Raw genomic sequence first — 130304 nt, forward strand, 5'->3', positions numbered from 1 at the left:
CAGGCCAGATGGCTGAAGCACAAGTGAAAAATTCCAGGTTCCTCCTTAAAAGTTAAATGTTTTTCTACAAGCTTTTATTCCTCGGAGCCTGGCGCTGACACAGGGGACCGTCTCCACGTGCCCACCCTCTCCCTGAGCTGCTTCAACAAGGGCTTCCTTCTCACTTCTGCACCTGGGGAAGGTTGGGGCAGGGGCCGTAGGGAGAAGGGGGAGGATGTGTAAGGGCCTGTGGAGGTCAGACATGGAGGAGGGGAGAGTGGGGAGGGGCCCAGGGCTAGTTCATGCCTTCAAAGGACATTTCCTGAGCTCCGACTGTTTCCCATCTGTGCCAGGTGCTGGGGACCCCTGGCTGATTAAGATTTCATCTCAGGACTTCCCTGGCAGTCCAGGGGTTGGGACTCCCCGCTCCAAATGCAGGCAGTATGGGTTCGATCCCTGGTCGGGGAACTAGGATCCCTCATGCCACAGGGCGTGGCCAAAAAAAAAAAAAAAACGACTTCATCTTGGCACCAAGGTCCAGAGAACTGTCCCCCCTGCAGATATATCTGCCAAGGGACAATATGATCATCGTCCTGGTTTCAGGCTGCCAGGGTTAGTCTCTGTACCCAAGGCCAAAGGGTCCTTTGTGGCTTGAGCTACATGTGCAGACCAACAAGGAGAAATGATTTTCTTATAAATGCCTTTGTACACAGCAAAAGGGAGGGGAAAGAGAAGGCGGCAGGGGCTGGGGGACTATGAGAGGGAGCAATGCTCAGTGCAGCTCGTGAAGCCGTCAAGCCCTGGCCTGGTGTCTCTCCTCCCTGTCTTGTCTCCTCAAACCCAAACAGTGCAGGGCCAGACAAGGTCTTGTTTCAATCTGATCACTCCCTCTAGTGGACATCTGTTGAGTCTGTTTACCAAGCACCCATCTCTCCAGCTCTTTATTAATTTCCTATTTCTCACCTTTCCCCCAGATACTCTCTCATGAAAGATGAGCTCTAAGGTAGGTTCTGTGAGTGAAGAAAACAAGGGGGCACCTGGACTTGAACCAGGGACCTCTTGATCTGCAGTCAAATGCTCTACCACTGAGCTATACCCCCAGGTGCAATTGTCCTGCTAATATCATTTCATGTCCAGAGTCATGTTGCATTAACACTGACAGTCAGTGGCAGAGATTAAATTTCAACTGATAAAAAAATTTTTAATGAATGTAGATCAGAGAAGCAACTGACTTCCAGAAATCCAGATGTTATCAGGACGCTGCCTTTTCTTTGCTTCTCAAACCAATCTCTCCACACAGCTGAGACCCCACCTCTCACACCTCTAGGCTCACATCTCCACACCTTGGTTGCCAGAAAGAAACGGGCTTAATTCTGGAAAACCCTAGAGAAGGACTCTCATTGGCCTGGCTGGGGTTCCAGTGCAACCAGTGGACAGGGCACTTGAGTGGTATAACCATTTCAGGAGTGATATCATGTAAGAATGTATCTGCTCCTGCTCAGAATACACGTCTATAGTACAGTGAGGGAGGGTGAGCCCCCAAAAGAAGTCGGGGGGGGGGCCAGGACATGGCCCCAGGGGGCCAGCTCTGTGGCTTTCGGCCTCACCAGTCAAGTCTACCATACTAAGGAGGAGAGCAACCTATTGCTTCCGGAGTCGTCAGAAGCCCTCCACACCCACAGACTCCTTGATGGTTTTCACTCATTTATCCAACAAGTGCTTTGTAGGTGCCTGTTGTGTGCCTGACCCTAAGAACTGCACAGCTCCCAGCCTCAGGAGCTGACAGCCCAGTGAGGACACCTGACAGCCCAGTGAGGACGCCTGACACAGCGACGAGCGATACTAACCTGGTGTGAACCAGGTGCTATGGGAACACACACACGCACAGAGCATTCCTTAGAAGCCTGACCAGAGGCGGGGTTATGACATGCTCCCTATTGAAAATGTCTTGCACTCTGAAGAGCTTATTTAATAAACAGGGGAGGTGGGGAAGGAATTCTGGGTGAAAACGGCACTAAGGACAAAGGAACCAGGTGACGCTCTTGACAAGGTTCAAGCGCAGCTGGTGCACACAGTGTTGGGTGAGGTAGGAGAGGGCCCTGGGGAGGAGGTGGCACAGCTTGTAGGCAGCAGGACCCCCACGGGAACAGAGGAGCCATGTGGGCCCTGGGTGTGACTCCAGGGGGAGAGAAGGGATAGGAAGACCCACCAGTGTGTCGAGGCTGGAGTTTAGAGCATTGATGGCAGGTCAAGAAGTTGGGGTTCAAGTCCAGATGCTGTCTCCATATTCTGGCTTTCACACCTGAACCTCCTCTCTTATTCACATCATAGCCCACTTGGTAGACAAGATCTTTGACCCTTCTATGCCTCTGTTTCCTCATCTGTTAAGTGGGGATTATACAAGGCCCCACAATTGTGTAGGTTAAATGAGACCCTTTTGAGCAAGGGTCAGCAAACTAGAGCCCACAGCCAGGGTACAGCCCCAGGAGCAAAGAATGGTTTTGACATTTTCAAATGGCTGGAGGGTGGAAATGGTACAGAGTAAGTACTTCGTAAACATTAGCTGTTATTTCTAATAATAATAATAATATATCATGACGTGAAAACTGCATGAAATGCACATTTCAGAGTCCATAAGGTTTTACCAGAGCACAGCCGCTCTCACCCACCTGCGGCTGCTTTCCTCTACAGAGTTGAGTGGTGGCAACAGCGACCAAATAGTCCGTAAAACTAAAAATACGTACCATCTGGTCCTTTTCAGAATAAAATGTGCTGACTCCTGAAGTCAAGTCTTCACAGTGTTCTGCTGCATGCAAAGCAAATACTTAATAAAAAAGTAGCTATTGCCGCTCTTGTTACAGCCGCGGACAAACACTGTCCACTGGAGGGTCTGGCGTCTCCGGTTCCCTTACTTTGGGGCATCATCAGCTCCAGCTCGCTCCCCTTCCCAGGCCGCCTTAGAGCTGACCGTCCACGGCCTCGCTGGGGCGGCGTGAACGCGCAGGAACAGGCGTGGGCACGCGTCCGCAAGGAGCGCGCCCTGATAAACTTTGGTGGCAGGAATCTGGCCATGACTCTCAAAATGACGACAGCACATACCTTTGACCCAGAAATGACACTTCTAGAAACTTAAAAATATATGCACGTATTTGTGGAATGTTTTTGCAAGGCTATTCCACTGCAACATTGTTTGTAATTCCAAACCATTGGAAACAACCCAGTTGTCCTTCATCCGAGGACTGGTTAAATAAGTCACGGAGCGTCCTAGAGTTGAATACTAGCAGGCAGCCATAAAAAATGGGGATGCTCTTCTCTTTATGCACTAATACGGAAAGATGGACAAGAAGAAACAAAAAAGCAAGCTGCAGACAGTGATACAGCACAGAATGCTACCATGAGTGGGGAACAAAGGAAGGGAGAAAATATATTTGCTTCCATATGCATAAAAAATTCTCTAGAAAGATACACTGTCAACATTAGATGCCTGCAGGGAGAAGAACTGGGTGATGGGAGTAGGGGTAAGAAGGAACATGCCTGTACACTCTTTCCTACCGTTTGAATGTTGAACCATGCAAACGCATTCTTTATTTCAATATTTCATTACCCATCTAAAAAAGAAAGTGTAACAAGAACAGAAACACAATGCAGCCTAAGTGTCACCATTTCTGTGATGCTCTCCCTCACCTCCACCCCCCCACCCCCACCACACCAGGCATCTATCCTCCACATAAACACGTGCATTTTTTAGTACAAAAAATAAATGTAAAAGTTATGAAAACATTCACAATATTTTAAGGATACTAGGAGTGATACAGTTCCCAAACCCAGTTGTTTGTGTAAATTATAATAAAATACAAATAAAAAAGGATGCATACTTGCAATTTCTAAGCACCTTAACTTTACAGACCACTGACACTAGCACTAGTGTGATAACTTGTTTATTTACAGGTATCTCCTCTAGACTGAGCTGCTGGAGAACAACCGCTACGCTTTATTTGTCTCTGAAGCCCCACCATCTAACGCAGCGCCCAGCACATAACTCAAGTTGAGAGAATCTTCCTGGGCTGACAAAGCCCAATCCTGACAGAGCGCCTTCTCCAGCTCAGCAAGGAGAAGTGAGCACCTCTGTCACCTGCAGCATCAGCAGAACCTGGTGCCGCACCCACAGAGAGAGGAGGTCTGGGGGCTGTGCCTGTAGCCTCCATCTGCCAGCCTCAGCTCATTCCTCTGTCCACTAAGCCGTCCACCTCTGCACAGCCACCAGCAATTTACCAGCTGCCTTATTCTGTTCGGGCTGCCATCAGAAAGTACCACAGACTGCGGGCTTAAACAGAAGTTGACTTTCTCACAGTTCTGGAGGCTACAAGTCCAAGATTTAGGCAGGGTTGGTTTCTTCCGACACCCCTGTCCTCAGCTTACAGATGACCACCTCCTCACTTTGTCCCCACACGTTGTTTCCTCTGTGTCTGTGCCTCACTGGTATCTCTTCTTCTTTTTATAAGGACACCAGTTCTACTGGATCAGGGCCTGCCCTGATGGCCTCATTTAACCTAATCACCTCTTTAAAGGCTTTATCTCCAAATATGACTACATTCTGAGGTACTGGGGGTTAGGACTTGAACCCATGAATTTTGGTGGGGGACACAATTCAGCCCATAATATCTACAAAATTAATCTGGTCACATCATTGCCTTCCAAAAACGTCTCTTGATCAGTAAGATACTTTTTTGTTGTTGTTTTTGGTTTGTTTGTTTGTTTGCTTGTTAATTTGCTATCTAGCACTGACATTCTAAGATGGCAAGGCTGGTAGAATGGGTGACCTCACCAATCAGTGCCAATTTCCAAAGCCCATCTTAAGAATAAGGAATAATTATTGCTCCTTTTTCCTGCCCGGATTTGACACAGGGTAGGCACATTTTTTGTTAAATGAATGAATGGAGAATATTCCAGACCACCAATATCTAATGGCCACCCACCTCTCACAACACTGTGCCAGATTGTGTCCCCCAGGACTACAGGGTACAGTTTTTCCATTTCTGTGGTGCATGGAGGCAACACCATCATGTTAGGGGACAGCCAGCCTAGCCACTTGCTTCAGCTTTTCTAATTGAAATATAGTTGATTTACAATGTTGTGTTAGTTTCAGGTGTATAGCAAAGTGATCCAGTTATACGTATATACATATATGTTTTTTTCAGATTCTTTTCCCTTATAGGTTATTACAAAATATTGAGTAGAGTTCCCTCTGCTATACAGTAGATCCTCTTTGCTTATCTATTTTATATATAGTCACATGTATATGTTAATCCCAAACTCCTAATTTACCCCTCCCCCACCCCTTTCCCCTTTGCTAACTGTTTGTTTTCTATGTCTGTGTCTATTTCTATTTTGTAAATAAGTTCACTTGCATATTTTTAGATTTCACATATAAGTGATATCTTATGATATTTGTCTTTGTCTGGTTTACTTCACTTAGTATGATCATCTCTAGGTCCATCCATGTTGCTGCAAATGGCATTATTTCATTTTTCTCTATGGCTGAGTACATGCATTTTATACACACACACACACACACACACACACACACACACACACACACACATATATACCCCATTCATCTGTTGATGGACATTTTAGTTTGCTTCCATGTCTTGCCTGTTGTAAATAGTGCTGCAATGAACATTGGGGTGCATGTATCTTTTTGAATTAGAGTTTTCTCAGGATATATGCTCAGGAGTGCGATTACAGGATCATATGGTAATTCTATTTTTAGTTTTTTAAGGAACCTCCATACAGTTTTCAATAGTGGCTCTACAAATTTACATTTCCACCAACAGTGTAGGAGGGTTCCTTTTTCTCCACACCCTTTCCAGCAATTATTATTTGTAGACTTTTTGATGATAGCCATTCTGACTGGTGTGAAGTGATACATCATGGTAGTTTTGATTTGCATTTCTCTAATAATTAGAGATGCTGAACATTTTCTCACATGCCTATTGGCCATTTGTATGTCTTCTTTAGAGTGATGTCTACTTAGATCTTCTGCCCATTTTTTGATTTGGTTGTTTGTTTGTTTTGATATTGAGCTGTATGAGTTGTCTGTATATTTTGGAAATTAATCCCTTGTTGGTCACATCATTTGCAAATATTTTCTCCCATTCTGTAGCTTGTCTTTTCGTTTTATGATTTCCTTTGCTGTGAAAAAGTTTTTAAGTTTAATTAGGTCCCATTTGTTCATTTTTGTTTTTATTTCCATTACTTTAAGAAACAGATCCAAAAAGATTTTGCTGTAATTTATGTCAAAGAGTGTTCTGCCTATGTTTTTCTTTAGGAGTTTTATAGTGTCTGGTCATACATTTAGGTCTTTAATCCATTTTGAGTTTATGTGTATGCTGTTAGAGGCTGTTCTAATTTCATTCTTTTAGGTGTGGCTGTCCAGTTTTCCCAGCACCACTTATTGAAGAGACTGTCTTTTCTCCATTGTATATTCTTGCCTCCTTTGTCATAGATTAATTGACCATAGGTGTGTGGGTTTATTTCTGGGCTTTCTATCCAGTTCCATTGATCTATATGTCTGTTTTTGTACCAGTACCATGCTGTTTTGATTATTGTACCTTTGTAGTATGGCCTGAAGTCAGGGATCCTGATTCCTCCAGCTCCATTTTTCTTTGTCAAGATTGCTTTGGCTATTAAGGGTCTTTTGTGTTACTATACAAATTTTAAAATACTTTGTTCCAGTTCTATGAAAAATGCCATTGGCAATTTGATAGGGATTGCATTGAATCTGTAGATTGCCTTGGGTAGTATAGTCATTTTAACAACACTGATTCTTCCAATCCAAGAACATGGTATATCTTTCCATCTATTTGTGTCATCTTCAATTTCTTTCATCAGTGTCTTATAGCTTTTGGAATACAGGCTTTGCCTTCTTAGGTAGGTATATTCCTAGGTGTCTTTTACTTTTTGATGCGATGGCAAATGGGATCATTTCCTTAATTTCTCTTTCTGATCATTTGTTGTTAGTGTGTAGAAATGCAACCGATTTCTGTGTATTAGCTTTATATCATGAAAATTTACCAAATTCAGTGATGAGCCCTAGTAGTTTTCTGTTACTAGCTGCCACACTTAATCAGGGCTCTGGAAACCAAGTTCCTATCATGCAGCTAAGCCCAGGCTCTCAGAGAGTGCAGCTGATCAAAATGTGCCAACAGGAAAAGGTCCCTAAGACATATTCTGAAGTGAAAACAGCAAGCTGCAGAATGATACACACAGTATGGTATGTGTGGTTTTTAAACCCTGTGTTTCTCTGCACTACCTACGTGTATGAAAATGCATGAGGAAGGAGCTTGAAAGGCTACACACCAGAATTACAATAGTGGGGGCTCTGGGGATAAGGCTGGGGATGGAGGGTGGCAGGCACAGAGAGCCCTTCAGCTTCATCTGCACACATTTTCTTGGTAAGAATGTAAGGTTAGAGTCTGGTTAGTCTCTGTTCAGAGGGATCCCCAACCTTGGTTCTCCAATGTGGTCCTGCCCCTGAACCCCCTGAGGAACATGTTGAAACTTCGATCCCCAGACCTCCTGAAGGAGAACTCAAGTCTACACCTTTCCTAGAATTCCTGTAGGAGGAGCCTGCCCCTGGAAACACGAGTAAATAAAGCAATCTGCACACACACTGTCAGGCCGGCAGGTTTGAGCCAGTGTGTGTGGAAATAGCTCCCAGGAGCAGGGCCTGTGCTGGGGGATAGGCAGGAAGCAGAGCTCTCTCCTGACAATCTGGAAACGCTTACAGAGAGGGTAGAATGCAAGAAAGCAACTGCTGGCAATCAGAGCCTCCCAGATGACAGGGTGGGCCTTGACATCCCGGAGACCCCCATTCCTCCACCTCCTGATGCTTCCTCAAGCCCCGCTCAGGAGCAAACCTCTGTTCCATGGCAGAGCTGAGCTGGGGCTGGGGGCTTCTGGCCCTGGGGCACCTCAACCAGGCCCTGCCTGCTCCTCATCTCCCTGGGAGCCTCTGAACAGCCCAGTCCTGCCACATCTGCTGTAGGGGCCCAGCTCCGGTGGCTACAGGCTGACCACAGTGCTGGGCTCAGCTCATTCCCTGCCCACAGTGGAAGAAATGACTCCCAGGTCCCTGCAGTAACAGCACCCACAGAGACAGGTAAGAAACCACAAAAGCCACCCTACCCGCCAGGCTCTCACTCGCTGCTTTCTTTGTCCTGCTGCCGTGCTCTGCCCTGGCAGGTGTCTGAAATGCTACTTTCAGCATCAGTCTTACGTGCCAGCCACTCAATACCCTGGTCAATACCCACCTTCTTCCCAGCTCTGAGTTTGTGGTGACTTAATTTACCTACTCAAAGGACCTGCTTCAAAGGCAAGCCTTTCTCCCCAAATAAAATGTCAGAGTCTAAAAAGCAAGGAACAGGTGTCTTGGCATGACCCCTTGTGTCCTGAGAGAACAGGGCTGCATGGTCCCTGTCCTCTGCTTCAACCAGAGTGGTCCCACTTTGCCCTGTGTGGTTTCTAGCTGTCATTTGAAAAAAAGGTTCCTCACCTTAAAAAAGCCTTGAAAACTGCATATCAGATCTAGTGCTATTATTTGAAAGATAAAGAAAACTGAGCTCCTATTCGGTTCATCATTCATTTAATAATCACTCATTATTTGTTATTCACATATGTGCCAGGCACTGGGTTAGGTGCTGAGGACACTCCAGAAAGACTCAGCACCTTCCCACAAGGAGCCCGAAGCCAAGGAGAAGACAGAAGGAAGCAGGAGCTGGAACGCAGAGTGAGGGGGACTGGAGAGCAGGTGCTGAGAGACGTGGGGGCAGACAGGGGTCAGAGAAGAAGGCCACCCTCCAGCCCATGTCTGCTGTCAGGACTCTGCCTGCTCTACGACAACTTTCTCAATCTCGGGACTAGGTGTCTGGTCTGCCCTCTGCCCCTCCCCCAAGCGCCCAGGACCATCTCAGGCCACAGTGATGTGTGCACAGGAAGTGGTGAGGGCATTCCCTGGGCACCAGAACACCTGGGCCTGCCCTAACAGTCAGCTGTGTGACATCAAGCAGCTCATCCCACCCTCCTCTGCCTCTGTTTCTCCAGAAACATGGACCCCTGATGCCAGGCTGCTCTCAACAGGCAAAGGTGGGAGGCCAGGCCTGCCCTCATCCAGAGGGGCCAGGCAACAAGGGCCTCCCCTCCCATCGCAGCTCAGGCTTGGTGGTGGAAGAGTCTATGAGGGAGGAAAAGGGGCCCGTTTGCCATAAGGAAGGTGACGGGGCTCAGCTCTGCAAGCCTGGAAGGGAGAAGGTGCCCCAGGCAGGGTTCTGGAGCAGGACCTGCCCCCCTTGCAGATGTGTGGGGGGAAGCGCTGCGTTTGAGGCAGAGCAGAGGTGCTCCCAGGCTCCCTGGCCAGCGGTGCAGGTGACGAGGCTGAGAAGCAGGCTCCCATCCTGCTGCCCTCACAAGGGAAGAAGTGGAGTCCGAGGACAGGAGAGCCCAAAGTCACAGTCCAGCCACCTCATTCGACAGATGGGGAAACAGGCCCAGGATGAGGAATCAGTCATACCTGGAAGTCAGCTCTCAGCTGGGTGCACTGTCCACTCCACAGGCTCCTGCTGTCCTCCCTTCCATGTGCTCCCCTGCCTCCCCCAAGGCCACATCCTCCCTCCCGCCACAGCCTTGCCGAGACCAGCTCGGCGACTCGAGGCGAGTGACGGGTGCCGCAAGCTTGAAGAAGACACAGACACAGACTGAAGAGAAAAGTGGGACCGGGGGGCTCAAGACCTCTCGGATCCAGAGCCCTGCTGACTCATCCCAGGTTGCTTTTATTGAGTTCGTGGGCTAACATTCTCAGGTTACACTCATAAACAATCAAAGGCCTCACATGACTGAGGCAATTATCTTTGTTTGCTTCCTGGGTCCGAGTTGAGCAGGTGTGGATTTGAGCTGGGGGTGGAGAGCAAAACAGCCCTGGGGGCAGGAGACCTCTCTCAGATATTAGGGGTCTGTGCCCCACCCGTGTTGGCCCCTCTGCGACTGTGCCTGTCTTAGGTTGTTCCTTCCTTGAGGAATCTTACCCGTCTCTGGCTAACCAGTCATCCTCCAGGGCCAAACACGGTGATATAAGGAAGGCTCGATACACCACCCCTGTTGGGCCCCTCTGCGGCTGTGCCTGTCTTAGGTTGTTCCTCCTCTGAGGAATCTTACCCGTCTTTGGCTAACCAGCCATCCTTCAGGGCCAAACAGGGTGATATTAGTCTCCACGCCCCGCACCCTCAGCTACTCCACTGCTCAAGCAGGACATTCTGAATCCCATCGCTCGGCCCACATACTTTAACATTTTCAAGGTTTCAGAAAGGTTCCCGAATGTCTTCCCACACAGCCTCGCAGCACATGGGACCCCCTTCTGGAAAAGGAACCTTGGTGGCCATGTGAAGGCAAGTAAGGCATTTGTTCTGGGCCTCAGCCTCCCTAGGAGGGGAGAGTGGACAAAGCCAGCTGCTTACCTGCTCAAAGCTGTGGAAGAATCCAGGTGTTCAGGCTGGGACAGAATGGGGGCAGGGTAGCCAAAAACACTTAGATCTAATTGTGTCTTACACAAGCACGCATGCTCATGCACTCTTACTCTATCCACAGCCTGAAGAACTTAATATTCCAGGACTGAACCTCCTTTTCTGGGCCTGGGGCACCCTTAAAAGTATACCCACAAAGAATCCTTCATTCAAAGTTGTTCTGGAGAACTCACAGTGTGCAGACCACAGCTCAGTGAGCCCGAGGCTTGCAAATACAGATTATGAGAGGCCCCCGCTCACCGACAAGTGAGAAGATGCACGTGTAAGAGCTGCCTCTGGTGCTTCGTGAAGGGCAGGATAGTAAGGAGCACATGCCAGTTCATATTTAGTCTCCATGAGACCTCGGGCAAGACAGCTAACTTCCCTGCATTCCATTTCATAAAACCTAAAAACGAGAATGAAGGATACCTTCTACCTGTCTAAAGACAAAGGACCGATCAAATTATCTCAGAGTGCTTCCAGCTCTCAGATCACAGAGGCTCATTTGATTCAAAAAAGGGTTTTGTTTCAAGGACTTCAGGCTTGGAAGCCCCCTGGGCTGGCCATTCCCCAGACTTACCTTCAGGACATGCTTGCAGAGCTCCTCAGCCTGTCTCCCAGGCTGCCCTCCTCCTGCTCTGAGAAGCACGTGGCCCCGTCTTCTGCAGTCACCCGCACCTGGAAGTACAGGTCACCTGCGCCAACGTGAGTCATGGCCATTTCAAAGAACAGCTAAAACCAGCTCCAGTCTCTTCGCTCCTCGCCCCAAACCAGAGGGCATTGCTGGCCAAACCACTGGGCAAATGCAAAAACATCTCCATCATGTCTACTTCAGATGAAGGGCAGGGGCCAGCGGCTAAAAGGACTCAGGACCAGGGCTCGTAGGTTCTCGTCCCCTCTCCTAGGCGCACGCACGTCCTGTGAGCTACCCTACTTGCGTTCATGCTCAGAGGTCTTTCTCGAGTAGCAGGCACACCCTTGTCACACAGCCATACCCTCCCCAAGCAACCCCATGCCATCTGCCACAGCAGACATCGCTGCGGTGTCACATCTTCCTTCTGACATGTTTCAAGCTCATTTAAGTCAACTGGTGGCTAGCATTAGGCACCAAGAGGTCAGGCTTTGGCAGCCACAGGGCATCCTCCGCTATGAGTCCAAGGACCCCACGGAATCCAAGCAGGCCCTCTCCACCTACACCCAGTTCCTGTACCTTGGAGGGGCTCCCCTTGCTGCCTGTTCCTCGGAGGCCCTCTATGTTCTCCAGCCGTCTCTGCAGCAGCCCGTGCTCCTGCACCAGGGTCCCCACTGGCCCTCCAGCTGGTTCTTTAACTCCACAGCCGTCGTCTCATGGTCGGCCAGCTTCTTCTCCACCGCCCCTATTCACCTCTCCAGGCTCTGAAGCTGGACAGCTCGGCTCTCCATCTTCTTCTCCATGGTCTGAATGGCAGCCAAGATGGCCAGAAGGGAAATCTCTGCAAACTGGATCTGGGCCTCTCATGGGAGGTCAGTCCCCATGTGCCATTCCTGAGACTAGACACAGGAGGGTGAGTCAGCCACCAGGAGAGGGGCCCAGAGCCATTCCCAGCTACAGGAAGGTCAGGATCCCCTAGAATAGGGGGAAATTTCTTCCAGGTGTTAGAAGGCCTCACTGATCAGACCTCCAAACAGACCCTACCCAGCAGACTGTCAAAGATAGCAAACACCGGACCCCATGGAGTTCCTGTGGGAAGAATCTTGAACCAAGACCCAAGGGCAATGGTAAATGATATAACAAGGCATTCCCATCATAAATGGACAGAGTATAAGGGATTGGAATCCCAGCCCTACCATATAATAGTGGTATTAGCTTAGTCAATTAGTTAACCAACCAATTCTTCACCCAGGAACACAGCCCTGCGGGAGAAAGGAATTGAGATCCAGAAAATTTCTCAGGGGACCGATGTACACCCAGACTGCTATTTCAGTTCTTGGGTGTTCTAGAGCAAACCTACTGCTCACATTCCTGGGCACAGAGGTCCTGTTGTTCTGGCCTTGGTGATTTCTACGGCCCTTCTACCCTGACATTTACTGGCGTGTGACCTCTTAACGTGCTTGAGATATCAGATCCCTGTGACCCAGGTGCCTTGTCAACCAGCTTCAGGGTTGTCTCCACACTAGGAGACCAGGTCCTAGCTGCGAGGAGGTGGAGCCAGAGAAATTCAAAAGTCAGCACTTAGGAGCAGTCAGGAGAAGGAAATATTTCAAAGAATATCCTGCCACGGGAGGTGGAAATTGTATCCTGTATTACTAGAAGTAATAAAATAAGAAATTCATGAATGCCTCAGTGGGAACAGCTGAGATTTAATGAAAACATTCCTGGAAATGGAACTCTGCTAGAACTTGACTCAATACCTATCCTGCCATTTGAATCCTGTGCATTCTGTGAAGATGAAATGCACTAAAGGTATGGAAAAGCACTCAGGGAGAGTTATATTGGTAGGTATCATATTACTAAAACAAATATAAACGCTGCAGGCCAATGAGCATAGTGTCTATGAACCAGACTGTGATTAATCCCATTCTGTGCAACTGAGGTCCCCCCAACACCTCCTCCATAAAAGCACGCACTTGTCCCTTCCTTCGCTCACAGCATAATTGTTCCATCTCTGAGTCTGGCCTCTGACCAGTATAAAGTGTAGCCTGGAGAAGGCAGATCCCACTTCCACAGAGTAGGTACAACCAGCTGGTATAAATAACATCTCAAAGTTATTTCTACCAGGAGATGACTCCTCTATTTTCAGAGACGTAGAAAAATCTCATCTTGATAGTTCTTGTCACACGGGCCAGGGATGGCCTCAGTCAAACCTGAGCCTGAGACACTAACCACTAGTCCTCTATGATGCAGACACCCTCCTCGCATCAACAGGAGGGATACCCTGAGGAATTTCGGAAAAGAGCGAGCAGGCACCCAAATACATCCTCATAGGAATCGGGGTTCAGACCTAGAAGAGCTTTAGGGGACCCTCATAGCCAGAGGCAAGACCGCTGACAGAAGGAAGCCAAGGGCCCACACTGGAGTGGAAATAACCTCCCAAGAGAGTAGCACTGATCTTAGTTTGGGAAGGGGATGAGAATGGGTTCACGGTCTCCCTGAGACGGTCAGTTTGGGGAATCAGGGCAAACCGGCGCCAAGAAGGAAGAATTTTATCGTGTGACCTCAGACAGCACCCCTCAGGCGCTTTGACCTCAAGTTTCCTTATCCTCGTCCCTCTACCCGGGCTGGGCCTCCCCGATTCCACAGGGGGCGGAGGTGGGGTCAGGACCTCCTCTGCGAGGGCCGCCCTCCCTGGAGCGGGGCCGCCTCGGCCTCGGGGGCCCTACACTGTCCGGCTGGGCCGGGGAGTCGCCGCCGCCGCCGCCGCCGGACGGGCCACGGCAACCGACCCATGGTCTCTCCACAGGCTCTCCCGGGACTTCGCGGTCGTCGAGCCCGGCTGCTCAGGGCGCGCGGGAACAGAGGGACGGACCCGAGCTGCAGCCTCGGAACCTGGTGAGCGCCGCGCTGGTTGTCCCGGGCCGCGAGTTGGGCCCTGCCTCGCGACTCGGAGGCGGCTCCTCATTGGCCGGCCCGGAGGCCCCGCCCCTGCCCCGCGCGCGGGCTATCCCGGCAGCCCGGAGGCCCCGCCCCCGCCCCGCTGAGAGCGCCAGGGTCCTGCGGGCGCGCGGCAGGTGTCGAGCGATGGCGGCCTCAGGCTCGTGCGGAGCGCCCACCCGCGTGGCGGGCCTGAGCCTTTCCGCACTTACGCAGACTCCCAGGGAGCAGGAACCAGGTCACGTGCACGCATTGAGTCCAACAAATTTATTGAGCACTGATGGGGCCAAGGTTCCGCCATCATCGCAGTTCTCAAGGGCCTTTAACACCGGAACCCCAACTTTGCTTTTACACATGAGGAACCCGAGACCCAAAGCTGGGGGTGAGTCTGGGGTCAAACCAGGCTCCAGCCTCCTGGGTCACGCAGCCTCCGCTGACTCATTTTAGTGTAAAGAACGTCCATTGAACACCTCTGAGTGCCAGGCACACTCACAGGGCCTAGCCGGGAGCCTGGCACATTGAATGCTTTGGAAGAAGGGGAGCACCAGTGCATAGCAACTGCTGTTTCTGTTAGTTTCGGTATTTACACAGGGCATTAAGCATGAAAAAGGCCTAAAAACTCTGAGCCCTGAGGCATCCCAAGGAAACACCTGAGACTAGCTCTCGCAGCTGAGGGTTAAGCTCTCAGCAGCTACACTAGCACCACATCCTGTCTGCACACTTGCTGACAACCCAGCCCTGACTATGGGGCTCCTGGCAAGGGCTGGGGACGTCAGAGCAGACAAACGGAATCTATGGCAGGGAAGGGAGGCACCTCTCCCAAGCCCTCAGGAGCTTGGCTGAGCTGTCACTGACGTGTATACTCACTCTCTCCCCAGAGATGACAGCAATGTTTCCATCTGCCCCCAACCCTGTTCAGGACTTTGGGAGAGGTCCAAGGGTCTGAGGGGGCAACAGGAAGTGGCACAGCCAAGGACCCAGGCACCTGGAAGCAGGCGGAACCCTGGACATTTCACATAGTGCCAGACAAGTAAGACAACAATCAGAAGAGCTGAGGACCCATCACTCCAGCTTCAAAATCACCCAGACCACGGACTGGTCTATAGGTAGCACCAAAGTGGTGTGATTTCAGAGGCACAAGACGCTAGCTGCCACCAAGACTTCGCCATGAGGCCCAGTGATCCTGCCCAAACCTCCAGTCTGAACCTCATTGCTTTGGTAAGAATTTGTTCCACTGAGGTACAAAGGGCTCCTGGAGGATATAGCCCAAAGGGAAAGTCTTACCTCACTCTGCCCCCATGGGACGTTCCACTCACTTCAGAAAATTAAGGTCCTTCTTGAGTGATTCTGACTGGGAAAAGGGCTGGAGATCAACACAGAAGAGAAAGCGGGCCCTGAACTTGAAAGGAAGGTCAAAATCAGGCTTCTTATTCGTCCCGTTGCCTCTACATCTATGATGACCCTGACAACTCCAAGGTGAGGCAGGATGCACTGGGGTCATTACCACCTTCGACAGACAAGGACCATAAGGCTGGAGGTGATTAAAAGAGTCACCTAGATCTCCTGGCCTAACTCTGCCATGAGCCCCAAGTTCTAGAATGCAGCCCCTTCCTTTGATGTGACAAGTCAGGCCTGGCAACCCCCCAGTCCACGGTGGCTGACCAGCCTCACTGACTGACCAGCCTCACTGAGACCAGGATCTTCCTCTCGGGGAGGAACTTCATGGACCCGCTGTGCACCTGACCCCCCACCCCCAGGTGTAAGGTGGGGTCCAGTCTGTGGAGTGTGGACACCCATGAACACTGAGACCCTGGGGGAAGTGTCATCCACTCCAGGCTTCAGTTCCCCCTCTCAGCTGATTACCGAAGTCATCATGGATGTGGACACCCACGGGGGAAAGGACTAGGAATACTGGGAATCACTCCGGGCAGACACCTGGTTTCCAGGGCAGCAGCCAAGGCATCCCCATCAACAGTCCCTCTGCCACCTCCACAACAAGGAGGTAGCAGAATAATTCCTGCCCCTCAGGAGTTCTTGGTCCCCTTTACAACCACACACAATACTTACGAAAACACTTGGAAAAACTCCATAAAAAGAAAAAAAGTTTCAAAATAACAGTAGAAAACTCAAATTTCCAGTGCCTATTCTTCAGGCTGTCTGTCCACTCTGCTGTTTCTCGTGTTGACAGAAAGCCAAGACCTCTGTGTACAAAATCAAACCCCAGGCCCCCAATGTCTCTAACACCCCCTACTGGAAAGGCCATGGCCTCTGGTCCTCCTCCCTATCCATGGGACCTGTCAAAGGCCCCACCAAAGCTTGGCACCCCTAAGCCTTAATGGATCCTTTATAAGTCAGGAATGTAGAAAGGGCAGCAGTGACAAACTTAAGAAACTGAGGCATCTGGTCACACACATACACTCTGTCACCAAAAAGGCCACTGCTTCCCATTTGAATGAAGGAAAAAAAAAATCTCTCCAAGCCATCCCAGAAGGAGGAACCAGCATCAGGCACAAGTGGAAAGGCTCCGCAGGTGGAGAGAAGGTCCTGCCCGGGTGCCCCCGCAGGCTCCTGCCTGGTCAGCCCTCCTCGGAGTGGCCAGCCCGGGGCAGGGGCGGGCTCCCGGGGCGGGCAGAGGGAGCAGGAAAGTGCGGGCCCACCTGGCCTCGGGCGTGCGTCTGCATGTGGACCGCCAGGTGGTGGTTCCGGTTGAAGGCCCGGCCGCACTGAGGGCACTGATAGGGCCGCTCGCCCGTGTGGATGCGCTGGTGCCGGAAGAGGTCCGAGGGCCGGCGGAAGGCCTTGCCGCAGTAGGGGCAGGCGGGCCAGCCCTGGCTGTTGCCCGTGTGCAGGCGCTGGTGCAGCAGCAGGCTCTTCCGCTGCTGGAAGAAGCGCAGGCACTCGCTGCAGTGGTACACCTTGGCAGCCGCCGGCCTCCGCCCCACGAAGGACCGGCGGCCCTCGGGCTCCTCGGGGAGCCAGCGGATGACCGGGCCGGGCACCACCACCTCCCCCGGCTCCAGCGCGGAGTGGGCGTCCCCCCACCCGGTGGGCGAGCCGCCCCGGGCCTCCCGGTGCTGCTCCTCCTCCACGTGGGTCCGCTGGTGAATGGTCAGATTGATCTTCAGGCGGAAGCTCTGCCCGCAGTCAGGGCAGGGGAAGGCCCGCTCTCGCCGGCGGGGGAGGACACGGGGCGGCTCGCCCCCAGTCCCCGGTGGCCGAGGGTCTCCTGCCCGCGCCCTGGGCACTCTCCCTGCGTGAAGCCGGCCGGAACCCCCGGTCCTGCTTCTGGGCCCTTTGGGGAGTCTACATGCCGACTGGCTCGGGGTCTCGCCCAGGAAGAGCTGCTCAGGCATCATCTCGTCCTCAGATTGTGCTTCCGTCTTGATGACCACACCGCCACCACCTGGCAAATGGAATCTGGGTTGACTTCAAGTGGGCCACACCGGCCGGCCCCCACCCCCTAAGCGGCCGCAGACCCAGCACTGGCCTCCAGGACACCAGCCCCGCCCACTCCCACCTTCACTGAGCCCCTTCTCTGAGTGCTCGGGTCAGAGCAGGGAAACACTGCTGAGAGCAGGGGTTAAGGGTCAGGGCTCAGACCAGGGGAGACAGATGGGTGGGAAAATGAAGGGAAGACAAAGAGGCCTATATCCTGGCCCCTGAGACATGCTGGCCATGCAGGACCCCCAAAGTTCTGACTGTAGTTCTGATCTATGAATGGCAATGAGCCCTGCGGGCCCTGACTGCCCCCAGACTAGGTAAGAGGCTTGGGGCCTGGAGGTGGTGGGTGACTTAGACCCCTCAGAGCTTCTCAGCCGCGTAACAAATCCACACTGAGCATCCACCACCTGCCTGGCACCATGCTCCCAGGTGACAGAAAGCAGGCACAAGTCCTGGGCTTCCCAGCTGGGCCTCAGTGTGGGTCATACTTGACTCTGAGGTGGGACTGAGGCAGCGACGGACGGTCTCAGCAGCAGCTCCCAGCGGTCCCTGTCGCTGGGAGGCAGGTCCTGGCCTCAGAGCCCTGCCTGGAACCCTGCCGTCTCCCACATCCTCCAGCTGCTGCTCACTTCTGGTTTCCTCTGGAGCCAGCCTCAACCACACTCTTCTCTGACCTCCCCCAGCATCCGGCAGCCTCAGCTGGTAGACCACACGGTCTGCTCGATGGTGACAGAGAATCTCGCCCTCTGCCTATTAGAACGAAAACCTTCAGCCCTCAACAGGCAACTTCCAAGATCCAGGACAAGAGTGATTTCTCTTCTTGCTGAAGTCTGAGCTGAAACCACGAGCTGGGAGGCCAATGAGGAAAAGAGCACTTAACTGGCGAACCTCCAGGGCAGCACCCGACAGCAAGACCGTGGGCTCTCTGCTCACCGCGCACCCAGCAATCCTCAGAAATCACTCATGGCAGAACTTTATTTCTATGTTAGAAGCGACCCACTGTTCCCAATTTAGTCCTCCAGCTACAGGTCATTAAGAGTCTAAGAATCATGTAAACTTTGAGGTAAAAGCTAGTTGCATTGAATAGGCCGCCCTGGTATTCTTGGGCTTGGGAATTAGTGAGGGTCTCAGGCCCTCTTCTTTGTGAAGGCCTTTTCATTTGAGGCCCACCTGCAGCCACACCACAACCCCAAGGTGAACCCAGAGCTCACATGTGCCTCCCAACAAAGCAGGTACCAGGATGGAATGGGGGGAGAGCTGGATGCCTTTCTTTTGGGCCAAGAAAGGCAATAATCGCTTTCTTTTTCCCTGCTTATCAGGGTGTAAGCCCGGTTTACAGAAAACACACAGACTCTAAGCAGGAAGAACTAAACTTAAATCACAGGCCTCCACATTCAAACTGTAAGACCTGAGAGCCTGTGAGGTTGGGCCACGTCATAGGGTGGCCGTGAGCAGGTTCTGTCACCAGACCACACACCTGGCAGCACACAGCTCGTTTTAAGCAGCACCTTTCCAGCCAGACCAGATGGCGATGGAGGAAGAACAGGACCTTAGGTGATCTGGGTCCCTAGAGCCCCAGGGAATTAATACTTGGGGGGTGAGGGAGGGAGCCCTCAGGAGGAAACCCCTCACCAGGTCCATCGTGCAACCCCTCCTCCACTCCAAAAGGGCCCCCGCGCTCCTCCAAGGCTCTGCTGTGGCCATGGGGCCTCCTCCCTTCACTCACCTGGCCCCATGCCGGGCAGGATGTCTCTGGGAGGGGAGGGAGGTAACTCCCCATCTGAAGATTCTTCCTCCCGTTTAACAGAGGACAAAACGCTGGTGCTGGCTGGGGGCCCTGTGAGAGAGAGTCCCGTGAAGGCCTTTCCCAACAGCAGGCTCCCGCAGGGACACACAGCCATTCCCTAGCAGGCCCAGGATACACTCAAGTGCCTGCGGCTCAGGAGGAGGGAGCGTCTGGTTCTGTCCCGAGGGTGACAGATGCCCACCCGGCAGCCTCTGCCTCAGAGGTGGGAGGAGAGAGGGGAAGGCCACACCCCCAATCCCCACACAGGCGGTGCTAACAACTGGCCCCTCCACATCTGGCAGTCACCCTGATGGGCCTCAAAAGGACAGAGGGTTTGGGGAGGCCCCAGGGCACAGCGCCAGGTCTGCAACAGAGCAGGGACAATGAGAAGGTCCTAGTCCTCTTCCACATTGGCTGGGAAGGACTGACACAGGGAAGGTGGGGAGAGAGTCACCTCCAACTGCAGGGGCCCATATTCAGTGGGGAAGATACACAGAAGTCACTGGACAGAGGCAACCCAGAGACTGAACGGTCAGGACAGCAGGAGGGGGACGCCAAGCCAGCAAAGAGCAGTCTGGAGACAGCAAACAAGGCTCTGGGTTATCTGCCAAGTGCTATGCTAAGTGCCCTCTGAATTATACTCCATTTCTGTGACAGGATGGGCAAGGATTTCCTCTAAACAAAAGCAGAGAACATTGGAAGGGGTAACTGGAGCCACAGAGCCCTCACAGGCCTTCAGAAAGAGGACACCCACGGAGGAACACACATGCTGGCACCGTGCTGGGCATGCGACACACACCGCCCCATTAAGGTGACTGTCCTAAGAACCCTGAAGAGGCCCAATGTCCCCCTCCTGTGCCCTTCCCCTCGCTCCAGCCAGACTGGTGCACCTGGCTCCCAACATACCTGAGGAACCCGTACCTCTGCGTAGACTGCTTTCTCCTGCTGAAAATACCCTACGTTCCCAGCAAAAGCTACCTCTGAGCCCTGTCTCTGGGCCCCTTTTTCAGGAAGCCTGTGCAGTTCAGACTGGCCCAGCCCAGTCCCCAGCCACCTCTCCCACCCTTGAGCTGCGGCACTTATTCTCAGTACCGCTCGTCTGGTCCTGTTCACATGACTGCCCAGCAGCCCTCACTCACCAGTGCTCATTTCAGGTGGGGTTACTCTTGTTTCTGAGTCTTGATGGTGCCTGGAGGCCTGACCTTCTTTTGGCTCCTCCTGGGCAGGGCTGACGGGGCTGGGGATGTGCTCTGGGTATAGAGGAAGGCCTGGGAGATGCAAATCAGTGACAGTAAGGACAACACAGAGGTCTCCCAGGAGCCTCTGGGGAGTGGCTAAATGCAGTCACCTGCCACACCAGGTCAAACACAGGGTAGAATAATTAGGTGAACGTCACTGATTATCTAGTAACTAGATTCTAGGCTAAAGCCTCCACGTCTGAGAAAAGGAAATGGTATATAGAGCACGGTAAGTTATCCGATAGTACCAGACAGGTCATGACACAGCAGGACCAGAGATCTGGCTTTTTAGGGACTCCTGGCTCAGAACATTTCAACAGTAGTTCCCAATCCCAAGATCCCCTGGGGAACACCCCCAAGATCTTAGTTCTGGGTGGGCCTAGCAAGTATGCATTTTTAAAAAGCTTCCTAGGGGAAAAGACATGAATATTTCACAGAATAAAAAATTTAAATGGCCTATAAACAAAATTACACTGTTACCACAGCCAAATGGACACTACAAGAAAACTACAGACCAATATCCCAATATCAACAAAATGCTAGCAAACTAAATTCAGCAGCACATTAAAAGGATTAAATACCACAACCAAGTGGAGTTTATTCCTGGAAAGCAAGGATGGTTCAACAAATGAAACTGGATCACTGGAATACAGCACATGTAGAGAATGAAGGGGGGAAACCACATGATCATCTTGGTTGATGCAGAAAAAATATTTGACAAAATTCAACACCCTTTTATGAAAAAACTACTCAAAAAACTAAGAATAGAAGGAAACCACCTCAATATAACGAATGCCTTAATAAGGAAGGAAATTCTGACATATGCTACAACATAGATGAACCTTGATGATACTGTGCTAAGTGAAATAAGCCAATCACAAAAAGACAAATACTGTATGATTTCATTTATATGAAGTACTTAGAGTACTCAAATTCATAGAGACAGAAAGTAGAACTGTGGTTGCCAGGGGCTGAGAAAGGGGTGGGGGGAGTGTTATTGTTTGATGGGTATAGATGAAAAGAGTAAAAGAGATGAATGGTGGTGATGGCTGCACAACATGGTGAATGTATTTAATATCACTGAATTGTATATTTAAAAACAGTTACTATGGTAAGTTTTATATGTATTTAACTAAAATAAGAAAAAAAATAAAGTGCTGATACACAGTACAATATAGATGAACCTTAAAAACATTATGCTAGGTGAAAGAATGCAGACACAAAAGACCACATACTGTATGATTCCACTTACGTGACATGCCCAGAATAGGCAAATCTATAGAGTCAGAAAACAGATTTGTTGTTGTTTAGGGCTGGGAAGGGGTTGAGGGTGATAGCTGAAAGAGACAGGGCTTGCTTTTGGGGTGAAAAAAATGTTATAAAATTGACTGTGGTGTTGGCTGCACTTACCTATGAATATGCTAGAAAGCACTGAATTGTATACGTTAAATAAGTGAATTGTATGGTTTGTGAATTATTTCTAATAAATCTTTTTTTTTTTAATTACACTGAAATACTTCTTACCTATTATGCAGACAAAAATCCTACAAGTGTGAGCACATTCTCTAGTGGCAAGGCTGTGGGGAAAGAGGCCCTCTTTCACAACGCTGATGGGAATGTAAACGACACAACCCCTGTGGAGGGGGAGCTGGTGATAAATTCTTTTAAAATTACATATTCATTTACCTTTGACCCCACAGTCCAGCTTCTGGGATTCTATTCCAAAGATACACTGGCAAAAATATCAACTGACTTATGCACAGAATATTCTCTGCAGCATTATTTATATCAGCAAAATACTGGCTATGCCCCAAATAATCCATCAGTGAAGACTGGTTAAGTAAACTATGGTATATCACACCATGGAACACTCCATATTCACAAAAAAAAATTAGGAAGATCTCTACATACTGCTATGAAGTATTCTGAAGACAAACAGTATGGGGGACTACAAAGGTATCTATGTGTACTGATATTTTCAAAAGGAAACAATGGAAGCATAAACAAGAAATAAATAAAAATGGTCATCTATAAGGAGAGGGAGGGGAAAAGGATGGAAATGAGAGCTCCCTGAGTATATCCTGTTAAATCATTTTGACTCTGCAACCATGTCTTACATATTCATAAAGTTAAATTAAAGCAAAAAGTAAAAAAAGCCATTGCTAAAAATCTATAATTAAGCAGAAACAAACTTAACTGTATATCAAGTTGGTGGCATAACCACATAGAGAAAATAATTATTTCAAGTGATTTTAAAAGGCACTATTTTGTCTATTAAGTCTTAAATGAAATATGCATTCAGAGGACAAAAAGAGCTGCAAAGAAATTTCAAATTTCAATTAAAAGTGTAACTGTTAGTAGTAATATTGACTCAATTGTTTGAAATTATTTCCAAAGGTAAGACAGAGAATAATGGAATATTAAGATTTGGCTATAAGATAATGGAAATAAGTAATCATGCTAATATAGTGAGGAATTTAAGATGTCCATGTAAAAGTGACATACAAGTATAAAGTCAAAGGACACTAAATTTGAATTAGAAATATCATTAGGAACTCATGATTTTTTTCTTCTCAAAAATTCGTATTTTCTGAAAAGGCCTAGAAGTAATGCCAAAAATTAGCAACTACTGGCAGTCTCTGAATACCATTCCTCATTGAGAGAAATCAAAACTTCTTGGAGAAACTCTTATTCCAGGTCTGGGGAAGGAAATACACAAGGTGAAGCTAGAACATCCTATGGTGTCTGAACGCCATCAAGGTTACATCAAAATGACCTACAGGTCAACCTGAAGGGGCTCCCAAGAGCTAAAAATGGGACAACTTAATCATGAAAATAGTGGCTGCGTGTATAGGACAGCATATATAAAATACTCAATAACCTATGAAATCATAATAATAATCAAAAAAAGAAAGAAAGAAAAGCCCAAGTATTGGTCACCTTTGGAGACTTCTAAGGAAGCAACTCTTCTTTCTAAAAACTGAGGAGGGGAAAGAAGCATCTATCCTGCCTTTTCTGTACAGACTATATTTCAAGGTAACTGAAAGAGTTGGTTAGGGAAATTATTCTTTAAAAGAGTTTCAGCTATTAGGTGCAGAACTAATGACTGAATTTCACCATTTTGCAACCCCTAATAAAACACTGAATCCAGGCAACAGTCTTCAATGGTTATCAAAATCATTAGGTGAAAAGCTGATGGGGAACTTTATAATAGACAGATAAGGCTGATAATCACAAAAAGAAAGGCAACCAGGTAAGGCCTGAAACCGTAAGACTCCAAGTAGAAAACATAGGCAGTAAGCTCTTTGACATCAGTCTTGGCAACGATTTTTTGGATTTGACACCAAAAGCAAATATAAACAAGGGGGAATACATCAAACTAAAAAGCTTCTGCACAGCAAAGGAAACCATCAATAAAATGAAAATGTAACCTGCTGAATGGAAGAAAATATTTGCAAATCATACATCTGATAAGGGGTTAACATCCAAAATATACAAGGACCTCATACAACTCAATAGCAAAAAAATACAATTAAAAGAATGGACAGAAGATCTAAATGGACATTTTTCCAAAGAAGACATACAGATGGGCAACAGGCATGTGAAAAGATGCTCAACATCACTACCATCAGGGAAATGCAAATGAAAACCACAATGAGGTATCACCTCACATCTGTAAGAATGGCTACTATCAACAAGACAAGACATGACAACGCTGTGGAGAAAAGGGAACCCTGTACTCTGTTGGTGGGAATGTAAATTGGTGCAGCCACAATGGAAAACAGTATAGGGTTCCTCAAAAAATTAAAAATAGAACTACCATATGATCCAGCAATCCCACTTCTCGGTATTTTTCCAAAGAAAATAAAAACACTAACTCAAAAAGATATCTGCACCCTGATGCACACTGCAGCACTATTTATAAACAATAGCCAAGATATGGAAACAACTGAAGTGTCCACTGATAGATGAATGAAGAAAATGTGGCATAAACATACAATGGAATATTATTCAGCCACAAAAAAGGATGAAATCTTGTCATTTGCTATAACCTTGAGGACATTATGCTAAATGAAATAAGTCAAACAGAGAAAGACAAGTATTGTGTGATCTCACTCATACACGGAATCTATTAAAAACAACCAAAGACACAAAAATGAGGTCATAGATACAGAGAACAGATTGGTGGAGGTGAGGGATGGGGCAGGTGAAATGGGTGAAGGTGGCTAGAGCATGGCCCCCTGGCTTAAGGGCCTGTGCTCCTTCCTGGCCCCACAGCACAGAAGGGCAGGAGAGTGGGGACACGGATGGACCGTCCCCAGCCGCTCCCAAGTCTTGCTCCCACTCACCAGCACCTGGCCACCTTGGGCGTGCTTCCTCTCTCTCATTTCCCTCCTCCCGGCCCCATGGGCCTTCAGGACAAGGCTCCTCTCCCCTCTCCATCCGCGTGAGGATGTCCGGTTTGGAGATGGCATAATCTGCGTACAGGATAGAGAGAGCTGGGTCAGAACTGGACACCCGCCACCCAGGTGCCCATAGAGACACCCAGAGGAACAGAAGCCGAAGCCAAGACATAGACTGCAGGAAGCTGATCTGTGGACAGAGCCCTAGAGCGCCACCTACACAGCCTTACCAAGGGAGACAAGCATCTCATAGTTGCCCCTCATCACGTGCTTGTACAGCTCCTTCTGCCACTCATCCAGCTTGCCCCACTCCGGCTCAGAGAAATACACCGCCACGTCATCAAAGGTCACGGGCACCTGGAACCACAGTGTCATGCATGCTTACCTGCATGCTGATGGGCATGGGTGCAGACTGTTCCACCCCTGGTGCCCAGGGCTTACCTTGGGGGCTTCACCCTTGCTGCCCGGGGGCAATCGCAGGATCCAGAAGTTCCTGTTTCTCAGCAGGTTCTCCATGTTCTCCAGCCGCCTCTGCAGCAGCCCGTACTCCTGCAGCAGGGTCCCCAGCACCACCCACTTGCCCTCCAGCTGGTTCCCAAACTCCATGGCCGTCTTCTCGCAGTCGGCCAGCTTCTTCTCGGTCGTCCCCGTCCGCCCCTCCAGAGTCAGCAGGCGGGCCAGGCAGGAATCCACCTTCTTCTCCAAGGCCTGGATGGCGGCCACCACTGTCCACAGCGTGATCTCCGTGGAGTAGAGGTATGAGTTCTTCTCAGCAGCTGGCTGAGGTGATGAAGAAGGAGTTGAAGGCCTTTCATCCCCTGTTTGCTTGTCCCTCTCTGGAGCCTGTCCACAAGAGAAAGGAGAGATGTTATCAGAATTATCCAGTCAAAATGTCCATCTCAAAAAGTAACCTCAGAATGGCACCTGCCCAGGTGAAGCCCCACCTGGGATCCTGAGGACCAGTCAGGAAGCCGGGGGTTGGGGAGAGGGGACATCCAGCCTTAAGGACAGGAGCCACTGGCTGAACCAGGGTGTTAGCAAGTGGGAAACAGGAGGAAAAGTGTGGCCAAAGCAGGAAAGCATCTGTGGCCTCACCCAGGTGACTTCCCTTCTTGGGTCTCCGTCTCCTCCTCCGAAACTCAAAAGCTCCACAGTCAAACAGCCCAAGTGCAGCTGGCGCCTGTACCATTCACCAGCTGGTGACTTTGGCAAGGTTTGTTAAGCATTTCAACATCTATAAAATGGGGGTAATAATGGTGCCTACATGATGGGATTGTGAGAACTGATGATACAATCTTCGTAAAAAGCACTTAATGTTCAGCACGTGGCAAATAATAAATGTGAGCCCTGTGCTGTTGATAATAAGGAGGGTGTTGATGATGGTGGTGGTTCTGGCTCAGGGATGCAGTAGTTCACGTGCCCTTTTTCCTCCACCTCTTTCACTGCATTGTCCTTCAGCACCCTGGAAAAGAGATTCTGAAGAGCCTCAGCTTACCCCAGTGCCTGATGACAGGGCCTCAGGCCCAGCTCATCTCACTAAAAGCCTTGTTGGAAAGATGAATTGACGCTTCACCCCTGCACTGCACTCATCCTCACGGTCAAATCACCATCAAGTCCTATCCGTCCAACTTCTGAAACTATCTCAGTCCTATCTTCTTTTCTCCTTCTCTGCCATGACTAGTCCAAGCCTCAGTTGCCTTTCCCCAGAACCACTGCAATCCTGCCCAGTGGGTTTCCCCAGGTCACCCTTCTCCCCCAACAATACACTTTCCACAGGGTGGTCAGTAATCTTTTAAATACACAGACCAGATCATTTTGGTCCCCTGATCGACAGCTTCCCAGTGAAGCCAGAATAAAATCTAATAAACATCTTATCGTATCCCAGTCTACCCCTGACCTTACATCCTCCTGGGCATTTACTACACTGCAGCTACCCTGGCCTCCGTGGATTCCTACGGTGCACCCAGCTCTCTCCTCCACCTTTGTGTTCGCTCTCCCCACACCCCTCTGCACACCTGGCTCCCTCTCATATAAGGCTCCAGCCTAAACACTGCCTCACAGAGACCTTTGCCAACCGACAGACCTAAAATAGGTCCCCTGCTAGTCTCTTCCTTCACAGCACTAATAATCTACGATCGTGCCATGTGTCTGCCTGTGTGAGCGTTTGCTTCCCCATGAGGACATAAGCTTCATGTTATTCACTGTTGTATTCCCAGCTTCTAAAAGAGTGCCCCATTCACAACAAATGCTCCGTAAATACCTACTGAATGAGTGAATGACTAAACAATTAAACAACACATTCGTTCAATAACAATTACTGAACGCCTGTCATAGTAAAGGTACAGTGGGGATGCAGAAAAAACTGTGGTTCTTCCTTCTCCTTCTCCACAAAAATAGTCATAATAGAGTAAATAACAGTGTGATACCATGAAGTAACGAAAGTTGAGGGCAAATCTGTCCCATTTGAGGAGTTTCTTGGGATCTCAGGTGCTACAAGACAGAAGAGGGAAAGGTACCGGTGGATAAGAATGGTCAGAAAGAGTGCTGAGGAAGTGGTCCCCAGCTGAGTGGGAGCTGTATCCCCAGGGAAAGGCCTTCCTGGCGGCTTCCTCCAGGGAGCACAGCCATAAACCCCAAGAACTCGCATCCTCTTTTTCTCCCTTGCACTCAGAGAACCCTTAAAAAAGCACACACCAAACTCGCTAAAGAGGAAAGTTCCTCCTTAAAAAGCATCCAGAATAATTAGCATCCAGAAAAATCAAGGCTTCAAAACCCTTGTTAATAGCGACTTCCTAGGTGGCGCAGTGGTTATGAATTCGCCTGCTAATGCAGAGGACAGCAGCTAGATCCCTGCTCCAGGAAGATCCCCCATGTGATGCAGCAACTATGCCCTTGTGCCACAACTACTGAGCCTGTGCTCTAGAGCCTGAGCCCTCAGTCCGCAACAAGAGGAGCCACTGCAGTGAGAAGCCTGCGCACGGCAGTGATGATTAGCTCCCGCTCTCCGCAACTACAGAAAGCCTGTGTGCAGCAGTGAAGACGCAATGCAGCCAATAAATTAATTAATTTCTTAAAAAAAGGTGTTAATAGTGGATACCGTTTATTGAGCTCTTTATAAATGTTTTTCCAGTATGTGAAAAAAGGCCAAAAGATTATTTTCTCCGAATTGGACACACTGCACATTATCAGCCAACATTCTAATATCTGCTAAATTAATCTTAAAAAAAAATAAAACCAGCCAAACAGAAAAAACAAACACCAACAAAAAAAAGCACCACAATTACAATCCATCCAGTAAACAGCACTCAGCACTGAGGTGTCAGAACATCACTTGGGCACCTTAAAGGGGGTGTAACTCCGTAGCCCCAGGTGGGCTTCAGGCTCTGGCCTCGACCAGCTGGGCGACTTTGGACCGGTCCCCGCCCCGAGCCTCAGGCTCCGGCTGTCAGAAGCGAATGGGGCCGATGCCTGTGCCCCGCGCCTGCCTCCGGGGCCGCCAGACCTCCAGTGAGACAATGGACGGGGGGAGGCAGCCACTCAGCTCAAAGACGAGGGCTGTCATCTAAAGTGTGCCTGGAAAGCCCGGCCTGTCCCCCGACGTCGGGGCCGCCCGCCCGCCGAGCCCGGCCTGGCGTTTGGGCCGCCCGGCCGCTCGGCCTCAAAGCCCGGCCAGAGCCAGGGCGGCCGGGCGGCACGAGCGGGCCCGACGCGCGAGCGCGGGCGCGGGCCTGGGCGGAGGCGGCGGCGAGGAGGCCGCTCCGCGGGCCGCTCGGGTCGCCCGGCCGAGACCCTCGCGGGGCCACGCGGCGGCGGCGGCGGCCCGGTCGGGCTGGGCGTCCGCGCGCGGGGCGCTTACCGGGGCAGGCGCCGCTTCGGCCATGGCTGCCTGCGTCCCTCTCTCGGCGGCTCTCCTCAGGCCCGGCCTGTCGGACCCGGCGCGGCGCGGCGACGGAGGCGGAGCGGTGCCGCCCAGCCTCAGAGATCCTGCCGGGCGGCCGCGAGCTGCGTCCGAGCCACGTGCCCCGCCGGCCCTTTAAACAAGAGCTGCGCTCGCGGCCGGGCCCGAGGGCGCGCACAGCGCCCCCTGCAGCCCGAAGGACCGCACGCCCGCGGCCCGCGGCCTTCCGCGCCCACCCTTCCCGGCGGCCGCGGGGGTCTCGCGGGAGGAGCCGGCCGCCCGCGCTCGCCTGGGCCGCGGGAGTCGACAGCGGGGCCGCACGCGCCGCGGCGCCCTCCAGCCGGGCTCCCGTCGGGCGGTAGGCGACCCTCGGGCCTCGCCCGGGCCATGCGCAGGGGCAACTCGGAGGGACCCCAACCCCTCTCCCGGTGCTGCGGGAATCCAGCCAGGGAGCTAATAAAGGAAACGCGCAGGAAACTTCGAAGCTTTGGGGGAAGAAGGTCAGTCCTTACCGGGTAATCTCAAGTGTATGCACGTGATTTGCCGTTTTAACACCTCTAAGGTACCCAAAGTGACTATACATTTTGCCCCGGAAAGGCCAAGGGGATGGGAGGGATCGATAAGGGGTTTTAATCTGTATTAGTTTTCCAAAATAACTAGAAAGACCCCAGGATATTTTTGTTTCGTTTAAAAAACAAAAGAAGCACGTGCCTCCGTCCGCGAACCTCCCTTTGCGGATCCTGGGTCTCCTCCTTCCCTGGGGCCCACCTTCCCAGCAGATACGCGGAGTGCTCTGAAGCCCTCTTGGCCACACCCAGTCTCCATTTGCCCATCAGCCACCTGCCGGCGATCCTCTAGCAAGAGTAAATCCATCGCTGACACAGGCCCTGAGGCATCTTGAATAAACGACTCAGTCTAGGACCTACTTGCTTCATCGGCAACCCATGAGGAGCCTTACTCTGGAAAACCAGTTAACCGCTGAATGTAAAGTAAAATACGCTGTATGCAATTTAAGTTTTATTTTCTATCTTTTCTGCATCTCCCAGTCATCTCACTCTTGGTCCAACAAGCCCGGAAACTCTTCCCACTAGAAATTACTCTGCAGTTTTGTTTCTTTGTGTGTATGTTTTGTTTGTTTCTTTTTCTTTCTTTCTTTTTTTTTTTTAGTATTTTCTCTTGGGAGGGAGGCAGAAAATGATTTGCCCATATATTTGATGCAAGCAGAAGTGTGGTCAATGAACATGGTAAGAACATAAATTGATACCTTCTCCAAGTAAGGTGCACCCCTAGAATTTGGGGCAAGGTTAGGAAGTGTTACTTTAAGGTAACAAGCAATCAAATCATTTTTGGCATTGTTTATTGTGGAAATCGTTGTTGAAGTAACCTGGCCTAAGGCAGTTTGCAAACTTGTGCTGAAGACAAGAGCATCCCTCGGTTCTCAGGGGTCAGTCAGACCAATATATTAAGGATTATAAATTTCTTTTAATTTTATAAGTTGTGATCTCATAAAATAAGAGTTAATGTCCAAGGCAAACAAAGAGTCTGGAAATGGATTGGAGAGGAAGAAGATGTTAGTATTTAACAAGCTTTATTCAGGGAAGAGTGCTCTAATTTTTCACAGGTGGTCTGAGTTTTTTAGAAAAGAGTTTCTGTAAGTCAGTATTCGAACTTTAATGTGTATCATTCTCTGCTGGAGTGCTTGTTAAAATACAGACTGCTGGGCACATGGGTCTCAGAGTTTCTAGGTCTGAGGCTGGAGTGGGTGGGAGTCCAGAATTTCATTTCTAACTAGTTGCCATGAAATGTTGATTCTACTGGTTGAGTGATCACACTGCCCTGTCCGTTAGCTCCCCAAACTGCCTCCCATTCCCATGCTCTGATTTTATAAATATATTGAACAAAAAATACAAAAACTTAACACCATAATGTGGTTTCCTGAGCAGACCAGTCTGGGTGTCAGGCCAGGTGTAGCTCTAACATAAATTAAAATTACTCGCGTCCTTAGTTATAAATCTGACTCTTGTGGACTTGCTCTTTCTGGATCAGGTCTCCAGGGCCTGAATACCTCTGGGTGAGTTGACAACACTGGATTTCCAAAGTAGAGGCACAGACCCTGGGAGGGACAGAGGTGACTTCGCCCAGGTGCAGGCCACTCTGAGACAGTCGGCCATCGGCCTGTGCTGCAGAAGGTGGGCTTGTCAGAGGTTGAGGGCCACTGAAACAACACCTAGGGTCACATAGGGTATGTGTGTGTGGGTCAAGATACTCAAGTGCTAACTGCCCCCACCCCAACATCCTCGGCCAGGAGATGGGCCAGCTCAGAGAAAGAATTTCTGTGGCCCCCTCACCCTTCCTTTAGATTAGGAAGTGGACCCACCCAGAATTATAAAGTGGTAGGAGGGAAAGTATTAGCAGAGGGAGACCAGAAGTATAACCAAATCCCACTTCCTCCACAAAGCCCTCCCTAGTTCAGACAGCACTGAGCTCCCTGTTCTGTGAATTCCTGTTATATCTGTTCATTCACCAAACATGCAGTGAGCACCTATGTCAGAAGCCCCCGTGCTCGGGGCTGTGGAATTGGATACAATTAAGACCTGATCCCTGCCTTCAAAAAGCATCACCTCCTGTTGACCCTACCTCGGTGATCTTGTCCGTTGCTCTCTTCCTGCTGCAGCTGCACGCAATCAGATCCTCGCCAGGCTCCTACTGGTCTCATTCAAAAACCGTCTCACATACCCCCTACCCTGACAACAACAACAAAAGCATGCTGTACCTCTTATTAGGTTAATAGTCTCAAACCACAGCTAGATCCAGATCACCCTTTTGCTCAAAACTCTCAGCTCTCCATATTTGTTTATGAAGATATTTAGTATAAATATATATTATGTTGCTTAGTAGATTGTATTACATATTGATTATATAATTATGTGTATTATATTATATTTAATATAAATGTCTATATACATAAAACATTTATTAATGTATGAGCTTGTGAAGACATTTAATGCAGAGTCACAGGGGTGCTTTATTGCTAAAAGGCCAGTAAGTGGATAATGAGCATAACATAATAAATGTTAGGTTATAAATTTGGACTTCCATTTATTGTGTTATTTACCAGATCGTGTATGCAGTATTTTATGTCATTGTGTAGATTTTTGCAATAGGATTGCAAAACAAATTTTTGGTCATTAGAGCATATAGCATGGAACTTTATCACACAGTAAAAAAAAACTCTCAGCTCCCTATTACTAACTCAATCTGACCTCAACCTCTCTTTCCAACTATGTCCCCTACTATTCCCCTCCTCCCACCCCACCCTCCAGCCAAGTCGAATGAATTGGTGTTTATTGGTACACGCCCCATTATGTTGAGTTTGGTCATGTCGCTCCTTTTTAGAATGTCCTTCGTCTCATCCTTAAAGGTCCAGCTCAAAAGTCGTCTCTCATAAAGCCTCCCCCAGTGTCCCACAACTGAATGTAATTGTCCTCTGAATTCTTACAGACTTTTAGCTTCACTTAAGACATATAATTTTCTATCTTCTATTAGATTCCCTTGACAGCCTGTAAGCCCAAGAACAGAATCTCTGATTTAACCTTTTATCCCTCACTCTGTAGACTCTGCACATGGAGGCTACTCGGATATTCGTGAGTGAACAAAATCTAAGGCTATGCAAATGTACAGTACAAGAAGGAAACAGATTTTCACCCCCAATGTTCACAGCAGCATTATTTACAGTTACCAAGATATGGAAGCAACTTAAGTGTCCATCAACAGATGAATGGATAATGAAGATGTGGCACATATATACAATGGACTATTAGCCATAAAAAAGAATGGAATTTTGCCATTTGCAACAACATGGATGGACTTGGAGGGTATTATGCTAAATAAAATGTTAGACAAAGACAAATACTGTATGATATCACTTATATGTGGAATCTAAAAAATACAACAAACTAGTGAATATGACAAAAAAGAGAGACTCACAGATATGAAGAACAAACTATGGGTTACCAGTGGGGAGAAGGAGTGGGGAGGGGCAACATAGAGGTAGTAGATTAAGAAGTACAAACTATTATACATAAAATAAGCTACAAGGATATATTGTACAGCACAGGGAATATAGACATTTGATAATAACTATAAACTGAGTATAACCTTTAAAAATTGTGAGTCACTATACACCTGTAACTTACATATTGTACAACAACTATACTTCAATTTAAAAAAAAATTTTTTTTAAAGGAAACGGATTTTGACAGAATGTAAACTCAACTAGGGCAAAGATTGTTGTTTGAATATCCCAAGTATTTGAAATAGTGCCTACATAGTAGGTGCTAAACATATATTTGTTGAATACAAGAAATGAACAAGGGAAGCTTTCACAAAAGGGGCCTACAAACTGACTACTGAAAAATAAATAGATTGAACTTGGGGTACCCCCAAAAAAATAAAAAAATAAAAATAAAAATAAAAGAATTCATGCAAAGATTAAAATATATATATATATATATATAAATAAATAAATAGTACTCGGTTCACAGAGAAGAGCCTTCCCGGGAGAAGGCAAGCCTGAGCTGAATGTGGTCGTGGGAAACTACGGCTTATTGACTGAACGACAGGAATCGCACTGTGGCAGCAGCATAGAGAATTTAGTGTGAAAGGTGAGAAAGCCGGAGCAGGTGGGTTGTCCAAGTTCTGAGTTCTACACTTAAAATCTTCAGTTGTGGCACGCAGAATCTTTAGTTGCGGCATGCGAACTCTTAGTTGTGGCATGCATGTGGGGATCCAGCTCCCCGACCAGGGATGGAACCTGGGCCCCCTGCACTGGGAGCCAGGAGTTCCAGCCACTGGACCAGCAGGGAAGTCGCTATGTGTTGATAGAAGTCTTTCTAACTTGATCATCCCTGTCCTTCAGGCAGTTGCATTGCCTGTTGCCTTCTCATCACCCAGCAGACGTCCCATGGATAGTTTAAAGCAGGCAAGATTTTTTTTTATCACTTAAAACAGTGCATTCTGTGTGCAGAGCATGAGCTGGAGATCTTGTTAAATGCAGATTGATTCAGCGAGTCTCAGAGTCTGCATTTGTACCAGCCTCCCAGGGGGTGCCAATGCTGCTGGTGCAGAGACCACACTTCGGGTAACAAGGACTTAGAATCCAACCCAAACACGAGGTACTTATACTTAATCATGGTCAACCAGAAGCAGCAGACCCTGTGGTCAAGTGTGTGGGTTCTGAAGCAAGATGGCCCGGTTCACAGCCACCTCTGCTTCTGTGTCACCTCTTGGGTCTCTTCCCGCATCTCACGTGTAAAATGGAGTAATAATTATACCCACCACATAGGGTCTTGTGAAGATTAAGTTCATTTTTAGGTGAAGAACTTAAAACAGTGACTAGCACGTGAGTGCTCAGTGCACATCAGCCATTATTACACTAGTCTGATGGCTTAATGCAATCATTTCCCTGCCTCAAGAAGAACCCAACTTTCCTGGAGAAATAGGACCCTAACTCGGCTTTTCTCCCCACGATGTAAGGCAAAGGCTGGTCACATTAAAGCACTCCTTGGGAGGTAAGAATACTCCAGAATGGGATAAGGGGGTATCTCTAATGCAAAAGCTCACGGGTAGAAGACTGGAGAAGGGGCTTAGGAGAGATGCTCCAGTGGTTTTCCTCCGTGAGATGAGGCTGAGTGCCTCTCACAGCACTGCCCTATGACAACTTCCATGTTCCGTTTCTACACCAAGATAATCTCTTACCTTACAGCGACCAAGCTCGTTTTTCTCTATTTAATTTGTTCCTTTTTAACCCCATATCCCACTCACTCCTCCCATGAACAACTGTAATTCCTGTATATAACTTTTTGCTTCTATGTGTTCTTACAAAATGAACATTTTGTACATGCGTTTTTAATTTACAGAATTGGTATTGTTACAGATCTCATTCAATTTCTTACATTCGCCACTCAGCACTGTATGTTTAGGATGGACCCACACAGCCACGTGTGCACCTAAGCCAATGTTCCTACCTGCTCCCCAGGACTCCTAGTGCGCCCACAGCATCTAACCTGCCCCCTCGACTTTCCACCTCCCAACAACTCAGACACTCAGACTGTCTGCAGCCTGCAACCACCATGGGTGTTGGTGAAAATTCCCATACATGCCCTCCTCTCGTCTCCCTAGGTTTAAGGAAGGATGCAGGCCAGCTGTGCCATCAGGTGCACTGCTCCAGGTCTGGCACCGCCTCCATCTTGGCCCCAGGAGGGTATTCTTGACAAATGGAGAAAAATATCAAAAAGAAGCACTTTTTTTTTTGCTAGTAGCAAGTTTTATTCTAGGCAACTGCAAACATCAAAGGGGACACTCACATAGGACCCAGGAGCCCACTCCCATCTCCCCGAACAATAGGGGGGCAGGCATTCAACACTCCTGAGGGACAGGTATCTGTGCACTTTTTCTCCATCATCTCAGGAATAGTCAATCCCAGAACTACTGTGGCAAGTGTCTGACCTGGACAACCTCAAGAAACAACTGGTATAATAGGAACCAACTCAAGTAACCACTGGTACGAGCTGAACAGCCTTAAGTAGTCTTCTACCCTGGGAGGCTGCAGAACCACAGCGAGGACGGGATGAACGGGCAGAGAGAAATCCAGAAGCAGCACCATATCTCAGCTCCTTTACAGGACCCTGCATTCCCAGCAGGGGCTTGGGGTCTACCCCTACTACTCTCTTCCTCTTGGTCAGTCAGCCCCATTCAAGAGTGCCAAGGACCCCTACAAGAGGGAGCCAGGCACTACGCCCTGATCTCTGGCCTAACTAAATGTGGGTGGGCTAAAAGAGCCCCATAAATGATTCCCTCCTAGAGGGCAGGCCCATTCCCCACGTTAGGAACAATTTCTACAACTCTGGAAATTTAAAAAGTGTCAGACTTTTTAACCAACTAATATCTAATTCCAAAAAAAGGTTCTTCAGAGCAGGGTAAGCAGTTCATTTAAATTATTTCGTCTACTTGTTATTAACAAGGAGACTACAAAAGAAGAGGAACTAGAGGGCTGTGCTTCCACACACCTGCTCACTCCTTTGGCCTGACTCAACCCTTGGGAAGACCTGAATGCCAGGACGGGCCCTGGAACAGGCCACTAGCCCTGCAGGCTCAGAGAGCCAACCCCAGCCCATGACTACCAGTTCAGATGGGAAAACTGGACAGTGCCAAGGAGATGGCCAACTCGGCAGCAGGGTAAAGACAGCAGGAGAGGCCTGGCCCAGACTCCTCCCCTTCCACGGTTTTCAGGACAGCCTTTGGGCTTGGCCTGGCGCCTGGTCAAGGGAAAGCAAATCAAAGTGACTCCCCTCAGGAAGCAGTCAGTCCCTGACTCTACAGTGTCTCTTTGGGGGGACAGTGCCAGCCCCCTCTGCCCCCCCCCAGTTGGGCGAGGGGCTGGCACCCCTAAAGCAGGCCATTAGGCCTTCCGGGCTCCAGGGCTAGCCCACCCCGCTCCCGCTGGTGGATCTTCTGGTGCTGCAGGAGGTGCTGCTTCTGGACAAAGCTCTTCTCACACTCAGTGCAGCTGTAGGGCCGCTCACCCGTGTGGATGCGCTGGTGCCGCACCAGATCAGACGGGTGGCTGAAGCTCTTGCCACAGTAACCACAGATGAGGGAACTCCGGCTTTTCCTCCAAGGGATGTGGCCAGGCAGGGCGACCAGGCTGTTGGGCGAGAACCGCTCCTGGACCCGGTGGCCGGCACTGGGCCCCTCCTGCAGGTGGCAGCGCTGGTGGGTCAGCAGGCTCACCCGGCAGCTGAAGCTCCTCGTGCACACGTCGCACTGATGCAGCTTCGGCTTCCGGGACGGGGGCTTAAGTCGGGGCCGGGGCCGAAGGCTCTCCTCTGGCTCCGAGGCTGCGTAAGACTCCCACCCCGAGTGGGTCCGCAGATGTGCAGCCAGCTGCTGCTTACAGCGGAAGCTGGCCTCACACTTGGAACATTCGTAGGGGCCAGTAGTGTCCCTTTTCAGCTTCAGGCCCTGCCCACACCCCTGACCCAGGGACAGCTGCCTATTAGACTTCTGCTTCGGGGGGCAGCCCAGAGTTCTAGGGTCTCTACTGCCCTCAGTGGGCTCCTCTGGATTAGTGCCCCCGGGACATGATTCCAAGAGGACAGAACCGCCCTGACCATCCCAGAGGTCCGCCTGCACCGGGCTCAGGAAAGCGTGCTCTTCGGCCACGCCTGAGAAGTCCCCGGGAAGATCAGCAGAGCTGTCCTGCGTGTACTGCGCCTCCTGCTTGATCATAACCCTGTCTGCTGCCAAGAGAAAGAAAAGCCACAAAAAAAGATCACATTCTAGCACCTTCAGTGTTTTCAGAGCTAAATAAACATCTGTGAATTTCAGAAAGGCTCAAATCAAAGTACCCCAGGATCCAGGGAATTAGGATAATTTGGGAAAGGATGAGACTGACTGGGTTGCAAGACCTGAAAAACTAACCCTATACTCAGGTAGAGACATACTGACTAGAAATCTGAGTATGTTATTCTGACAGAACAATGTTATATATTCTCCAAGTTTCTCCACAAATTTGTATTTAATCTCTGTGGTAAATGGTAAAATATACATAGGTAACACCTAAGCTAATTTCAGTGTTACACAGTGTTAAAATAATAATTGTGAATAATTAAAACACAAACCTATAGCTTAAAAATTCATACATCCAGCTCTCTTCTTCCTGCATTTTCTCCCCAAACTACCTGGTTTACAATAGTTTCTCCTACCTCTCACCCACTTAGCTCCACTCCTGGAGACTTACTAAAGCCTATCAGACACACTACCCTGTAGGGCACACAGAAGTGTGACGCGGCCGTGAATCCTAAGGGCGCCACACAACAGTGAAGCAGGTAAGATACACATATAATAGGCGAACTAACGTAATCATCAAGGAGTTTAGAATAAATGCCAGATGAGGTTACTAACAATCATTGTTTGGAATTTAGCAGTGGGAAAGCTCACTATAGGCTGCAGGGAGCAGGGACAGGTGTGCAATATTCTGCAGCCACTCACCTCGGTGGACACCACGAGAGTCTTCCTCCTCCAAGTCACCCAGCATCTCTGTACCCAACTCCGCTTCTCCTTCTGGCTGGCCAAGCACCTCTGGGTTGGAAACGGCACAGTATGAGCCCAGGAGAGAGTACTGGTCATTTGCCGATGAACAAGGTGACCAATGTCAAGGAGCTGATATTAAAACTTCAAAAGATTCAAAGTCTCTTTCCCCTAGCAGTTTGGGACAATTAGAAAACAATGGCCAATGCGAATGACACATTCAGCCAACTGCTGCCTTCAACGCGCCTTCTCAGCCACATGAGGCGCAGGCAGGCAGGCTCTAGAGCCACTGCTCTCCTCCCAACACCTCCCACAGACACGGGCTCCTTTCCAGGTGTCTAACTCCATCGGGGCTACAGCACGGCAAGCTAAGGTCAGCACTGCTATCCCCCACTGTGACAGACAAGGAAACAGCCACCAGCAGAACACGTGACCCAGCCGAGGTCACACAGTCCCCCCGCTGACCCATCTACTACTCTCCCTGCCCCTCCACTCCACTCCAGGCACACTGGCCCTCTGGACAATCCTCCACGGACTAAAGGATTTTGTCAACTAAACAAAATGCATTTATTATGTAATAGCCTATATTTTACATATAAAGACATACATCTATCAAGCAGAGCTTCTAATTAACACAAAATGAACACTGAGACCACAAGGACCAGCTGCAATTCCAGGTAAACGCCAAGAAACATTGTTTGCTGCCTGTCCATCCCAGGTTTCAAAGGATTTTTGTCAAGCAGTCCTAAGTATTAAAAGCAGAATGAAAAACCCTAGCCGTGTTACACTCTAAAACACACTATGACATCTTATCTATTCATAAATATTACCAAGAACTGACTCCATGAGCACAGAGAAGAAATACAAAATACACAACACTGAGAACTTTCCAAAAGTTTTCTTAAATTGAGGGCCTGGAGACTCCCATTTCTCAACCCAGCTGAGGTCAAGAAAGGACCCACAGCCCACTAGAGTCACATGTGTAGCCCAGGTCACGAGCTACTTGGCCAGGACCTGCAGGGTGTGTGAGAGCGAATTCTAGGGAGAAAACTGCTACTTACTAAGAGAGACCAGAGTCTCGTAGTTGCTCTTCATCACATTTGCGTAGAGCTCCTTCTGCCAGTCCTCCAGGTTCTCCCACTCCTGCTCTGAAAAACAGACTCCATCATTTTCAAGTGACCTGGACACCTGAAATCACAAATGTCATACAATGAGTGCCTCCTATCAAAGCCACAAGGGAAAAGCCAGCTACTGAGAATCTTCACTAACAAAGGGCTGGGCCCACCCCCTCTGGTCTGACTCTCAACCCTCAAGGCTTACCCTGGGGGCCTCGCCCTTGCTGCCCGGCGGCAGCCGCAGGACCCAGAAGTTCCTGTTCCTCAGCAGGTTCTCCATGTTCTCCAGCCGCCTCTGCAGCAGCCCGTACTCCTGCAGCAGGGTCCCCAGCACCGCCCACTTGCCCTCCAGCTGGTTTGCGAACTCCACGGCCGTCTTCTCGCAGTCGGCCAGCTTCTTCTCAGCCGTCCCAGTCCGCCCCTCCAGGCTCTGCAGGCGGGCAGCCTGGGACTCCATCTTCTTCTCCACGGCTTGAATAGCGGCCACCACGGTCCAGAGTGAGATCTCTGTGGTCTGCAAATAGGAGCTTTTCTCAGTTGCTTGAGGGGGCGGCGTGGAGGAAGTCAAAGGGGTGGAGCAGCGCTTCCTCCTGTGCTGAAGAACCAGGTGAACCAGGCACAGGGTCAGGCGGTCAGTGTCACTTCCAAACAACAGGTTAAAAAACACAATGGGTCCAGTGGGTCCAGGAGCGCTTACAGCACCTAGTTTCTACTAGTTTTTTTTTAATTTAAAAAGCACGTGCTTTTTATATTCTGATACTGCAAATTATACACGTACAACGTAACAAGAAAAAAACAAAAAAGCAGCAAGAAAAACGTATGTAAAATACTACCATCCAGAAATAAGCTGTTGGAATTTTGGTGTATCTCCTATAAGTTTTTTCATCTTTTAACTTATTTCTTTTTCAACAAAATTGCAATCATATTGTACATGTTTTGTTACCCGTGTTTCACAGTCAGCATGTTCTGTAAGACTTTCCTGTGTCAGTATTCATTTTTTAAGCCAATTTCTTTCCATTTGATATTTTGGACTATTTGTAATACTTTGCTCTGATAAATGATGTAATTTACATCCACACTCAACTCCACATTCCTGCTAGACTTCATAGTTGATCACATGACCCCTGCTGAAAACCTTTCAACGGCTCTGCACAATTAAGACAAAATTCCTTAGGAGGACCAACAAGACTCACTTCATCCATCTTTACACCCTAACAACTAGTATAGTGAAAACTAATTCCTTCATAAACATTTACTTAAATGACTTGACTAAGTCTGACATCGTCCTCAGACTTCACATTTTTATGGTCTGACCCTAACAGTAGAAAACTCACTGTGGCTAAAGCTCAGAATTACGAACACCAACCCTTGGGAAGTCTTCCTGAGCTGTCTTCTTGCCCCCACTGTCCCACTGCATGTTCATTTCAGTCCTAAACCTCGGCAAGCTTCATATTCTTTTAAACAGGACACACTTTATATTCAAGGGTGCTTCTCTAGCCATAATGAGCACATTGAGAACAAGATACTGAAAGGAAAATATCTTTGAAAGAACTGCTAGGGCCAAAGCTTATGGCCTGGAGAGAGAAGGGACAAGACGAAAGCAATCGGCACAGAACTGAACACTTAAGTTTGGCCATGACCTACTCCAGTTAGCCAACTCAGTTCATTATTGAGCATATGAGTCAAAAGCTTAAACATTCCCCTTAAAAAAGATTTAAAGAAAAGTTTAATGTAAAAGAAAGATACAAATGACCCCAAAAAATTAGATTCCTGGATAAATTCATTTCATCACACGTTCTGCTTTCAACCTTAAGTCTCTAAGTCTCTAGTTTTTTCGAGTTTCCTCCTTCCTCTCTGGGCCCAGCACTGTGTTGCTTGCTAGCACTTTTTCCAAACAGGAAGGTGGGCTGGGATCTGAGCAGAGACATAACATCCCTCCTCTTTCACATAGTCAAAGGCTAAAAAGAGCAGGCAAGCCAAGTTTCCTCTTTCCTTTTGTTTTAAATTATCTATCATGACAGAAACAATTCGAATGTCCAACTCGTGAATGGATAAACAAACTGCGGTCCATTCATATGTTATGGGTTCAACTGTGTCTCCCCAAAAAGATATGTGGAAGTCCTAACCCCCAGTACCTCACAATGTGATCTTACTTGGTGCTAGTCTTCCCAAGTAATCAAGTTAAAATTAGGTCATGAGGGTGGGCTCTAATCCAATGCGATTCTAATATTCTCCTAATAAAGTAGGAGAAATACAGACACTGAGACACACACACGCTGAGAGAAGAGACAGTGTAAAGGCACACACAGGGAGAAGACGACCACGTGAAAATGGAGGCCGAGGTTGGAGTTATGATGCCACAAATCAAGGAAATAACTGGCACCAAGAGAAGCTAGGTGAGAGGCGTGCAGCAGATTCTCCCTCACGGTCCTCATAAGTGGACGCCTTGATTTCAGACTTCTAGCTTCCAGAACTGTGAGACAATAAATTTGTTGGTTAAGCTACCTAGTTGGTGGGACTTTGTTAGAGCAGCCCTAGGAAAGACACACCATACATCAGAATACTCCTCAGCAATGAAAAGGAACGCATCATTGATACTTCCAGCAGCGTGGGTAAATCTCAAAATCACTATGCTACGTGAAAGAAGCCAGACACAAAATGCTATGCACTGTATTCCATTTACATGACATTCCGGAAAAGGCAAAACCAGAGACAAGAAACAGAGACCGGTGGTTGCCAGGGGCTGGGATTGGGGGAAATTAATTACTTAGGGGTACTTTCGGGGATGATGCCAATATTCTATAACTTGGTAATATGATGGCTACACATTTTTCAAAACTCACTGAACTACAGTTATGCCTAAGGAGTGAATTTTACTGTATATAAATTTTATCTCAGTAAACAGAGCTTAGAACGTCAAGGAAGGAGAAAATGTTACCTCTCATAAAAGATACCATAAATAAAGTCTAAAAACAAACAGGGAGAGAACATTTGTAAACAGGATATGAAGTGGAAAGAAAAGTAACCCAAAGATAAAACTGCAGACTATAAATAATTTGCTAAAGTGGAAATGCAGGTATCAATAAGCAAATGAAAAGACAACCACATCAGCAGTCAGGAATGCAGATATAACCACGTGAAACCACTTTTCACCCACCAAGTAGAGAAATATGAACGAGAGGGGCGGGAGTAGTGTTCAGAGACAACTATCATATGGTAAAACTGGCACTTTCATAACATTCCTGGAAGGAATGAAAAATACTACAAACTTGGAGGGAAGAAAATATCCAAACAGTCATTAAAAACCCTTTCACCTAGTAATACCACTATGGGAATCTTAAAAAATAAACGGCATTATTATTTAGTGGCATACATACAGAGATAATTACTGGCAACTTTCCTTCAAATAGCCAAAACCTGGCAACAATCTAGGTGTCTATTTTTTTTTTTTTTGCCACGCCACGTGGCTTGAGGGATATCTTAGTTCCCCGACCAGGGATTGAACCCGGGCCGTGGCAGTGAAAGCACAGAGTCCTAACCACTGGAGGATGAAGGAACTCCCTCTAGGTGTCTATTATAAGAGAATAATTAAGTAAATTATGGCACAACCAAAGATGATGTTATACACCTGTTAAAAAGAATGAATTAGATCTAAATGTAAGATATGGAAGACTGTTGTTTATCATACAGTGATAGGCTAAAAGTCAACTTTTAGGGAAATATATTTATTATGACTTCATTTTTCTAAAGAAAAGATATGTGTATGTGTTTGTTTCCGTGCACAGAAAGGTTTGGGAAGATATTCATCAAACTACACTAACATGAGTCAGCCCCAGGAAATGAGAGAGAGAGATTTTAATCTTTGATTATAAACTACTGCTTGTTTTACTTGTTTTAATAAACATGTATTCCTCTATAATCTTTTTCTTAAATTTCATATGTAAGGATATTCCTTAAGGCAGTGAGAAATTTTTAAAAGTATACTTACACTGACTGTATTTCTAGATTTTCTGGGACAGTCCTGCTTGCATATTGTATCATACTGTCAGATCATGTATCCTACACTGGGCCTGCAGCTATGGTCTGAAACCTGTGATCGTTAAGTACAAGACACAGCCCCTGTTGTTAAGGAACCTACAGTCTGCTTGAGTAAAACACTAATCAATTAAATAACACTCTAAAGTGATACCTGATAAAGCTGGACTAGATGATATTTAAGGCCACTTCTAACTGAGATATTATGACTTTTTAATATTGAATAGTTAAAAAAGAATATCTACATAATATATAAAATATACAAAGTAGTGACAACAAATCTCCATGTAACCACCACTCAGTTTAAAAAATTAAGAATAAATATATATGTATACACACTCACACACACACATATACACATACACAGAGCTTACCTCGGAGATATTATGAGTTCTGTTCCAAACCACCACAATAAGGCAAGTATCACAATAAACCAAGTCATATGAATTTTTTGGTTTTCTAGTACAGTACATTATTTTGCACTCTAATGCAATGATATTATGTCTTAAAAAATGTACATACCTTAATTAAAATATATTTTATAGCTAAAAAATGCTAACCATCATCTGAGCCTTCTTTTTGCAATATTAACATCAAAGATAACCGATCACCATAATAAATAATAATGAAAAAGTTCAACATATTTTGCGAATTACCAAAATGTGACACAAAGACACAAGTGAGCAAATGTGTTGGAAAAATGGTGGACGATAGACTTGCTCAACAGAGTTGCCACAAACCTTCATTTGTAAGAAACACAGTATCTGCCAAGTGCAATAAAGCAAAGCACAATACAATGAGATATGCCTGTGTGTGCCTGTGTTTTATATGTCACCTTTACAGTCCTTTGTGCGACTCTCTGAACTACTATCCCAAATTTGGTTTTTCACTATTAACTGCCCTTTTTCATGGTTTTTTGGTTTTTTTTTTTTTACCATGTTTCCAAAAAAATACATTCTTTTAATTTTGCATGTTTTAGGATTTTATATGAGCAAGTCACTCTTCTACAACTCCTGGGAATAGCTTGTTGGTGCAGGTGGCTTTAATTAATTCATTTTTCACTGCTGTATAATATTCCATTGTGTGACTATACTACAATTTATTTTTCCATTCCCCTACTGATGTTTCCCCATCTTTGTCATTACAAACAGTGCTATGATGAATGGAACTGTGCCTGGCTTCCAGTGGACATGGCAAGTTTCCCAAGGGTATACTCCTAGGAAGGGAATTGTTGGCTCATAGGGTATATACACATCCTGAATTTAAGCAGATAACATCAAATGTTTTCCAAAGCATTCGTACAAATTTCACTCCTGTCACAAGTCTAAGTATTCTGGTTGTTCCACAACTTAATCGACATTTGTTCCTGTCAAACTAAAATTCGTGTCCCTCTAGTAAATCTGAAATGATACCTCAAATTTTCATCTGCATTTTCCTTGATTATTAACAATGGATGAGCCTCTTTTTTATGTTTATTGGCCATTCAAATTTCCCCTTCAGTGCTGAAGGCTTTAATCCATTTAGCTTTTGGGTTATTGGACTTCTCATAGGAGCTATGAGGTTGTCTCACAATTTCTCTGTAAATTCTGCATACTAATCTCTATCAGTTATATGTGTTACAAATAACTTTCCTTATTTGTGCCTCATTTTAAAAGTCTCTTTGTTATCATTTGATAAAAAGTCCTTAGCTTTAGTTTTATCAGTGTTCTTTTGTCATTTGAACTTTTAGTGTCAGGTGTAAAAAAAATCTGTATCCCACAATACTGTCTTCTTAAACATTTGACAGTTTTGACTTTCACATTTAAGTATTTATCTCAACTAGAAATGAGACAGTATATGTGTACAGTGCAAGCCTCAATTTTCATATAAGAAGTCAACAGATCTGATACTATACAATGAAAAAACCCATCATTTACCCACTAATTTGTAATGCTGTCTCTGTCATAAATCAAGTTTTCATACATACAATCAGTCTGTTTCTTGCATCTCTATTCTGTTCTATGGGTCAATTTTTCTACTGTTTTACCAAAATCACCATCTTAACGACCACAACTTTTTTGATAATTATTGACATCTGGTATGACAAGTCCCACCTCCTTATGTTAGAGGAGTATTTTGACTATTTTTGGCCTGTTGATAGTCTGCAAGCTTGAAAGGTTTCACAAAAATATCTTTAGAGATTTTGTCTGGCACTGCATCAAATCTATAGATAAATTTGAGAAGTGACATCTTTAGGATAAAATATTTCAATCCACACAAACCATATATGCTCCTTTTCTAAGGTATTTTTAATATCTTTTGATATTTAAATATATTCCATAGGTATCTGTTACAATCATCAACTGCTATATCATAAATAATTCCAAAAATTTAGTGGCTTAAGACAACAACATCTATTTGTTCACGAATCTGCAATTAGAGGAGGGTTTGTCAGGGACAGTTTGTATCTGCCCCAATCCACGTCAAGTGGAGCAAATCACAGGCAGGCAGGTGCTGGAAACACCTGAAGAATCCCTAGCCACGTGGAGAGGGATGATGGTGGTGGTGATGGTGATGTTCTGTTCAACAACCCTACCTAAGGTCCCAGTCTACAGTCAGCATCAACCACCAGAACACACTTTCATTTTTTTTTTAAGCTCTTTATTGGAATATAATTGCTTTACACTCTTGTACCAGTTTCTGAGGTACACCAAAGTGAATCAGCTGTATTTATACATATATCCCCATATTCCCTCCCGCAACTCCCTCCCAACCTCCCTGTCCTGGCCCTCTAAAGCATCACCCATCATTGAGCTGATCTCCCTTTGTTATACAGCAACTTCCCACTAGCTATCTATTTTACATTTGGTAGTGTATCTATGTCTATGCTACTCTCTCACTTCGTCCCAGCTTCCCCTTCGCACCCTCCCAACCCCGTGTCCTCAAGTACACTTTCATTTCTAATAGGGTATTTTTGCCTTCTTTTTTCTTCATTAATCTAAGCATTGAAATTATATATTGACAGATATACGGATTAAAAAAATATTATCCTCTATATCTGTGCTGTCCAATATAACAGCCACTAGAAACATGTGAATGTTAAATTTTTTAATTTTTATTATTTATTTTTATTTTTTGGCTGCATCAGGCCTTAGCTGCAGCAATGGGATCTTTCATTGCAGCGTGCAGGCTCTTCACTGCAGCATGCAGGCTCAGTAGTTGTGGCATGCAGGTTTAGTTGCTCAGCAGCATATGGGATCTTAGTTCCCTGACCAGGGGTTAAACCAGTGTCCCCTGCATTGCAAGACAGATTCTCAACTACTGGACCACCAGGGAAGTTCCAGATGCTTAAGTTTAAATTAATTAAAATTAAATTAAAAATTCAGTTCCTCAGCTATTGAACTACATTGCAAGTGCTCAAATAGCCACATGTACTTTGTGGCTACTATACTGAACAGGGCAGGGAGAATATTTCCATCCTCTCCGAAAGTTCTATTGAATGCATTACACCCTTACTAGTTTTTTCCTGTTTGATAAAATACTAAGGTTATTTTAAAATTTCTACTATGATAGTGAATTTTCCTGTAGTTCTATCAATTTTTGTTTTATATATTTTGAGGCTATATAATTAGAAACATCCTATCAGCCTGGTAAACTGAGTCTTTTACCATTACAGAAGGAGTAGTAGCCCTCTATCTCTAGCAGTATTAATACAGTTAAGCCAATCTTCTTTTGATTAGTATTAGCCTGGAACATGTTTTCATATCCTTTTATATTCAATCATTTCTACAGCTGTTATCTTTTAGCTGTATCTCTTATAAACCATTTGCTGAACTTTATCCTATCCTAGCAATCTTTGCCTTTTAACTAGAACATTCAGTCCATTTATATTTATTGTAATTGTTGATCTATATTTATTTTTCTCTTCTTTCTGCTATTTATACCATCTTCTTTCTTGCCTTTAGATGACTTTTTCCTCATTCTATTATTCCCCCTTTTAAACTGTAAGTTACACAGCCAACTTCGTCCTAAAAATTACTTACAAAAACCTTTTGACATCTGAATTCTGATCATCTTTTCCTAACTTTTACATCAATGCTGCCATGTATTTTAATTCTGCCTTTGTTTTTAACCCACAAGAGACTGCTACTGTTTTATTCAGTCAACGGGTGTTTAGATTTACCCATTTTAATGGATCATCATACTTTCTTACATTTTCACTTACCACTTAAGATAATTTTCCTTGTACCTGAAGTATATCCTTTAGAATTTCCTTTAATGAGAGCATATTGGTAATAAATTGTCAGTTTTAATTTGTCTGAAAATATCTTTATTTTACTGTTGTTTCTGAAAGATACTTTTGTGCAGTATAAAAATATGGGATTACATAATTATTTTCTTTTAGCCCTTCGATGAAATCATTCTACTGCTGGCTGGCTTCCACTGTTGTTGAGAAACTGAACTTCATCAGCCTTACAATGGTTCATTTGAAGCTAATCTTTTTTGTTTAGCTGCTTTTAAGAATTCTCTCTGCCTTGTAGTCTGTACTTTCACTATTACTGTCTAGGTAGAGATTTCATTATGTTTATCCTGATTGGGATCTACTGGGCTTCTAAGTGTTAGTATTTGCATCAGTTCTACAATATCCTCAGCCATTAACTATTCATTAAATACAGCCTCCAGTGCAGACTGTGTCTGTGTGTGTGTGTTTCCTAGTGGAATTCCAATATGTTTTTCTTCTGGAATTGCAATATCTTAAATCTCTGAAAGTCTAATTTTGTTGCTCATTAATTTTACTGGCTTTTTCTCATAGCCTTTCACTGCTTTTTGGATAACTTTTTATTGTAAATTCATCTTTCTTGGAGTTTTATCTATGAGAATTATTTGAAGTCTAAGTGTACACTCCTTCAGAGAAGATTTGTGTTTATGTCTGATAGATAGCTGGAGGTTCTACTTTAAACTAAATTCTTGGCTTAAGGTTTCCCAGGTTTCAAATGATCCCAAGGTCGTGTGAATTCAGGCAATAATCCCACTTCAGAGTCAGCATGAATTCTCAAGGAGCACCTTGCACCCATCTGTTAGCACCAAGGTTTGACATGATTTTCTTTGCAATCACTCCCTGGGGGTAATAGCTTACTTTCAGTTCACCCTAAATGTTGCCCTTTGAAGTCTCAGTTTTATGAGACTGGAGTAGCAGGCATCTTAGGCTCCCCACCTTTGTCTTCTATTTTCCAGGCCCCTTGAGATCATTAAACACTGATGACTGTTCAGCAAATTCCCCCAAAGTTGGCTTCAGAACTCTGCTTACCTCTTAAGAGCTCCCCCTTTCACTTAGCCTTTGGGCTCCATGTATTCATAACTAAGTACATTTCAAATACATTTGTTTCTCCCCCTCAGCATTTTTAGTCGTTTTTATCAGGGCACCCACTTGGCCATACTGTCAAATGAGAGGCACAGAGTCCTCATGTGAAGATAAGAAAAGAAATATGCTCAAGGGCAATTTAAACACATTCTGCAATGACAGATCCATAAATCACTTAAAGCACACTTGGGGATTTTGGAGGATCTTTAAAACTTCCTTTTATCAAGGTCTGTTGAAGACACGTAGGTAACTGCACTGACCAGTCTGGAAAAAGTACTCTGGAAGTTAATAACTTGTCTTCCTGCCCAACTTTAGTACTACAATTTGGTCCTGAGGAACAGGCAAGTCTTAGAGTGGATCACCTTGGCTTAAAGGAATCAAATGAGGTAAATATCGTGGTATCATTAACATCTGTGCCTTGTTTTCATAATTCGTTTAAAGTTAATACTGTGTTAAATCTTCCAATCCTTCCCCTCTTAGTTCTTGCCCACTTCCTACAAAAATCAAATACAAGGCATCCAGCTCATGGTCAAGTTTTCACTACAGGATCTCCTTAGCCCTCTATTCTCATAAGGATCTCACATGATTCTGAAAGTGTTTCCAGATCGAGAAATGCTGCACTAAAAAACAATTAAGCTCCACCTGCCCTTTCCATAGCAAATCCTCTAGTAGTATCAAAGTAACCACCACTTTGTAATAATATGAGTGTCAGAGTTGCCAGGAACCTTAGAGATCATCTAGTAAGTAGTCCAACACTCCCAATTTACAGCTAAGGAAACAGAGGCTTAAAGTGAACACAGCTGCCTAAAATCACTAAAGTGGATAGCTGAGAGCTGAGTTACGGCTGAAACCCAGTTTCCCGACTCCTTGCCATTCCCTGAGTGGGGACACCTGGGGGAGGGGAAGAGGGAAAGAGATCAACAGCTTCACAGACAAAAGCCAGGTAACACCTGTCCCCAAAGGAGAAAACGCCCAGCCTGACTTCAATCTGCGGCTGCAAGCCTGGACAGAGTCTGGAGCAGGCAAAAGGAACGAGGGAAACCCATCAGCCAGAGAATGAGCTGGTCGCAGAAAGACAGAGTCCTGGGGTCCCCGGAGGACCGAGCAAGTTCGTGGCAAAGACGGGGACCCAGGGTTTCCAATCCAGCCCCCTCACCAGCCTTGAAACGGGCTCTCTTTAAGGCGCGAGAAAACGTGTCGAGACGGTAGCAAACCCAAGAACATGAAAGAAGCCTCCGAGAAGTTCCTCGGCGAAGGCGCGTGGCGCGTGCTCTGGCCCGACGCGGAGAATACCGACGGGGCTGGGGTCGCGGGGGGAGCTCGGCGTTAACCCACGCCAGCCGCGGAACACGGACGCCCAGTCCCGCCGGGGTCCGCACCTCGAAGCCCCGCCCCGGCCGGGGCTCCGCTGTCCCGAACGCGCCCGCGGGTCCGCGCCAGGAGGTCTCTTACCCGAGCAGGCGCTGACTCCGCCATGACTGCCAGTAGCCCCCCAACACCTGGGCCCCGCCTGATACGCCTCGCACTGCGCGCGGGTCCGCTGGGCGCCCCCGGCCCCTCCTCGAAGCCGCCCCCAGCGCCGTGTTGATACAAGGTGCATTATGGGAGTTCGGCCCTCCCGGGCCAAGACGGGCGCCGGGCGCTTGTCCTCACCGCGCGGAATTCCCCCTTACGCCCCCGTGCGACAGGAGGGTGAACAGCACCCCGGCACTCCGAGCAAGAGAGAGACGGGACTCGATCTTTCAAGGTCGAGTGCAGATTCGGAATTTACAGCAAACCCATGGACCTTTTTGTGTCTTCTACGTGCCCAGCACTCTGGTAGGTAATTTGAGGGATTCGAAAATGTATACAACTCAGACTTTGCTCTGAGGGAAGAACGTGTGATCCGGTGGGGGAAAAGAGATAAGGCCCCAAATGGCAAGCGGTTTTATTCCAAAAGTACACCTGTTATTTCGTTTTTTAGGAACTAGAAACACATTTCTCATATTAAGAGTGGGTTAGGTGCCCAGGCCAACCCACGGAAGCCTATCAGTGATAGTAATCATGCCTTGGAAAATCCAAGATAGCCCTGATTTCATATCCAGCCCACACGCTACATGTTAAACCCCGCATTCTGAGTTTTGGATTGAAAAGCATGGTTGCTTTACCATTTGATCACGCAATACACAACACGGATGCAACCGTAATTATGTAATTGGTGCCACATTGTCTCTATAGAGACAGGCGATGAATTTCCACTTTGAATAACAGACACGAAGCACTTCCCTTGAGAACTAAACTCTTAAGATCAACAAAAGTATGTGCACATGACCGGCTCCTTCTTAGCATGTGGACTCAGTTCAGACTTTACCTCCTCTGAAAGACATTCCCTGTCCACCCTGTCTACAGCCCAACACCTGCCTTGTTACCCTGTTCGAAATTTTTCATAGCATTTATCACTATCTGAAATAACCTCATGTTTTCATTAATTCGCATAGTAATTATCTTTCACTAAAATATCCCTCCACTGTTATCCAACATGTCTTGCATACAGAAATGCTCATAAATATTTCTGGATGATGAAATAGTGAATCAGAAAGTAAGGGCAGGAAAAGTCAGCTCCAAGAGAACACACGATGTCCAGGACGACGAGAGCTACAGGGTACTGATTGAATCATGAATACACCTTAAGAAAAAAAGGGATAGGCTGAGAAAATTAGTCACCCATGGAGATATGTCTCAGGCCAACAAAAACTTACTGTCAGATACATAAAAAAAGTATCATGATTGTAGTAGTGGCAGACATATCAGGACATAGGATACTGAGGTCACTAAACAGTTCAGTTATAGAATTCACGCTCTCTATTCTGTTTCTGTGTTCACCAGGCAAACTTCTGATGATGCAGGTTCCCATGTAGCTCCTGGGAGACAACATGCAGGCCAGGCGGATGCAAATGTCCAGACCACCCCTGGAAATTATTAAACTTATTCTCTAGCTTAGCCATCAGTCTCTGAGAGCCAGCATGATTCAGCATCCCTGCCTGGAACTCTGGAAAAATATTTAGATCAAATTACCAATGTGCAAGTGAGGCAGTACCAGGCGCTGGTTTGCAGTCTCGCAGGCTTGCAGAGGTGGTGCAGTGATTTGGAAAGTGGGCTCAGGACTGAGGGCATCTGGGTCCCTAGCCCAGCGCTGCCACTTACTACGAGGGTAAGTCAAAAAGTATCCGCACTCCGATTTTTATCAAACTTCTATTGGCCGCACTGTCTTATCAGCGCTTTCCGTTCAAGGCTACTGTCTTCCCAGTCACTGCTGTGCAGATTTGAACATGTTAAATCGGTTCCTTTGTAACTGCGATGCGAGCAAAAATGGATGCCCCACTTGTGATTTGCATGAAAGAAGAGCAGCGTCCAGTGATTCGTTTTCTGTGGTCTGAGAGTTTACCTGGTGCCATTATTTATCAAAGACTTTGTGCGCAGTATGGAGAAAGTGTTTTGTCGCAAAGTGTGTATGAATGGATAGAGAAGTTCAAGGAAGATCACACAAGTGTTAGCCATCAACAAGGAGCTGGATTCACTTCTGATGAAGTGAAGACAGCGGTGCATTCGGGGTTCACAGCTCAGCCTAAAACATTTTTTAATGAGGGAATACGAAAGCTTGTTGACAGATGGACAAGTGTATTGAAAAGCAAGGAGATTATGTCAAAAAAATGATGTATTTGTCTTTTCTAAAATTTAATTAAAATAAATTCTACAGCCAGAGTGTGGATAATTTTTGACTCACCCTCCTAGATGTGGACCTTGGGCAAGTCATGAACTTTTCAGCACCTCCATGACCTCATTATTAGTGAGGAATAATAGCAGCACGTATTTCATAGAGTTATTGTGCAGATTGCATGAGTTAGTTCAAATCAAGTGCTTGGAACAGTGCCTGTCACAGGTTAGGAGCTCAAGAAGCACGCCTGGTCCTTATTACTCTTTGTGAAATAACAGGTGTAAGTAAGGCGCTTGTGCAGCTGAAAGCCTGATATATAGCAAGCACTCAGTAACAAGCAGTTTCTCATTTTGGTTCGTTTTTGCTTTGGCAAGGTCCGAGCCTTGACCTGCAATGAATTCAACAAGATAATGTCACCTTGTTGCATCTTTAGAAGCTACCCATTTGTCCTTTCCCAATGACACTCAGATCTTGAGGACACATGCCTTCAAAACTTTTAAACGCAGTTGACAATTATTCGCATTGGTGGCAGTGGTATTAGAGTCAAGGAAATATACTCTTACTACTTCTATCCTGCCGTCTCTACATCTGTACACAATGAATGTAACATGCAGAGCTGAAAGCAACCTTAACATCGTCTTACCCAAACTCTCATTTTCAGTGACAGAAAAAAGTATTCTTTGAATCACAAATAATATAGTTTAATAATGTTTTAAAGTACTTATCTTGTCCCTTAAATTTTCTTTCATATGATTCAAAGCACACATATTAGCATATATATGTACATATATGTATGCCCAAACATTTTTTTTAACTCAAGAAAGTTTATAGACCATGGCTTTGAGGCCGTTTCTAGTCTGTTCTCCTTACCATTCTGCACGTCTCTAGATGGCAGAGACCATATCTTTTATGCTCCTCTCCCATCAGTGACGCCCTGGGGAGCATGCCCCACTCAGCTTCAGGGTCAGTGAGAAGCCCAGAATGAACCCTCCCTGGCTCAAGCTGCTCCCCCACCCCCACCCCCAACATATATATGTGTGTAGTGGACATCTGTTAACCTCATCAGCCTAGTACTTCTCACTTCCTCTGGGCACATATACACCTCCTTCCCTATGGGGATGGTGCCTCCTGGGCTCTAGCCATGTAATTCAAACGGATGCTGCCATCTTGTTACAGTTCCAGCCTGGACACAGTGACTGTTTGAAAGGCAGGCATATGTCTCAAGCCAGCCCAATCATAGTACCCTAGCCTCCTGGCCACAGTAATTGAGTCAGGGGTGGGCATATGACTTAAGCTCTTCCCTGGGATCCTTCTAACTGGAGCTGCGGGAACAGGTTAATTTCCTCTCTGGTGAAGCTATAAATGTGAGTCAGGAATAGTCTTGTCCCCCATTTTTTGAAGTTAGTTCTAAAGAATGATCCCAGCACACAGAAAGGAGCAGAGATGACACATTTTTGCCTCTGTCCAGGACTGGTTGTTCAACTATTCCTCTGAGTCTGTGGATGATTCCAGGTTCTCTCCAGAAACTTCCACTTTCTCCATGGTTGGCCAGTCAGCCTCAGGTAGGGGAACTGGGTGTCTGGGTGACAAGGAAAAATTTTTTTAAACTATACATCATTTTATCCATTTTGAATTTGAATGTATCAATGTAAAATCTATTCAAAACTTTATTAATTGATTAAAAACTAGTGCAGAATTCCTTTTAGGGAGGGAACAATATTTTGTTCAGCAAAAGAGTTTTATTGGCAATTTTAATTGTGGAAAAATCGGCTCCCAGGCTGGGCTTGGAAGGCAGGAGGTGAGCAAAGATAAAACTAAATTGCTCTCCAGAGTAATTAGGATTTGGGGGTTTCCCTGGGTGTCCTGGGAGACAGGGAGTGAGGGACCAAAGAAGGGGGAGGGGAGCCACTCTTTAGAGGCTGGGAAGATACAAGATGGAGACAGGGAGGTGGAGAACTCGGAGAAATTCCTGATGATGAGAATGGTTCAAGGTCTTTTAAGAAGAGATACAGTGGGTACTTTGGGGACCTAATTTTGGGTCGTTTGCTGTGCTAGGCTGAGGTGAGACCATCTCTATAAACTTCAAAGTATAAAAGTCTACTACATATAAGCGTCTTATCTGGGGAAGGCAAAGAAAAGGCACAGAGCTCCACCGTGTGGGATAATGCAGAGCTGAGAGGCAAGACCAGCAGCGTGAAGGCAGATATATGTGAGTCTGGGGATTCAGAAAGCACGTTAGCTACGGAAAATAAACCTCTCCTCACCCCCAAATCCTTGAGGTGTGGGGCAGGGCTGCTGGTTCTGACACTATATATTGAGAACTCAAGCCACTTTAAAGGATATTGATCCCATTGGGATGGAAGGCATGGGGACACCCAGGTAACCAACACTGGCTTACACTTCTAAGACTGGATATAGGATTTCTCTCAAATGGGAGTCTTCTTTTATAACAGGAGATAGTAAGCCTGTATCAGTTATAATGCTGAGGGATGATACAGGTTTAAAATATGTCTAAAGAGGTTTGAGCAGAGGTTCTCAGCCTTTAGCACACTAGGAGACTTACAGGACACCTACGGGAACCTCGCTGGATGCGGGGGGCGGGGGAGGGATGTGAGATTCTGACTTATACCCAGGACCCCTGTTCTCAAGAATTACCGTTTTAGAGATGTCCCTCCATGATGGCTCCCTAGGGAGTCAGTGCCGGATGGAATGACAGCCACGGTCTCGCCCAAACTGTTGGGGTCCCGGGATGATAAAATGCTGTTACATGTTTTTCTAATGGTAACAATCAGATGGGTCAATACTATAAAACATAGACACAGGCTGGTCCATCTTCCGCCTGGTGTGCAGTTTACTCATTTTTCCCGTACTCTCTGCCATCACCCAATATCCTGGGACCAGATCTCAGAGAGCCAGTTATGGCGCCCAAATCCTTGATTGTGAGAGAACTTTGTTGACCTGTGGCTCTTCCTTTTCAGTGGCATCTAGCTTAAACTTGCTGTCTCAAGACTTCCTCTCTGAGGAAGCTATGCACTGTTTCTAAGGGATTCTAAGGGACTGTGAGGGGGTCTGTGGCACAGCGGATCGCAGGCTAACTGGCAGCCTATCTATGGAAGAGTCTTGGCATTGAAGACCCTCCATGGCCCCACCACAACTCACCTTGCATCTATATCACCTACACTTCACACACCCTAGCTCTGGCCAGGCCAGTCTCCTGCCTTACAGCCCAAGTTCCCTGCTTCCCCGACATGTTCCATCTTCATCCCACTTTGCCTCTCCCTCCTTCCCCTGCTCCATTCAATACACCCTTTAAGCCCTGACCCCTCCAGGTCTGGAAGGACATAGAAACTCGTAGCAGTGGATGCTTCTCAACAGGAATCTGGTAGGAAAGAGTTTTACTCTTCATTATTTTTTTAAACCAATTGTTTACTGCATGCATTGATCTTTTAATTAAAATACTTTTAATTAACACATTATCAGAAGGAAAATAAAAATCCACCCCCAAAGCAGGACCGCTGTCCTGCTTCAGGAAGTGGACTGCAGGGTCCACACCGAGGATCCTTGCTGCCTGGGGGGAGGTCCACACTGAGCGTCACCACCTTTGGTCAGCTTGGGAGGGGGGGATTAGAACTCACTCTAGGACTCCCCCCGGGGCCGGTGCTGGAGGCTGGGTTGTGGCAGAACCGAGGGGCACTTGGTGCACGGGGTCCACTGGACTAGGACGCAAGAAACCAGAAACTCAGCCTTAGCTCTGTCACTCCTCGGTCAACCTCTTTGGGAATCAGCTCCTTGAAGGTAAAATAAAGGGACAGACAAGCTTTGGGCTCAAATGTTTCAAACCCAAATCTCGATAGGGATTTCTCTCTCTCCTTCCTACTCTCAACAGCCTCCCAAACAAAAAACAACAAAAAACTCTGTTGGTCATACTTCCCATGATTTAGGTTACGAAAATGTGAATTTTCTCCATGTGCTTTTGAAAAGCAGAATACTGCTGCCTCCCAACCGGAACAATGGACTAGAGAGTCCCCTTCTGCTCTAACAAAACTCCATTGAGCTTGTCTGTATTTAACTTCATTTTCTTAAGATTGCCTCCTTTAAAAAGCAGAATAAAGGGGGAAAAGAAAATCCCAGTTGCTGGATTCCAGTTCATTGAGGGTTTACTATACAAAGCCACGCCGGGAGCACTCCGGCCTTTGTGAACATGCAGTCTGCAATCTGGACACCTTTTATTTAATTTCAAGAATTTCCTTTGCATGGCAAAAAGGGGTCTGAGAAAAGCAGAGCGGCACAGATGAGGGGAAGGGCAGAAGCAGAGCGCTCACAGACGTGCTCCCTGGCTGGGAGAGAAGTGGGATCCACGGGAGGAGCAGAAGTCATTCTTGACACAAACAAGGGTCCTGGGGCACGCCACCCCACCCCAGTGCCTGGCCATGCAAGACGCAGAAATGGAGACTGTGGCCCGTCAGGACCATGGAGCAGATGCACCAACATGGGGAGTCCTCTGGGCGCCTCCCGAGGCACCTGCAGGGTCTGGAGCAGAGAAGGGTCTGTGTCCATGTCCACGAGCAAGGTCGGTTAACAGATAGCACCAGTTGGGAGGCTCAGAGCAGGAGAGAGACTGAGGCTCTCAGACGCTAGCACCTACTGGCCCCGGCCCTCCAGGGAAGAGACTCACTTCCTCCACGGCTGCTCCGGCAGCATGAGCCTCTGCCTCACCCCTGTGCCCTGGGAAACGAATAAATCATCAGGATGAGGTCTGACCCAGGGCACCAAGTGCCTCTGGAGGGCCCTGTCACTGCTGTGCAGTGGGAAGATGCTGCTGCACCAGGTGAAGGGATTGGAGGTGGGAGGGACAGGCTGGGGGCCAGGGGCCCTCCCTCCTGCCCAGCAGTGCCCACACAGGAAGAACCTTCCAGAAGCACGACCCTGGGCATCTTGTAGTCAATCTGTTCGCCACTCCCAGTAACCCCATGAGTTGGCCCCGTTGCTTCTGATTATTTTTGGTGGGTCAGGGGAAAGAGAGAGGAGAGAGACCGGAGAGGCCAGGCCGGACAGGTCTCTCACACACCAGAGGTAGGCAGCGTGTGTGGTGGGGACACTGCACTGGGGGCAGGGCCCTGGTCCCAGCCCCGCCACTCTCTTCTTGTGTGATCTCGGGCAAACCATCTCACACCTGTGTCTCACTTTCCTCAGCTACCGAGTCAGGAAAATCCTACCCTACCTACCTCAGAGGGATAGGCTAAGGGTGAAAATAGATAACGGATAGAAAACGGGTTTAAAAAAGTATAAAGCGCTATTCAAACGCGAGGCAGTGTTGTCATCACGGAGATCCATCCTTTAGCACGTCCCTCCTCTCACCGGGACCCCTTCGCTTCCTTCTTTACGGTCTCTTAACTTTAGGACCTATTTCTTTATCTCAGAAGGGTTCCAAGACTCCCTGGTGGCTTCCCCTGCTCATAACCTCTGACCCCAGAGGCCAAATGGGCACGCTAGGTGTCTGGGGGGGTGCCGTAAGGGGGGTGCTCGCCTCCTCGCTGTCCTTTTGGCACCTTCCCTGCGGGAAGCCACTCAGCCAGCCCCTTGGTCCACCCTATGAGAAGAGCTGGGCTGGCCACTCAGGCCGGACAGGTCTAGGGGACCCCTGCCCCACCCTCAGGGGATCCCGTCTGGAGTGCAATTCCTGTTCCCGATTTCCAGCAGGTGGCGGGTAGAGGGAGGGAAGGCGCCCAGAGAACCAAGGGCAGGATCGTGGGGCCTCAAGACGCCCCCAGGCTCGCCCCCTCCACCCCCTGCTCCCGCCGCCGGGCCCTGCCCTCCCCTCCCCCAGCCCAGCCCTAGTCTCGCTCGGGCTGTGCCTGGAGGGGCCGCGTGGTGCCGAGGCCGGGACCGCCGCCGCCCCCGCCGCCGCCGTGCACGCGCAGGTGGTCCTTGAGCGACTCTTTGTAGCGGAAGCTCTTGCTGCACTCGCCGCACGTGTAGGGCCGCTCGCCCGTGTGGATGCGCTGGTGCTTGAGCAGGTTCTGCTTGCGGATGAAGCTCTTGCCGCAGAGCGCGCACTGGAAGGGCCGCTCGCCCGTGTGCAGCCGCTGGTGGTTCTGCAGGTGCTCCTTGCGGCTGTAGGTCTTCTCGCACTCGGAGCACTTGTAGGGCCGCTCGCCGCGGTGCGTCATCTGGTGGCGGATGAGGCCCGAGTGGCAGTTGAAGCTCTTCTCGCACTCGGCGCACTCGTACGGCCGCTCCTTGGTGTGGCTGCGGTGGTGGATGATGAGGCTCTTGCGCACGCCGAAGCTCTTGCCGCACTCCGGGCACGAGTAGGGCTTGCTGCGCGCGCCGTGCAGGAGGAGGCTGCGGCGGAGGCCGCCCGGGCAGCAGCTACCGCAGCCCCCGCCGCCCCCGGCCCCGCCGCCGCCCGGGCCCCCGCCCGCGCCCCCCGCGCCCGCGCCGCCCGCCTGCGCCCCGCCCGCGCCGCGCTCCCCGGGCAGCGCGGGGAAGCCGTCGTCCAGCAGCGCGCCCCCGGCGCGGCTCGCGGGGCCGCCCGCGTCCTCGGGGGGCGCCGGCAGCGGGGGCAGGCTCTGCGGGGCGGGCTGGGGCTGCGGCGGGGCCGGGGGCGGGTTCTTCACCATCAGCAGGCTGTCACCTGGGGGGAGAGACACGAAGAAGCGACATGCTGACACTGCTCGCTCCGGGACCCGCACCTTCCCCGCGTGTCCTTAACTAGCTCCTCTGCGGCTTCCCGCGAGTCACAGGCTAGCCGGGCCTCAGCTTCTCTGAAGGATGAGGGGATCGAACAAGGCAAACGGTCGGGTTCCCTGTGCTCTAGGCCTCCCCGGCCCTCCGAGCTGCACAAAACCACCCGTGGAGAGCGCCTGAAGCGGGTCAGGCAGGGGGCACGCAGTGAGGGTAGGAATCACCCCCCAGATGCTGGGAGCTGGTGCGGGGAGGACCGGTGCTCTGAGGAAGTCTCCTTGCAAGGCGGAATTGCCCGGAAGTGGTAAGACTAGTATTCTGAAGTTCAATGCTAATTTATCTAAGGAGAATCTCTCGACTGGAGGGAAAGAGTTTGCCAGAACCTGTCCCAGGTGAAAAGCCTGTCTAAAGGCTTTTTTTTTTTTGGCGTTTCCCAGCTGATAGGAGTGTCTTTGTTATTCACGGTGGGCCCCACGGTTTATACGAAGGAGGTGACCCACGGTGGGTCCCCAGATGGTTTAAGCTAATAAGATGACTCAGGGTAGGAGCAGGCCATGCAGGAAGACCAGCCACATGATTAAAGGTTGGTGCTTGGAGCCCAACCTCCGGAGAGGGGACAGGGGCTGGAGAGTGAGTTCAGCCCCGCAGCCGGTGATTCGACCAATTGTATGTTTGTAAAGAAACCCCAATAAAAACTCTGGACACAGAGGTCCGGTGAGGCTCTCTGGTAGGCAACATTGTCACATATCATTGTGTGGGGACGGTGACACTCCCGACTCCACAGGGAGTGGACAACAGAAGTTTCATGTTTAGGACCCTCCCAGACCCAGTCCTGTGGATTTCCCCTTTTAGCTGGTTCTGATTTGAATGCTTTTGCTCTAATAAAACACGTATAATAAAACATGTACATATAGCATGTCCCTGAGTTTCTGTGAGTTGTTCTAGGGAATTACTGCACCTGAGTGGTTAATGGCAACCCCTGAATTTGCAGCCAGCTGGTGAGAAGTGAGGGTGGTCTGGGGAGGACCAGGTGCTTCACCTGTGAAGTCTGCCCGAATTCCAGGTAGTTGGTGTCAGCAGTCCTTGCAGCCTATACCTCCCTAATCAATCTAGCCCCAAGCTCTCCAGCGGCAGACGCCTATGTTCATCTCTCTACCTGGAGGTCCTCTCGAGTTGAACATGTCTAGAGGAGAACACCTGATTTACACAGCTAATCTGCTGCTTTTCTAGGACTCACCATCACAGCAAACAGCACCACCATCCACCCAGTGTTTCAGGATCAAAACCTCAGAGTCACTCTCTCTCCTCGCCCACCCCAGACAATCCATCAGTTACGTTTCCAACCATCACCTCGCCACCTGGTCTCTACCCGCTGCAGCAGCTCCTACCTGGTCTCCCTGCTTCACCTCTTGCTCCCTACCCCACTCCAGTCTATTCCCAGACTTTTAGAAACGTAAACCAGACCACGTCACCAAAGTATTTAAAACCCTTTATGTTATATTTTATTTCATATTAGAATAAAATCCAAATGCTAACCTGGCCCATGGGTCATACGTGATCAGACTCCTCGTCTGCCACTCCAACCTCATTCCCCGAATGGCCTTCCTCATGGTCCTCCCTCTTGTGGTCTCCCTTCCCTAACAGCCCATGGTCAGCTCCTTCTCATAATCTGGACATGCTCAAGTATTTCTCCCTTTCCTGCCCCGACTCCCGTCCTCCTGTTTCCCCTGAGTCACTACTCTCTGAGCACCTACCAGAGCACGACTTTATCTTGTTCGCTCATTGTCCACCACCTCCCCACCAACGGAAAGGCCCCTGGTCCTTCTTCACCACTTATTCCAAGTGCCCGTAGTACTGCACAGCACAGAGCAGGCACCAAGTAAATATTTGTTAAATAACACAGACTAAAAAAGGTTGGAATCACTGTTTTAACCCAAGGCAGTGAATAATGTGGGAATTTCAGGAGGGTGCTTTCAAATCGTATCCTGTGATTTGCCAGTGTGTTTTGAGTGCTGGTGTCTGGGGAGGGTGGTCTGGCCTGAGGCTCCCCACTCTCTCCAGAAGCACCCAGTAGCCACTGAACTCCAAACTCCTACTCATACTTCCTGCTTCAGTGGAGCCCAACGTACATTACCTCTGAGTGATGTCTTACACTGTCAGAGAGCAGAGAGTAATATATGCTCATTAATATATAAATCCAGGAATCCTTTTCACTAAAATGTAATGTCCGGTTAGGCTGACATCTGACTTAGAGTCAAGCAGGACACCAGGTTTTTCTCTCTTGTACACGGCAGGGCCAGGGAAGGTGGCTCACAGGAATAGTTCTGTATTTTACTCTCTAGCCCCGCCCCCCTGCCCCCTTCCAAGCCAAGTCTCCAGAAGACTGCCGCATGATGCCATGTCTTACCGAGTCCGCCTGGTTGTTCTTGGCAACCACAGCACTAGGTGTTTTTTTTCCCCTCGAAAATAAATTTTTTTGTTACTTATCTATTTTGTACATATTAGTGTATATATGTCAGCCCCAATCTAGATGTGTTTTAAACCTCAAAGAAGTCACAAGTGAAATACTAATTTCATGTTCCACCATTAATGAGCAGAAGGCAGGTTCATTTGGGGAGAAAGACGAGAGGCTCTAGGGACTGAGCAGGCAGGAGAAGCATTTCCAGATAGATACCCCTCTCTCCCAAATTCTGGGCATTTCATCCCAAATGCAAAGTTCCTACGGGCTCCCTGAGACAAAACACAAGGCAAATTGTTCTAAGAGTTGCTCGGCATATCCGAATGAAGAAGGAAAGTGTTTCCATAATTCGCAGAGCCTGGCAATTTCAGCACGAGCGTCTCATATTGTTTTCACACCTGCACAGGTCCCAGGGAAAGGCTCCTCGGCAGCCCACACTCTTAGCCAGGTTGGAAAGATGGGAAGGTAGCACGGAGGGACCAAGGTTCAGGCAGGGCTTCCCGGCACAATGTTTGATGATCTGGTACCTCTGCCTTCATGGCCAGGGCTAGAAACAGTGGCCTGAGCTATCACTTCTTCCTGTCCTCACAGGCGGTCCCCTAGATGTCCCTGTCACCTCCCACCCCACCAGCAGGTTAGAAAGAGGACAACTGAAATGCTACTCTAGACGAGGCCGTGCACTGTTGCTCTGCCGTCCCCTGCCCCTTCCTCCGGCCCCACCCTGCTCGTCCAGACTGAACTAAGTTTGTGTCACAGAGAGTGAGATTTGCTCACCTGGGTTTTCAATGTCCCTTCAGATTCAGAAATGACCTATGCCCTCAGCTCTGACATGGATTTCGAGCTCTGAGAGGGTGTCAGGAGTGTGAGCAAGGAGCATGTGATCCGCTGTCCTTCACCACCCCAGTCGCCCAGAGGACACTACGCCAGCTGTTTCAGGGGTACTGGGTCTGGCGAGGAGGCCGTCACCGGACGCTACGTGTTACATAATCCACCAACACACGCCGAAGGTCCTTGGCCAGTAAGTGGAGCTTCCAAAAAGACCCAAGAGACCCGAGTTAGGGGAGATGTTTGGCGTCATACTTGTCGGCAGAAGGAAATCCCCTCTTCCTATTTGAGCGTCAGGATCCTCCCAGTTACTGTGGGATGTCAGCTGCCTTGGGTGCTCTGGTGAGCGCTTCCTAGTATGTGAGCCACCTGCCGCCACCACCTCCTGCTCAGGCCACACCGGCTCGGCCCGCGCCCAGCCCACTCTCCCTTCCCTGCTGTCACGGGCTGAATTATATCCCCCCAAAGAGATGTCAAAATCTGGAGCCCCCAGTACTTCAGAATGTGACCTTATTTGGAAATAGGCTCTTTCCAGGTGTAATTAGTTAAGATGACGTCATCCTGGAGGAGGGCAGGCCCCTGACCCAATGTGACTGGTGATCTTATAAGACACAGACACACAGCCTGTGTGAAGACAGAAGACTTGGGGGACGTGTCCACATACCAAGGAGCACCAAAGATCGCCAACAAACAGAAGCTAAGAAGAGGCTAAGGCAGGGCTCCCCTACAGCTTTCAGAAGAAGCATGGCCATGCTAACCCTTTGATTTCAGACTTCAGGGCTCCAGAACTATGAGAATAAATTTCTGTTGTTTTAAGCCACCCGGTTTGTGCTATTTTGTCAAGACAGCCCTAGGAAACTAGCACACCTGCATCCTTGAAAGGCAAGGGGACAGTGCCTAATACAGGCCTTTGAAAGGCTGCCGCGACAGAACATCACCCTATAAGGGGCGAGGCTGCGTAAGCAAACATCCCTCTGGACGATATAACCAGGGCCCTGCCGGGTACACCACTCACCAGGGCCAGAATCTAATCCGAGCTCTCCTTCCATGGAGTCGCGCGGGCCCCACGGGTACGGCTGCTCCTCCTGCTTTATCCACGACAAGATGTCGTGTGCGGAGATCAGAGACTCTGTTCCGGGAAGAAGGCAGTCTTAGAGCCTGTCCCTTTCCGCCCAGCACCCCACCAAAGGTTCGAACAGCACCATGTGCAGAGGACGCTGCTCTGCTCAGAGGGCATGTGGTGGCTTGGGTATCTGTGTCCCCCCTCTCTCAACAGCCTCCCTAAATGGGACCTCACCGGTGCTGCTGCACTTGGGCTCAGCCGGGGAGGGGGCCTGTCTCAAAGGCTGTGGCGGCACAGCCAGGATCGGAACCAGTTCTGGCTCTGTCCTCGGAGCGCCAGGGCCCTCTGTGGGGCCAGGCCAGAGAGGAGCCTGCCTTCCGACGGCCCACAGGACCGGGGGAGGAGAGGTCAGCCTTCAAGATCAGCAACGGCAGAAGCGGTGGACAAAGGTCATTAATAAGAACTGCAGCGGACGCTGCCGCTTCTCTATCGGGAGGCCGCTGCTTTCTCTTCTGAACGTGTAGAGTTGACAAACTACACTGAATCCTGGATTTTACAGCTGCTTCTCTTCCTGGCATGGGGGGTGGGATGAGACTTTGCGGTCACAACCACCAAACAAGATGACGATGGCCTCCTCCAGCTCTGCAAGCATATGCATGCGTGTGTACACACGTACACACACACACACACACACACACACGCACACACACACACAGCCCGGGCAGGCAGAGCTTCTCTACTGTTCTTTTATGCTTCCCTTTAGGCCTGGACTCTCCCCAGAAGTTCCCCGGGAGACATCTAACTAGTATTTACTCAAGGAAAATTCCAGGAAATGTAAAGTACTTTCTGTCACAGAAATATATACAACTTTTAAAAAGCTTTTTGATTACACTTCAGAAATCAGTGAAGTCATTTTAGTATCCGTTACACTGACATGACAAGTCCTCCATTTACTGATTCCTCTAGAGAAACCCTCCTCACTTTTCTAGTGGGTATATGCCCAAATGGGTACCAAGTCGCCAGCTGCGGAGCACGCACGCTGTGGTGTATTCCCTGAGTGTCTCACTGGCCTTTGCCCAAAGCGACTCATGGGTTGTTTTCCTGGCAGATGCACAAGCACCCTGCACGTGCGCGGGCGGCTGGCTCACCTGAGTGGGGGTCCGTGGGAATGTCCCTCTCTGCCAGGTCCTGTTGGTCCCACACGCACGGGGGCTCCTCCTGTTTGATCCGGGACAGGAGGTCTTGGGCAGAAGCTGGTGAGTCTGCTTGTGGGAACAGAGCAGCCAAGGTGTCAGGGGACACAGAAACGCCCGCAACGTGGTGCTTTAAGTCTTTCACGTCACGCAATTAGTTCTTTTCCCGAAACGTCAGCAGTAATTATTCTAGTTAATTAAAGCTTTAGGTCAGCTTGGCCCTAATTACTGGAGCTTTTGCTGCAAAAAGTGGATTACAGGGGACTGATATAACAGTGATGTCGTCGAAAGAGCTTTTCCGTCCTTCAGGAACTGAAGTCCTTGGAGTGAGGTTCCTGCCCCAGGCCTGAGCACCGCCATGGAAGGAGGTCTTCCTCCTGTAGGGACCGCCCAGGAAACGGACACCTTCCAGGAAGCCTTTTATCGTAACCATCTCAACGGGATTTTTCTAAGATGCATCCTACCTGTTCTTTCCTCTCCAGAGTCTATTAAACCTCATTTACCCTTTATTGCCTTCTTATCTCTTAAAGATCCCTTTGAAGATAGTAACACCGCAATGCTTTCAAGGAACAGGCCGGATGAATTGGGAAGCCGCTTTCCTCGGCGCGGGGCCGTCCTTACTTCCCTATGAGTGTGCGGCTTTGACTAAGGGGAGTGAGGTTTGTGGAGCTCTACCCCGTGGAAAGTAAAGAGCTACAGTGTGTTCACATATCTTGTGAAGGTTAATTTTATGTGTCCGCTTGCCCAGGCCACAGTACCCAGATATTCGGCCAGACATCATTCTCAATGTTTCTGTGTTGTTTTTTTGTTTTGAGGAGTTTAACATTTAAGTCAGTAGACTCTGAGTAAGGTACATGACCTTCCATGACGTGGGTGGGCCTCATCCCACCAGCTGACGGCCGTGATAGAAAAACACTGACATCCTGAGGAAAAGGGAACCCTGCCACTGCCTGCCCCAGGGCTCCAGCTGGCAGGAGCCAGCCCCTTAAATTCAACCACTCAGTCTCTCTACATGTGCATGCACATGTGGGCACACGCGCGCGCGCGCACACACGCAGGCACGTTTGCACGCACGCACCCTACTGATTCTAACACATTGCTTCTCTAACAGAGGTCTCCCATACAGAGTCCGGCTGGAATGCCATCAGACAGGAACTACTGAGGTCACCCGACAGGACTGCGGCCATGCAGGGCCTGCACAGAGGCAGCAGCCTAAGTGCTTGGTTAAAACAACGAAAGCTCTTCCCAGTCGGGAACAGGTCTTACGGACCCATAGAGTCCCCCACCCACGGGACCTGTAAAACGCCTCACACCCAGTCCTTCTGTAGCTACTGCTTTTCCAGGGGAGACAGGAACAGTAAAAAACTGATATTCCAAAGAGAAAACAGAACGGCTAAGCCCAGATGTGCTGGCTACTCGTCCACGGCGTGGGCCGTGTCTCTGCCCAGCCTGGACCCATACTCTTCCGTTTTTGGCTCAGGCCTCTGGCCTGGCACGCACATCAGACAATGCTGGGCGCCTGCAGACCCCGCTGGACCTCTCCTCTGCCACCCGCTTGGGCGGCCAGTCGGCTCACTCACCGGTAATGGACTCCGTGGGGATGGCTCTTTCCTCCAGGCCCCGCTGACCCCGGGCACACAGGGCCTCCTCCCGCTTCACCTGAGAGGACGCATCCTGTGCGGGCACCAGGGGCTCTGCTCCTGGGAACACAGAACCACATCGTTTGGTGCCGTTTTCATGAATGGTCGTTAGCTGGACATTCTTGGGGTCAGGAGCATGGCTGAGAGCACTGGCCAGGGAAGAGCACGGGGGTCTTGGGTTCCTGTGGGCAACTATGGGGAACCTCAAGGAGCAGAAGGTCCTGGGAGCAGAGAGGTGATCAACATTTAGGACAAGGGGGTAGCCAGGCCACAAGATGAGGTGTGATAAGGCTGGGAGAGGGTTCCGGAAACAGCCCATGCTGGGTGGGTGCTAATCAGGACAGGCCACGGGCCCTGCTCCATGTGGGAGACATTTGTCCTTGTTCTGCACCCGTCAGGAAGAGCGGGCCAGACACACACACACACACATACACACACACACAGAGACGATTAGCAGGAAGTTAGACTGGGCAGAGGGAAGCAACCCAGCCACACTCCCAGATGGGTAACGCACAGCATCCTTCTGCATAAAAGACAATAACATATCTTCCATGTAGACCCCAAGACGTGACCACAGGGGCATGTTCCTCATATGAGGGTCTATGGTGCGAGGTATAACACTACCCCAGCAGGAGACAGCTCAGGCAGCAGGAAAGAGACTAGACGAGGAACTGGATGACACGGATCCTGGTTTCACCTCTGCCCCCAGCCCAGCGGTCGAGTCACTTGCCCTCTCTGGCTGCCAGTCCTCTCGGTCCATCCATAAAATGGGCACAGTGCTCCCTGTTCTATCGCGCACAGGGATGGATGACAGTTCAGTGAAATGGCTTTACTTTGAGAGGTCACCAGAGCTGCGGACCTCAATCATTTGTGGTGCTTAAGACGGGGAAGGAGCCATGTAGACGAAATGTCCAGAATAGGTAAGTCCACAGCGACCAGGGCCAGAGGGGTATGGAGCACAGGAGTGACTGCTCTTGGGGGGGGGGGGGGGGGGTTCCCTATGATGGAAACGTTGTGGAATTAGACAGTGATGGTGGCCACACAACCTTGTGAACCACTGAATGATACCCTTCAAAAGTGAATTTACGGCATGTGAATGATGTCTCCATAAGGAGAGCAGCCTGGGAGGGAGGGGACTGCCTTCAGGCTACCTTTTAGGGAAGATTTGGTGAACACACTGTCCACCAAAAGGGAGAAAGGGCAGAGGGCCCCGAGGGGTGAAGGTTCCTGTGATAAGGCAAAGAATACAGTTCGAGGACCAGATTTCCCCTGGCCCGGCACTGCTCAGGAGAGCTGAGGCCCCGAGAACCCTCGCACCTCCCGTCACCAGGTGTGATGCTCTCAGAGAACTGGATCCTCAGAATGTAAGGTGCCCCTTGGATGAGGAGAAAGCCTTGGAGGGTAAGTCTGCCTGTGATGGGGTGTCTGTGAGAACGCAGTGAGGATACTGGAGGTGACCGTCAGGCATGAAGCAACGGGCCACGCAGAGCTGCTCTGCTCCCTCCTCCCACTGGCCTGGGCCGGAGCTGAGCTGCTCCCAGGTCTAGGGCCCCCATCAGCCTGGGAGGCTGCCCCGTCCTCTTCTCTCCAGCTAACCTGGGCATCTCCAGCTACACGGCTCTCACCCAAAAAACAGAGATCTGTGTGTGCTTTCTGGCCCTGAAACTTCCTGTACATGAATTTCAAATTCGAAGGGCGGCAGAAATGGCCCCGAGAACAACTTAAGAGAAGCCTGCCTGAAACTCATGCAGGGATGGTGGGCTTCTCTCCCGCCCTGCCCTGGACCCGGGACTCCCATCGGCTGCCGTCACCTGTGTCTGGATCCATCAGGATTTCTCTCTCTTCTGGGTCACGCTGCTCCCACACGCATGGCTCCTCCCTGGGCTCAGCCTGGGATGGAGCGTCTGGCTTGGACACTGGACCCTCAGCATCTGGAATGAGGTGGAAGGGAAGGCAGGGCTGAGTGAAGTTGATGTTTGGGTCCCCATCAAGGGTGATATGGAGCTCTCCCCTCCTGCACCCCCACCCCAGGACCCCTCTAGGTGGTGGCCTATGTGAGTGTGTCAGGTAATCTCTTATGAGAAACTGTGAAAACAAGTCAATAGAGTCTCCAGTTTCTGGTGTAGAAATAGCTGCTCTCCGAAAGTCAACATCAGAGCGACTGTGGTTTACGCAAGGCTGCTGGGAGGTAGCACGTGGTGATGCTATTTGATGGAATATTTGATGTATTCCAAAATAGTAGCAGCACAGGGTTCAATTCTGTAGTGATAGACCCTGCTACTGGATTTTTACTTTCCATCCTGTTATAAATCATTCTTACTTCCTAGCACACAAGCAAATCGTCTCTTGAGTTTCCATGAGGTATAAACATGAAACACCTTGCCCGGGGGAGTGCTCCGTGGGTCAAGAAGCACCTCACTTCCCCCCACCCCGCCCAAGATGCTCGCCACACTAGAGGGAAGGCGCCCTTACCCAGGGACATCAGGGTTTTGTAGTTCTCCTTAACCAGGTTGTTGTAAAGCTCCTTCTGCCATTCGTCCAGGTTCTTCCACTCGTCCTCGGAGAAGTAAACGGCGATATCCACAAAGGTCACCGGAACCTGGGCCGACGAGACTTTTAGTCTGGTCCCTCCTGCTTGCTTCCCCCGCCAGCTCCCTGTCGGGGGCCCGGGGGCCGCTCCACCCCAGAGCCTGGTCCTGGGCTCCACGGCCCCCATCCTTCCCATCTTGCCCGTTTCAGTGGAGTCATTCCACTCTTTCTGATCCTGCTGTGCTTCCAGTAACAGTGATGATCACTACTGCCTTTTAAAAATTAAGCATTTAACCACATCCTTTGTAATTTCACTGTTAGGTATACTGGGTACCTGAAGGTAAAGCTTTTTGCATTTAGAGTGACAGAGGATGCGGTAGCTTCCTGGAGTGCACATCAGTGAGTCCAGTACAATAAAACTCTATTATAGAACCTGAACTTCCCACCAGGTCACCCCTAGGTACACAGTCACATTCTTGTCACTAGAACTTGCCCATACTAAGTCTCACAATCTTGATCTGTTTCGTGCACCACTGTATCCCAAGCATCTAGCAGCACGTAGTTCGGAGTCAATAAATATTTGTTGAATGTGTTGAATAGTCGTAGTCAACACTAGGAAGGTCCCACTGTAGTCTGAGTCATCCAGCATCCAATGTCAGTCATGTGGCATTCAAGGTGATCTCATCTCCTCCATAAAGCCCTTATCTCAGTCCGATGGGGATTCTCGTCTGTACTCATTTCAGTCACTCACAAGCATGGCCTCATCTTGGACAGAATCGTTCAACATGATTTCACTTGCATGACTTTAATATCTGAACTTCCCTTCTCTGACCACACAGGCTCACCTGCTACCACTTCCCGTCCCTGCTGCACTGGCCTTTCCCTCTCACTCTGAAATCCAAGCCCTCGGTTCGCCCCGAGGCCCTAACCCTAGTCCACCTGTCTTTGTACCTGACACATGGCACCTCTGTGTGAATTAGAAAAAGCAGCCCTCGTGGTGTCAGGCCTGCTGGTGCACTGCTTGGTGAGTGGGCAGTGCCCGTACACAAATGATAAATGCCAGGCCTGGCACTGGGTGCTCCTCACCCTAAGGGCATCTGGGCAGGTGCCATGTGTACACCTGTACGCCACCCACTGACTGACAGCTCACTCCCATCTTTAGAAACGGAACTAGAACTTCTAACTTTCTGGACCTTCCATCAGACTTCAGCAAATCCCCAACCTGGGAAAGTGATACAGACTACTTTCTTCACTTTAACTCCCTGCTCCTGGGAATTCTGCAGGTGAAAACTGCCACACACTAGGACCTCTTGGCTCAAGGCTGCTTCGGAAGCCTCTTGGTGATCTTGTTGGCATCTCACTGTGTTCCCCAGGAGGCTTCTTTCACACTCTTCCCTCTCCCCATTGCCCCCCCAACCCCGACTCCCAAACCACCTTTTCCCTTTGGCATCTTCTGTCTCTCCCTCTCCCCTGGCTCTCCCTCCAGGGGCCCCAACCCGAGAGGAGCCCCCCTCAACTCTGCCACCTCCTCCTCCACTCGAAACACCCCGAGACACACTCTCTGTGCCTTCTTCACAATCCATGCAGCCCTAACCCCCGAAATCTGTCTGAGTCCCCACTCTCTGAAACCACATCCTGGAAGGTCATCAGCCTCCTGTTGACCCTCACTCCTTCAGGCCTCACTGCAAGGCCAAACCGCCTTCCTGGGATTTCCTCCACTTGGTCTCCACCGCCGCGCTGCCTCCTGCCCGCCGGCTCCCGTTGTCTTTACTGCTCCCTCTTCCTCCCCCGACACCAAGGTTCTGCCCTCACCCTGCCCTGTTTCACTTGCTGCTTGGCAGTTTCACTCTTTTCACAGGTTCAGTGGTTACCTCTTTGCAGATAACACTCTTCAACTTTCCTTCCTCCCTTCAAAGTTCACATTTCAAGAGACTTCTGAGTGGCCTCATTTATTTATCTTTTAAGTACTTCAAACTAAATGCATCTAAAACCAAGTTTGTTATCTTTTCCAACATACCAACTCCTTTGTCCCCCTTCACCAGTCAAACCTCCAGAATCATAGTCTCACGGTCGGAAATAAATATCACTTTGCAGAAACCTCACTGTGCTAGGATGCAGCAGAAGTCTGAGACATGGGCCAAGACTGCAGGGAACCTACAGCCTAGCCAGACAGGAAAGACTACCCATGAATTATCCATGAACAATTAACCAATTAATAGAACACATGAGGCACAGAGGAGCTGAGAGACAAGAACCATCCTTGAATCTGATGAAGAGAATGCATCTCGCAAGGCCAAGAGTCTACAATGAATTAAAAGTATTGCCAGCAACACTAATTAAATTCTCATGGTGCTCTATGGTTGCAGAGATTTTAAAATATGTCCGCAAATTCTTTGACAATCCCTTCAGAAAACAGAGCCTAATTCTCCTCCCCCTGAGTGTGGGCAGGATTGAGTGACTTGCTCCTAACAAATAAATGAAGATGCAATGGTGTACAATTTCTAAGACTCTGTCATAAAAGACACAACAGCTTCCAGCCTGGTCACTCCTTCCTGGATCACTCCCTCTGGGGGAAGCCAGTTGTCATGCTGTGAGGACACTCAAGCAGCCTTGTGGGGCAGGTCCAAGTGGTGAGGAGCTAGCTAAGGCTTCCTGCCAACACAGGCAAGTGAGCATATTGGAAGCTGATCCTCCAGCCTCAGTCAAGCCCTCAGATGACTGTAGCCCCTGTCAAGAGCTTGACCATAACTTCATGAGACCCTGAGCCAGAACCACTCAGCTAAGCTGCCCCTGAATTCTTAACCCACGGAAACTGTAAAATGACAAATAATAATTTTTTTAGGCTGCTAAGTATCGGGGCAATTTGTTACACAGCAACAGATAACTAATACAACGAGTCACATAGTGTGGTCCCATCAGTGAAATCAGTTAATCCTCACAACTCCATGAAGCAAGCATATTATCATCTTCACGGTACAGAACACTGCAACTCAGAGGGACCAGCTGGAAATTTATTTACTAAATTACTTATTTATACTTCACTTCTTTCCAAAGAGGAATTGAGGAGGCTCGGAGACAACACACAACATACTTGACCTGTGGTAGGAAAACCAGTACATGGCAAAGCCAAGACTCAAACCCAAGCCTTCTGATTCCGGACCCCACAACCATGCCATTGTTCAGTGAGGGCACAGGTCATCTCAAGACCCCCAACACCTGGCCCAACGCACAGAACGCACAGCAGGACCAGGATATGGTACTAAGTTAAAATGCAGAGCACAGGGCAGCCTGTGAGGAGATGCTGCCCGTGCTGCACAGGCAGTGTGTTATATACACCAAACGCTACAAAAACAAGCCCCGGGGCTGCAGTGGTGGGGGTGGCTTAGGGAGGAACCAACGCCACCGTTAGAAGTCAGCTATGCGCGGCCTCCATTGGTCACCGTCCAGCACCTCCTCCTGCAAAGCCACTGGGTTGGCTGCCAGACACAAAGAAGACCAGTCCCTTACGTGGAGTGTAAGCCCTGCAGCTGGAGGGTCACTCGCAGACATTTTTTGCTATAAGCTGGGTACTGTTGTAGGCACGGAGACACTGCAGTGAACCAAGCAGAGAGAAGCCAACCAAGAGACCAAAAAAACGTGTTTAAGATGCCTGACGACCTCGGTGCTCTGGAGGAAATGAGAGCAGGCACCGAGGAAAGAGTGTGTGGGGTTGAGCGACCAGGAAGGGCACACTGATCCAATGACAGCTGAGCAGGCCCCTGATGGGAGCGACGGGGAGGTGCCCTTCTGTGGAGCAAAGTCCCTGCTGTGGGACTGTGGCGGGGGGGTGTGGGCAGCAAGGAGCGGGCAAGAGGGGGTGTAGCAGAGATGAGGTCAGAGGGGTGGGCTAGAGGGAGGGGGCCATTGACAAAATGGGGGCTTTTATGCCGAATAAGATGGGGAGCCATTTGGGGGTCTTAAGCAGAGCTGTAATATGACTGATTGATATTTTCAAAGGATCACTCTGGCTGCTCTGCTGAGAACAGATTGTACGGGGTGGGGACCAAGGATGGGTACAAGGGGCCCAGGGAGGAGGCCACAGCAATGATCAGGCGGGAGGTGACGGCGGCTCCACCCAGACAAAGGCGGGAGCTGTGGAGGCGGGAAGGAGTGGTCAGGCTGTGCATGTGTTTTGAAGAAAAACCAGATGGTATTTACTAATAGAGGGGAAGTCAGGTGTGAGAAAGAGAGGAGGCAAGGATGACCCCAAGGCTGTGTGGCTTGAGCAGCTGGAAGGATGCTCAGGGTTCAGGCAGAGATTGGGAGCTCAGGTTGGTCAAGTTAAATCTAAGATATTTACTGACATTCTGATGGAGATGCTGAATTAACAGGTAGGAACGTGGATCCGGCATTCAAGAAGGAAGTCTGGGCAGGATACAGAGAGTGAGCGGGAGGGAAAGACTGCATTTGAGAGTTGACAGCATCTAAAACACTGGGCCTCGATGAAATCACGAGGGAGGGAGTGTAGACAGTGATCAGAAGGTCAAGACAGAGCCCTGGACCACTCCAAACATTAGAAGTCAGGAAAAGGAGGGGGAAGCGGCAAAGACTGAAAAAGAGCAGGTAGTGATGTAGAAAAGAACCAGGGGGGTGCAGGGATCCTGGAAGCCACGCAAACAAGTGTTTCAAGGAGGGCGGGGTCTCCTGCATGAAATGCTGCTGACAGGGCCGGGGAGATGAAGACTGGAGGAAACACCATGGCTATAACGATCCTTGGCTTTAATAGCATGGATGTCATTAGAGCTTTGGCAAGACCAACAGGATGGAGAAGTGGCAGCAAAAGCCTCATCCTCGTGGGTTCCAGTGAGAATAACCCAATCACCAATTTACTGGAATACGGAGAATAGAGGAACACGTTGAATGAGACCACGGAGGATGCAGCAGCAGAATCCAGATGGCAGGAAATTCCATGAGACAGATGGAAAAATGGGCGAGACGGAGGAGGAACTTATAGACTGAAGACTTAAGAGACATAGCCATCACAGTGTGTGGACTTAAGTTTTGATTCAGGCAAACTAACAGAAAAAAAATATTTCAGGAAGAACTGAAAATCTGAAAATTGATTGGATATTTGAGTAGGTTGAGGTCTTTGTTGTGGTAGTAATAATATTGAGATTACTACTTTAAAAAAGAGCCCTTACCATTTGGAGCTACATATAGAAATATATACAGTTAAAATGCTTGCTGTCTGAGATGTGCTTGAAAATAAAATGGGAGGGGGATGCGGGTAGGGAGTTAGATGAAAGAAGATTGTCCAAGAGCTGATAACTGCAGAAGCTGGCTGATGGATTCATGAGGGTTCAGTACACAATTCTATCTACTTTTGTATAGGTTTGAATTTTCTATAATAAAAAGGTTAAAAAGGGGAGAGAAAATGGAGAAGAAAGAATTAGAGCCAGCAAGTACATGTGGCTCTGAGGAGGAGCAGAGAAATGAGGCAGCACTGGAGGGAGATACGGGTCTAGAGTTGGGCGACGCTACAGAAGGTCTACATGCTGCTGGGGACGAGCTAGTGGGGAGGGAGGAGGTGATGGTGCAGGGGACAAAGGGGAGAGATGCTGCGTGACTTCCTGGAGCAAGTGAAGGGGTGGGGAGGCGAGCCCCCAGTAACAGGAAGGCAGAGTACACACGGCTGCACAAGGAGTCTCCGTAGAGTGACCCCGTCCTCTCAGTGGACTAGAGAGCAGGGGCGTGTTGACTGAGGCTGCAGGGTTGATGAGCCGGGGCACAGCGGGAGAGAAAACGGAACAAGACACAGAGCGTGAGTTCTGAACTGCGAGAAAGGGCCCGCAGGAGGGTGGTGGTCATGACTCTGGTCAGCATGGTTTGGGTCTGTCTCCAGCCACGTCCAAGGGGAAAGCCCAAGCGTGAAGAGCTGTAGGAGTTTGCAGATGCCTAGACACCACGGGAGGAACTGGGAACAGTGAGGGAGGGCAAAGGCTCACATACAGAACCTGCGGGCTCTGTGGGGAATGGCTGGAGGCCAGCCTCCCTCCATAGAACATTCCAGACAAGGTTGTTAAAGTGCAGACAGGCTTTGAGAAGACACTGAAGTTAGGCAACAGGGAGCCAGAGACATTTGTGACAAGGCCTGACAAAATGAAATCAAGAGTCGTGTTCACATGTGCTGGTCCTCACTGCCATCCCTGCCCCTGGGGACCGCGCTTACCTTGGGAACCTCCCCCTTGCTGCCCGGGGGCAGCCGCAGGACCCAGAAGTTCCTGTTCCTCAGCAGGTTCTCCATGTTCTCCAGCCGCCTCTGCAGCAGCCCGTACTCCTGCAGCAGGGTCCCCAGCACCGCCCACTTGCCCTCCATGTGGTTCCCAAACTCCACGGCCGTCTTCTCGCAGTCGGCCAGCTTCTTCTCAGCCGTCCCCGTCCGCCCCTCCAGGTTTAGCAGCTGGCTGGCCTGGGCATCCACCTTCCTCTCCACGGCCTGGATGGCGGCCACCACGGTCCAGAGAGAGATCTCTGCCGTGGGCAGCTGGGGCTCCCTCATCATGCGGTCGGGGAAGACAGGTGCCCTATCTGGGAAGGGCGGGAACTGAAAAGGCATCGGTCGCCGGGCGTCCATATCCCATTCCTGAGCCTGTGCGTGGAAGGAGAAAGTGACAGCTGGGATGAGACCCCGGGTGAGGAGGGACGGTGGCCTGAGAGCAGGGGACAACTCATCAAATGCCGCAGATTCTAGTTCTCCTGCCAAGCCCCTGCCTCTCAGGCTGTGGCGTTCATTAATGTCCCCTGCAAGAGCTTGGGCAGCACCCCCACAACCTTCCCACTTCCTGCCAGAGTCAGTCTACCACCCACCTCGACCCCTGGCAGGTGAAGGCTGTGGATCCCGGCCTAAAATGTCACAAGACACTTTCTTTGAGTAGACCAGCTGCTTTCTTCATGGGCTAGACTGAATGATGAACTCTTTAGAGCTGCCCATTGTTTGTTGTTTCAAAGTAAAAATTTTCATGTCAGTCATCTGCCCCTAATCTTCCCAGCAATCTCTAAGCAGGTTAGGGCAAGAATGATTCTCTATCTCTGCTTTAAAGATGATGAAATAGAGGTACAGAGAAGTGGTCGGTCATTCTTCAGCACCCCACTGCACTGCCAACTGGAGCAGTTCGAGGTGCTGCAGGTGACAAAAAACACAGTTCAGGTAACTGGGTTGCCACCCTTCCCAGAAGGGCTGTGGCCAAGGGAGATGCCAGGAGCCCAAGAGAGAGCAGATGAGCAGCCTCGTCTCCTTATACAACCACATACTCATGTTTTCCAAAATAAAAGTGGGTTTGCCAAAAAATGTCATTCACTGAGGAGGGGAGGAGGGGACATCTCTAAGAGGAAGAGAAGACCTCCCAGCCCCCTCCTGCTTCCCTGGGGGGAGGGGTACCCCATGGCCCTGGCCCTCCTGTACCGCCCTAGCTCTGGGTCCTCACCCTGGAAGGCGATGTCCCCTGGATACAAGTTAGGAGCTGAGTCCTATGACCAAGAGAGGGATGGTCACAGTGCACTGGTGACCTGGGAACTGGCCCCATAAAACACCAGCACCCAGGGCTTACAGGACAGCAGGGCTGAAATGGCCTCTCCTCGCCACATGGAACAGGAGAAGGTGTCATTTTCTGTTCTCTCTGTCATTTTCTGTTCTCTCTCTCAGGGTGGGCACAGTGGAGACCTGTTACTTAGAGGTGAGCTGGGCAGGTGGAGACAGGCATGCTCACTGCCCTCTCGAACTCACAGCAGCTGTGACAGCCACCGAGGAGCATCACACAGCTTCCAGGGAATCACTCCTGACATGGAAGAAAGGGCAGCAGGGCCTGGGCCTCAGACCTTGCTCCATAAGAGGCAGCCGTGCACTTAGGCTCATTCAGGTGTCACTCCAGCCTGGCCCACACAAGGGGGCAAGGGCTGATGGTGGAAGTTCAGAAAGTCGCCAGGCCCAGTTCACTTTTTGCAGGTGTTGGGGAAGAAAAATTTTCCTTCTACCCTTCTAGGTTCATTCGGCTGGTCTAATAGTCAAATTGGCATGACAGATTAATATGAGAAAAATGAAGTTTAATACCATGTATACCTCCCATATACACGGCAGAGAACCAGAAAACTGAGTTACTCACCAAAATGGCCCAAGCCACTACCTTAAGTACCATCTGCAGCTAAAGACAGAAGATGATGTTGGGGGTGGGGGGGTGGGGGAGTCAGTTACAGGAGGGGGCCAGGAAAAGGACAGGATACAAGAGTAATGGGTTTCTGCAGATATATGCCCTCCCCAACAATAAGAGTTCTTAGCGATACTGAGTCAAGCTCCTCTTCCTGATAGAGCCATGGAGATTTCTCTTTTACAAAGAGAACTCCTACTTGGTTTTCAGAGCTTCTCCTGTGCCTGCAGTTTCTCGAAAATAACCATCTTAAAATAATCCTTATGCCCAAAAGGCATATTTTGGGGCAGCAAATTCTGCTCCCCTACACAGGTTTGGAGAGCTAAAGCTGGAAAATGATCAAACAGGACACAGTAACTCCTGGCGGATGTGTCAGAACCCGGCTGGCTGAGAACCAGGCCAGGGACAGAGGGGGTTCCGCGGGGTCCAGCCCAGGGTCGGCTCCCACACTCTCCTCCAAGCAAAGGCATCCAGGCCTCTCTCAGCATCACATCCTCCTGTTTTACACACAGCTCTGGAGCTCTGGCTCCGGAACTGAGATCCTGATGGACCTTTAAGAAATGACTGGTGCCTATTCCCAACCCCAGAGGGGCTGATTTAACCGGTCTGACCAGGCTCGGGCATTAGGAGTCTTAAAAGCTGCTCAGGTGCTTCTAATGTGTAGCCAAGTTTGCCCACCGCCGGAAAGAGGGCAAAACCACCTCCCCACGGCCCCTTCCCTGCCTCCCAGCCGGTGCCAGGGAAACGTGAATCGCTCGTTACACTTGGTGAAAGGTGGCCGTGCAACATTTCGAACATCTTTTCGCCAGAGTGGCCGCAGTGTAACCTGACGAGGTACCCCGCGCGCCCACGTCGCCGGCCTGGCGCGAGTGCGGCGGGCAAGCCCCTGGGCGAGCCCGGGCCGGGGTGGGGGACGCGGTCACGGCCCCGCCGGGGGTCCGGGGACCGCGCGTGCCGGGCCCCCCGCCCCGCGGGCCCTCCCCGGGCGCCGGCCCTGGGCCCGGCCGGCACGCGGCCTCGGGGGCCCGCCGCTCCGGGGCGCGGGCGGGGCCTGCGAGGGCGCCGGGCCGGGCCTGCCTTGCGAGCCCCCGGCGCCCCGGGCCCACCGGCCTCCGTCCCCGCCCCGCGCGGCCCGGGCCCCCGCCGCCCGCCGCCCCGCGCCCCGCGCCCCGCCCCCACGGCGGGCAGGCGGGCGGGCGGCCATGGCGCCGGCGGGGGTGCACCCACCTGCATGGGCGGCATTCCCTCGGCCATTTCACCGCGCAGCGCCGGCTCCTGGTGGCAGACCTCCTCCGGGGGCAGAGCCTGCGCCCAGCTCCAGCTCCCGCTGTCCAGCCCCAGGCCCTGGATGCCCAGCTGCTGAGGCTGCGGCCGTGTTGACACAAACTGCATCCTGGGAGCGCTGTTCCCCGCTCGGGCCGGCCAGGGAGAAGAAGAACGTTTTCCAGGCGCCTTCCCCCTCGCCGGGGCCGGACAGCTCCATCTACAGCCCGTAGGAGCAAACAGTCCCCTTCGGCGGCGCTCCCCGCCCCTCCGCAGCCCGCGCGCCAGCCAATGGCCTCCGAGCTCCTGCCCGCCTGCGGGGACCGACGCGCCGCTCCGGGGCCGGGGGCCCGCCGCCGCCGCCCCCAAAGCGGCCCTGCGCGGCTGTGCCCCTCCGTGTGTGGGATGGCCTGCCCGAAAGTCCCCGACAAGGCAGGGTCCTGAGCTCTGGGCCGGATTTCTGTTAATTCGCCTGATATTTATTGGGCATCCCGTCCCAAAGGACCTGACCCTTTCGAAAAATTGGCAGTTGTCTCCAGACTCTTTGTTCTGGCCTTTCCTCTGGCCTCACTCCTTTTAGGCTTCACCTCCGCACTCTCCCTCTTCCCAATCCAGATTTACCTGGGTCAACTGCAGGCCTTTGCATTGGCCTGGATGGCAGAGAAGTGACCTGGGCTGTGTCAGAAGGGGGCCAAGCTCTTCCTCCCAGGTAAGGCGCAAAGCATTTTAACAGCAGCCTCTTCCAGAACCTTTAAGTGAAGGTCAACGTCACTTTGAAACGTCAGGCCAAGTCAGAGGAGGAACGGGGGAGAGGACAAAATAGGCTGATGGAGGAGAGATGGGAAGGGGGAAACTCATTGACTCATGCCACAAATATTTACTGAGCACCTACTATGTGCCAGGTGCTACTTGAGCAGCAGGTGGGCTTTGCAGTTGGATATACCTGAGTTTAAATTCCAAAATCAGCACTCATTAGCTGTAACTGTGCGCAGTTTCACTTCTCTGAGCTTCACTTGGTCTCTTCATATGTAAATGAAGAAAATAATCTCCATTCCACAGTTATAAAATTAAATGAGATGCGAACAGTGCTTATGGGCACTCAACAAAGGTAATTACCTCCAAAAGGTAAGTGCTTGTAATTACCCACAAAATTGTGTCTACTGTCTTCCTAAATGACTAGTCCCTGTCTTGTTAAGACAGAGATCTCCAACGCTTATTATTGCCTTGTGTAGAGGCAGACCTGCCAGAGAACCACCCCAGACTAGGACTCTTTTGTTCTGCTGCACTTAGTGAAATAAAGGGCATTATCAGCCCAAGTGAGGCAAGTGGTTAGCGCACCATTTTCAGGACAGTTACCAAGTACTTTCTCTGTTAGGCATACTTCCAGGATACAGAATGAGTATCTCACAGACTTAATGCTGTCCTCAAGGCGCTTACAGATTAGCAAAGATTATGTTCCCAGAAGTTAGTGACCTCCTTCCCTCTGTTCCCTGGCCATAGGCTGCCCTCTGTTTGTAAATATCATGTCACTATTATTAGGGGAACGTGGCAAGTAGAGTCTGACAAGCTCCAAGTAAATTCTCTTCCACCAGTGAGACACATTTTAGAGCACACATTCAGACCCATACATCAGTATCTTCCCTTGTTCCTAGAGGTGGGAAAGAGGCTAGATTAGTCCCAAGGGTTTAAGCTATCTTGTCAGTATAAAGTAGTTAAAATCACTTCCCTTCCTAAGCATTAAACTAATTATAATAACTACTTCTCTTTTTACAAAATAAGATACCACATAGTACATCCACTTCACGTTTCTCCTTCACAGAGGGTGAATTTTGCACACATAGCATCACCGTTTCACCCCTGGCAGCCAGAGTTCAGCTCACTGTCATGAGATGAGAGCAAAGCTACTCAACTCAAATGGAATTTAAATGCACTGGCTTCGTGGTATTAGCATTATTTTATAACCGCCAACCCTAGCAACCACAGGTCACAAAAACCAGTAGTGGATACAGCAGATGAGTGGTGAATGGGGGAATTGGGGGACACTTCCCAGAAGGAAAACAAGACGGGCACGGGGAGGGGGCTAATGTCCATGGATCATGGACTCCAGTGACCAATGGGCTGATGGGGCTGAGAGATGCAAGGGTAGGGGAGATCCTCGCTGGGGGAGGTATGTAGTCCTTGGACTTGTTTCTGTGGACCACTAACTATGAGGCAGTTATCTAACTCACTGGGGAGCAGAATGAGCCACTGAGCAAATGAGAGGATTATAGATGCCAAGTGTCATGGTTAATACATGTTTCTCGTAGGGGAAGGACTGGGGCTGGGACCTCAGTCTCTCAGGTGGGAATGGGCTGCTTCTTATCACCTCATCTAGAAACTAGATAGCATCTGCTCGGGACAGGGTATTGGACGAAAGCATATAGGAGAGACCAAAGGAGAGGGAGTATAAAAATGCCAGAACATTTATGTGTTGCAATGGTTGATTTTATGCATCACCTTGACTGAGCCAAGAGATGCCCAGAGAGCTGGTAAAACGTTATTTCTGGGTGTGTCTGTGAGGGCCTTTCCAGAGGAAATCGGCATTTAATCTGAGACTGATGAAAGAAGATGCCCTCACGAATGTGAATGGGCATCATCCGATCTGTTGAGGGACTGACTAGAACAAAAAGGCAGAGGGAGGGCGTATTTGCTCTTGCTTTGAGCTGGGACAGCCATCTCCTTCTGCCCTTGGATGCTGGTTCTCGGGGCTTGGGACTTGGAATGAATTACCCCACTGCTCTCCTGGTTTCCCAGCTTGCGGATGGCAAATCATGGGACTCATGGCCTCCATAATGGCATGAGTTAATTCCTATGATAAATCTCCTCATATATCTCTATATATCCTCTTGGTTCTGTTTCTCTGGGGAACCCTAACACACGTGTCTACCACTCCCTAATTCCTGGTGCTCCCTGTGCACTCCATGTCCTTTCAACTACAAGCTTTATTTGAGGAAGAAACCCTCTAGATTCGCTCTTAGCTAAGCGATGAGGGGAACCAGATTTGCTGTGTCCCTCCTTGCTTAATGCAGCAAGCGGGCTGAAGAACTACAATGTAATCCTCAGGCTCCCCTCACCCACTGACATGTCCATGGTTTCAATTTCCTATCTTCACTTTAGGACATTTTATGCCAACCTCCAAGGAAGGGTAACACCTTAGGTTTCAAAGTCATTCACATCCTAAGTATAACCAAAAACCAGAGGCAAGACTTTATGAAGGGGAGGGTTGCTGGGGATAAGGTAATAAAACTCTAAGACTACTTAGAAGAGACAGAAAGCATTAATGTGGGAATGACAGTCAACTATTTTGTATTATACAGTTTTAAGGTCAATTTGCTCTTGCTAGTGAGTCTTCAATATCCTTGCCTTTTTCAGATCCATCTTCTACCAACATTTTAATTCAAACTTAAATGCCCAAACACACACACACACACATACACACGCACGCACACACACGTTTTTCCCCCTCTCAGTGACTTCTGAAAATTTCTGCTTTATACCTATGCAAACTTTGGAGAAAATACTTTTTCCTCTTAAAAGTATTCTCAGCCTCCTTCAAATATGCTTTCCATCACTTTGTTTACAAGCCTTGACACAGTAGATGAGTGAAGTTCACCAGCTTCTCTTCAGTTCTTAATGACTCTATGGCACTTTCCTCGATATGTGACTGCTTGGTGACTAGGTTACTCAACAGTCCTAAACACAGACACCAGGGCTTAGCAACCCTTTATGCAGAAGACATGTTTTATGTTGGTGATAACTGCTGTACATCCTCTTGAATCTTCTCAATGGGCAACCCTTCAACATTTAAGTGCGGATGGATTATTAAAAATGGTCAAAAGTCATTCAAAATAAAGTCGAGTGCTCATGCAGAATAATACTGGTTTTTCTAAATGCAACAGACAAGGTATTAAAACCATGTACTATTGTTAAATCTGAGCTGGTAATGACGTCACCACAGTCCCTTCTGGTTCTCCAGCGAAGTGCTCTTACACAGAGGTGCCGGCCTCACCACGACAGAGGTTGGGGGGACTGCAGCACAGGCACTGGCCGTCCACACCTGTGCTTGCCCAGCGTCCTGTCTGTTTTTGATACCAGGTCTCTGGACAGAGCCTGCAGTGGGCACAGCTGAAGTGAATGCTGCCTCTGGCGCTCCTAGCTTAACTACTGAGATCAGTCAGAACTTTTTCAACAACCATTCCCATAGCCTCACTTCCTTCTGAGTCCTGCCTCTAGAATCAAATTATGACTTCCCATTGTGGATTCAAAGATCCCTTATTCATCTTCAGTCCACAGCTCCCTGTTCTGGAAAGCAGGCTAACTGGTCATTTCCAGTCCAATAATTCACTTTCTCTTTCTATGCTTGTCTAAACTTGGAGGCACATGAGAATCACTTGGGGGAACTTTAAAAAACAAAACATGTAGGCCCCATCCCAGATGAGTTAAATCATGCCAGGGTGAGTCCTGACATAAATATTCTTTTTAGCTCCCCCAGGTTATTCTAAAGATGCGCCAAGAACACAGCAGCATGTGAAGGGCTCCCTGCTGGTCCTCAGATCCTTGTCTCAGCTCCAAGTCTCCCTAGGGACATGAATATCCCAAATTATTACTGACTAATAATAAAAAATGATTGACTTAACTGTTCTTGTTCATTGTTTTTATTCTGCCATTTACTCATTGAGGTTGGCTTGCAGATACTGTTTTTCTTAGGTAATTTTTTAAAACTATCACCTCAAAGCCAAGAACTGATTTGATGTACATAGCTTTACATACATCCTTAATTTTGAATTCTCTTTAAACCAATCTCTCCAATAATGTGCCTGCCTTTTCAATTTGTTATAATTCCTCATATATATAAAACTAGTTATCTTGCCTGAGTTGCTGGCAGAAGTCAGCACATTATATAGGTTACGTTATATACGTCAACCTGATATTTTCTGCACCCAACTTTCAGTCCCTGCCTGCATGTACTTCTGTTCTCTCACTGCTTCCCAAATTGTAATCTCAGGCTAGCTTCCCCCAGCACAGGCAGGCAAACCAGAAGTGAAGAAACGACCACTGCCCAGTCTTGAGGAACATCCAGGAAACTGTTTAACTGATCAACAAGTAATTCTCTGGGGCAGGGAGGGTGGGGGGGACTCGAGGGGGGGGAGTCAAGGAAGGGAGGGAATACGGGGATATGTGTATAAAAACAGATGATTGAACCTGGTGTACCCCCAAAAAAATAAAAAAGAAAAAAGAAAAACAAGTAATTCTCCTGCACCTACTATATCAACACTTTCTTCTTAGGCCTGCAGTATGTTTCAAAGCACTTTTGAGCCTCACACCTTAGGTAAACCTAGTAAAGTATGTACTATCCTCACACTACCATGAGAAAACTAAAGCAACATTAAAATTCTGGCCCCCTGATTTCCTTTCCAGGACCTCTTTAATTATAATAATCCTTATTTTTATAAAAGCATTAGAAGTGCTACACATAAAATGTTTTACATTACACAAAATTTACAGGAAAAAATAACCACTGAATGACCCCAGCACCCTAGGACAACCATTATATTGGTGTGTTTTCCTATGCTTGAAAATGCAATCAAACACATACTGTGTATTTAAAATGAAAATTTTATAGTTTTGCTAGAATTTTGTCAGTTTGTATGGCTTTGGAGTAATCATAATGTAGTTAGAACGAGGCTCTGAGATAACGCACACCTCTCCAACGTGTTCACTCTGCTGTGTCAAAGGAATCACTCACTAGGACAGAACCTGGGGAGAAACCAGACAAGGAAAACAGGACCAGGAAGTAAAATCTTAAATTCTATGATTTCAGAGTTGGAAGGGACCTTATATTACCACCTTGTTCAATCTGCCCCTTAGAATTAGGAAAATGAGATCTACACAATTTAAGTGGCTGCTCTGTACCAAGCAGGTAGGGAATGTTGAGCTACTACCAGAATCATTTTTAACCCCTGTTCAGGCAGTCCTCCCACTGCGTGATCATTCTTCAGACATCCATGGCCCTGACAGCACGTGGTGCCAGGAGGAATACAAAATAAGACATGGCCCCAGTTCTTGGGTACCTTAATTTTTAGACCAGCTTCAAGATTTTACAGTAAATACTGGCTTTGCTAATAGCAGACACAAAGCCATGTAGCCCAATGAGGTTTTATCAAATCTTTTATTTGAAATGTAACCTGGAAATTTTAAGAGCACTGCAGCACAGTGCTTTTGAGGCCTCTCTGATTTGACTTTACCTCTCTGCATTCTTTAGTGGGCGGTTGGTCTTAAGGGGTGGAATTATTTTTTGTTTGGAAGAGGCAATTTGACCAAGTTGACAAAAGTCATTGTGTATGTGTGTATAAATAGAATTATGGCCAGAGTTACATATTTAAAAAGAAAGTGGAGCCAGGCCAGAAAGGAGGAATAACACCCTAGAAAGTAACAAATTATTTCTTTTGCAAGATACAGAAACAGCACTTTCCAGGTCCTTTACACAGGGGCCATGAGCTCTGGTCTATGATGTGCTGATGAGGTAGAAGTCTTTCAAGGAAGCCTGATACTAGTGAAACAGAGTCTTTCCTCTCCTGGCAGTACTAGAAACACCTCACTGTGCCACCATTTGCGTGTTCCCAAGTAAGTCTACCAGGCCCACAGAACCTGTGCAGAGACCTAGGACCTTCCCTCCCAACTACAGCTGACTGAACCAAGATGAGCATGTAACCCAAGGGCAGCCAGTCCAAGGACTGGCTGGGGACTTCTGTGCCTGCTATAGAAAGAAAAGGGGGCCAGATCCCACACCTGAGAATCTGAACTAGGCAAAGTCAAGAGAATCAGAACCACCTGGTGTCATGGCACACACAAACTTTTGGGAGCCAGAAGATACAGAAAAGATAGAGTAAAAGAACAGGTTAAATGGAAGCAAAAGACGGTAGGCAAAATCTAAGCCATCAGGCAATCACATAGTTCTGCAGAGCAGCAGCGGCCCCAGTTCTCTACACTGCTCCTCTCTAGTGGGGCCTGCACCTTTCACGATGGCTGTCCAGGCTCTGTGCCAAGTACTTTCACAGGTTCCCCCCAAACCCTGACACCTCCGAGATACAGCATCATTCTATTTTACAAATAAGGAAACTAGGCTCATGATGGTTAAATAATGTAAGTTATGTTACTTCTTATGATGTCAGGACTTGAATCTAGGTCTGAATCTAGTCCATGCTCTAAACCATTAAGCTGAACTAACCCACACAGTGTGTCCTTACAAGGCCCAAGCACTCCCTACTCCCATCCCCCGCCAATCTGCCCTAACTTGAATATCTTTTGCTTATAAGAGCCTGACACTTCCCAAGTCAAAGAATGTCCTCTGTGTAAAACCCTGTGAGAAGACTGCTTCCTTTGTAGAGTGAAGAGAACAGGGTCAAAGGTACCCACCAAGCACACAGAAAGAACACAGCTCTGATGATGACAGAGTTCCTGGCCTGAGAGAACCTTTTGGGGAGACTCATTTTCCCTCATCGCGTCTCAGCAGCCCTCAGGCAGCTGAGGAGGATGCTTTTTATTCTCTAAGAAGCCACAACATGGGATGTGGGGGTGGGACAGGGTGTCCTGCCTCTCCTCAAGATGAAATCTGAGCAGAAATCTGGGTTCTCCATCCCACTTGGAATGAACAGATAAAGGAACTCGGGTCCTCTTTTATCAACAAGCCTTTTGCAGACTGAGACGGTGAACATCTGCTACTCCCTAGTAAGCCACAGGCTCTGGTCCTGGCTGAGACAGGCATGGACACCCAAATAGTTTAAAATGCTGCAAAAAGAAGCCCCAGCAGCAGTGGAGTCCCCCAACAGGAAGTCTGCAGACTATTATTAATGGTGAGAGAAGTTATGTAAAGCACTGCTAGGAAGTTATGTAAAGTAGCTAGAGCCCAGCCACGATGTTCCAGTAACAATTATCCAACAGAAAAGATCCGAGTCATCTTCTTTCACTTTCTAGACAGTCAACTCCATTTACGTTCACATCAGCGACTGAACCGGAGGTTCATCTCACGGTGATAATGAAAAACCTAGTAAGCAAAGAGTGAGTCTGGTTACAGCTGGATCCACTCCAAGGAGATGCTGCCTATTTATGTGACAGTACAGACTTCCCAGTCCAGAGGGCGGATGCTGAAGAGCGATGGTTCTACGTTTTCCGCTTTCCTATCGTGTCTGGTCAGGACGACCTCAGTTGCTGTTAAGCGTGTGGTTTGTCTCAGGAGCCCTTGACGCACCAGGTTTCTCCACACACTGGAATCTCTCTGTTGGACTTAGCTTTTCCACTGGTCTATTCTACTTATCCACTTTTGAATTTTAAGCAAACAAACTCTAATTTAGAGCTGGCCTGGAATTCTACCTGTTAGAAGACTGGCAGAGGGAAAAGAGACCAGAATGTACCGTAGCTGAACCCCTGGTTTGTTCACAGCCTGAGGACTGGATTACATCTACGTCCATCTTTGTGGCATGACGCTGCCCGTTCTCTTTCATTCAGCTTCATGGCTCTTGCCTCACTGGTACTTGAACTCTGTTCACTTCTTGCCAAAGTGTGGGTCCCTGCTGGCTACAGTTCCTTGCAAAAGGGACTGTGGGAACCTATCTGCAGCATTTTAATCCACAGGTCTCTTTCATTAATAAGCTCTTCGTCCTCAGTAAACCATTGAGTCAAAAAGAATTTTCACATCATCTCGTCCATCATCAGCCCTAGTGTAGGAGTGTCTTCTCCGGCAAACCCTGGCAAATGCTCAGATCCACCTGTTGGGAAAAGGGAGCTCACCACATAAACACAGTACTTTGATTCTTCTTCCTGTTCATTAGGGAGATCAAGAGGCAAACCAGAGCTGGATCTCACACTCAAGTTCCTAGTGAGTCACCAGTGAAGCTGGAACCCTGGCTTTGAGGTTCCCAGACCCCCTCAATTTTTCATGGTAGGTGTCCAGATTCTGGCTAGAAAACTCTTAATCCCACATGCCAGGATTCCATTTATCATCTCTCTTGATTTGTTCCATACCCTTGCCTTCAGACTGTAAATTATGACAGTGGACCAGGTCTCATTCACATTTCTCAAGCCTCCCATGATGCCTGCTGTTGTGAATATCACAGAGCAGATATTTTATAAATGTGATTTTCCTAAAGAGCAGCATGTTCCGACAGAGTCTTCCCAGGAGCAAAGCTAGCTGGGGTGACACTTTTTCTAGTGTGGTTACACATAACTAAGCAGGGTGAAGTTTGGGCTGGGTGATAAGGGAAAAAAATGGGTCCTTCCCTTATCACTTCATCAAGAAAGTGTCTTGCCTAAATGCTCACAGACCTTGTCACAGCCATCTTAGAAAGATTTGGGGGAAACAGGAGAGTACAGGTACAAACAACTTTTCTGCCCAAGACTTCGGGCTTCTGCATTCCCTGTCTTCTACTCTAGTCTCCAAGCAAGAGTAAAACAACAAATCAAACTGATTTCAGTCAAGTTTCAGCAAGAATGTCTCTGCTTTGATTGTGCTGTCTTATTTTGCTTTGCCTGGATAAAAGCCAAAGATAGAGATAGGATTTTGGCAGGAGAAGGAATGTACCACAAGATTATTATTATTATTTTTTAATTCTAAAGGTTCACTTTTTTCCTTTCACCAGCCTCATTTTGCAGATGAAAACCTGAGATCTGTAAAGGGAAGTGGCCCCACTGCAAAGCCACTTAGCCATGGGACCAGGCTCAGATGCTCCCAGATGACTGACCCTGACAAAAGAACACACGGTAGCCAAGGTCCCCAGAACCAAAGCCAGCAAGAAGAGGCTGTCCTCGTCCGTGCCCAGTGCTTAGCTCTTAGGGGTCTACGAAGTCCCTCAATCTGTGTATCACCGGGGGGGGGGGGGGGACAGACACTCTGCCAGCTCAAGAAAGCTGCACTGTAACTACCATCTCACTGCTGAGGAAGTGAGAGATGAGAGCCCACTGGCCCTTCCCAAAACTCTGTGATGCTTCTGGAAAGTGCTACGACCCTCCTGCTGATGACCGTCAGAACACCAGACACCAGGAATGGAGAAGGCTCACTGGCTTGGAAACGATAAGGAAGAACAGGACACCAGTGACTCGGAGAAGCGTGGCTCAGGCCCACACTCCAGGCTGTGCTGCCATTTCTCTGGGATCTCTAGCTTTTAAAGCTGGTGCTGAGAATCCTGATCCCAAATTTTTAACCGGGACCTTGGAAAAGGTTTCTAGCAGTTTAAATGGCAGTAAAAGCCTGAATGCTTCAAATTAAGCTAATGAAAGTACTGTTCTTCTTAAGAAGCTTTTAAAGTCAGATTTTTTGCTCACCCAATATTAAACAAAATATATTAGAAGAATTAATCTAGGAGACCTAGGAAGGCAGTCTTGAGTCATCATTTCGGGAGGGGCAGTACCTAAGCACCTGAGCTGACGTGAGCCGCTGTCGGGGAGGAGCAGGGGTGGGCGCCGAGGCTTGGGCGCTTTCTTCTAACAACCGTCTTACCATCAAGGGGTGCTGAAAGTCTCACTTAGACAGTCTCTGCCTCACTGTGGGCTTCCAGCCTTGGAGGCTCTTCGTGCACCTGACTCTACCTAGAGCTAAACCATTATCAATCTGCTACCCTGTGATGGGTCACCAGAGGCCGAATCTTGCCTTCCAACCTCTCGGCAACATTCTTGTAACTTCTGCTTAGGTAATGTTTTCGAAAAGATGGGGAAGCTGGGCTCTCTTCCAGGTCTTCCTGGGTTTCACAATGTGCTGTTCCTGTGAAGTTCTGAAACTCAAGCACGGTCAAGTGCACAGGACCCCAAACTCACGGACTTGCCAGGTGGTCATTACCGCGGCAGGTGGAGGGGCTCCCGGGCCTTCCTCCTGCCCCGCTGCGGACACGGATAACCCTGAAAAGAAAGAGATTCACAAAACCCCGCCTCCACTCCCTTCCCCATACCACTGATTGGCCTCTAGACCTTCGGTGTTAACGCCCAGGCCAGGGGTTTCGAGCCCAGTTAGGAGGGGACCCGGGGGGTCCGGCGGCTGTCCAGAGGGGTCACTGTCCCCGCCGCAGCCACCCCCGTGGCCCGAGCGCAGGTGGTCCTTGAGCGTCTGCTTGTAGCGGAAGCTGCGGCCGCAGTAGGCGCAGGGGTAGGGCCGCTCGCCCGTGTGGATGCGCTGGTGCTTCATGAGGTGGTGCTTGCGGATGAAGCTCTTGCCGCAGTGCGCGCAGCTGAAGGGCCGCTCGCCCGTGTGCAGCCGCCGGTGGTTGAGCAGGTGCTCCTTGCGCATGAAGCTCTTGCTGCAGTCCGGGCAGGGGTACGGCCGCTCGCCCGTGTGGATCATCTGGTGGCGGATCAGGGCCGAGTGGCCGTTGAAGTCAATGCCGCACTGTGGGCAGGAGAAGGGCCGCTCCTGCGCGTGGCCCCGCTGGTGGAGCAGCAGGCTGATCTTCAGGCTGAAGCTGCGGCCGCACTGCGCGCAGCGGAAGGGCCGCTCGCTGGCGTGGGCCCGCCGGTGGCTGGCCAGGCGCGCCTGGTCGGCGAAGCGCTTGGGGCAGTCGGGGCAGGGGAAGGGGCGCTCGGCGCTGTTGTGGACCCGGAGGTGGTAGGTGAGTCTGGACGGGTGAGTGAAAGTCCTGGCGCAGTGCGGGCAGGTGGGGGGCGCCTCGCTGGCGGGGGGCTGGGGGCCGCCGGCGGCCTGCGGGGGAAAGTGCTTGGGGCACTGGGCGCAGGGGGCCGAGTGCTCCCCCGGGGGGCCGCACTGGTGGCTCAGCAGCATGTCTTGGCTGAGGCTCTTGCCGCAGTGGTGGCAGGAGAACACCTGCTCCCCGGCCGGCGGCGGGAGGGGGTAGCTGCCCAGCTGCGTGAAAGTCACTTGTCCCTCAGAGGCTTCGGCCAGGTCGGTGGCTGGACGTACAAACGGTGCCATGGGCGCAGACTGCGGGCTTTTGAAGGCCACGTCCGGAAACGTATCCTTAGCTGCTGCTGCTGGTGGAGAAGAGAAGGTGACCGGCACCTCGGGGCACAGGGAGGCTCTGGCGAGGCCTTCCGCTTTGATGACAAGCTCTTCGTCTGAAAGAAAGGACTCAGAGTCACTCCTGTCAACAACAGGTCTCCCAGCAACCCTCCTGTGTCCCTGCCCAGCTCCGACACGCTGCTCTGAGCTCCTCACTGGCTCAGATAAGCAAGCCAGAGGAAGGCGGAGATAATAACCGGGGTGTCTGTGGTCCCCGCGGCCAATCACCGCAGAATTTACTGCCGAACCTCCTCAGCGCTCCGTTTGGACAGGAAGAACCCTGGCATCCATCTTCCCACCGTTACTTTCACTATGTCTCACCTCTGCTCACAAGCTCTGAAATGTTCTCTGTTGCCTATTGTGACTAGGCCTAAAATCATGTATTCATCTAATCCTGTTCCTCTTTATTCTGCCAAGTAAGTCCTTCCCTCTAGTTAGCTCTTTACTTTCCTGGAAAATAAAGTACACATCTCTATGCATACATCTTTGCTCACTCTGCCCTCCCTTTTGCAGAATGCACCCCTTCTCTTCCCATCTTCCCAGATTATACCCAACCACATTGTACCAATTTTCTAAGGCCAATTCTAGCTCCGCATCCTGGCTTGAGGGTATCTTAGTTCCCTGACCAGGGATGGAACCTGGGCCCCCTGCCGTGGAAGCACAGAGTCCTAATCACTGGACTGCCAGGGAAGTCCCTTCACGTCCTTCTTTAGGCTTTATCTCAATACCTAAACTAAAACCGATGTAACGTTCTCCAAACTTCTTATTTCTTGTATGTAAGTCATCCATCCCACTCACCCTTAACATTTAATAGGCATACCTAGTATTGAATTGATGTATTTGTCCCCAATACAAACTTCTTGAAGAGCAGAAATTGTCTTATTTTTTTTTAATTTTACTTTTCCAGTGTCTTAGCATGGAGCATAGAAGGTAAACAGGTTGCATTAAGTTGCATAAATGACTGTGTCTCTTCTGACCTTGAGATTCCCTTCTGTTCGGATGGCAAAATACAGACGGTGCTAAATGTCTCAGAAGATGCATGTTTCTTCTCACGTCACCCCTCTTCCTGAGGGAATGCTCTCCATTAACATGCCCATTTGCGCCTCTCCAACAACACTGCTGTCTCCACAGCCTGTCTCTCCCACCCCCATCCTTCATCTGTCCCCTCTACACGATCTTCAAACATTCTTCTGTCCTTCCTTATCCTCAAATTTTTGGTCCAACTGTATACACTTCTTTTTCCTCCTCTGATAATTCTAATTTGTCTTTACACTTGAGTATATTTTCTCACTTAAATTTTATCTTAGTTTGATTTCAGTTCTGTTTCTAACTTACTTGAACATGCTTTTTTTTTTTCTCCTCCCTTTTCTTCATTCCTCACCCACTTCCTTGCCTCCACAACCCCATTTCCTCTGCCGTTTCTTCTCAGTGGTCCTGGCATAAGCCGGGTCTGGGTGGCTCAGTACTCACCAGCATAGGTGCCTTTGCACATGTCACTCTCCTTGGGCTCCTGTGGGGCACCAACCTGCGTCTCTTCCTCTTGTTTAATCCAAGACAGAATGTCTGATGTCGAAATGCCAGGTTCTATTTATAGGGGAAGAGAACGGCCTTCAGAGCTTGACTCAGAAAGTGGAAATAATCACATTCGTTTGTGAATATTACATTTTGTCCAAATATTTACCTCTAATTAACTGTAACAACAAAACCAAACCAGCCTTTAAAAAGATGTATATAACATCTAGAGAACCAGTTCAAAATGAAACCAAATTTATGAATCTTTACATGATAGATTCACCCTGATTCACTATTTTTGGTGAGCCTATTTCAAAAAAAATCAAAATTTTTATTTTGGAGATGACACCCTGAAATAATCTAGAATCAGTAGTACCTGTCATTTCATTTGCACACTTACTTTCAAAGTGTTTTCACCTTTTTCTCTCACAGCTTTTTTATGAAATAATGAAGCAGGGAATATTTTCTCCATTTAAGGAGAGGGGGCCCACAGAGGTTAATTGCCAATAAAGAAGTATTTACAGTGAAACACTATGTTATCAAAGGTTTGCTTTAAAATATAGCAACAACAACAACAACAACAAAAAAGCAAAAGAAACAAGACTGACGACCAAGAACTTTTTTAAAATGTTAATTTAAAAACAAATACGTTTCCAGAATTACAAAGTTAGGTTTAAGCACAGATCTGACTGCTCAGAAACATTTTTCAGATTCCCAATTCTGGGTTCTTTCCAAGAGTTCATATTCCCTTTGCTTATTAATGATGCAGGTTATTGTTCCTTGAACCCTGGGAGTGGGGAGAATAGTATTTGCAAGTCCCTTAGGCCTTGGGGATTCTTTTGGAAAGAAAAAAAGAACAGCCTCTAAAGGCTTTGCCCATAACATGCCTCATTTGGTCAGTAGAGAAACAGCTGTGCTTGCTCTTCCAGCCAAGGTCTATATAGCCTTTTTTGGCCTAAAAGGACAAGCTGGCACACTGACAGGGTCCAGAGAGTAAATTCAAGCTCTCTATATTATTTATCAAAAAAGCCTTGTATGCAGGTTATGGTTTTATTCCTAGCAAATGAGCAGAACTCACTGCTTTGCTCATTGCCTTCTAAATCAGTTAGTGACCACTGAAATCTAAAGGTGTACCCAAAGCAGAAACAAGAGGCTGGACAAGACAAAGGCCCCAAAGACTGTCAGGTTATATACACTGACGGGAAAATACAGCTTTTTCCACACGTGGCAGCTTGCCTTTCCAACTTCCTACTCTGGGCTACAAGGTTGAAGTGTTTAACCATAGTCCAGCCTTATCTTTTTTTCCTCCAAGATTTTATAAGCACACACACACACACACATAAAAATATATATATATACACACACACGTATATACATACATACAGTCAGGGAGAGATTGGGTATAAGAAAGTGGATCTTTTAACAGACATCCAAAGGATGAACTTTCTATTCATCAAAAATATGAGACTTTTAAAATGCTTAACTGCTTCATCAATTTTTTGAAAAATGAGTTAGTGCTCTAGCACCTCCAAATGCGATTCAAGTGGTTTTGAATTGTTTGTCTTTAGTTAACATTATGTACTCATAGAACGTTATACATTTGATGAGTTTCAATCCATTGCAGTCATTATTCTTTTTTTAACCATTTTTTAATTGAAGTATAATTAACTTACAATGTCGTGTTAGTTTCAGGTGTACAGCAAAGTGATTCAGCTATACATATATATACATTTTTTCAGACTCTTTTCCATTATAGTTATTACTGAATGTAGTTCCCTGTGCTATACAGTAGGTCCCTGTTGTTTATCTATTTTCTATACAGTTGTGTGTATATGTTAATCCCAAACTCCTCATTTATCTCCTCCCCCCTCCCCCTGCTATCCCCTTTGGTAAGCTTCAGTTTGTCCGTGAGTCTGTTTCTGTCTTGTAAATAAGTTCAAGGCATTATTCTTTTTAATGCTCAAATTGTTCCTTTCTTGGCCAGCAGGAGCCCCTTCAGATCAGTTCTATGCCTTTTCACTCATCGAACATCTAGTTTCCTTCATTTCTGGTATGACAAACTAGACCAGGTTCATCTTGTATGTTTCCTGCTCCAAGCACACAGTCAGTAATCTGAGAAACGGAATTTAGAGACCACAATCTGGATGACATGGATGGTAACTCCTAATAGGTTGTCACTACTTCTAGGCCTTTTCAGTGCACAGAGCTATAAAATACACACCTTTTAGAAAGAGGAAAGTGCCATGAGTTTATGTTAATATTTATGATTCATACTTAAGATTACAGGGTTTTAATTAAATCCTTTGATTTTATACTTGTATTTTTTTCTCTCTCATCCTGAGAATTAGTTCCTAATGACACTAAGTAATCTGCTTTATCTGAATGTACATTTCAAAATAATACCAACATTATTAACAAAAATGTGGACTCAATTTAAGATTTTTTTGTGGTATACAGTTTAGTTATTTCAGCATGTGTTTGATTTTTATTTTATTTTTTTATGTAAAATATTTACAAGGTTCCAAAATCAAAACTATAAAATAAGGTACATTCAGGGACTTCCCTGATGGCGCAGTGATTAAGGCTATGTGTTCCCAGTGCAGGGGGCCCAGGTTCAATCCCTGGTCATGGAACTAGTTCCCACATGCATGTTGCAACTAAGAGTTTGCATGCCACAACTAAGGAGCCCATGAGCTGCAACTGAGGAGCACACCTGTGACAACTGAGATCTGGTGCAACCAAGTAAATAAATAAATAAATAAATATTTTTAGAAAATAGAATAAGGTATATTCAGAGAGGTCTAGCTTCCATCTCTGATCTCTCTCTCCCTGTATAGGTAGCCATTCTCATTGATTTTTGTTTTAATCTTCCACTGTTTCTTGGAAAAATATAAGCAAACATGTATACATCTTTATATTTTCCCTCTTTATGAGCCATACTACACAAACTGTTCTGTACCTTCATTTTTTTACTTAACGATATATTCTGGACATTTGTCTATAGCAGTATACAGAGATCTTTCTCATTCCTTTTTGTAGCTGGACCATTGTTTATTCAAGAGTCTCCTACTGATGGGCATTTGGATTCTGTCCAATCTTTTGTTACACTATTTGTCAGCAGCCAACCATAAACGCTATAGAGGACTAAAATCACAAATACGCCAGTTCTCCAGAAATGTGAGCGGCTATTGTTATTATAGCCACTGGCTCAGTACGTCTTCACTCAACTTGGAGAAAGGTTACCCTTCTTTTTGAATAATGATGCTAAAGTTCCTCTGGTCATTTAACTAACTAGTTCAGTACAACTAAGTAAATATTTATTTTATTAAATAATTGGGTCTTAGCACTGTTGTCACTGAAAGCATGTACTATGGTTGTGTGTACTACACTTGCTGGGAGTGGTGGGAGTGTATAACTGAGGACCTTTTGGAAGTGAAGTAAAAGGAGCAGAAGTACTGGAATAGTAAGGTGGCCTCATGCAGTAACCTGCCTTGTGACAGCAGGGCAACCGCTGGCCCATTCACCATGATAGCGCTCAGAGTATATCCTCACAGATCTAAGGAATCCCAACAATGGATACTTAAAGAGACACAATATGAAAGTAAAATCATTGGCTCATGCAAACAGCAGGCTGTGGAGAAAGCCAGAGAAGAGAGAAAACCTGATAATACTAATCAGGTAAGAGGAAGTCATAAATGCTGAGGTTTTAGCTTTGAGAGGTAATTCAAACAGAAAGGCTGATCCCAAGAAAATATAAATTTTAATGTCAACACTGGTTGAATGTTATTTTAACTATGAGGAACTCTTATTGTGTGTATGTGCGTGCGTGTGTGTGTGTGTGTGTGTGTGTGTGTGTTTTAAACAGGTAAGGGCCCATACTGTCTGAAAAGGAGCTGGAACCTTGAGGTTCTGGGATGTATACAAAGGTATTATGAACAAAGTGAGTAAAATTTGTGCTGAGATTTGTAGCAACATGTATGCAACTAGAGATTATCATACCAAGTGAAATAAGTCAGAAAGAGAAAGACAAATACCATGATATCATTTATATGTGGAATCTAAAATACGGCGCAAATGAACCAATCTACAAAACAGAAACAGGCGCATAGACATAGAGAACAGACTTGTGGTTGTCAAAGGGTGGACTGGGAGTTTGGGGTTGGTAGATGCAAAGTATTACATTTAGAATGCATAAACAACAAGGTCCTAATGTATAGCACAGGGAACTATATTTAATACCCTGTGATAAATCTCATGGAAAAGAATATAAAAAAAGAATGTATATATGTGTATAACTGAGTCACTTTGCTGTACAGCAGAGATTGGCACAACACTGTAAATCAACTACACTTCAATTTTAAAAAACTGGTGCTGAAATTTGAATTCTTAAGCAGACAATAAAAATATCTGACACATGAAACTACCATTGGTAAAGATATAAAAACTTTTTTTGCAACTTTTGTGAAACAGGTATGGAACTGTAACATAACAGGTGAGTGTGATGAGTATTTGTGTAATAAGTTAGAAACCTCTAAGTTTTATTTCCAGGGTAATTCTTGTGTGCAAATAGGCTAAACTAAAATAAAAGGACTATCATAGTGAGATGTGCCTTAGGTACTGGTTTTGTTCAAGAACAGTTGGCCTTGCTGGACTAGAGTGGGCAGTGATAAAGGAATACGGGCGATGCACCCAAAACAGTGATGATCAAAGACGTCTCCCCAGGACTACCTGGTGAGGAATGAATTTATTCTACTTTTGGGTCATTCTAGAATCTTGGTTCGAGTCCATGCCTTCCAAATTAGAAGAAGGGCTAGATAATGGGCTTTTAGCAATTATTTCGTCTGAACTTCTTAGTTAAGGCTTTTCTCCAAAGAAGTCTAAAAATTTGGAGTTCAGTATTAAAACTATCAGCAACCAAATAATGGCCACACACACAGAGGGAGCTGGTCTGCATTTTGGCCCTAGTAATAGAGTTAGAGAAGAATTTCAGAAAACCTCAGGTTTATTCTGTTCTGTATTCTCGCATTCACTATTATTTTCTACTAATTATAAGCAGTTTTATCTCAGATGCTAGACATCAATGACTGTTCCCTAGGAGGAATAATAATTTCTCTTCTCCTTCATCAGATTCAGATGATGGTTGGAAACAGAGCATAAGATTAATTCTAAGATATCCGGACATAAAAAGGAGGGTGTGCCACATGGTACCATTGCTATCCCCAAATCTATTCTACTTATGTATATTTTTATTTAATTACAATGCATAGTTCTTCCTAAAGCTCTAAAATGGAATACAATAATAAATTATGGGTTTTATTTTATAAGAAATAGGGATAAAATCCAAACATATTTTAGAAAATTGTTTCTAGAAGTACATCAAAATTTTAATATAAACACGCTGGTCTAATAAATATTATAAGGTGTACTAAAATTAATATTGGGGAATTCCCAATTAAGATGGGGAATTCCCTGGCAGTCCAGTGGTTAGGACTCCATGATTCCACTGCGGGGGTCCCGGGTTCGACCCCTGGTCGAGGAACTAAGATCCTGCATGCCCTGCAGTGAGGCCAAAAAAAAAAAATTAAACAAACATGATGATGTTAAAGAAGAGAGAAGCTATTTGCTCAAAAATGAAAAGTTTTGATTCTTCTTTTTTCTATTATAACAGGACGGGAAAAATGATCTACATGGTTAGACTTAAGTGAAAAATAATCTATGAAAAAAAATTTTATTAGTTCTGTCGCTAAAGTGGCACAGCATTAGTACCCACCCGCCATCCACGTGGACAGTGTGTCATGCACCTTGATGACCAGTTAACACTATTCTCCACGGAAAGGAACCAGGACTTTTTTAATGTGTTAGGAGAAGAAAAATCTAAAATAGGCCTGTGTTAACACAGCAGGCTGAGACTCCCTGTCCTTAGAAGGCCTGCCTGCAAGGTTGGCGCTTGGCTGGCAAATAGTTCCCTATGCTGATATCAGACTTCCCTAAATGTTAAGAGTGCCTCACTGTGCCTGAGCTGTTTGTACAAACAGTGTGGTTTATGCTGGACATCCACTTTCATTCTGCGAGTCTGGAATCTTGGTACATGCCAGACAGAGGGTGCCACCGCAATGGGGAGCCCGCACACCACAGCAAAGAGTAGCCCCCGCTCTCGACAATTAGAGAAAGCCTGAGTGCAGCAACGAAACACCCAATGAAGCTCAAAAAATAAAAATAAATTTAAAAATTTAAGGAAAAGAAAAAAGGAACTGAGGCAGTACTGGAAGGACACAGGAGATAGTTTAAAAGTCCTCTCACTTGCTGACAATTTGAGCAACCAAAAGAAAACAACTGAATTAAATGAATAAAAAGTCATTAAAATATAATTAAACCTAAAAGGGGAAAAATATTAAGGGTTCTAAAGGTTAGACACATAAGAATCTTTTTAAATGCTATAAACTGATCAGTCCAAATTATATGACTCCTATCCTCAAGTTCTGGTAAATACCTAGGCTGATAATCACCAATGCAAGCTAAAACTCTAAAGAATAAAACAGAGTACTAAATAAATGCAATGCTTACACTGTTAATTTTAAGTAAAAATGTATTAAAGTATAAAGGGTGACTACCCACATATAGTCTTTTTTTTTTTAAGATTTTTTTTTTTGACGTGGACCATTTTAAGTCTTTATTGAATTTGTTACAATATTGCTTCTGTTTTATGTTTTGGTTTTTTGGCCCCGAGGCATATGGGATCTTAGCTCCCTGATCAGGGATCGAACCTGCACCCCATGCATAGGAAGGCGAAGTCAGCCACTGGACTGCCAGGGAAGTCCCCCACAAATAGAGTCTTAAAAACCAAGGTAAAAATAAGATGACAAGAGGGCAGCTAAATGAAACCTTCATATATCACCTCAGAAACAAATTATTTACACCTTTTCCATTCGTCCCCAAACAATAAGATGATATACTCGTTTTTTCTCACTGAGGACTATGTCACGTAACTAATAAAGGTGACCAAGGAGCCATTTCTGATAATGAATTCTTCTGCAATCAAATAACCCATCTTTATTTGTGATATGATTTTAGACTCATTATTTATATCCATGGTATAGAGATTAATAAAGTCTAGCCTGTTTCACTGCCTAAATACAATCACCTACACACTCTTAACAATAACGGGTGGCAGATATATACATTCTTCAAAACTCAGAGCATGTTCACTTAAGGGTTGAGCATTTTATTGTATATAAAATTCACATCAAAAGGAAAAATATAAACAAATATTGAACTGTAAGTTAATGATATTCATACTGAACTAATTAGGGGGAAATGTATTGATACCTGTACTGATTTTGAAATACATGAAAAATAGGATGTACTGATGCAGGGATAGATAAGGGAAGCAGAGATGGATATATACATAATAAGGAAGTAGAGTAAAATGTCAGTGATAGAATCCAGCCAGCCCCTTAGCACTTCTGAACAGCTGGGCACACATTCCCTCAAGAGCCCTTAGGTGTGTAGTACTGATGGGCGAAGGCCTTGGACAAGGTGATCTCTAAATTCTATTTAAATGCCTGATGACGCTTTCACAGTCTACTTGCTTTAGGACTGAGAAGCTCTAGAAGCCCCAAGCCCTGCTTACCTTCCTCCTGAGCCATCACCTCTGACCAGGAAAGGGAGACAAGGAGTGGATAATCCCTTCTCCTACTCACCTTCACTGGGGTCTGTGGGAATCTCACTTTCCTCTGGCCCTGCCTGCTCCTCTGTATTATGGTCTGCTTCTGGCTGAATCTGAGATAAGACATCAGGTTGATTCATGGCATAATCTAGGAGAGAAAAACGGGAAAGAGGGTGTGACAAAGCGATATGTGAGGATGACAACTAATGGCCATCAAAGCTGAACTGAAGGCTGTGAAGGCCACAGTCCCAGGGAATTTCTCTGAGTCTAGATCATGTCCCTCATCTGTTCACCTCCAACTATGGACAGTATCTAGGAAAACAGGTAAGAGGAGAGGTGACGTGTAGGAAAGGCACATGTGCTACTTGGTGCCTCAAGGAGGAAAGGCAAGGCCCTTTCAAAATGAAGGATACCATGGAAACCACTGCAGCAGGCACATCCATAACCCATAATCTTGAACTGCATTCTCTGTCCCATGATTTGGCAGAAGGAAAGATCGTGATTTCCTATTTAGCAAGGGTGAATTGGAAATCTTTGGCTTAGAACCAGAAGTGTGTGAGGACAGAGTGAAAATGAGAACACTGGAGGAAAAGGGACCAGACTGAGACCCTTGGAGCTGCCGTCACCTCATTCAAAAGGTGCCAACTTAGCCTCACCCATGGAGATGAGAGACTCGTAGTTGCCCTTCATGATATTCTTGTAAAGCTCCTTTTGCCACTCTTCTAATTTTTCCCACTCTGGAGTGGAAAAATAGATGGAGATATCATCAAATGTCACAGGCACCTGAAATTACAACACACGGGGGTTAGTTCCTCTCACTGCAATTCAACCATTCAATAACTCTCTACTAAGTGCCTACTAGTTACAAAAAACCTATGTGAGATGCTGAAAGGATACAAGCAAAACTTAAGACACAGATCTAACCTCCAAGAGTTGACAATGTTTTCACTGTGATAATCTTTAGGGCTATGAGTCTTAGGAGAGTGTAAACAGTCACTCATAGAGGTAGGTACAAATGCAAAGCAATATTTAATTCACAGTGCACAACATACTGTGAATGTCCATCAAGTACAAGGCTTATCCTAAGCACCAAGATTATAAATATAAGGTTTCTGCCTAAAAGGAGCATATGACTATATTCAAATTAATGACATGGACAAGAAATTTTGGAAACAGAGCTCTAATGGGGCTGGGATGAGCCTACAGAAGATAGGACTTTGGCCAGTCCTGAAAGACAGGTAGGTTATGAACAGGCCGAATGGAAAAAATATTTAAGCGTGGAACATTGGAGAATGCACTCTGCCTAGTTGGAGTCAAGGTTTCACGAAGGAAATGGTCATATACACAATAGAATTTTTCCACCTTCCAGCACAATTTTGTCTGAAGCTAGGAGCATATCCATACGCAAATGGATACGTTTTTCTGTAAAGAAATACAAGAGCTGCCTGGGGAACTAAGGTACCAAGCATGGGCACTATCCCCTAGTGTAACGCTTCTCTCCTTCTGCAGTCATCATAACGGCCAGCTCTTCCTTCTCCCACCTGACAGCTTTCTACAGTTTTATTCCTAAATATGAGCTAACTTCTAAGTATCAGTGCCATTTAGAGGAATTCTGCTGCATGATTAAGAGAGACTAAAATGAAAAGAGGGAAAAAATGACTGTGGAAAAAACAGAAATACCTAGGCAACAGAATTTTTTAAAAAACCTTAATTAGTAATCCCATAAAATTTTGAGAGATAGTAAACCCAAAAAATAAAAATGGGATGCTATGGAAAAAGGAAAATCCAAGAACGAGAAAGAGTCCTGGTAACTAATATCCATATCCATATATATATATGTTCTTTTTCCCCCAAATTAAAAAATTCAATAAAAAGATACTCATCTTCGTAAATGTAACGTATCCTTTAAAATACAAAGGTCTATACAATTCTATGAGGCAATTAATTTTCTCTCTAATTGCTTCATTTGTCATGTTCTTTTCCCCAACCATAAATTTTGTTCCTTAGGAGCTAGAACCATAAACTACTCATTTCACATCCTGCTCAGCAACTAAAATCAAGCTGAGGGCAAATGTAGATACTCAATAGTTAACTTTTATCTCACTACACAAAAGATTTGTGATGGCTTACACATACGATAAAATAATAACATACAATAAAATAATGACACGATAAAATAATGACAAAAATAAAGGATCAGGATGGGCTTCTGGTTCAAGACTGTGAACTAAACACACATGTACTTCCCTTCCCACCCACAGTTCCATTAAAATGACAGTAAATAAGATCTAGAGGGACTAAATAACAGTACCAACAGCCACTATGGAAAACAGTTTGGAGGTTCCTTAAAAAACTAAAAATAGAACTACCATATGATCCAGTAATCCCACTACTGCACATATACCCAGAGAAAACCATAATCCAAAAAGAAACATGTACCATAATGTTCATTGCAGCACTATTTACAATAGCCAGGACATGGAAGCAACCTAAATGCCCATGAACAGATGAATGGAGAAAGATGTGGCACATATATACAATGGAATATTACTCAGCCATAAAAAAGAATGAAATGGAGCTATATGTAATGAGGTGGATAGACCTAGAGTCTGTCATACAGAGTGAAGTAAGCCAGAAAGAGAAAAACAAATACTGTATGCTAACTCATATATACGGAATCTAAAAAAAAATGGAACTGATGAACCCAGTGACAGGGCAAGAATAAGGATGCAGATGCAGAGAATGGACTGGAGGACACGAGGTTGCGGGGGAGCGAAGGAGAAGCTGGAACGAAGTGAGAGAGTAGCATAGACATATTTAGACTAGCAAATGTAAAATAGATAACTAGTGGGAAGTTGCTGTATAACAAAGGGAGATCAACTCGATGATGGGTGATGCCTTAGAGGGCCAGGACAGGGAGGGTAGGAGGGAGTCGCGGGAGGGAGGGGATATGGGGATATATGTATAAATACAGGTAATTCACTTTGGTGTACCTCAAAAACTGGTACAAGAGTGTAAAGCAATTATATTCCAATAAAGAGCTTAAAAAAAAAAAATAACAGTAGCAAAAGTGAGGAGAGGCTGTCACTAGGTCAGAATTTCTGATGAGTTTCTCACTGAGACCTAGAGGATGCACCCGTGCTGGGGTCTAAGGTACGAGGAAGCTGCATCTTTGACAACTCACAGGAAAGGACTGCAGTAAGGAATCCAGAGAATTCCAAACTCCAAGCTGGCAGAGACACTGAGTAGGAGTAACAGTGGTTATAAACTGCAGTCTGAAGGTCTATCTTTGGAAAAGCAGGGGCCCCCTCCTTTGTCCTCATCAGCCCTGGTAAAACAGCATTTACCGCAAAGCTGAAACTCAGACCTTATCTCTAAAGAAATTTAAAAATCTGCCTGGAGACAGCATAGGGTTCCAGTGCGGTGCTGACAACTTAAGTACCATCTTACTCCTGGCCTCTGGGTGGCCCCCGCACTGCCTGTTTGCTCCTTGCATGGCACCTTAAAGTGAAGCCCACCTATATAGGGCACCTATAGAGAGAGCCTCTCCTGCAAAGGAAAGATCCTTTGGTTAAACAGACTTATATGGTGGCAGAGAAAACATGCCAACTTCTTCAAATAAACCTACTAATTAACCTACCAACAACCAAGGATTATTCAATACTGAAAAAGTAAAACTAACAGCATCAAGATGAACACACACTACAAACAATCCTAGAGGATTAAAGAAAAAAAAAAAAAAGCAAACAAAGCTCTAAGACATATTCCCAGAGACATTCAAGTAGATATTACATTCATTAAAAAAAACATTCAGGCTGCTTTAAAAAAGGAGAAAATAAATATTCTGAAAAATTAAATATATACTTGTTAAAATAAAAATCAGAAAGGCTGAAAGGAAAGGTTATAGAACTCTAGTTTAAAAGGTGATCGTATAGTAACTTATATATGCAGGATCTAGAAAAATGGTACATACAGATCAAGCGGTTTACAAGGCAGAAACAGAGACACAGATGTGGAGAACAAACATATGGACACCAAGTGGGGAAAACAGGGAGGGGGGTGGTGGTGTTGGGGTGGGATGAATTGGGAGATTGGGATTGCCCTATATACATTACTAATAAGAAAAAATATCAAACTGTACACTTTAAATACATACAGTTTACTGTATGTCAATTATACCTCAATAAAAGTTTAAAAAATAAAAAAACATTAAAAAATAAAAGGTGAAAAATATGAAGGAAAAGTTAAAGACACAGACAATAATCCGTCATTCGTCAAACAGTAATTCCAGAAAGAAAACAGAAAAAATGTGGAAGGGGAATGAAAAATTATAAAAATAGAATCACAGAAGAAAAGTTTCCAGAGCGGAAAAGATCTCAGTCTTCTGACTGAAAGTTCACACCAAGTGCCCAACAAAAATTTTAAGACCTGCACCCAGATACATCCTCAACAAATTTTAGAAAAACCAAGTACCAATAGAAGATAAAAGCTTCCAAAGAGAGAAAAAATAAAGACTTCTTACAAACAAATGAGAATTGATTTGTTATTAAACTTTTCACCAATGGCATCTGATGTTATGAGACAAAAGATCAATGCCTTTACAATTGTGAGAGAAATGGACTATCATTCAGCCTTGAAAAGCCCATTCTGACACCTGCTCCAACATGGATGGACCTGGGAGAGGTCATACTCACTGAGATACGCCCGTCACAAGGGTACAGATACCGTATGATCCCACCTGGATGAGGACCTACAGCAGACAGACTCACAGAGACAGAAAGCAGTTCCGGGGTTGCCAGGGGCTGGGGCGGGGGAGGAGTTTCTACAGGTACAGCATCAAAGTTTTGCAAAATGAACAAGTTCTGCAGATGGATGGTGGTGATAGTTGTGTAACAATGTGAATGTACTTAATGCCACTGAACTGTACACTTAAAATGGTTAAAATGGTAAATATTTTTTTCTTTTTTCCCCCCGCCACCCCAATGGTAAATTTTATGTCATATATATTTTACCACAATTTGAAAAATTAAAATTAAGGAAAAAATTCTGAGGGAAAATTATTTTGAACTTGGCATTCAAAAGTAAGGGCAGAATAAGAGCATTTTCAACAAATCAAGGACACAAAAGTTCCCTTGTGGCCCACGTTTCAATCTAGTGAATCTTCAATATATTTTAATTTCATGAGGAAATTTTTGAGAGAAATCACATTATTTTATATATGAATTTGGAGTTTAAGATGGACAGTTTAAATGTTATCTGTTTATCCAGGTAAGACAGTAAGTACCTTTTCTGCTATTCTTATGGCAAATACTAAGTTTAAATTACTCCCAAAACCTTCTGGAGGTGCTCCAGATACACAAACAAAACGCCCCGTGGGGAAGGTTCTCTGTCAGATGCAGACTCTGACCCCTCCTGGCCACCCGCTCAGCCCTGCAAACCTTGACGGGGGCTCCATGTCCTCTTCCCGCTCACTCTTCAGCCTGCTCCACCCAGTCCTCCCCGCACCGCACTGAAATAACTCTTACACAGTCCCCGGCAAGGTTGTGTGGCCACACTGTATTCACCATCCTTATCTTTCTAGACCTCTCAGTAACACATCAGCCCACACAACACTGTCCCTTGACCCTGTGACCCACACGCTCACTGGCTGCCACTCCCACCACTGCCACTTGGCCCTTGGATTTTTTCTCCTGCTTCTCCGAGTTCTCTCCCACGGTAATCACTTCTGGCCTCACGGCTTACAATACAATCTGTATGTCAATGATTTCCAAGTATCTCTCACCTTTGAGCTTCAGAGACCAGTTAACATCTCTCCTGAAAGTATCCCAGGAGGTGAAACCAACGCTGCCAAAGGAGAACTAATTCCCTCCCACGCCAAAGCATCCCCATCTCCGTAAATGCCAACACCATTCATCCGGTCCTTCCAGTCAAAAGCCTAGGAGTCCGTCGTTAAGAGCATATACTCTGGAGCCAGCTGGGTCACAGAACAACGCTGTTATTTATATTTACTGTCTGTATGATCCTGGGCAACTTAGGAGTCTTATGAAAGTATTTATAACAGTAAGTGCTCAGTAAAACATCACAGAATTGACTTACAGCTATTATCGTTCTAAATTCCTCATTCCCTAATTCCCATCAGTTAAGTCCTACTGTCAGTTTTACCATCAATATATCCTGGCTCTGTCCCCTTGTCCCCATCCCCACTGCTGCTACCCGCATCCATCCCCTCTCCTATTACAGCTGCCTTACTGTCTTCTCCCTGCTTCTATTCTTATCCCTTGATCCATTCGGCCCATAGCGGCCAAAGAGACTCTTTCAGAATACAAACCAGATGTAACTCCTCTGCTAAAAAACCCTCTAATCTTCCCATTACACCTAAGATGAAGTCCACACTCCTTAACTTGGTCTCCAATGCCCTACGTCAGTGGTTCACAACCATTGTGCATATTCGAATTATCTATGGAGGTTTAAGCTTGATGATTAGGCCCCATCCTGAACCTGTTAAGTCAGAACCTCTCGATGTGATGCCCATCAAAATTTTAAAAGCCTCCCAGGTGATTCCTGTACAGCCAGGCCTGAAGAACACTGCCCTAAATGAGCCACCCCTACTTCTCCTGCCATGCTCCACTTAATCACTGCACACCAGCCAGCTGGTCTTTTCCCTTCCCCTTAGTGTTTCAAGCTTGTTTGTGCCTTTGGGACATTGCACTAGGTATTCTTTCCGCCTGGAAAGCTTTTCCTCAGATCTTCTCCCAGTAGGGTCCTTCCTGTCATTTAGGCTCAGCCTAAATATTAGCTCCTCTATGAGACCTTCTCTGACATCCAATCTAAAAAATAAATCACCAGATGGCACTTTTATTTTTATCAAAGCACTTAAATGGATTTATTTTGTTTGTTTACATTATCTTTCCCCCTAAAATTTAAGCTCCAGGGGAGCTTACATGAATTGTTCACTGCTGTGCCTTCAGGTAGTAGATATCAAGCAAATAGTAAGTGTTCAAGAAACATCTGTTGAGTGAATGATGAATGAAGGAACCGGCACGTTTGGAAACTAGCTGCCTCAAGGCTGTCTCCCATTGCTCAAGAATGATGTTTATTTCCTGTTGTTTTATGGGCTATTCCCTTCATAAAGGGTGGGCCCTCGCACTGCAGCGCACTCTATAAAGGATGCAGAGGGACAGGGTCCGTGTGGAGCCTAGACCCACAGACGGCCCCGAATCCTTACATTAACCATTGGACTCTACATCTCTTCCTCTGTCCTCCTCTAATTTTTTTTTATTACCAGAATTGCCAACAAATTTAAATTGACTGATTTAAATGATATTTAATTTCATTTCCAACCAAGGCTGTAGCAGATGGGTTAATAAAGAAAAAAGTGACCTGGGGGGTAATGGGTAGGAGAAAGCAAAAGAGAAAAAAAATCCATCTCCCAGATAGCCAACTTTGGATTGGAAAGAGTTTTCCAATCTGAAGTTTAACACTTCACACGATCACTGAATTGAACATGGAATGCTTTCCAAATACATAAACACAAAATAACTTCATGGTTCTTTCAGCCAAACTGATTGACCAAGACTATCCCTTACTAATAGTCTAAGGACTGGTGGTAGCACTCCGGACGCAGAAGTGGAGGTATTACCTTTGGGATATCTCCTTTAATACCAGGGGGCAGCCGCAGGACCCAGAAGTTCCTGTTCCTCAGCAGGTTCTCCAAGTTCTCCAGCCGCCTCTGCAGCAGCCCGTACTCCTGCAGCAGGGTCCCCAGCACCGCCCACTTGCCCTCCAGCTGGTTCCCGAGATCAGCCACTGTTTTTTCGCAGCTAGCCAGCTTCTTCTCAGCCGTCCCTGTCCGTCCTTCCAGGTGCAGGAGTCGCCGGCTGTGGACCTCCACCTTTCTCTCGATAGCCTGCACGGCCGCCACCACGGTCCACAGGGAGATGGCCGCAGTTTGCAGGTGTGCTTCATTTGCGGCTGGGGGTGTGGGAAGAGGAAGCGCCTGCAGGGATGTAAGGCATTCGGAGTCCCAGTCGGAAGTCTGTGCGTGGTGGGAGAGGAGACCAGACACTGAGTGTTAGCAGGAGCCCTGATCCAAACTAAAATCAGATAAGCGCTGCTTAAGTGGCCAGCTGAGATTAATCTAAATATAGTTTTAGTACTGCCTGCATAAGCCTCATCTTTATGGAGCTCATTGGCATCAAAAGCCAAGAGAGCTGCTTTGGCGGTTCAGGGATGGATGAGGTAAGACAGTGAATGGGTGAAATAGGATCAAGCAGCAGCCTGGCACACTCCCTGGGGTATACGACCTCGAGCCAGTCACCCAGAGGCCAGCTTGCTGCTGCATCCTCTGTCTCTGGAAAAGCTCTAAGTGCACCAGGATCTTTCCACGTTTCACTGAGCTCAGTGCCCTCTGAAAAACCCCTTATTGAGGGCTGGCCCCGTGCACCACCCTGCTGACAAGCCACAACCACACCATTCCGTACTATCAATAGTTGAATAAGCCGAGAATACTGAGTGTAGAGAAAACATGATGGCGATTTTCAAATATTTGAGGGTTATAAAACAGAAGGCAGGACAGACTTGTTTAATCCTATACAGTGTACTCAGAGGGCAGAACTAGAATCAACAGGAATTTTCAGGAAGGTAAACTTTGGCCTATATAAGTACGTTTTGAACTAGATCCTTCCAAGAACATAACAGGCTGGCCCTTCACCAGACATACTTTGGAACAAAGAGTGTGTAAAAAATGATCCACCCGCTAGAGTAATGGAAATAAAAACAAAAATAAATAAGTGGGACCTAATGAAACTTCAAAGTTTCTGCACAGCAAAGGAAACTATAAGCAAGACAAAAAGACAACCCTCAGAATGGGAGAAAATATTTGCAAACAAATCAACAAAGGATTAATCTCCAAAATGCATAAACAGTTTATCCAGCTCAATATCAAAAAAACAAACAACCCAATCCAGAAATGGGCAGAAGACCTAAACAGGCATTTCTCCAAAGACGACATACGGATGGCCAGGAGGCACATGAAAAGTGGCTCAACATCACTAATCATTAGAGACATGCAAATCAAAACAACAATGAGGTATCACCTCACACCGGTCAGAATGGGCATCATCAGAAAATCTACAAACAGTAAATGCTGGAGAGGGTGTGGAGAAAAGGGAACACTCTTGCACTGTTGGTGGGAATGTAAATTGATACAGCCACTGTGGAGAACAGTATGGAGGTTCCTTGCAAAACTAAAAATAGAGTTACCATATGACCCAGCAATCCCACTGCTGGGCATATACCCAGAGAACACCATAATTCAAAAAGACACATGCACTCCCGTGTTCAGTGCAGCACTATTTACAATAGCCAGGACATGGAAGCAACCTAAATGTCCATCAACAGATGAATGGATAAAAAAGATGTGGTACATATATACAATGGAATATTACTCAGCTGTAAAAAGCAAGGAAACTGGGACATTTCTAGAGACATGGATGGACTTGGAGACTGTCATACAGAGCGAAGTGAGTCAGAAAGAGAAAAACAAATACCGTATATTAACGCATATATGCAGACTATAGAAAAATGGTACAAATCAACCGGTTTGCAAGGCGGAAATAGAGACACAGATGTAGAGAACAAACATACGGACACCAAGTGGGGAAAGTGGGGAGGGTTGGGGGGGAATGAATTGGGAGATTGGGATACCAAATTGTACGCTCTAAATATATGCAGTTTATTGTATGTTAACTGTACCTCAATAAAAGTTCTAAATAAATAAATAAAACAGAAGGCAGGACAGACGTTTAATCCTATGCAGTGTACTCAGAGGGCAGAACTAGAATCAACACGGAATTTTCGGGAAGATAAACTTTGGCCTATACAAATACGTTTTGAACTAGATCTTTCCAAGAACATAACAGGCTGGCCCTTCACCAGACATACTTTGGAACAAAGAGTGTGTAAAAAATGAAACTCCTACAATAAATGGGAGGTTGGACGAGGCTCTGCAAAGCCTTCTGACTCCGTGAATTTGATAACCTGCCCTCTGGCCACAACCTCCAGTCTCTCCAGCTCTCCCTCTACCTTACTCTCCTTTCCCCTGCTCTGCAGTCCCACTGAACCCTGGACCGTCCCATCTGTTCCTGGCTTACTGGCCCGCTCCAGGCTTTGCTTTCTTCCTTGGCTGATCGTTTCAGCTAACTTCAACCCCTTCATTCATGTCTTTCTGCCTCACCTGCTTGGCTAACCTCCAGCTTCAAATCAGTTCAATTCTTCTCACTCTCTGTTCCTGGAAGCAGGCTGGTAAGCCCTACAAAATGAAGTCACACAACCGGGTACACTGGTGTCACCACGCACCCATGGTCTCTAAGGTCAGCAGGGACTCAGCACTGCCTGGTGCCTCCCATGCTTCTCTTCCCATTCCACAGAGCGGCCACTACAAGCCCGGGCCTTCTCTGACTTCTAGTGCGGCGCTTCTCAAACTCCTGAGCACAAGCATCAACTGCAGATCCCGGGAAAATGCAGACTCCAATGCAGCAGGTCTGGGAGGAAAACTGAGACTCTGCATTTCAAACAAGCTCCCAGGTGACGCTGACACTGCTAGTTCAGGGAGCACAGGCGGAGCAGTAAGGCTCCCTCCTCTGCAGGCCCCACACTCGCAGGAGACCACATGGCCTCCTACTTTGAGAAGAGAATTAGAATTATTAGACCTCAACTCTCTCAACTTTCTCTTCTTTTCCTTCCCACTCCTTCCCACTCCAAACTCATCAGTAGCTTAGTCCATGCTTTCTTCTTTCCTTCCCTCAGGAAAAAGGTTCTTCCTGTTTAAAACTAATCTCTCCACTTTATGCTCTGAATGCCATCTCCTTCCACATTTTTAGGCACACCGATCTTTTCTCTATTTTATGGTCAATGTTTAAACCTCTCCTGAGTCTTCTCCATGGGATCGACCTGCACTGCTTCATATGGTAGCCCCACGTGGCTACTGGACACTTGAAATGGGTATTTCAATGGAGCTGTGACGTGAGTATAAAATACACAGGAGATTTTGAAGACTTAGTATGGGGAGAAAATGTAAAATTTCATCGATAATTTCTTAATACTAATCACACATTGAAATATTTTGTAAGCATTGGGTTACATAAAACATATCATTAAAGTTCATTTCATCTATTTTTCTTTACTTCTAATATGTGACTGCTGGGAATTTCCTGGCGGTGCATTGGTCAGGACTCCTCGCTTTCGCTTTCGCTGCAGAGGGCCCAGCCCAGCAGGGCGCTGGGCAAAAAAAAAAAAAAAAAAAAAAATTAAATTAAAAAATAAAATGTGACTAGAAAATTTAAGGTTATATATGTGGCTTCCATTATATTTCTATTGCACACGGCTGGCACAGACGCATGATCATCTCCACCATACTGAAAAACAAGATAGGAAAGGGAAAAACAGGTCCCAGGGCAGAGATGACATTCCCCTCTGCTCTATCCCCCACCCCACTGCTGCCGCTCTCTTTTTCCTCCTCCTCTCACTTTCCGGTCACCACTCAGAAGCCCTGTCTGGCTCCTGATCCCCTACAATGGCTCTCCTCGGGGGAGAGCAGAGGCTTCCTAACTGGCAAATCCAAGGCATCCCTTCCGGTCCTGTTACTTGACGAGTCCCTGCTGGCTCTGCACGGCTCTTGTGTGCAGGGACTGTCTTGGTCAGCTCTGCAGGCTTCGCAACTGATTGAGCGGGCTTGGCACGCGGCAGGCCTGCGGTAAACATCCGCAGAAAGAATAAACACGCAGAAGGTAATCCCGCCCTCGGAACCTGCAACCGGTCATTCACTCCGCAATCCCGACGGAGGGCCTCCCGTGTGTCCGGCATCGTCACGGGCTGGGCACTGGGGATCCCTGTCCTCCCGCGGTCCTTCAACACGCCTAGCTGTTTGCCGTCACCACCGCATCAGTGGCTGCCCGAGGCTCAGGGGGCGGCCGCGAGGGTGGCTCTGTGGGGTCGGCTCCCAGGGCTGGGGGACGGCTGATGGAAACCCCGAACCAAGCCAACCCCGAGCCCCGCGTCCGGCGGCTGGCGCGGGGCTGACGCCAGGCGAGGCTCGCCTCCCCGCTCGTTCCCTTTTCACTGGTGCAAGGGCCTCCCTCCGCCGGGAACCTCCAAACGCGATGCGGGAGCCGGCGCCCCACACGCGGGCGCAGGAACCACCCGCTGGGGGAGCGCGAGCCGTCCCAGACTCGCGCCGGGCGTTGGGGTCCCCCCCAGGCCGCTCCCCTCCCGGTGGGATCCCCGGGGATGTCCGTGCTCGGCCGCCCGGGCTGCGCCCCGCTCCGGGGCCCCGCGCCTGACAGGCCGGGCTCCCCGCCCTCCTCTCTTCCCTCGGGCCGGGCCACGGAGCCCGAGGCGCCCCGACCCTCCCGCGCTCGCCGCGCTCACCGGAGCCGGGGCCGCCTCGGCCATGGCCCTGCGCTGTCCGGCCCGGCCCGGAGTCGTCGCCGCCGCCGTCGCGCGGCCCCACGCAGGCCGGCCCCCGGCCTCTCCGCGGGCGGCGCCCGCCCGGCCCGGCCTTCCCCGCCCGGCTCTCGCACCGCCGTCGGGCCCGGCTGCTCGGGGCGCGGGGACGCGGCAGAGGCGCGGGGCGGCCGGCCGGTGGAGCTCGGGGGGCGGGCAGGCTCAGCCGCGCTCAGCGCGCAGCGGCCCCTCAGCTGTGCTTTGTGGGCACCGAGCGCACCCCCCGGCACCGTTCGGGCCTAGACGCGCCGCCCGCCCGTGCGCCCGCCCGCCGCGGCAGCGCGCCCCCTGCCGGCCCCGGCGGCCCCCTGCGCCGCCCGGCAGGCCGGGCTTCGCTCGGCTCGGCTTGCGGGTGGTTTGTTCTACGCGAACAGGTGGGTCCGGTTTTCTCACAAACCCCGAGAGGGCTCGACGGACTGGCGCTTAGGGCCCAGCCACAAACCAGGGTCCATTCTGGGAAGTGCTTTTCTTCCTGGAGGCCCAACCAGCAGGCCGCGCCCGAAGGGAGGCGCCTGGGGGAGCGCGGCCTGACGCAGGACGGTGGAAAAGCGCGGAGAGCGAGGCCGGGTGCCCGCGCGGCGCAAGGAGGCCGTGGGTTCGAATCCGCGACCGAGAGGCGCAGGTCCGTGCTGAAGGCGCCCTTCATCCCTGGCAGAAATCGCGAATGTGGCTCCCGGGGTGGGGAGCGGCTCACGTCCCACGTGGCCGGTGTGAGAACCAAAATTTACAGTCGTCCTTCCATCTCGGATTACGGAAGCTGTGGTTTGCTGGATCTGCGCTAACGGGCAGCGAAGAACCAAGTGTTAGCCACGGAGGTTGTGTGTTTCAGGCTGACAGAGCGCGTGTTACAGGAAGACAACCACATAACCCTGAGTGTCCAGCACGGCCCTCCCTGCAAACAGGCTGAACAGGACTCGGAGTCCTCCCGAACCTGTATTTCAGCAAGTGAATCAAGTCAATGCCCATAACAAAGAAGCTATAAATCACAAAAGTATGAGAACCGTCCTGTTGGGGCACCTGCTCTGGAGCCTACCAAGCTACTTTTAGAGGGCAACTACACCTGCAGTGTGTAATTTGAGGTACACCTCGAATTAATATATATTTTGGTCAAGTGGTGAATGATGGTTAAAAATTGCTCTTCTCTCAATCAGTAACAGAATGAACTTCTAGAAAAGAGGGGGGAAATCTGAATTTTCTTGGAAAGGAAATTCGTTTTTGTAATTTTATTATTAAAAATGTATTTATACGAGATATATAGGCATATATACATATAAATGTATGTATACACATACATATATTCTCTAACTATGCCCATTAAAAGGGCATGGGAGCAGCAGTACCCTCAAGAACAATGAGCACAGGTGCCCAGATCTTGTTCTCTAAAAAAAAAAAAAAAAAAAGTATTAATTAAAATTTTAAAGTTTGACCTTATAAGGCAAGAACAGCAATTACCAGCCTGTCACTGCTGGACACTCCTTTAAATAGAAACAATTAAATAGAAACAATTGAATTACTAAATAAGACACTTTCAACTGAGCTTCTTGGGGTCATAGGTCTAGTTCTGCCAGTATAATGTAACATTACCATTAAATGTTCTTTCGTCTAATAGGACTTTTTTAATTCTTAGCCTTGAAAATTTGGAGGATGGCGATAACATTTCATTGAAGCAGTTTCACTGACTGAAATTTTGTGCACTGTTTCAAGAAGAATATTTGCAGAAGCAGATTTAAGGTGGTTGTACTCATAGTTTTATTTTCCAGTTTCTAATATTTTTGTCTGTTATACATACTGGAGAAAAATTTGTTCTTAAAGTTTGGATCTAGAAGTGGGACAATGGAGCAATTTAACTGGTTTTCAAGTTAAGAAAACAATTGAAATTTCCATCTGCATCTTGGCTTTCCTTGTATGCACGTCAATTTCAGCATCTTTCTTGGAGTAGAATCAAAGGGAAATTTTTTCAGCAGCAATCGTGTTGGAAATACTTGCATTCTCAAGGCACATCAATTTATTCAGCAAATTCCAACAAACTGCTTTCTATGCAAACCACCATTGGTTATTAGTAAGTCTTGCTACCTTGGTAATGTTCTCTGGAAAATACAAAATGAAGAGCTTCTTTATTCTGTAAGACTTTGAAGGATATAATAGCTGTTGTTCTATCCTGTTTAATTATCTTGCATATGTACACAAGAGAATTTCGAAAGTTCTTGTTTAACAAAATTTGTTATTGTTTGAAGAAAAATTGTGGAAGTGGTCTACAATCTTTTTGCTTGAAGCCACTCATTTTCTATCACATCTTTTTAAGCTATAACCATTTTCTGAATATAGAACTGAAGGGCGTAAACAAATTATATGCTTGTATCCAAAGCCTTTACCTTATTTGTTCTGTAGTTAATAATTTTGTGCATTTCTGTTTACAGATTTTATATTCCATAAATGTTTCTCAAAGTCAGATTCACTATGTGTGTGAGACCCGGGAATCTTTCAAGTAAGGAAAGAGGAAACATAGTTGAATTAATCACTAATCCTCTATGTTGTCAAACCTAAAAACATTAAGGTTGATTCTTCATGTCCAAATGTTCACATACCATATACATGCTGTGGTAGCATATTTCATAATTTCAATAACCTTTTCTGTGTACAACAAAATATAAATCAGGAAATAGTATTTAGGAATGTTTTCTAAAATAAATCAGTATTTAGAATTTATAGCTTGAGCAAATCTAAAAAATCCTTTCTCTTCAACTGCTGAAAATGGTTATCAGTCTACAGTAATTACTTCTACAAGCTTTAAAAAAATACTACCCTTCACAGATCCCAAACCACGAGGTGTTGTCTTATTAAAAGCATTCTTGTAGAGTCCATTGTTTACAGAGAAGAAATGTATTTTGTGTCTCATTTTATCACCTTTCTCCTTTTTTCCCCATGCTCTCTCTATATTTTTAATCATGTCTCAATCAAAGATGATTTATCATATATATGTCTTGTACATGACTTTTTTTGTCCTTGTGAAATTTTGAGGTAGCTATGTTGACATTCTGCATTTAATTTTACCCTCCCTAATATGTGAAAAATTACCAAATAGGGCTTTTTCTTTTTTAAGATTAACAGACTAAATGGGATTAAATAAACATCAGTTTCTAAAGATTAGTCAGTATTATGAATGCAATTGCAACAAGTAAGTCTACAGTAATTAGAATTGTAATACAATCTAATCTTTATTATTTTTGCCCTGTGGTCATATTTATATTTTTATAAATGTCTGTAGGTTCAAAAAGGATACAATGTTCTTTATAAAGTTATCTGATTAACATTCTCTCAATATTCACATTAACTGTTAATATATTTAACTATCTGAAAGTTCTCATTTATTATGTAGGATTAGCACCTTTCATAATCCTCAGTAATTATTGTAGCATTTTACTTTTGCAGTATTAAAAATACATTCATACATACCTCAACTATTAGCATTTCAACATATATTACATCATCAGATTTTGCACTTCAAGTTACATCTACAATTTAGAATACTTAATTTGAAAGTAGATGTTCACATAATAACGACTGCCATGCCGTTTTTTTTTTAATTACATTTTATTGGAATATAGTTGCTTTACAGTGTTGTGTTAGTTTCTGCTGTACAGCAAAGTGAATCAGTTACACGTATACATATATCCGCTCTTTTTTAGATTTCCTTCCCATTTATTTTTTTTAATTCTTTATTGGAATATAATTGCTTTACACTCTTGTGCCAGTTTTTCAGGTACATCAGAGTGAATCAACTGTATTTATACATATATCCCCCATATCCCCTCCCTCCCACTACTCCCTCCCATCCTATCCTGGCCCTCTAAGTCATCACCCATCATCAAGTTTATCTCCCTATGTTATGCAGCAACTTCCTACTAGCTATCTGTTTTACATTTGGTAGTGTATATATGTCAATGCTACTCTCTCACCTCGTCCCAGCTTCCCCTTCGCCCCCCAACCCCCAACCCCATGACCTCAAGTCCGTTCTCTACATCTGCATCCTTCCCATTTAGGTCACCACAGATCATTGAGTAGAATTCCCTGTGCTATACAGTGGGTTCTCATTAGTTATCTGTTTTATACATCATAGTGTATATATGTCAATCCCAATCTCCCAATTCGTCCCATTCCTCCTTCCCCACTTGGTAACCATAAGTTTGTTGTCTACATCTGTGACTCTTTCTGCTTTGCAAATAAGTTCATCTGTACCATTTTTCTAGATTCCACATGTAAATGATATTATACAATATTTGTTTTTCTCCTTCTGACTTACTTCACTCTGTATGACAGTCTCTAGGTCCATGACATGCCATGTTTATGTTACTGAAGATTGATGCACTAATGGGATATGATGGCGATCTACCCAACAGCACAGTCTTACTCATGTACAGGTTTAAGGATGCCAGAAATGACACTGAGTAAGCATTCACCTATATCACTTTGCAGTGGCCAAGGCTGAACACCACAGCTCAATAACAGAATTTAGCCAAACACTGAGCTTGAAGCCAAATAGAAAGTAGTGCACCCCCAGTACACGTGCATGTAGTTCTCATTTAGGCATATGTGAAAGGCCCGGCAATTGTGCAATGACCAGATTACTGTGATTGTACACGGAAATTTCCAAGTCTATTATCCATCTCGGTTGAAAGTATGGATGTTATTTTTTATTTAAATATTTTTATATTCATATGATGTAAATAGATTGAAACTATTTTCTATTTTTACTACCAATGGCCACCAGAATTCTGAGACTGACACCTTTACTTTTTCTTTTTGTCTTTCTCCTTTCACATTTATTATCCCTTTTCTGTGCTTTGCAGAATATTTGAAATATACAGCAATGTATAAAGAAGACAAAAGCCACCTATAACTGCACTATTCAGAGATAATCACTCCACATTTTGGTGTCTATCCTTCCAGGCATCTTTCTTCTATGTATATTTGTTTGTTTGTTTGTTTGTTTAACATAGTTGGAACCATAAGTACTGTTTTGCAGGCTGCCTTTATTACTCAATACACTTGCATATCTTCCCTAGCATTAAATATTCTTCTAAAACATAAATGTTTACATATTATTTCATTGTACAGGTGGTTAATAATTTATTTCTACATTTAGGTTCTAATTTTTACTGCAACATAAATTTAAGATGATTCGGCTTATCCATAATTGTTTATAAGCTTTTTTGACTGTTTCCTTAGATGCAGTTGCCAGGAGTGAGAGATGAATGGGCAAGGGCATGATTATTTTACACTCTTTTTCTTTTTAACTTTTTATATTATATTGGAGTATAGCCGATTAACAATGTCGTGATAGTTTCAGGTGCACAGCAAAGTGACTCAGCTATACATATACACGTATCCATTCTCCCCCAAACTCCCCTCCCATCCAGCCTGCCACATAACATTGAGCAGAGTTCCCTTTGCTATACAGTAGGTCCTTGTTGGTTATCCTTTATAAATATAGCAGAGTGTACATATCAATCCCAAACTCCCTAAGTATCGCTTCCCTCCACTCTTCCCCCTCCTCCCCCCACCCCAGAACTGTAAGATCATTCTGTAAATCTGTGATAGACTCTTGAGGTATATGGCTATCCAGAGAAGATATGCCAACTTACATTCCCACCAGCAATATGTAACTCTCACTTTTGTTTCTGTTGCTGTCGTTGTTGTGTCTTTTAATGTCTCAAAGTTTATTTTTTTATTTAAATGTGCCTTGTTTTCACTTTTCTTTATTCATTATTTTTAAATTTTTATTTTTATTTTTTATTTTTTAGCCATGCTGCGCAGCTTGTGAGATCTTAGTTCCCTGACCAGAGATTGAACCCAGCCCCTCATCAGTGAGAGCACGAAGTCCAAACCACTGGATGGCCAGGAAATTCCCCAAGTTTATGTAGTCCGATCTGTCAGTGTTTCCCTTTATGCCTTCTAAATTGGTGTTTTGCCATGTTATTCCAAAACTAAAGATATTTTTACATTTTCTTCTAGTTGTGGGAAAAAATATCTTAGAGTCTTCCCTTTTCATGATCTCTTTCTAGCAATAACAACTAATATTTATTGAGTACCAAGTGTCAGGGACCAGGCTATGCTCTTTACATGTCTTATATGATCTAATCTTCTCAGCTGTTCTATAATAGAGATAACAAGCCTTAAAGGTGAAATAATTTGCCCAAGTTCACAGGACTAAGAAGTGGACAAGTCGGGATTCAAATACAAGTTCCTTTGACTTCCCAGTCCAAGTTCTTTTTTTTTTCTTTTAATTTTATTGAAGTATAGTTGATTTGCAATGTTGTGTTTAATTTCTGCTGTACAGCAAAGTGACTCAGTTATGCACACATATATTCTTTTTCATACTCTTTTCCATTATGGTTTATAAAAGGATATTGAATACAGTTCCCTGTGCTATACAGTAGGACCTTGCTGTTTATCCACAGCCCAAGTTCTTGATCACTCTGCTGCACTACTTCCCTTTGAAAAAGAAAAAACGTATCCATTTGGCTGCACCGGCTCTTAGTTGCAGCATGCGGGATTGAGTTCCCTGACCAGGGATCAAACCCAGGCCCCCTGCATTGGGAGCGCCAAGTCTTAGCCACTGGACCACCAAGGAAGTCCCCATATGGACTTTAAACCAAATATTAATGTGAAATTGTTACCTGAATGAGGTAAGAAGAGAGAGCCCACCCATCAGAGATGGCTGAAGATGGTTATAGATTTTTCATTGAGAAGACTTTACAATTTCAACCATCCAATAATATGCAAAATTATCTTTTCACTGCCAAGTGTAAACTGATTAACAGCTTTTGGGTTTTGGAAAAGTCAACAGTGATCATTGACACTATAACATCTCTTTTAAGTTTTATGATCATTTATGAATGTCTCCATGTGTCAGACACTGTAGAGGGGATAAAGAGTAGAATAAGACAAACTTTCTTTCCTCGTGGGGCTATGGCTTGACTTCGGAGTGGGAGGTGGCAAGAAAGCAAATAATTTCAACTCAATGCATAATGCATGATTGTGTGATGTTGTATTCATTTCCTGGGGCTGCTGTAACAAAGTACCACAAACTGGGGGGCTTAAAACAACAGAAATTTAGTTTCCCACACTTCTGGAGGCTGTGATTCTGAAATCAAGGTGTCAGCAGGGCCATGTTCCCTCTGAGGCTCTGGGGAGGGTCCTTCCTTGCTCCCACCTAGTTTCTGGGATTTGCTGGCGATTCTTGTGTGCCTTGCGTGTAGAGGCATCACTATCACTCCAATCTCTGTCCCCCCCACCATCACATGGTGTCCTCCCTGTGCCTCTGTGTTTCTGTTTCTCTTCTCCTCTTATTCAGACACCAGTCATATTGGATTAGGGGCCCACCTTACTCGCATATGACCTCATCTTAACTAACATCTTAATCACATCTTCAAAGACCCTATTTCCAAATGCGGTCACGTTCACAGATACCAGGGGTTAGGACTTCAACATATCGTGGGGGGGGGGGGGTGGGGGGGGAGTCAAGGGAGGAGGTCGTCCAACCCACAACAGATATAAACATGAAATAAAAGCAGTTGTAGTAAGTAGCATATAGGAAAGAAAGTTGTTCTGCGTCCTGGGAGTTTCAGGGAAGGTTTCCTGGAGAAGTTGACATGGTAGCTGAGTCTCGAAGGAAAGTAGAAGTTATCAGCTGTCCTGGGAATGGGAGATGGTCATTCCAATCAGAGTGAAGAGCGATGCAAAGTCCCAGAGGTGTGCTCAGCATGGGATATTCAGAAAAGTACATGTGGGACAGTGCTGCTGGGTCTTAAAACGTGGTAGCATGGGGAGCAGAGCACAGAGGCAGAAAATTAGAGGTTGGCAAGCTAAATGAAATCATAGAAGCCTGACAAAAGAAGCTTGAAAAAAACTTAAAACAGCGGTTAGGTGAGGAAACTGAAAATGAACTAGTGATTATTATTTGTTGGGCAGTTTACACAACCATCCAATTTAATCCTTACCTCAACCACATGACATAGATGTTTTTACTCCATAGTTTATGTGAATTTCTGGTGGGCACTTCTCCTTGGTGTTTCTACATGTCTTGTGACAGTTTTTATCCTGGACTGGCTTTTCAAGGGAACTTGTATGCAAACAATCTAGGAGGACAGATACAATATCTCCCCCTGGGGAAGAAGGCAGACTTGTTTCTTGACAAAGACAGTAAAGATACTGTCTTCCTCCAAGTCAGAAGTTGGACAAGACTACTAGCATCCCCCTTATAAGATTAGGATACGATTGCTAGATGAAGTGTAGGAGGCTGAGTTAAATTCGAATTTCAAATAAACAACACAATTTTTAGTGTAAATGTGCTATGTGCAATATTTATATTAAAAACGATTTGTTGTTTGTTTGAAATTTGAATTTAATCCGATGTCTGCATTTTTACTTGCTATATCTGGCAACCCAATCTAGGTTGGTGGGGGGGGGGGGGGTTCCGCAGCTCGCTGTTCCTTGGCACAGATCCACTGTGTGTGCAGCAGCCACCTTGGCCATGTTATATCACCCCCAGGGGTGAACTGACGGGAACACGAAGCTCATGCTGCCTGCTGCCGTGTGAGTAATAAAGTCCTTTGTCTCTGACCCAGGAATCTCCTGTCTTGTCCAGCATCCACGGAAACTACAGGGGGCTAACTTGGGAACTTGCAAGTAGGGTAAAACCCTGCATAGTTCCTTACTTGACACCAATCCCATATTGAAGGACACTTAGACTATTTCTGGTCTAATTAGATAACATTGCTTTTATAAGCAATATAGCAACAAATATCCTGGAACATAATTCTCTGTGCATAGGTACAAAAACATCTATTGGGAAAATTCCTAGAAGTGGAGTTGCTGAGTTAGAAGTTGTGTACATTTAAAATGTTGATGTAGGGACTTCCCTGGCAGTCCAGTAGTTAAGACTCTGTGCTTCCAATGCAGGGGGTGCTGGTTTGATACCTGGTTAGGGAACTAGATCCCACAAGCTGTGCAGTGCAGCCAAAAATTTTTTTAAATGAAATAAAATGTTGAAGTTTATCAATAAATTGTCCTTCATAGAGGTCATGTCCACAAACTCTTACCGAGATGTATGAGAGTACCTGTTTTCTTCTATACTTGCAGCCCAATATATTATGAACTTTTTTGGTCTTTGCCAACCTGTTAAGTATAAAGTGGAATCTCATTTAGTTTAACTTTGTATTTATCTTATTGTGAGTAAAGTTGAACATCTTAAGCTTAAAAGCTTTGTGAATTTCCTTTTCTGTGACCTGTTCACATTTAAAATATTTTTCATATGCAGTTTATTGTATGTCAATTATATCTCAATGAAACTCTTTTTAAAAGAAAAAAAATATTTTTCTGAGTTGATATGTTCTTGTTGAGTTGCACAATCTCTTTATATAGCACAGAAATTTTTTATGTTATATATACTTTCCCTATTTGACATCTTCCATTTGGTATCTTGTGAAACATAAATTTTTTGTTTTTATGTAATTGACATTTTCAGTTTTTTCTTTTACGAGTTTTGGGTTTGGTGCCTTGCTTAGAAAGGCCCACCCCTCTCTTGAGTTTTTTCATTTTTTAAAAAATCCATCACATTTTTGGAAGAAGTCTTCATGAAAGAAACAATAACTCAGGGACTTCCCTGGTGGTCCAGTGGGTAAGACTCTGTGCTCCCAATGCAAGGGGCTCAAGGAAGTAGACCCTGTATGCATGCCACAGCTAAAAAAGTCCCAGTGCTTCAATGAAGATTCTGGGTGTGGCAAGCAAGACTTGGAACAGCCTAAATAAATATTTTTTTAAGAAAAAAGAAACAACTCAAAACTTTAGCCCTTATATGCAGTTTATTGTATGTTAACTGTATCTCAATAAAAGTTCTTAAAAAAAAAACTTTAGCCTTGCTTTCAGTGCATTTTGCTCTCACCTCTGGGAGACTTTTGGTTCACTAACACTTTCACAGCACAAAGTATTTACTAACTTTGCACACTTGTGGGATTTCTCAGCATGGGCACTGCAGAGGCTGCTTTGAGATGCATCAGAGGAAACTCTTGACATATGTCTGGGGCACTGCAAGTCCCAGAAGAGCTTGCTCTGTCATTTCCAAAGTGAGACTTTCACACTGGATTTCTCCAGGTTTCACTCCTGAAGAAATAGAAATGTTCACCATCACCAAAGCACAGTATAAGTGCAACCACAAAACATTTATTTTGACAAGACAATGAGTAAACGAAAGGGTCCCAAGCCTGCCACGTGGCTAGTGTGGCAAATCCCCGAAATCCACATTTTATAAATTTATAGATACCTCCTCGGGAGTTATTTCAGGAACTCCCTATCTGTGTCCTTGTTACACTTTCTCCAGCCGTCACGGGGATAGAGAGCCTCAAATTAACCTATACTTTTCCTCGGTTCACTACAGCTCATGGAAAAGTTTCCTAAATATAAGACTAGGAGGGCCAGATCTTTAGAAGGGAAAGGGTAATCTATTAGGTGATGCATTTTGCTCCATATGGCAGGTGATTCCTAAACAAAAGTCTATGCCTGGAATCTGTTAATATGCAGCTGGGGGGACTTCCTATGTGGTGCAGTGGTTAAGAATCTCCCTGCCAGTGCAGGGGACACGGATTCCATCCAGGAAGATCCCACGTGCCGCGGAGCAACTAAGCCCGTGTGCCACAACTGTTGAGCCTGCACTCTAGAGCCTGTGAGCCACAACTATTGAGCCCGTGTGCCACAACTACTGAAGCCCATGTGCCTAGAGCCCATGCTCCACAACAGGAGAAGCCACTGCAATGAGCATCCTGTGCACCACAATAAAGAGTAGCCCCTACTTGCCACAACTAGAGAAAGCCTGTGTGCAGCAATGAAGAGCCGATGCAGCCAATAAATAAATAAATAAATTTATTTACTTTTAAAAAAATGCTGCTGGGGACCAGACTGCCACATTCTCCCCGAATTCCTAGATTCAATACAGACTCCCCCATTCATTCCTGTTTGGAAAACAAGATATTGTCTCCTGCTTATTAAGGAGGAAACATCAGTGTTTGCTTGCACATAGTGATTCAAATCAGAGTTCAAACTGGACAAATGCAAGGTTACAATCTAAGCTGCAGGTTAGGATGTGGTTTCTCTTCGGGGGTTGACAGGCACCTTCCTCCTCATTTCCAGCACCTTACCAGAAATAAGAAAAGTGAACAGTGAATCCTAGTAATTTAAACAGATCCTGGCTTAGCCCGGGAAAAGAAAAAGTAAAAATAAAACAGAATATTATAGCTGAGGTTCTTCCTCCGTGGGTGTGTGGATGTGTGGGGGTGTGTGTGTGATTTTTCAGAATCTTGGGTTTCTTCTAACCAGATATTTTAAAAGAACTGGTGGTATATTTTCATTTAGGTGTATATGATGCTTCTAAGTGGAGAAAGGCAGTTTTCCATCTGGTTCTGGAATTTTAGATATTTTATCTGCTCCTTTTCAAGAAGGTAATAAAAAACAGCTGACGTTGTGTGCTTACTATAAGCCAAGCTCTGCTGGAATGAGCACATTGTAGCTTTTAGTCCTCATAGCGCCCCCATGTGGCAGATACTTCACATCCTGTGTGCCTCCAGTAAGTGCTTAGTGGAATGATCGCACTCAACAAGTCTACTGACTGTGGAAAGGTTATAGAGTTTAATATTAAAGAGGACTGGAGGAGTCCCAGCAGTCATGCGGCAACACTTTGGATTTCCCCACTCGTTGCTTCTCCACCTCCAGAGATTCAATGATTTTCTCAGAGTCAGGGTGGTTTGAATGTGCAGACATCTATAACTGGACTTTCCTTTTCTTCCTGCCTCTGGTCTAGGTCACTGGTTCTGAAACATTAGTGCTGGACACAGTTGTATAAGACCATGTATACAATAATTAGGAGCAAGTTGGAAGCTGTTTGGGGTAATTTGAACTATATATGATTTTTGCCTAATATGCTGGTTTTTACGCTGAACTGTCTGCAGGGAAATAACACAGGCCTGGGAGGTTCAGGCTAGAGAAGAAAATAAGACTCGAGCAAAGAGAGCCGAGGGGACTTCCAGGTGGGGTGAAGGAGGTGCCTCTCCTCATACCAGACAATTTGAGGCCCGGGGGAGAAATGAATGCCAGGTACCGTGGTAAAAGTGCTTTATCTCCGTTCTCTCAATTTTTTTTTCATCTTCATTTTTAAATTTTTTGCTTACATATGTTTAATTTTATATTTAATTTTATTGAAGTATAGTTGATTTATAATGTGTTGAAGAGGAAAGTTAGAAATTTACACTCAGCTAAAAACAACTCCATGCTTGTTTTGCTTTTGTAAAATATGCTTGTTGTGCCAAGAAGAACAGAAAAACAGGATGACCTAACAAATCAATGTAACTTTAAGATGTTTTGCTAAAAAGTGGAATGTACTGCACCTGCTCTTGTAAGTTTCTGTTTGGAAACTTCCATGCTCTGTAAACATGTGCACTATAAAAGTAAAGCTCACCCTGAGTTCAGGGCCCAGAACTTTGGAGCATTAGCTTGTGTGGTGCCGCCTGCTTAATAAACCTGAGTTCTCCAACCCTCTGAGTGTGGTGCTTGGTTTCTCGATGGACCAATTTCTGCAACATTTCTGGAGGCCCCAGAGAGATTCCAACCACGCTGGCCCCTTGAGCCGCCGGATCAGTGGCTTGGCCGAGTCGGAGCGAAGGAGCTCTGAGTTGAACGAGGAGGCACACCACCTGACGGTATTCTGGATTCTCTTTCGGACCAGTGCTCTGACACTCCAGACAGTCGGGCCCCGACCAGACTCATTGGAGGGACAGACCAACTCACCAGGAACGGCCACAGGATCAGGTAAGGCCTTGGGGCACTGAACCCAGTCAGGTCCCATCTCCGGACGGAAGAGGAGCTTGATCACTCCTATGGTCTTCAGTAAGAAGACCACTAGTTAGGGACCTTCCCAGAGAGGGGAGACACCCACCAGTTAGGGACCTTCCCAGAGAGGGGAGGCACCCACCAGTTAGGGACCTTCCCAGAGGGGGGAGGCACCCACCAGGGACCTTCCCAGAGAGGGGAGGCACCCACCAGTTAGGGACCTTCCCAGAGCGGGGAGGCACTGTGATAAACTCTGGTGTGAATGTGTGTGAGTGAGTGCTCTGGTTCATCCTTGTTCCAGGGTGATTGTGTGGCTCCACAGCCTTCGTGGCTACGGAGTCCGAGTGGGCCCTAAGCTGCGGTTCCGTGGTGACCTCATATGGCTCAGGGTGGTGTCTATCTCTGGGGGACCCAATCCCTCCCTGTGAGTCAGATTCAAGTCGAGACTCTATACCACCTGCTGAAGCCAAGAGGCATCTAAGTTCCCCACGGGGACATGGTCAGGCAGGCACCTAAATCGTTTCCTCTTCTGAGGGGGCGCCCACCCTTGTTTGTTTTTGTGACACCTACACAGGGTGGGATAGACAGAGGGGGAGAGACAATTGATTACTGATTTGATTTAGCAATTGTGTATGTCCAAATGGCCCTTTTGCCCTAGGGCCCTCTGCCAAGATTATTTTCTTAAAATTTTACGGCTCACTCTCCCCTTCCATCAGCTGACTCTTTGAGCCGACTTACTGAGAAATTAGGTTTTCCCTGAAAGACTTGCCCCGTTTGCCAGACAGATCTGTACCTCCCTCCCTCTTGGTCCCCTGGACCAGTCCATGCAGAGCAGCACACTCTGACGTGTTCTTGTATTCTTTTGGATTCTCATTACGAGGTTGCCTTCCTCTGTCACCTTTCCTTCATAATCCCCTGATTCCCCAATGATTTCAGGCTCTTCACTTAGGCGAAGAGTACACGTACTTGCTCCCTCCGCCTGCTCAGTGCCCACAAGTGGGTCAATCACCCCAGACCCCCTCTGGAGCCCCACCTGAAGTTATTCCTCTGCAAACCCCATTAGGAGAGACCGTCTCCTTACAGCCCTGTCTCCCTGAGACATTTAACGATCAGGGCCATCTTTAAGGAGGCACGTACTCGTGCTGTCTGGGAATACTGGGCTTTCCAGGAGGAGCGACATCAGCACTACCTGGGTTATAAGATCCTAAGACAAGGCCCTTCCCGTGCGCGCCCCCCCGCCCCGGTCAAAGAGGTAGACGACACTTGTCAACATGAGGGGACATTCCTCTAAGCTGACTGTTTTGGATTGTGTGATGAAAAACTTTAAGAAAGGTTTTTCTGGAGACTATGGGGTTAAGATGACCTCGGGAAAGCCCCTCACCCTGTGTAAGTTAGAATGGCCCACCTTCGGGGTGGGATGGTCTGCGGAGGGTACTCTAAACCTTCCTACGGTTAGAGCTGTGTACCGAGTGGTGACAGGGACCCCCCGGGCACCCAGACCAGTTTCCATACATAGATTCCTGGTTGTAAATCGCTATTCAGCTGCCTCCTTGGGTTCAGTCCTGTGCAAATAGGCAGGGACAGTGTAGGATCCTCGTGGCCCAACCGGCTCCGAGGACAAGCAAAGAAAAGCCAGCAAACGGTATCCACCAAGCAGACCCCAAAGAAGAGCCCCCTGTGCCTCCACCCTATATGCCAGCTGCTCTGCCAGTTCCCATTCAGCCTCCTCACCCTTTACCAGACAGCCCTCCGCCATCTGTGTCTCCACCGCCTCCAAATCCAGAGCTCCCTCCAAGCCCGCGGTGACTTCGCTCGGCCAACCAACCAGTTCAAAAGACCACAGCCCTGCAGATGCCCTTGCGAGAGGCCCGAGGCCCACCCCAGGACAATGAGGGATGGCTCCGTCCAGCCAGGATGCCCGGTCCTTTATTATCAGCCCTTCAGCACCACCAACCTTCTCAAATGGAAACACCACACCCCGTCCTATTTGGAGAAGCCACAAGCAATGATTGACCTCCTTTTTTTTTTACACCCACACAACCAGTGTGCCTATTGCAGAGACCAGACACTGGAAGAATGAATGCCCCCATCGTAGAGGGTCAGCTGAAGGGTCAAAGAAGTTCAGTCAACCCAGCAGAGGAAGGTACCAGCCTGACCCAGCCACCCAAGACCTTATCGGCCTGGCCGGAGTAGGATCAGGATAGGGAGGACCAGGCTCCCTCATCCTGGGCCCCTGGGAGCCTGTGGTCACAATGAGAGTAGGGGGCCAATCAATGACTTTTATGGTGGATACTGGAGCTGAACACTCTGTGGTAACCACACCTGTGGCTCCGCTCACAGGTCGAACGGCAACTATCATTGGGGCCCCAGGGGACAGGACTGCCTGCTCATTCTGCAAGGCCCGCTCATGTCAGCTAGGGGGCCACCTAGTGACTCATGAATTCCTGTACTTACCAGAGTGCCCCATTCCTTTGCTGGGCAGAGACTTGCTGACAAAGCTTGGGGCACAGATCACCTTTGTCCCTGGGAAGCCTGCAAGCCTCACCCTGGGGAGCAAAACAGCTCTGATAATGGCTGTGACCGTGCCCAGGGAAGATGAATGGCGTCTCTATTCTTCAGAAAGAGAACAAACGAATCCAACTAGCCTGCTAGAAGAGTTCCCTGCTGTCTGGGCAGAAAAGGGGCCCCCAGGTTTAGCCAAAACCCATGCACCCATCGTGGTGGACCTGAGGCCAGGGGCCACTCCTGTCAGGCAGAGGCAATATCCAGAACCAGAAGAGGCATGTCTGGGAATTCGGGACCACATCCAACGCCTGAGTGATGCTGGAATTCTGATCGAGTGTCAGTCTCCCTGGAACACTCTGCTCCTACCAGTCAAGAAGCCTGGAGGGAACGATTATCACCCCGTCCAGGACCTCTGTGCCATCAACAATGCAGTGATCACCATCCATCCAGTGGTCCCGAACCCTTACACTCTCCTGAGCCTCTTACCCGCCCAAACGAGCTGGTTCACCTGCCTCGATCTCAAGGTCGCCTTCTTTTGCCTCCAGCTATCACCAGCCAGCCAGCCATTGTTTGCCTTTGAATGGGAAGACCCACACACCAGGAGAAAGACACAGCTGACTTGGACCCGACTGCCACAAGGCTTCAAAAACTCGCCTATCTTGTTTAGTGAAGCACTGGCTGCGGATCTTCCTGTCTTCCCAGGAGAAGCCTTGAATGGCACTCTACTCCAGTACGTACGTAGATGACCTGTTGCTAGCCAGTCCCACCCAAGAGGACTGCTGGAAAGGCACCAAAGCCCTATTGGCCCTACTCTCCACCAGGGGGTACAAGATGTCATGGAAAGAGGCTCAGATCTGCAGACAGGAGGTCAAGTACCTTGGGTTTGTCATCTCGAGAGGGCATCGGGCACTCGGACATGAAAGGAAGCAAACCATCTGTTCAATACCTTGGCCAAGCACCAAAAAAGAGGTCCGTGAGTTCCTCGGGACTGCCGGACTCTGCCAGATCTGGATACCGGCTTTCTCTGAAACTGCCAAGTCGTTGTACGAGGCCACGTCAGGGTCTGGTAAGGACCCCCTAGAGTGGGGGCCTAAACAAGAATACGCCTTTGAGGAGATAAAGAGACTCTTAACCAGTGCTCCAGCATTAGGGCTCCCAGATGTGACACAGGACTTTAACCTCTTGGTGCATGAGAAAAATCATACTGCCCTGGGGGATCTCACACAAACAGCTGGGCCATGGCAGCGCCCGGTCACATATCTGTCCAAACGACTGGATCCTGTGGCCACGGGATGGCCGCCATGGCTCCGGGCAGTAGCTGCTACAGTGGTCCTGGTCAGAGAAGCAGACAAGCTTACGCTGGGACAGAATATAAACGTAAAAGTCCCCCATGCTGTTACCACGCTGATGAACAGCCGGGGACATAAATGGCTGACAAACACCAGAATGACTCACTGTCAAGGACTGCTCTGTGAAAACCCACGGGGCCACCTCGAGACTGTGCAGACACTGAATTCTGCCACCTCCCTACCTACGGAGGCGGGAACCCCCGATCATGACTGTGAAGAGATCCTGGATGACATCTGCTTGAACAGGCCAGACCTGATGGACACTCCCCTTCAGAACCAGAACTGGAACTGTTCACTGACAGAAGAAGCTGTTTCGTCCAGAAAGGACAACACAAAGCAGGCTATGCAATAACAACAACAGATTAGATAATAAAGGCTGAGGCCTTGCCACAGGGGTGGTTGGCACAACGGGCTGAGCTGTGGCCACTCACCCAGGCGCTGAGGCACGCCAAAGGGAAGCGAGTCAACATCTACACAGACTCAAGGTATGCCTCTGCTACTTTGCATGTTCATGGAGCCATCTGTAAAGAAAGGGGACTACTAACAGCAGGGGGAAAAGGGATCAAAAACAGAGAAGAAATCCTTTGGCTGTTAGAGGTAATTTGGAAGCCTTCCCAGGTGGCAGTTATCCATTGCAAAGGCCACCAGAAAGGAACTGATCCAGTCAGCAGAAGAATCGGTTGGCTGACCGGGCAGCCAAGGAGGCAGCGACCCAACCGAGTCCCACATTGGGCCTGGAGCCGATCTCTAAGGTCCTCTTGGCACCAGAATTGCCCTCGTCCCCGAGGTATACCAAAGAAGATCAATGGGCTTTAGGTGAGGGAGGAACTAAAGGAAAAGAGGGCTGGTGGAAGCTCCAAGACCAAACACTCTTCATCCCCAGTGCTATAGCAATCCAGCTGGTACAGCAACACCATGAGACAACTCAATTAGGGAAAACTGCACTAGAAAGTCTACTGAGCCGCTACTAGTTCATTCCTAAGCTTCCAACCCTGTGTGCCCAGATCAGTGCTAGGTGCGTGACTTGTGCACGAAACAATGCCAGCCAAAGACCAAGACCCAGCCCAGGGGTGCAGACAGTTGGGACATTGCCCTTTGAAGATTTAGAAGTGGACTTTACTGAAGTCAAGCCTTACTGAGGCTGTAAGTATTTGCTTGTGATAGCCTGCACCTACTTGGGATGGGCTGAGGCCTACCCCTCGCACACTGAACAGGCACGAGAGCTGGCCAAGGCCCTACTAAGAGACATAATCCCCAGATATGGGCTACCTCTCTCCACAGGGTCTGACAATGGGCCAGCCTTTGTGTCTGAGATAGTTCAGATTTTGTCCAAGACACTGGGAGTCAAATGGAAGCTCCACACCGCTTACAGGCCACAAAGCTCAGGGGAAGTCGAGCACATGAATCGGACCCTCAAGGCTACGTTAGCTAAGCTCTGTCAGGAGACCCAATTACCTTGGGTCAACATGCTACCCCTAGCCTTGCTTCGAGCCTGATGCACCACGAGATCCTCAGGCTATTCTCCCTTTGAGATCTTATACGGAAGAACCCCCCCCCCCCACTGATAGGGAAGCTCAAGGGAGACCCCCAGCAACTAGGAGACGTGGAGATGTCTCGACACCTCCAGGCCCTGGGAAAGGTCTTCCGCCGTATTACCCAAGAAAACTTAGAAAGGACTCCCATTCCCTTGGGCAATTGGGTTCATCCCTATCAGCCAGGAGATGAGGTATGGGTAAAAGATTGGAGGAAGGAACCACTTCAGCCAGTTTGGATTGGCCCTCATACGGTCGTCCTGGCAACCCCTACTGCTGTTAAAGTTACAGGAGTCACCCCATGGATCCACCACACCCGGGTGAAGAGAGCAGCACCTCTA

At 47.2% G+C, this 130304-nt stretch overlaps 4 protein-coding genes and 1 non-coding gene across 12 annotated transcripts; all 5 read right to left on the reverse strand.

Annotated features, from left to right (window-relative positions):
* Positions 1–1007: 1007 nt before the first annotated feature.
* Positions 1008–1079, reverse strand: TRNAC-GCA (transfer RNA cysteine (anticodon GCA)). The gene has a single exon. It is a non-coding gene; the product is annotated as a tRNA-Cys (tRNA).
* A 13292-nt stretch (positions 1080–14371) lies between these two features.
* On the reverse strand, positions 14372–29027 carry ZNF783 (zinc finger protein 783). 2 transcript variants are annotated; one of them, XM_057733853.1, is made up of 7 exons: positions 28831–29027; positions 25416–25817; positions 25205–25331; positions 24921–25049; positions 20473–20601; positions 19274–19384; positions 14372–17509 (listed from the first exon to the last, which is right to left on the reverse strand). In XM_057733853.1, exons 1-7 carry the CDS (start codon positions 28852–28854, stop codon positions 16683–16685), a joined length of 1749 nt encoding a protein of 582 aa, XP_057589836.1. In that variant the 5' UTR covers positions 28855–29027; the 3' UTR covers positions 14372–16682. The 2 variants fall into 2 exon arrangements, with proteins under 2 accessions (XP_057589836.1, XP_057589837.1); XM_057733854.1 differs by lacking the exon at positions 19274–19384.
* Positions 29028–35190: 6163 nt separating this feature from the next.
* On the reverse strand, positions 35191–50077 carry ZNF212 (zinc finger protein 212). 4 transcript variants are annotated; one of them, XM_057733141.1, is made up of 5 exons: positions 49906–50077; positions 39283–39591; positions 39024–39150; positions 37924–38013; positions 35191–37172 (listed from the first exon to the last, which is right to left on the reverse strand). In XM_057733141.1, the coding sequence occupies exons 1-5, from the start codon at positions 49927–49929 to the stop codon at positions 36319–36321; spliced, it is 1404 nt and encodes a 467-aa protein (XP_057589124.1). In that variant the 5' UTR covers positions 49930–50077; the 3' UTR covers positions 35191–36318. The 4 variants fall into 4 exon arrangements, with proteins under 4 accessions (XP_057589124.1, XP_057589123.1, XP_057589122.1 ...); XM_057733140.1 differs by having other exon boundaries at positions 39024–39105; positions 39283–39672; XM_057733139.1 differs by having other exon boundaries at positions 35191–37169; positions 39283–39672; positions 49906–50076.
* A 5505-nt stretch (positions 50078–55582) lies between these two features.
* On the reverse strand, positions 55583–78207 carry ZNF282 (zinc finger protein 282). Its single transcript, XM_057733072.1, has 8 exons — positions 77950–78207; positions 74751–75170; positions 68486–68612; positions 67825–67944; positions 65954–66073; positions 64329–64442; positions 63133–63246; positions 55583–58784 (listed from the first exon to the last, which is right to left on the reverse strand). The coding sequence occupies exons 1-8, from the start codon at positions 78112–78114 to the stop codon at positions 57982–57984; spliced, it is 1983 nt and encodes a 660-aa protein (XP_057589055.1). The 5' UTR covers positions 78115–78207; the 3' UTR covers positions 55583–57981.
* Positions 78208–83447: 5240 nt separating this feature from the next.
* On the reverse strand, positions 83448–112507 carry ZNF398 (zinc finger protein 398). Of its 4 annotated transcripts, none has more exons than XM_057731969.1 (7): positions 111627–112507; positions 110384–110477; positions 106840–107235; positions 99857–99983; positions 99235–99348; positions 91493–91606; positions 83448–90078 (listed from the first exon to the last, which is right to left on the reverse strand). In XM_057731969.1, exons 2-7 carry the CDS (start codon positions 110420–110422, stop codon positions 88928–88930), a joined length of 1941 nt encoding a protein of 646 aa, XP_057587952.1. In that variant the 5' UTR covers positions 110423–110477; positions 111627–112507; the 3' UTR covers positions 83448–88927. The 4 variants fall into 4 exon arrangements, with proteins under 4 accessions (XP_057587952.1, XP_057587951.1, XP_057587953.1 ...); XM_057731968.1 differs by having other exon boundaries at positions 110384–110947; positions 111627–112056; XM_057731970.1 differs by lacking the exon at positions 110384–110477.
* Between the last annotated feature and the right edge of the window lie 17797 nt (positions 112508–130304).

This window comes from Hippopotamus amphibius, chromosome 4 (assembly GCF_030028045.1).
Source record: "Hippopotamus amphibius kiboko isolate mHipAmp2 chromosome 4, mHipAmp2.hap2, whole genome shotgun sequence".
In the NCBI taxonomy this organism is placed as follows: domain Eukaryota; kingdom Metazoa; phylum Chordata; class Mammalia; order Artiodactyla; family Hippopotamidae; genus Hippopotamus; species Hippopotamus amphibius.

Bases quoted from the DNA above. Each gene is read 5' to 3' on its own strand.
- ZNF282 (XM_057733072.1), bottom strand. From the start codon at position 78,114: ATGCAGTTTGTGTCAACACGGCCGCAGCCTCAGCAGCTGGGCATCCAG. The intron at 67,945-68,485 runs GTAAGGGCGCCT...ACCTCATTCCAG, and splicing joins CAAAACCCTGATGTCCCTGG to ATGCTGAGGGTCCAGTGTCC. The intron at 64,443-65,953 runs GTGAGTGAGCCG...TCCCACAAGCAG, and splicing joins CCCCACGGAGTCCATTACCG to ACTCACCAGCTTCTGCCCAA.
- ZNF783 (XM_057733853.1), bottom strand. From the start codon at position 28,854: ATGGCCGAAGCGGCGCCTGCCCCG. The intron at 25,332-25,415 runs GTAAGCCCTGGG...CTGTGGTTCCAG, and splicing joins GCAAGGGTGAAGCCCCCAAG to GTGCCCGTGACCTTTGATGA. The intron at 25,050-25,204 runs GTAAGGCTGTGT...TCCTGTACGCAG, and splicing joins TGAGATGCTTGTCTCCCTTG to ATTATGCCATCTCCAAACCG.
- ZNF398 (XM_057731969.1), bottom strand. From the start codon at position 110,422: ATGCACCGCCAGGAAATTCCCAGCAGTCACATATTAGAA. The intron at 107,236-110,383 runs GTAAAGAAAAAT...CACCACGCACAG, and splicing joins CCAGCAGTCACATATTAGAA to ACTTCCGACTGGGACTCCGA. The intron at 90,079-91,492 runs GTGAGTACTGAG...CCTTTCTTTCAG, and splicing joins GTGCAAAGGCACCTATGCTG to ACGAAGAGCTTGTCATCAAA.
- ZNF212 (XM_057733138.1), bottom strand. From the start codon at position 49,929: ATGGCGGAGTCAGCGCCTGCTCGG. The intron at 38,014-39,023 runs GTAAGTAGCAGT...TTTCCAACCCAG, and splicing joins CGAGACTCTGGTCTCTCTTA to AGGTGCTTGGCCAGCCAGAA. The intron at 37,173-37,923 runs GTGAGTGGCTGC...TTCTCTTGGCAG, and splicing joins CTCTCGTGGTGTCCACCGAG to CAGACAGGGTTATGATCAAG.